Source organism: Furipterus horrens, unplaced genomic scaffold (assembly GCF_987537825.1).
Source record: "Furipterus horrens unplaced genomic scaffold, mFurHor1.1.pri manual_scaffold_5, whole genome shotgun sequence".
NCBI lineage: Eukaryota > Metazoa > Chordata > Mammalia > Chiroptera > Furipteridae > Furipterus > Furipterus horrens.
In genome coordinates this window covers 195918876-196062531 of record NW_028327175.1, presented here as the reverse complement: position 1 = coordinate 196062531, position 143656 = coordinate 195918876, and the positions used below count along the sequence as shown (strand labels likewise).

General features: G+C 51.8%; 1 protein-coding gene across 1 annotated transcript; it reads right to left on the bottom strand.

Annotated features, from left to right (window-relative positions):
- Nucleotides 1-32377: 32377 nt before the first annotated feature.
- Nucleotides 32378-119550, bottom strand: CUNH10orf90 (chromosome unknown C10orf90 homolog). The gene is made up of 7 exons (XM_090278687.1): nt 119508-119550; nt 69254-70358; nt 45286-45473; nt 43077-43254; nt 36024-36087; nt 32596-32695; nt 32378-32508 (listed from the first exon to the last, which is right to left on the bottom strand). The coding sequence occupies exons 2-7, from the start codon at nt 70329-70331 to the stop codon at nt 32470-32472; spliced, it is 1647 nt and encodes a 548-aa protein (XP_090134813.1). The 5' UTR covers nt 70332-70358; nt 119508-119550; the 3' UTR covers nt 32378-32469.
- Nucleotides 119551-143656: the final 24106 nt, after the last annotated feature.

The following is a 143656-nucleotide window of genomic DNA, read 5'->3' as shown; positions in this document are numbered from 1 at the left end:
GCCAGGCAGCAATTACAAAGTTTTAAAAATCCAGAATATTTTGTTTACAACTGACACGTGTGAAATTTAATGTGAAAAATTTGAAAAAGATTAACCAAAAGAAAACAGATATACTAATATTTGCCTTAGACAAATCTGAACCTGTACATAGGTGAATGGATCCAACAGACTAACTGCAAATTGTATAATGTAAAAACTGACAGAATCACAAGGAAAACAGAAAAATGCATGATTACATTGGTCTTCAAACCTCCCTTAGAAACAGAAATATTGAACAAAAAATGTAACTTGTCATAATAGAACACTTAACATCAATTAACAAGCTTAATCTCATTGATGTATCTGAAATGCTATGTCCAATACTTATTAGTACATATTTTCAAACACGCAAGTAATTTTTAGAAACATTAACAACGCATTAGCTTGTAAAGAAAACTTCAAATATGAGAGTCAGTCAGATACAGATCACTCTCTCTGATGCAGTGCAATAAAATAAGGTAGAAATAAAAAAGATCCCCCCACTCAAGCATTTGGAAAGTAGAATCCACACCTCTACACAAGCATACACACCCATCAGAACACATGTCTCAGTAACTGAGGAATCAAAAATCATAATGCGAGTTATGGACTGTGTGACCTTTTGGTCCGGATGCTGTCACACTAAACACAAAAGGTCTGCAACAGTCAACACAGTGAGCAGAGGGACAATTTCACCCTTCGTGGACATAACAGAAGAGAAGGACGGTGGAAAATGAAGGAGCTAAGCTTTGGACACAAGAAGAGAGAAGCACAGCTCTGAATGCAGCCTTGGACGTGCAAAGAAGCTTCAAGGGTAAGGAACTGCCCTGTGATTCTGAATCACTCAGCTCCCTGCCCTGTGGATGGGTCGGAGGCGTGGGCTATTGGGCAGAGGCAAATAAAGCCCAGGGAGGCAGAATGAAACGCGGGCCTGTTGGAAAGCTCGCTATTTCATGGCGCACATTTCAACTGGCAAATAAAGTTTATTTGAACTGTATTCTGTTTAAAACCAAACTCAGTCACAATCCCCTCGCTATAGACATGTTCATTACTCCAAAGACTGAGGGCACTGGTTACAGAGTGTCGACCAGGGCCAGGTTAGGACCTGGTCTCCACCATGAGGCAGCCCTGGGGTGGCCTGGCTTCTGCCACTTCGCACGTGGCAGAAGCCACCTGAAGGCCTGGCCTCCTCCTCTCTTGGGACCGACCGCACAGGTCTTCCATGAGGACCACGGGAGCCAATGTGTGCAAAGATCCCAGAACTGCTCGGGCACCAAAGCGCTCAAAAATTGCCTGTTTCGGTACGTTTAATAAAATACTAAGAAAACACACATAAAGAAGCAGCTACTGAAAATGCACAGAAACTACTTCCTAAAACAGTCCGTCTAGATTATATCAACTTCACTTCCTCAGTCCCGGAAGGCTGATAGTGAAAGGCCTGGACGCACTTCTGCGCTGTGAGCACGGCTCCTGGGGGGGCGCACAGCCAGGGCCATGGCCGCAGGAGGGGCAGCTGAACAGGTTTCTCACACCCAGTCTTTGCAAACTACAGATACCACGGGAACGCTTCGGCTTCCAGAGGCCTCCGGAACACGCATGGACACAAAACCCAAAAATGTCCCCGTAACTGGAACGGGTTCATTACGGCCTCCTGCGCCCCGGGAAGGGGTACGCGCGCGCCCTTTCTCCCCACAACATAGCCACAGTCCTAAAAAAAAAAAAAAAAAAGCTTTACAGTTCCCACAGCCGCAACATCTGTCTCATCAGGTATATGTTGACGTTGGGTATTTATAGATCTTTAAAAAAGTTTCAAAACATTCAAAAGATGGATGTAAATTTTGTTTCCACAAGGAAGGAATAAGAAGAGCAAATGAAAAGGGGGAGGGGAGAAGACCCGTCTATGTGAGGAGTGAAGGGATAAAAGCATGACCGGCTTGTAGACACACACGGCACACCCACAGGAGCTAGCAGTAACAACAACAACAACAACAATAATAATAATAATAATAATAATACAATATTCCCTCACTTATCACGGGTATTATGTTCCAGACCCTCCCCTCCATGAACTAGGAACCTTACATTTATTCTACACTCTTAAACCTACATAACTTTAACAACATGCGTATACAGTACTACAAAGTCCCGCGATATAGCGAAAAATCCGTGATAAATAAATATAATATTTTTAAAAGTCCCGTGATACAGTGAGCCCATGATAAGTGAACCGCGATATAGAGAGGGACTGCTGTAATAATAATACAAAATGAAGAACTAGGTGACAGTGGCAGGTACGAGAAAGCAACCAAGCTCTGGAAGACGGGGGACAGGTGAGTGGTTACCTCCTTAGCAGAGAAGACAGAACTGGCGCCCCAGGGCTGGACATGAGCGAGCCACCACTGAAGCGAGATGGGTGCCCAGAGCCCCGGACAGGCCTGGGAGTGGGAGGCCCAGGGCCCCTCTGTGATCCATACGTCTGGGCTGGATGACCAGCTGAGGACAGGTAAGGGCTCCAGGGTCCTGGCACAGCCAGCACAGCAGGGCAACTGCCCCTTCGTCCCCAACACACTAGGAGGTGGCTGTTCTGGGGACGCCGGGGCAGACAAGTTCCGCACTCAAGACCCCAGGCACAGCTGAGAGAGAGGGAGGGGTTGTCGGATGCCACCCTGAAACCAGAAGAATTTAATAAAACTATAAAAATAAAGGCACACTGAGGGGGAGACATGCACATTAGCCCTGCTCCCCTCGCTCAGCTCTCAGGCCCTGGAGCCCGGCCGGACCCTCCTCAGCAGAGGCTGCAGGATGCTCCTCTCTGGGGAAACGGACCTGCCTAAGAAAAGTGACAGCGGCCGGGATGCGTGGAGGTCCCTCCATCGAAACGTGCGCTTTTGAAGCACATGGCACTTTCCACGGGCTTCCCCGGGTCTCATCAGTCCATAGAGACAGAGAGCCAGAATGCAGACCCTTGAAGAAAGTCAGAGCTGATTACGAGTGGGGGAGGGGGGCTCTTGGAGCAAACGCAAGAATGATGTGAGCAAAAACATTGTCTAAAAAAGAAAAATACACTCAAGAGTTTAGAGAAATCTTGCATCCACTATTTAAAAAATGAACAGAACACTAAAAAAGAGGAACATTCATAGAACAAGAAACACCCCTTGGAAATTAACTAACTTGTAGCAGAAATAAATAACTTGGAAAATGAAATTAAACTCTCCCAAAAGGTAGAACAAACATACAAAGAGATGAAAAGTAGGTAAGAGAACTAGAGGAAGTGTTCAGGAGGTTAGGACCCCCAGCTTACAGCAATTTCAGGAAAAGCATGACAAAAACAGTGCAGAAGAAATCATTGAAGAAATAACACAATAAAATATACTGGAACTTAGCAGCATGGAAGTTTCAAACGGAAAGGGCTACAGAGTTTCCAGCACCGTTTCTCAGGAGAGCAAAGCACACCGGGAGATGCAGAAATACCGGGCTGAAAAGATGCGCATTTACAGAAAGAAACACAGGCTGCACCCAAAGGACGGAGAGCCCTCGAGTCTCAAGCAGCAAACTGTAGAGCTGATGAAGGGATGTCCTATACAATGTTAAGGAAATAGGACATCATCTTGGAATTTTATACCAACACCAACTATCAATCACAGGTAACATATATATATATATACATATGTGTGTGCAGACACACATTCTAGCCTTCTTTCCTACTCACAGGACTCCGTTTTACTGGCAGCAGCTAAAAATATTTACTTTTCTATCTTTCTGGGCAGCTGGCAGCAGTCCTGGGCCACAGTTTGGCCAAGAGAAAATCTGCCACAAAAAGTTCTAGAAATATTCATAGCGTTCTGATAAGATAGATTCGGTTGGCAAGGCTCTTGCCTCTTCCGCCCTATCCCTTCCTGGAACGCAGATGCAATACCAGGAGGCACAGCAGCCATCAGGAGACCAAGAGGCAACAGGAGTGAGGCAGGAGCCAACACATGGGCCTGGCAGACACAAACCAAAGAGCTTGAGTCCCTCACAGCCTCATTGACCTGCTCCACTGCTTACTTTCCAACTGCCTGTGATGTAAAGGCAAAGAAAACTAAAAATTGTCTGTGGTCAGGTTTTTTGCTCTTTGCAGGTGAAAGAAAGCATTGTAGCAAGTTCTCAAAAACAGATAACCTCCCAGGAACCCTTCTTTGGGAAGTTACTAGAAAATGTGCTCCACAAAAACAAGGAATACGCAGAGAGAAAGGCATGGAGCTCACAGCACGGGGGCTCCAACACAGGAAGGATGGAGGAGGCCTTCTCAGCATCGTGGTGATGAGGGTGGAGATAACAGCTGTCCTGCATGTTTAAAAAGTACCTAGTTTACATTGGCACAGGCAGATAACACCAAGGAAAAAATAAACAATGGGTAGGTTACACGGTGTGTCTGATAATGTTGAAAGGATTTGAATACTTCTCCCAGAAAATTTGGAAGTAGAGATTAGTACACAGAAAAAAGAAGCAAAACATTTAAACACCAAAGCAACTACTAACTCTAGGAAAAACAAAAAGTTGTGGGACGGATGACATGGAATCACAGAACCCTGGGTGGCTCCACAGAGCACAGCATTCGCATTTGCAACACAATACTGAATCGTCGTCGTCGGCAGCCGTTCGTCTCGAGAGACGATGGCGTAGCTTCTTAAGAGTCTATCTGCACCGCCGAGAATGGCTGTGCAGTCCGACTCGGGAGTGACACGGTATCTGTCTCCTCCCGTGTTGAATCGACATCTTGCGATGACGCTGAAGCTACAGAGCCTGGGCAGGGTGATATGGAGGGTCTGCTGTTGCCCATGCAGCAGACCCCCCCCTCTCTTCGCAGCTGAAGGATCCAAGGGAAAGACGGAGTCAATACAGCTGGGCCTCAGGTGCGCCGCAGGAGTTGCTGGTGTTGACTACAACGTCAAACCGCCTTAGGGACTCCGGCTCCGGATTTTCTGTCGGGGTTTACTCCCTTAGCCTTTCCCCTGAAGAGGTATGCCGCAAGGCAGCGGAGGTTTTTTGGAGTCAGAGTTTTCCTTCTCTGATGTGCCACAATACTGAATATTGCTGTTAAAAATTACGGCAACGCTCTGTTGGAAACTCAGGAAGAAGAGACACCAGTGTGGCTGGGGTGGAGAGAGCGAGGATGGTAAGGAAGGAGGTCGGGGAGAAAGACAGAGGTGAGGTCAGCCAGAGGTTTGGATTTCCTTTCCTGAGAGCCGTGGAAAGACACTGGAGGGTTCTAAACAGGAAACCTGCATGGTCCAACTCCCGACTGAAAACAATGACTGTGGCTACGGTGTTGGGAAGAATGGACGGTGCAGAGACAGGCAGGAAAGCCAGCACCAGAGAGGAGGAGGCTGCCACACCAGCGGGAAGGGGCTTCTGCAAGAACAGATAAAAAGAAGAGGGGAATATATTTTGGAGATTGGTGGCTCATGGAGAAAAAGGGTTGCTGTGGGGTTAGCTTTCCAGGGGTCAGCATGAAGGACCCAGAGGAGGCAGAGGGTGTTATTACTGAGCTGGGAATCCTGGGGAAGGGATGAGCTCAGGAGCAGAGAGTTTGGGGTCTAGGGCTCTGTTTTGGGTCTATTAGGGCTGATGTGCCACTGAAGGGGACCAAGTAAGCAATTGTCCTGGGGCTCAGGGTAACACACAGGGAGACAAACCTCAGATTTGCTTGTCTGCCTTCAACAGGTAGCAATTCCTCCCTTTCTCTTGCCAACACAAAGAAATGTTTCACTTGTCCGTTTGGATTTTTAAACAACGTCAATGCTATGGTTTGGGGCACCGATTGATTTAAGACTTGATACTGAAAACCTGGGACAAAGAAGAAATGAATTCTGGGGTGTCACATGAAACCCATTCAAAATGTTGGGGTCTAACTGGCTTTCTCCTCTGAGTCGTATCTGTCATAAGGAAAAACTCTCTCCGTCAAAGCTGCAGTCATAACATAATGAAAGCCCCCCTCCATAAAATATTTTCCCGTTATTAGCTTGATGAGTGAACATTTTCCACTAAAAAAAAAAGTCATCCATGCCCAGGGGGATTCTGTTCACATGTACAGAACATATGGGGACTTAAAGGCCACCTCAGCCTCACTTTGAGATTGTTTCAGCTTTTTAACAAGTTCTTTCTCAAGAAACATTCGGAAGGACCAATTTGTACAAGAGTCTTTCAAAACACTTTTGGGGACTGTTGTTTTCATTTGCAGGTCAGAGTTCCTGAACTAAACAGTCAGCAGCGGTTTCCCTTCTCGGCTCTGTCTTGGCCTCTTCGTCGCTTTGTGCAACCCTTCAATTTAATCATTGATTCCCACATTGGCCGTCCTGCTGTGTGGATTCTAACCAGAGCTGGGTTCCAGCCACATTACAGCAGATGCGGCGGGGCTGGAGGGTAGCAGTGGCAGCTGCAGAATAAAACGTACCATAAAGCGGTAGCGGTTCCTGATAGAGGCCAGTTGTTGAAAAAGAAATGCCTGCGTGTAGAACCGTAGGGATGTGGATTGAAGGTCAGGGCCAGTCAATCGTTGGTAGGGCGACAGCGCCTCTAGCGGCAGAGAGGCGGCGGCGACGACGCGGGGGAGCATCGGGACGGTTAAAAAGACACCTGCTGGGTAAGTCCTCGTTATGCAAAAAGAAAAGATCCACAGGTGCCAATTTTAAGGGGCTAGAACTCGGGGAAATCCAGACTATCAAACAGCTAGAATACCCACCCTTGAACTTCGAAATGAGTTGCCGCTGTGCACAAGGTTGATTCAAGTGATTATTTATGGCCGAGCAACTGACGAAGTGGCGGGAGGCGGGAATATTGTGCTCCAGTTTGGTCACCCCTGACAACCGGGGAGCGACCCAGAATTAACAAAAGAGGGAAAGAAAACTAAAGAAAACAAAAGTCAATTTAAAAAGAATGGAGACCGCTGTGGAACGCAGCAGGCACACCTGCGGAGAAGGGGACGGCTCACCTGCATGGTTACTGCGCGTCCCCCCTGGTGGGCCCGTGTGGAGGAGGGGTGGGATGGGAACTTTGTGAGGGTCGACCCGGAGCCTGGGATAAAGGAAGTCCCCAAGGAATAGGGTAAGATGAGCCGATGCGCATCATCCCTGGCGACACGTGTAACTGTCAAGACTTAGACACCTTGGCAAATGACACCCGACAGACAGGGAACGGGGTGGTGGGGGGAGGGCGCAGCCCCAAGGCTGAGCCGTCTGGGCTACGCGACGGCGGCTTCCAGGCCCTGAGCCAAGTGCTCCCGCCTTCCCCCGGGAACTGGCACCTAGTGGGGGGTGGGGGGAGGCCCCCCCAGTGCCGGTACCCGAGCCCGAGGGCTCTGTTGATGTGCCCCATCGCGCGCCTTGCTGGGCAGCTCCGCCCACTCGGCGTCCCCCCAGTGCAGCGCGAGGTGCCCCCGGGGGTGAGTCCGCAGCGCGCGGACTGCCCCAGGGTGGCGGGAGAGGAGAGCAGGGGGTCGGCCGGAAGCCGCCTGGACTCTTGGACTTACCTCTGGCGGCGCCGAGCGCCAGCAGGGCCCCGGCCAGGGCGAGCAGGAGGGCGTGGGCGGGGGGCGCGGGCGGAGGGCCCGCTGCCATGGTCGGTGGCCTTCGGCGCAGCAGCTCTCGGGGTCCGGCGGCGAGCGCGCACCATTCCACGCGGACGGCGAGCGGGGGCTGGGAGTCGCGACCCGAGGGATTTCCAGCTGCGGGGAGTCAGCTCCGAACCCCTCGCGCAGCGCCCGCGCCGCCGACGAGCTAGTCTAGGCTTTTATTTATTTATTTTTTAAGTTTGCCCCCCCCCCCGCCCCCGCCCCGCCGTGTGTGTGCGCGCGCGCGCTGCTCTGGCACAAGCCAGCCTTGACCGTTGCAATAAATGAGCAAGCTGTCCGAGTTGGCCTGGGGACGAGGAAGATCGTTAGCGAGAGAGGGCAAGCCTGTGAAATGGATCCACGGCCAGCAGTCACCGTCTCATTACCACGGAACAAATTATGGTCTCCCCCGCCCCCCGGCGGCGTCCCGCGGGTCCTAGAGACCGCGCAGGGTCCCCGCCAGGGTCCCGCCCAGATCCGGCGCTCGCCCACCCCCGGGGCGGCTCGGTGCAGGGCGCCTCCTGGGCCGCGCTCCCGGGCGGCACAGACGTGGCCCAGAGCGCACACATCCCCGCCCCAGGATGATGTGGCCGCGGAGCCCCGGTCGCCCGGCTGCCAAGAGCACACGCGGCTGCACGGTCCAGCTTTTCCAGGCTGAGGCTGGAAATGATGACTCGGCTGCTCGCTCCCCGGCTTGCCGAGAACCCGCGGAACGCGGGTAGCGGCTCCGAAAGGCAGTCCCCAGCCAGGCGGGCGTACTGGGCTGTCCCCTAGGCCCCCAAATGGACGTCTGGTGCCTGAGAAATAAACTTGGACGTGCCGGCACGCGGCGTCTGGGCATAAAGCTTTTGATGTATTGCTTTAGATTTTTCACTGATACATGGACTCACGTTTCTTTTCCATGGCGTGGATCCAGAAAAGGGTGTATGGCAATGTTCCCCAAACTTTTCTGTTTATGAGAATTTTCTGGGTTTGTCTCTTAAAAATACAGTTCCGGGGCGCACTCCCACGCCCTTGGAATGAGACTCTCCCTGGAACATGGCAGGAAACACCAGGGAGGTGAGTGGGGGGCTTTGCCTTCAACTCGTAGTGATTTTCCCCTCTTCCGCCTGGGAGCCTGGCTCAGCGTCAGTGTTTAAAACAGGACATTTTGGCCTCTGGGAACCACCGGGAGCAGCAGCCGAGGGGGCCACAGACCACAGGAGCTGGATGTATCAAGGTGGTTGTCGCCCACCTCGTGGGGCCATGGTGATTCCCAACCTTGGTGACCTCTCAGAGCCAGAAGCACTCAGGAGCCCCTGCCACACTCCCTCCCAGATGACTTAACTCAGAATCTCCTAAGAGGAGCCGAGCCTGAAGAGTTCTCGAAAACCCAAGTACAGTTTTCAGAGACCCAAGTGGTTCTCCTGAGGAGCCAGGAAGGAGAACCGCCAGCCCAAGGCTGTCCAGTGACTTCCCACTGTTCCCGACCCACACCCCGTCCTGAGAGGCGAGGCGGGTGGCCCATGTTTGAGGAAATTCCTTCTCTTACCCTCTCTTCCTCCTGGAATGTAACTTTTCTCACTCGCTCCCTCCACCGCTAGATTTTCCCAGTGTTCCCAAGAACCAGGTCAAACCTCTCAACAAAGTACAGGCCTTAAAACAAAAACAAAAACAAAACCCAGAGCGACAAGCCCAAGGGTCCCCTTCTCGGGCCAAGGCATCTCAACACTCCAGTTGGAAGCAAGACCTGGGTCCAAGCCCCGGGTTAAATCCAGCCCTACTGTTCCTTCCAGGCTCTGCGTAGTCCTTTCTTTGCTCATCCATTCCCTCCATCAGCACCTCGCAACCCTGTGTTAGGGACGTGGGAAAGGACATGTGTGAGCCAGGCCTCTCACCTTCAAAGGCGTTTCTGTCTGTGGGACAAACTGATCAATCATGACGATCCAACAGTCTGAGCTGGTGACGTAACCTATTTAATAATCATTTGTTAACGACAACACTATTTATCACATTCTTTGTAGAATCAGAGTATTGTGCTAAAATGCGTCTGATGCAGGAGTTCTGTTAAAATCCTAAAGACACTGGTGAGGAACCTGCAGGGCACAGAGCTAAGGGGCTTCCCCGGGGTCACATGGCTAAGGAGTGAGCTGGCGCCCACACCAGATCTGTTTGCAGACAGACCCTGCATCTTTAACCCTGACTTCAAGCTTCAGGGTCAACATTTATCCCGTGCAGGTAAAATACAAACCTCACAGGTGGGGGGCGAGTGTTCATGAGTTATTGCAATGCCTTCCCAACCACCAGACCCCTGGTGTTGGTTAAGAATCCAAATCCCCTGGCATTTGCACTGGAGATTCTTAGGAAGGTCTGGGGAGGGAAAGTTTTAGAAAGTACTCAGGTGGTTCTGATCATTGGGCTCCACAGAACTTTCAGAAACACTGTGCAAGAGAATGAAAAGCTGGTTCCTTTGAGGTCAATGGGACAGACTTGCTTTCGCATGAGTCAGAGGCTATCCTCCTGGATCATTCTGACTTGTTCAATTATTTATAATGGACCTTATATATGCTGTGCGCTGAGCTGAGACTGTATATACTTTCTCTCCTCATCATTTCTTTTTATTCTTTAATATTGAGCTGTTACTCTTGACTCTAGAAATCCAATTAAAAAATAAAACAAAAAACTGGTTGCAAAGTTTTCTCCAAAAGGCTAAGTAAGTGTGTCCCAAGACCGTCCTTGGCTCTTTTTGATGGAATGAAACAAAACAGCCGGTCCAGGGGGACAAGAAGACAAGCTTCGGCTCCTCAAGCTGCTAATTCAGCGCCTCTCTCAAGCGAGGAGCCTGGGCGGGCGCCCCGCTCTGGAGGACTTCACGCGCGTCGTCAGTGACAGCCAGCTAGGGAGAGGACGACTCTGGTCCTGCAGATGGCTGGGCTGGCCTCTGGATGGTTCCTCTGCCTCCACGTTCACAGGAAACGGAGGCCGACTGGGCATTCAATACCGGATTGTGAGGTAATGGCACGGGGTCAGGGGTCAGGCTCTGCTCATTAAAATGGCAGAGAGATGGCTTGTTGTCCCTTCCTCTCCAGAAGAATTGACCTTTACCATGCCATTTCCTGTGGGCTATATTGGTGTCACAGCCTGGGCGTTCCGATGAACGGGGCACTTATTTCTTACCCAAGTGACACAGAGCTCAGTCCGCTTGGAGGACAAGTAGATGAAAAGTGGAGACGGATTTCACTGAGCCGGGACTGGACAGGCAGCCGTGCCTGACTTCTGTGGAATGGCAGGGCCAGCCCCTCTTGCAGTCCAGCCCGGGGAGGGAGCCCCCAACACAGACCCACAGGGCACCTTTCACGGCCCGACCCTGGTGCCCCGGCTCGCTGCAGGACCGGCAAACACGATTGCCCCGGTATTAGGACCCTTGGGAATCTTTTTCACTCCTTCTCTTGGGGAGATTGAAACTCATGACCCTCTCAGCCTGCAGTACCATGTAGTCCATTCTTGTTTTCAGAGGACTTCCCATTTCAACAATTCACAGTGTCACCTCTCAGAAACCTGCTCCCCTCCGGGTGGAGAGACCCCTCTGGGCTCTGATACTTATATTACTGCACAGGATCCGTACTTAAGGAGCCATCCAAACACAGAGAAAGCATGGTCTTGGAGGGAGCAGGGACCCGTGGATGCTCCCCTAGCCCCATCCGTACTCACCTGGGTCATCCTGCCATTGAACGTCCCCTTGCGCGTATCTACCGTAATGTGGAACTCATCTCCCCTCCCTGCCCTCCCTCCGCCCCCCGCCACCAAAGAGCTTGTTTTTAAGTACTCCAGGTGACTGACGACACCCGGGAGGAACAGAAAGACACCACCATGGCCAGAACACCAGCTGCCCAGACAGTCCTCCCGTCTGTACACGCCCACCCGTCCGTGATCACGGGGCTAGGCTATGTGGGAGCCCGTGCCCAGAGCAGAGCATGCAGGGGCTCTCAAAAGCAAACGTGAACTCATGACAAGAAGGACCACATATCTGAAGATCTTCCTTTGTGCAAGAAATGGAGTTTAATCCCCTCCCCTTTTCACATGGGCTGGGCATGGAGACTCATCCCAGTGAAGACAGTGCAGCCCGGGAGACCATGTGTGAATTCTAAGATGAATCCTGAAAGGTGTGGGGTCCCTCACTTCGGGGGCGCTGTGTGCAGAAAACTCTCAGGCAGCCCAGTGGGAGGAACCGAGGTGAGAAAGTTGAGGTCTCCTGCCATCAGCCATGGGAATGAGCCGTCCTGGAAGTGCCTGGTTTCCAGCTGGTGCAGCCCAGGCCGTACCTGACAGCAACCTCCTGAGACCCTGTGGCTAAGATGTCCCGTGAGGATGCCCCTGACCTGACCCACAGAAACGGCACACATGCCATCACAGACACTTACTGTGTTGAGCCACTAACTGGGAGAGCAGGGGTAACATTATTCAGCAAGAGAGGGCTACAATATACTTCATAAAGCAAACATTCCATTTCTATCTTTTTCAGGCCTCCAAGGATTTCTGAGAATTTCAGTATCAAAGACACCTCCCACCTTCTTCTTGAGCTTGGAACATGAGTTATTGGTATTGTGGCCACGGGTCCCAGCTTTGTCCCAGCATAATTATTAAGGCCCACGCATCCACTCACAGGTGGCTAGTGTGCTGACCCATCTCCCCATTGTCCTCCCTGGAGGTAAATGGCTTTTACGTGGTGTCGGGGGCAGGGAAGGGGACAGCCATGGCATCATTCTGCATCTTGACCCAGGTGTGCCATGAAGGGCAGTCGAATGACTGAGCTCACAGTGCGGGACGGTTTGCCCGAGCCTGGTGACATCCAGGACACCCACAGCAGCCTCTCCGACTGTGGCATTTCCCAAGCTTCTCTGGGTCTGTTCACTGTATGGGGGGGCCTGCCGTGCAGTGATGATCGATCGTTCTAAACGGCACATCTAGATCCTGTAAGACAAGTGGTACCAGCTGCCAGGAATCAGCAGGCACCTGCTGGCAACCATATCTTGAACACATCAAAGAAAACGTGGGATTTAAGGTCAGGCTTGCTCTGGGATGGAGAGAGCCTCCGGAGGAAGCAGAAGTGCTTCTCCCTGTCCAGGCTGGCCACTTGCTGGCAGGGTTCTGCTCTGCAAATGGGTACCAGCTGGCAGAGGCCAGGTGGGCTGGGACGGACAGGGACTCTGGAGACAGTCCAGGGCCCCACGTCTGTGTCCTGCAGCTCCCTCCCAGGGAGAGATGCACCCTATTTCCCAATAACTCCGGGGAAGGCCATCTAAGACGTGCATACCCTCATGAAACTGCTTCGTGACCTCGTCCGTCTTGTGGCAAATGAGGCCGCTTGCCTCTGACCCCAGACGTAACTGGCCCCTGGTCCCTCTTCGTGTATTTGAGTACAGTTCCTACTGCTCTTTACTGTGTTAGGCAAACCGACCCCAATTTCTTTAACTTGCCTCTTGGGTCCTATTCTCGCTCTCTGTAATCATGGTGTTTGCTCTCCTTTGGATCCTCTCCAGTTTCTTGATTTCTCTTAAATCATGGAGGCCGGCTGTGACCATGGAGCTCCAGGGAGGGTCTGCCTGAGGCTGGTTCATTGGTGGCAGGTCCCCGTGCAGAGGGCGGGACTAGTTCCTACTTTGGAGGGGAAGGAGCGACTCTGGGTGGTACGGGGAGGCCGGCTGATATGATAGAGTGTGTGGGGCTCTCTGTCCCTGTCCCTTCACCAGCGTTATTTCAGTCCACTTCCTGGATTGCTGTCCCAGGCTGCTTTGACGTCTCGGTTCTGCACCCTGAGGGGCACTTGGAGGCGCAGGTCTTTTCCCCCATGAGCTCCTTGGTGGGCTCAGGTGGGAAAGCCACCTCCCAGTTCCTGGGGCCTGGGATCTGATGCAGCTTTGATGTGGCAGCAGTTAGCAAGCATCGGACATTTTCTCTTGTCACCACACTCTGACCCAGCAGCAGCAGCCCCACTTTAAACCTGCCAGCAGGGAACACAGCGCCACCTCCTTGGGTAGGGACGCCGCCAGCATCCCCATCCCCCTGATACCCTTGACACTGGAAATAACTGGACACTGGCAGCTCTCACCAGTGACTTTTTCAACTTTCTCTGTCCCAGACTGGGCTGAAATATAAAGAAAAGAAGTGGACCAAACACTCCCAGAGCCCGTTCTGTGTCCTGTGCCAGGGGTCAGGGACACAACCAGCAGCCCCTGTACTCATGACCCCTTAGTCTGGTGACACCGAGAATGCCTACAATAGCACTAACAGCCGGCCTCTGGCCTGCGCCTGCCCAGCCCCAGGCCACCGGGAGCCCCTGCACCTCATGTGACCGTGGCAGCTGCTCTGCTTTTGCAGGAAGGAGCCGGGGCTCTGCAAAGGGACTCGCCCGCGAATGCCACGCTGGAAGGAGGCGCGGCTGGGCCTGGAGGCTGCTCGGTCTGACCCCAGGGACCCTCTGCTGCATTTCCTTCCCGGAGCTGCGTGCCCAAAACTTGAGTCATGTCTGACCCCTTCCTTTCCCTCTCCCTCACCCAGGCCCTTCTCATTAGTCATCAAGCCATGTTCATTCCATCTCAGAGTCTGTCCTCTCCACCCCGTCCCAGGGCGAGGGAACCAGGAGGCCTCCAGCCATGATGGTCGCCACCCCTGGGGCTGGTCTGGCTGTCATCCCAGCGGCTACTGTTACAGGGGCACTTTTACCATGAAAATCATGCAGCCCTCTCCTGGATCCTCCTTGGCTTCGGTAACATATGAAATGTCTTTCATGGGACATTCAGTGTATGGGTGGTGGGTCCATCTGCATGTGAGACTTCCCACTCCTAGTTGGGCCGTGACCATAGCCGGTGTGTCTAGTGTCTCTTCTCTCCCCCTCCCCCCACCCCAGCCCCGTCCTGTAGCGCCATGGGACACTTGACATTTGACAGTATTGAATGTCCCCAAATGTCACTGTGCGCTTCTGCCCCGCTCCCGCCGACCCAGTCTCCATGGCCCGGTCCTTCTTTGTCATCATTCCTGCGAACCCCCAGGCTTGCTCAGTTCTGAGCATCTTAGCGTCAGGCCAGCGCTCTGTCTCTAACGATGGTTGCATGTGGCTGTCTTCCCTATGAGAGCGCCCCTCTGAGGCCAGCCCCCTTGCTTCCCCCACTGCCGTGCCCGGCGGGCCCAGGCCTGCCCCGCAGCCTGGCAAAAAGAAGGCACAGCAGTTTTCTGGTTGGCGGGATCAAGGCAGGCACCGACGTGTGCCTGTGTGCCCCAGGCCTTACCCCTGTCTACACAGCTTTCCAGTCCAGGCGCAGCGCCCACGACCCCAGTGATCCCAGGTAAGTGCCGTTATTTCTGAGGTCCAAGAGGGCGAGCAGGCAATATTTCTCATCTTTCCCAAATTAGTCTCCCAATAACCTCCCTGGCTGTTCCAGTGAAGGCCTATTACCCCTATTGGTCAATTCAGAACTGATTTCCACAGGGCCAGCGATCTGTACCAGAACTTGTTTTAGTTTCTAAAATCTTTGGTTTCTGACTAAGTCTGTTACTTCTGGTATTATTTTTGAATGTAATAAAAACAAAATAAAACTCCTGTAAAGCTCCCAACAACCTCAAACTGTGCTTCGTTCTGGTGATCGGACAATGGATGAAGATTGTGGTTCCTTGGAGAGGTTCCCAACCATGGAACAAGTTTAAGAACATGAGTCAGAATAATTTGAAACCAGAAATGTGTGTTGGTAATAACTCAGACAGTCACATGGAACAGCCCTGGTCACAGAATCAGATTTGATGGTTTTTAAAACTTATAATCTCATCTCTTCAGGAGCGCCTTCCACCTGGCAGCATGCCAAGAAGCCTCACAAACTCTAGTCTTGGGAAATGAAAACCCTGCACCCCCAGGAAAACGCTCCCTCTCCTAGGGGCAGACGTAGACCGTCTCGTGTGCCATATGGAGAAATGACCCACAGTGGCGTGCAAGCTGCGTATCGTAAAAGAGGAGCCCATGGCAGGAAGGTAAGAGGCGTCCATGCAGCCCGGTCCTCCAGGCGCAGAGCTGGCAGCAGCCCTGAGGGAGCGCGGCATCACTCCGGGTGGGGGGCACCTCACACCGGCTCCCACGTCCAAGTGCATCGCACTGTAATACCAGAAGCACTACCCAAATGTAAGCTTTCACTTTTCAAAGCCAGTCACTTCCTCACCTGTCCACGGAGGGAGGCAGGGACCCTACTTACTCATCCCCAGGAGGAGCATTGTCCCCACACCTGCCTGCATTGTGCTTTCTGGTGACCATCTGGCTTCTGTCTGCCAGCTGGGTTTTGCTGTCCCGCCCCCACGCTCTCTGCCCTGGAGGTGGCCGCAGGAGACAGAACATGCACTGTCAGCAATGGGACAACAGAGCATCTGGGGTCACTCCCTCCCTGCCCCCGCCCTGGAATGGCCCTGTGGGCCTTAACAGAACAGACACAGAGGTCTAAACAGGAAGTCTCTCTAGAGCTGAACCCCACTTCCTCCTTCTGCTTAGATTCGTGGCAGTTGACCTATTTTATGGCTCTTTCATTGACCTACTTGTCAATTCTATTTTGGAAAGTGACACAAAGCCTCCTGTGTCCCTGCAAAGAGGAAGGGAGAGAAGCCTGCACACAGGCACACATGGACACCCCCACAAATCAAGTCCACACTGATTTTTCAGAAAGGAGTGTTTGTTCTCCGTCACCAAAATAAACAAACAACCAACCAAACAACACAACCCGAAAAGCAAAAAACACAAGCTTGTCCGAAAGTTCTTAAAGAGCATCAGCTGTCCTTTCAGAAGTGAAAGATATCTATGTTAATTTATTAGGTGCTTCTTTCCTGGTAAATGCCTCCAGGGTCACGTCAGTCCTGTTGGTAGGAACAGAAGTGACTGATGTGTGAGCTGTGGCCGATTTAGAGGCAGACGTCCCTCTGAAGCCTCCCCCTGCCTATCCGAGTTGTAACCCAACAGGAAGCTAGGGACATAAAAACTACGTATCTTTTTTATGAGAGAATTATGTTCTAGATGGCAGGTGACTAGATGTCCCATTCCCAAATTATGCTATGATAATGGCAATTACATTTCTTGAGCACTTTTATGGTCCACACACCTCACATATATTATTTATAATCTTCCCTATTACCTGGTGAGATACACAAGGTCTGTCTAGAAAAAGTCCAGCCGTCATTAATATAATGAGAACAGCTTGTGTGACATTGATGGAACCTGGCAGCCAAGGAGAGTGGACTGGAATGCACATGCGTGAACAATGATGACTTCACTGTACTAGTCAGTGGGGGCGGTAGATGCTGCTGAGTGAGCATGTGTACTGTGCAGCCATAGCATTTAAAATGACTGAGTGAGTAGAGCCATGAATCTGCATCAAATTTTGTGTTAAGCTTGAACATTCCTCCGGGGAAACTTCGTATGACTCAGAAGGCCACCGCTATGGGCAACAGGTGATTGGCAGCTTCATCACGACAATGCTCCTGCTCATGTATCACATTTCATGAAGTTTTTTGATAAATCATCAAATCACGTAGGTGACTCAGCCCTACTACAGCCCAGATTTGGTGCCCTCCTTCTTCTGGCTTTTTCCCAAACTAAAATCACCTTTGAGAGGGAAGAGATTTTTAGACTGTTGATGAAATTCAGGAAAATATGATGAGGCAGCTGATGGTGACTGGGAGAACTATGTGAGGTCCCCAAGGTGCCTACTTTGAAGGGGACTGAGGCATAATTTCCCTATGTACAATGTTTCCTGTATCTTCTTCAATAAAGGTTTCTATTTTTCATATTAATTGTAGGCTGGATATCTTCTGGACAGACTTTGTATTTCAGCTTCCTTTACAGATGAAAAACTAAGCTCGGTGATATTCAATAAATTACTGAAGATATCACAACTCCTAGGCAGCAAACCCAAACTAGGGCTCAAACCTAGGACTGACTGATTCTGAGGTTTATACTTGACTCCCCTAAACCAGGCTGCTTAAGTCCTGTGACTGCTCCCCAGTCAGTAAACCATTTTGTGTCTGTCCCTTTCAGCCCAGAAGACGGGAGCCCTACTTCATATCACTAGATTCTTTTCTCTCAGTTAAAAATGAAGAGAGATGCATGCAGTGTGGCATCTGGATGGCATCCCGGACCAGAAGAAAGGATGCTAGTGCCAAAACGAGGGACTTCAGAACCAGGTCTGGGGTTCAGGGAGTAGTAATGTACCACTGGTTGTGACAGAGGTACTGTGTCATTTTCAATGTTGACATCAGATGAAACGGGGTGAAGGGTCTGCAAGGAGTCTCAGTACTCTCTGTATAACACTTCTGTAAATCTGCATTTGCTCCAAAATATAAAAGTTTATTTTTTTTAAAGGGACATCTAAATAAATAAAAGAGAAAAATGGAAATATATCATTTCTCCTTTGGTTCCTGATTGTTGAGATTTGCACCAAGTATTACTTCCTATAGGCCGAACTACATGTGGACCTAACATTTTCCATTTATACACCAATGCATTAGGGTTAATACATTTACTTAATACATGGACTTAAAACTGCCACTGAATGCATCGTAGATTTTGTCCTTGTTTATCTTCTGACTAACTAGCTTTGTGCACTGAAAGCTTCTGGAAACAAGGAGTAGCAAATGCTTCTAGTGTCTAGATTGTGTTCTCTAAGAACCCTTTTACATTAAATTCTACCACAATATAGGTGCTTCACGAAGGAAACAAGAAATGTCATTCCTCACAATTCTGTGGGTCCGTGGGGCTGTTGGCTGGGTCCAGGCTGGCTTGGTGGGTCCCTGTGGTCAGCTGCCAGCTGGGCTGGCTCAGGACGGCCTAGTGCGGCCGCAGTCGCATTTCAGGTCGTTGGCAGGCTGGTGGTCTCAGGGCTTGAACAGGGCTAGACGCCTTTGCACCGAGCCCTCTCACTTTCTCCCCGGGGCCAGCCCACGCTCGTCACATGGTGGTCTCCGGGCCCAAAGAGCAGGACTGGAGGTGCACGCTCTTTTCAAGCCTCTGCTTGCATCACACTGCTCCTGCCCAGGGCTCAACCCACGGTGCGTGCCCAGCCAGGATGGCAGGGCAGCAGAGGAGAGGCTCGGGCCCCCGCGCAGAAGGACTGGCACGCAGGGAGAGGACGCTGTGGCCATGTGCGAAAACACACATGGCTTCTGAAATCAGAAAAATGAAAGCTCATTTTTAGAGAGAAAAACAGAGGAAAGTTCTGCTGAGACATTTGGAATCTAGGTTGAAAAATCCAAGAAGCCATGCCTCTCTAAGAAAATCAGGTGCTTACAGAAGTGCTGAGCTGTTCACAGCCAAGATTGACTATTCTTTATGTTTAAAAGTCCAATAGACAGTGGACACTCCTTTGCCTCGTTAAAATGGGTTCCCTTTGCAATGACTTTTTTTTCGTTAATTAAAGATAAATGTTTGTGGGAGACAGGATTTCGGTCCCCATGGCCTTGCGCCTTTTTATTTTCGGTCCCCTGGTGCTATGCCTGTGAATATGTGAAGTTACAAGGCAAGAGAGAAGGCAGCTGCCCATGAGTGCACGGGGGTGACCGGGGTTTCCGGGGTGGGCCTGGTGAGTGTGAAGGCACAAGGGGCCATCCGGGAGACTGGAGGGATGAAGAGGCGGGACAGGTTGCGGGTTTCGGGGACACCTGACTCACTGTTGCTGGCTGTGAAGATGGAGAAAGGAGACCATGAGCCATGGAGTCTCAACAGCCTCTGGAAGCAGAGAACAGCCCTCAGCGGACAGCCAGCGAGGAAGCAGGGCCCCCAGGATCCCACAACACAAGGCACTGAATTCTGCCAACGACACCCTGAGTGAGCCCGGGGTGGATTCAGCCCCAGAGCCTCCTGAGAGGAACGCAGCCCCGCGACACCCTCACTTTTACCCTGAGAGACCCGCACCAGGCTTCCAACCTATAAAGTGAAAAATAATACATTTGTGTCTATGGAAGTTTGTGGGAATTTGTTATAGTGGGCATAGAAAACGAGTACAATGTTCATAATAAAAATTTGAGAAACTATTTAAAGGCACCAAGGAAAAAAAGCAAGAACTGTTCACACTACCACTCTGTCTAGACAACCACATTTTAGTTCAGATACGTTTTTATCTGTTTAGCTATCTTAACCCAATGTGAGGTCATACTAGACCTACTTTTTAATAATAGATGATTCTACTTCCCAGATACTGACAGTTTCCCGTGTGAGACGTTGAATGTGTCATCCCTAAACACAGATGTTTAGTCAGCTCTCAGGGCTGTGCACGTGGCGGTCACAGGAGGGAGGAACTGAGTGGTAGAGGCAGGGACTGCTTCCTGGAAGAGGAGGCTTAGAAGCAGGGAGCAGGGGTCGGCCGGGGAAGACATTTAGGGTGGCTTTCCTGGGAGAAGGAGGCGTGTGGACAGACATAGGGAGGGGTGAACCCAGAATTTGCTGCCTGCACCTGCCGCTTGCCCGCCGAGGCTAGAAGGTGGGGCTGGGGCTGGGAGGGGTGCAGGAAGTCTGGGCTTGGACCCCCAATACCGCTACACTGACGTATTGTGGCGACACCCTCCAAAAAATCCTCCTCTGACCTGGGTGTGGTCACTGTGTCCTTCTGGAGATGCCTTCTGGACAGCTGGCTTGGGGCTTCTCTCTGGATAAGAGCCCACATTGCTATTCCAGGAAAGAGCCATGCACTCCAGATTTTTCTAGAACACCATTTCAACACCCGAAAACCTCATTCCAATGACAGTGGGATCAATACAGCCCTTACCCTACAGACTGTTGGAAAGAGAGAGATCATTCTAACCTTTTGAGAACCACCTGCTGCAGACCTGAAACGCGCCGACCCAGAAATAAGTACATTTAGTTACCACCCACTTACAAGTGTGTCTTGGCAGACAGATGGACTGCCTCAGGTCCGATGGCCAACCTTACGGTTACATTCTGGAACCGGGAGCCACAGAGTGTTTTCTGCTCTGGGTTTTCCTGGAAAACCTTGACCTTGCAAGGAGCTGCTTAGGTGGGCAGCAGAGGGTAGGGAGGGGAGTGCATCTTCCTCCTCAGGGACACAGTTAAGACAGGCAGGGGCTCCCAGCCAGGCCAGGTTAGCATCAGCACGAGATGCCAATTCTCTCGCCCTTCCCCGTCTCTCTCTGCTCACAACAGTGAACACTTTAAAACCAGACCAGAGGGGATGGGTCACGTATTGCATCTTCTGAGCAGGGGAGGCGGCACAGAGCAGCCCGCGGCCCTCGCTCTACTGGGCCCTGAGTGTGTTTCCCGCGTCCACGCATCACGCTGTCTGCACACCCACGTCTGAAACCGCAGCCCATCCCCCCCCCCAGCCTCGCCCCTGAACCCGCCTGCCTCCTAATCCAGCCCTGGTCCCACCTGGGCAGGCTGTCTGCTGCCCTTTCCCACATCAAAGAGCAGCTGCCCTCCACAGCAGAATGGCCGCCTTTGTTGCTCCTGCACAGCGCGGGCCTCCGAAATGTCACTCCTCGCAGATCGCCCTGGGTGTGAATGAAACGGATTTTAACATTTAAGCGTGCAGCTGGGGGGCTGTTCCTGGGGGCTGCGTCTCTTTCTGCCTCTTCAGCTGCTTCACCCCTTGGGCACAACGTCCTGACATCGATGTATGGGGCTCTCTGGCAAATCCTTGAGACTCTTGCAGTTTCTAAATCTTTCTCATCTGAACTTCAAGCCGCCTCCCTGAGGACGTTCCTGCTGAGACAGAGGATTTGAGAACACTGCTATTTTTAATAATTTTATTTTCTCTTTCAGAAGCAGTTATGGTCACGTTCATCTTAGAAATGATTTTTTTTTTGTAAGATTGGATGGATCAGATTAGAGAAGGACCCATTCCTCTTCGTCCCAGACTGGCCGATGCTGCTGCGTGGGGGCCGTCGGCCCGGTCTGGGGTCTACATCCCCACATTTGTCCAGGACCCTGATGAGAAGGTGGACAAAGAAGAGCACCCCGCTTTTCAGAGTCCTGGCTCCATCTGGCCACACCCTCAGGGAGCTGAGCTTCCCCTGAACAAACTGGGGGCCTGTGCAGAAGGCAGGCTGTGGGAGACAGTTACCCCCACAAAGGACAGTAAGTCCACAGATCATTCAAGTGACCTTGAGAGGAATCAAAACAAAATGAAAGCAGGACCAGTCCCACAACTTCAAAATGAACGTTTTCCCCACCAGGGCAGTAGCCGTGACCACTGATGTCTCTGGTCACTGCCAACTCACCCCTCCCACTCGCCCCCACTCCACCCCCCAGGCTTAATGGTCCAGAAGTCTCCACTTGCACTTTTACCTCCAAGGCTCGGCTTGCGGGGAGGAGGGCAGACAGGGTCAGCTTGCAAACGCATCCGGAGAACAATTCTGAGGCTGCAGGTGGGCTTGGGAGAGCAGGCAGATCAACCCTCACTTCCTTACCGTCGCCCCATCAATAGCGAGGCTTTCGTTAGGCGCTGCCTTCCGTGTGGTCATACGTTACTCACCTGCTAGTTCTCCCAGTCGCCTCAGTTTGGTGCAGGCGTCCCTCTCGCCCTACCACACGGTGTCCAGCCCCGCCCCCCAGCAGACCCTCAAGCAGTGAGCGTGGGCTGTTGACTGAACTGAAGGGTAACGAAAACTCTCTATGGTCTGATGACTTTTAAACATCGCCGGTTAGGCCGCAAGTGAGGATTCAAGAAGCAATGTCCTACAAGGGACCCCAGAGCCTCTCAGAGGATCTGGCTAATTGCATCCAAACTGCGTGTGGGGGCCACCCTCCCCAGACCCCCAGACCGCCATGGGCATGAGCTTTTCCCGGAGCCTGGGAGCCCCTTAGCAGGAGAGTGAACCCGGAAGTCAACATCTCCCTTCTCTCCCATCAGAGACTTGGAGTGTGACGTGTGTCTTCTCACGGTAACGATTCCTGAGACCCCATACAGAGGGGCCAACCCAGGGCTTGTCTGCAAAGGGCAAAGCCAGTGCGCTCTTGCAAAGCTGAATGTCGCGCCCACAGGCTCCGGGCACTGGGTCCGCCGCAGCCGCAAGTCTTTTCACGAGTCCGCAAGCTCACGTGTCTGTGACAATGGTGGCGTTATCGCGCTGGTTGGTGCCCTTGTGGGTCCGGGACTCCAGATCCCATCTTAGAAAGTGCCCACAAAACACCAACACAAAACCCACCTCATGCATTTTTAAAGACACACAGCTCTCACAGTGCCCTGTGCTTTCCGAACTTCGGGAAACAACCTTTGGTTGGAAATCTTGCCTTTTTGACAGGCGGAGTGATGCCGTGTTGACTCCTGGACTGTAAGATCATGAGCACCCTCAGTCGTTACTGACCGACCTTTGTAGGGTCGTCTCTCCTCACCAACACCAACAGAAGGGGAGCTCACGTTTCCTAACTAAAATGTCTGGAGAAAACTGGCGGATGTATGGCACAGACTGTTTTTAATAATGCATTCTTAGATGAAGTTAATATTTAATGGGGTTTAATAATATATGTGTTTAGAGAAAGGTATATATTCTATAGAAGGAAGAAAAATGTATAAACCTGGGTCTCAGCTCTCTGTATCCCAGGGCAGCTCTGGCCCACATTGGGTAAACTCGGTGTATTTGTGCTTAGAATAAAGTTCCTTCGTTGACGTGACCTGGAAGGCTCAGAGGCGAGAAGTCCGTTTCTACTTCTGGGCGCGGTGTTGATGGTATCTCCTCCCTCCCTTCTGCATCACGCAATTCAGGGCCCTGAGTGCCCGCAAGGCCGGCGTGCGGGCTTTGGGGAAGGAAGCAGGCTGGGGCGTGAGACGGCCCTTGCCCACGCGTGCGTGTAAGGCGTCTTTCTCACGTCCTAGATTGTGATTCCCACGGAATGGCAGCTTCTGCTAGGACTTGGAAAGGGTCTGTCTGTCCTACCGCTTCTGACTCGGAGGAGGTAACCTGGGCGGTCCGGAGCGAGGCACAGGGGGAGAAAAGTGGGAACAGCTGGCGAGGTCCAGCTGTAGTGAGAACTCAGCTCTGGCGGCTGATGATGTGGGAGTGAGGACAGCAGACACCTGCGGGTGCCGGGCTCCCTGCCCTCCGCTGGGAGAAGCGTCGCATTTCACGTGGGTCTGCTTTCCTGTGTCACGACCCTGACGGAATCCTGCCCTATTCTGCAATGCCTGGTATTCCACTGCTGAGGATGCAAGTTCCCAAGGTAAGTATTTTCACATTTCTTTCCCTGAAGCTGTAGGGTGTCCTCCTCCCTATTGTGAGTCTGCACACGCCATCCCACGCCACGGCGCCTCGACTGTTTTATGCCGGGGGCATCAGAGCAACGGCGGGAACAGGGAGGACTCTGATCTCCCCTTTCTCCACAAGGCCATCAGAAGACTCTTGGGTCTGGGGAGCATCCTTATCTCAGGAAAAGGAAGGAGGCCGAGGGGAGGAGGAGGAGGAGGAGGAGGAGCGGGTCTCCTGGCCACGCCTCCCCAGCTGACCACCCGAGTGCCCACCTCCGTCCTGCCAGGCTCTTCCACACCTTTCCACCCTTCTTCAAACCCAGATAAAAACACTCTGGTTTAACCATTGCCTTGAGTGTTCATGTCTACCTGAAGGCTCCCAGAGCGTGAACACATATATTAAATAAAAGGGGCTGCTTTTCTCCTGCTAATCTTTGTCAGCATAATTTTCAAGCCACACCGGGGACCCTAGGAGGGTCGAGGGAAAGGTTTTCCTCACAGGCGTTCATGTCTTCTCTGTGCCAGCAAACTTACCTGAAGTGCCAGTGAAATCCCACGGGGTGTCCGTACCTGTCATTCCCAGACATGCGGGCACATGGGCAGCAGCATTGAGGCATCTCGGGGTTCTGGAGGGAGAAGGGCCCGGTTCAGACCTCGGTCCCGACCTATCCATGTGACAGACGTGGGCAAGCCCCTCCCACCGCATTGTCACTCCAGCTCCTCCCGGCCAGTGGAGATGCCTCTGCGGGTCACTCCACGCCCGCATCTTCTCTTAAGTCAGGGGCCAGGGAAGGGGGAGAGGGAGCCTCCGCCCACAGTCTGGAAGCTCATCTTCACCCTCCCTGCATCTGCCCTGCGGGAGGCCCACACAACGAGTGGATGAGCTGAAGTGGAGGGACGGTGGTCCCGTGTTTCTCCGAGTACGGCCATCTCACCGTGCTCACTGGGACTCTAGTATTTTAGAAAAATATTTGTCCGTCACGTCCTTGGATCATACCCATTTCTTCATCTGATGTTTCAGCGATCTGCTTCTAAGCTCCAGGAAACATGGACGCTGGGCCAACCTGCACTGCAAGACGTGAGTCTAGGGACGGCCCCTGCAGGAGCAGGAGGGACGGGGGTATTCTAAGAGTCCCCTCTTAGCTGGCTTCAGAAACCCTCCCCCAGCCCACGCACACACTCACACCCCACCCTGCATCTCCTGTTAGAAGGGAGCCGGCTGGAGCCCGCCTGCCTCCCTCCAGCCTCCTCGGATTATCCTGAGAATAGCGAGTGGGAAGTGGGCATGACTTAGACATGTGTAGGGCACATGAGTCCGTTAGCCACAGAAAAGACAGGAAAGGGGATAGCTTGGAAAATAAAAGGGACCTCGGAGCAGCTTTGAGCCGTAAAGCCAACATCCTGACATCTTCCATGAGGCAAGTGTCCTGAAAGCCAAGCCCCGTAGAGAAGGCGGGAGTAACTTCCTAAAGTCCTTGCATTTTATTATCAAGTGCTCCGGGGAAGGAACCACGTCCCAGAGCTGGTGCACGGGGAAGGAACCACGTCCCAGAGCTGGTGCACGTGCTGGGGCAGAGAGCGTCCCTTGCTCTGGGTTGGACAAAAGAGCCTCTCCATGGGGCATGCAGGACGGTGGCAGGATGTGCCACAGATGGGTAGGTGGGGAAGTTCAGGATAGAGGCTGGCAAACTTGCCCAAGAGTTTGGCTGGTGAGAGCAAAGTGTTGTTGGAGCCAAGACTTGGGAGCAGAGCACCAAGACCAGGGGCCTACGGGAGTCCCAGTGGACCTCGGGGCTGCACTGCACCTGCCGATGCCCAGGCGGACCCTGGCAGCAAGGAGAAGCGGCAGCTCGAGCTCCGGATTCACCGAGTCTATACGCTGTGGACTTGGGTAGCAGATGACGGCTGAGTGGGCAAGGAGCACAGTGACCACCAAGGACAACAAGGGCCTGGCTTCGTCTGCTCAGGGGTCCCCAACGGAACACCACACGCCAGGGTGCCCACACACAGGGATGCATTGCCTGCAGTTCCGGAGGCTGAGAAGTCCACGCCCGAGGGGCTGGCGAGGAGGGTTTCCTTAGGAGGTCTCTCCTCCTGGCTCTTGTGTTCATGTGCACTTGGAGAGATGGGGTGCTGCTGTCTGGTACCTCTTCCCGCTGGGACTTTAATCCTGTAGGATCAGGGCCCTGCCCTCAAGACCTCATTCAGCCTTAAAGACCAAGTACAGCTGCACAGTGAGAACTTTGGTGGGGGTAGGGGTGGGGGTGGGGGTGGGGAAGGATACCAGCATTCAGTCTGTGAAGGTCCACTGCTGCCCGTGGGGCTGAGACTCCTGGGCACCCCTGGGTTCCTCCCACGTGTGCATGAAATACACATGTGAATAAACTTGTCTTTCTCTTGTTCATCTGTCTTGGGTTATAGATCCCACCTGAGCACCTAAGAAGGCTAGAAGAAGTTCTCCTCAAGTGTGCGGCCTGTAGTTAGAACTCAAAAAACAAAATTCTAAGCTGTTATTTTTAGAAATGTTCGAACTGGCTCCTGGGCTCAGCAGTTGTCTGCTCAGGCTCTTCCCTCTGTTCCAAAAAGGGGCTCATTGCAAATCAGTCAGAAACCACTCTGTGTGGCTGGAAGCTGGGAGGACCCTCGCTCAACTGCTAATGGAGAATTAAGGTGGAAACATCCCAAGCTGAACCAAAAGCTTCCACAAAAACACATCTCCCCGATCAGACCCAATTTCACCGTCTAGAAATACTGCCGTTCACACACCCCAGTTTAATCCATGCAGAAATATCTGTTACCCCTTGTGGAAGTGCAGGCTTAGCCTTGCCAGTGAAATGTCACAGGCTGCCAAAACCCAGAGGAAGATCCTGCATCGTTGTGTCTTTCTGATTGAACGAACGATCCAGCTGAGAGAAGCAGGACTTGGATGGTAATCAGGTCAGCGTATTTCATTACATTCAGCCTACCCAGCCTTCAGGGGCACTTTGAAACAAAAACAAACACAAACATTCTGTACGTGCACACCATAGCTTTTAATGTTAAAGACATGTTTGGCAACATGTAACTGTGACGTGGACCGCCGCCGCTAATTCCTTTGCTACCCGGGAAGCCACCTGTGTCACGAACGAGGGCACACAGATGTGCCACTCAGTGGGGACTCGTTTCTTTAAGAATCGGCAGCAGGAAGAGGTTTCCAGTCTCCCTCTCTCTGACATCAGTGGGCAGGGGAGTGCATCGCATGTGATTCACACGGGCGACAGGTGTGATGTCTTGTCCCTGGCCTCAGGGGCAGCTGCCGCCTCGCCTCCTGCACGTCAGCAAAGCTCAGATGCTCTCGCAGAGGAGGAGCCCTCTGGGGGCCGTGGGCAGGACGCTCTCCTACGTCTCCCGCTCTTAGCGGCAGTTTCTCAAAAAGATCTAAGGTCCTCGTGTTTTCTCAGCTGCCATTCAGAGCAGAAACGTCTTTCTCTCCTCTTTCAAGCCTTGATAAGAACCACCCGGCACTTTTGAAGATCCTAGAAGCAGGTCAAGTCTCTCCCTCCCCCTCCCCCCTCTACATTCCTGATGGGCTCAGATCTGAGACCAGGGCCCAGGCCTGAAGTCACATTTGTGTCCCACTGCCACCTGGCAGGTAACAACAGCAGCATCCAGAACGTGGGTGTCAAACCCTGCTCCGAGTAGCAAGGAAAAAAATGGGAGGATTTCCAAGCCTCCCCCATCTGCACACCCCAGACAACGGCCTCAGACAGTCTCCTGGGGTCTGGGGATCAGTGCTGAGGCAGCCGACGAAACAGGAACTGAGAACACCCTGCGTTCTAGGGCGACTGGCCAGCGCCGCTGCTGCACTCCATGTGCAGAAAACATTTGCATGAAGAGGCTGCCTCTCCCAGCCCAGCAGCCCGGCTCTGAGCAGAAAGCGGGGGCCCCCGAGGAATCTCCTGATGGCCCATCAGCCTGGGACAGACAGGGAAGGCTGGCGGGCTTCCCCGAGCATTCCATCCTTTGGCAGGCTGGCTCGGCTCAGTGACAGCCAATTCCACGAGGTTTCTATTTAACTCGGCATCCGTGGGTAATTACCACGTATTGACGGAGGGGCAAATACAGAGAACTCTGCCCCGACAGCCGTCTGCTGACAGACCCGTTGGAGTCGCTTCACAGGTCGCCTTCTCTGCTTCCAACACGCCCACCAGCACAGTTGCCCTAACAGGCAGCGAGTCCTTTCTCCGTCGCTCCTCTCCCCCTCCCCCCACCACTGGTTGGCCGCGTCTGGCACACCCCCTTGTCATTCTGCATCTGGTCTACCTTGTTCTCAGACTGTTGGTCATGTGACCCCACCGGAGACCCATCCATGGCCTGCGATTCCAACACCAGCATGTGTTGAAACGGGAGAACTTCTTAAGGAATAAGATTTTCACCTTCCCGTCAGCCATTGGTTGACTCACAAATAGTTCTTTCAACGGCTTCGCGTGGTCTGAGCAAGCATTTGCTGACTCACTTGGGGCGCACACAGCTTCCAGGAAGTGGGGCTGGCAGCCGGCACTGGCGAAGAAACCCAGCGATTGTTTTTCCATTATTCCATTACCAGCTGGCAGGGAGGACAAGTGGCCGACATAGGAATTTCTGGACATGAGGTCATGCAGACCACAGTATGATGGCCTAGGGTGTTACTGCCGGTCCATTTCAAATGATTCCAAATGTCACTTGATCTGAGCCCCCAAATATCAGCCACTAACCTCGGCCTCCTGCCCTACAAACCTCAGCCTCCTGCTGCCCGCTGGTTCGGGGAGGGATGGCCCTGGGCCGGACCCCAGACACACCCAGGTGGGAAGGTATCGGCTCCAGCACAGAACTGGGTCATTGAGGTTGCAATGGCAAATTCTACTTAGAATTTCAAAGTTCTGAAGTTTGTCCCGGAGCCTGATTTTAAGGAGAGGATTCAGCAAATGGGTGACCAGTTCCTGAGAGAGATATAGGGGTGGTGATCATGACTCAAGCATTTATTTCCATATTTATTATAACATTATGAGAGTTCTGTTATGACTATTGTAACAGAAAACAATGCTCGATATCGAAAATTCACTCATCAGCAATAAACAAACCAAGAATAACAGCAACAAGGAAAAGTTATCAGTTGAGCAGAAACCAACACTTCCATTTTCAGTCTTGTCTGGAGCTGGCGGTTCAGGGGAAAGAGCAGCTCAAGCAGACATCACATGCTCACCCCTTTTCCCAGCTCAGTCCCCTTCGTTAAGAACTGTCCTCAGGAATACATGGTTCAGGCCTTCATCAAAGAAGCAACAAATGACAAGTGTCGGCCAGGACGGGGAGGAAAGGGTGTTCCTGCGTAGTGATCGTGGGATTGGGAGTTGGCGCGGCCACTGTGAACAACAGTGCAAAGGTCCCTCAGAATATTAAAAACAGAGGCTGCATATGATGCGGCAACTGCACTTCTGGGTGTTTATCTGAAGAAAATAAAAACACTAATTCGTAAAGATACATGCACCCCTATGTTCATTGCAATGTTATTTACAATAGTCAAGACATGGAAGCAACGCCAAGTACCCATCAATAGACCAGTGGCTGAAATAGATGATACACACACACGCACACGGACTATTACTCAGCTATCAAAAAGAATAAAACCTTGCCATTTGCAACAACATGAACGAGCCTAGGGGGCATTGTGCTCAGTGAAATAAGTCAGACAGAGGAACAAAACTATCACGGGACCTCACTCATATTTGGACTCTAAAGAACAATACAAATAAAACAGAAATGGATCCATAGATACAGAGAACAAGCTGACTGTTGCCAAAGGGGAGGGGACGTGGGAGGAGGGGTGAAATATTTTTAAAAGCAAAAAAAGAAAAGAGAGACAGAGATCCATCATTCAGTGGATTTAATCTCAAGCTGACTTTTATTTATTCTTTAAATTTTAGGACTTGGTATCGTTTTGCAAAGGAAGTAAATGCTTCATGGGCAAGTTGGCTTCATCCAGGCATTCTGAAATATTTAGACATTAGCTGACAGAAATCTAATTCTTGGAAAGTACCACAGCACAGTTTAGAAGTGGCTGGGCCATGCTTTCAGTGACTAGTTAGGAAAAGCTTTAGAAACTGGCAACAAAGAAGGTGTGGCAGAATCTTTAAGAAAAAAATGTCCTGCACTGGTATCAGTTGGATTTAAAATATTTTCAATAAAATATTAAAAATGTAGAAATTTAGTGTAGCACCCTGGAAAAGGCCTGTTAGGTTCAAGAAAGCCAGAGTGAACCTGAAGGGCTGTTGAAGGGGTTTCTGGGATAGAGGAGCTCAACAGGAGACAAAGTTTGTCTGCAAATCACCCCGTTTCCGTAACTGATTTTTGCTGTAGCAACCCTCAGGCATTCCGAGGTCCTCCGGGCCCGGCTTCTCATTGCCAGGTTGAGGGATCAGGAGAGTGAACAACCCACAGACCCCCAGGGTTTCGGACGACACGTCCCCTTCTGCATCTGTGTGTTGGGGGAGGGGACAGGGACACTCAGGCTGTGCTTGCTTTGGGCCAGGCTTTCTCCTAAGCGTGTAGCTCACATGGAGTTGCCCTGGCCCATCACAGCCCTGGGAAGGAAGGAGGCACCCCACGCCTCTCCGTTCTATAGATCAGAAAATGGCAGCGAGCCTGCAGAACGTGCTGGGCCAGGTTTTGGCTTCATCATCTCTCATCTCCAAAGTCACCTGTTTGGCCTGCTCTGTGGACATGGACCCAGGGGCCCTCAGTGGTTTTCCTCTGCGGCTGCAGGACGCTGCGCTGTTAGGATGGGCAGCTGGAGGGATGCAGGGGGAGTGAAGGGGCGTGGCTCCCTGGACCCCGTCCCGTGCAGCATCTGGGCACGTGCCTCTCTCGCGTGGCAGCTCCCGCCCTCAGCCCACGCTCAGCAGGGCCTTGTGTGAGCCAGCTCCCTGCACGTCCCCGGGAGCGGATTTCCGGCAGGTTCCATCCCTGTGGCCCCACGGGAGCTTCTCTGTCACCTGCTGAGCCACTGCCACGTCCTCGCCCCTGCTATGTAGACCCCAGCTTGTTCTAGGGGCAGTGCCAGGACTTCTGGCTGCTGTTCTCACCTGTATGCGTCCCAGTTCTCTTCACTGCTCACTAGCCAATCCCGGGCCGCTCCGAGCCTCCGTTTTTGTTAATAATGATGTGCGTTACACTCCCCTGTTCAAGTCACTGTGTGGTTTCTTGCTCCTGATTGAATCCGAACGGTGCAGGCCAAAGGGCCGCCAGCCAAGCAGTGACTCCGGAGTCCGGTCGGCTCTCTGGGTCGATGGCACATGCTCTGACGCCATGTGTCCAAAGTGCCTGTCCCCACGGGAGGGCAGCCAGGAGAGGACCAGAGGCTTCCCAGCAAACAGGGCCGCGTGTGCAGCAGGGGGAGGAGGGACCAGAGAGAGAGGTCACCCGCTCAACCCCCTGGAAGTCCCTCTCTTTCCTAGGGAGCCTCCTAGAGAGATCTGGGGTCCTCGGGACCCTGAGCCTTGCTGGGCACAGCTCCCCTGCCTCTCTGGTGCCAGCTGCCTGGTAGGCAGCCCCTGCCCTGGATATGGGGAGGCACAGGCTCCTCAGCTGGGGGCCTGGGGCGGCGAGAGGCTGGTCAGAGGCCCCCGCTGGGCCTCGGCAGCGCTTCTCACTGAGCTGCTGAATTCCTAACACAAACTACATCACAGAGGAACGTTTGAATTTTTGTAATAATTGCATTTATTTCCATTTTTGATAAAAACTAGTAGGTTCTTAACTTCCCAAACATGTTTGAATTTTTATAATAATTGCATTTATTTCCATTTTTGATTAAAAACTAGTAGGTTCTTAACTCCCCAAACACATGTTTATAAACATGGTAAATGTTGGAAGAGAACATGGCATGCAGCCTTGGAGCCAGCGGGCCATTGTCAGCAACGCAGCTCTCCTTGGGGGTGGCGCGGGGGGGGGGGGGGAGGCGCACAACAGCGGGGGGTCCTGCAGAGCACACTGAGGTCACCTACCGCTGTTTTCGGCTGATACTGGCCGTGGAAACAGACTCTTACTCAGGGAGAAGGCGGGGGAGCAGGCGAGGCCGTGAGGGCTGCGGGGCCACCTGGGGTCACAGGAACCAGGCAGCCTGCTCTCTGCTCTCGGGCACAGCGCCCACCCATTTCCACAGTCAGCTCCCAGGATGGCGTGGCGCATGCGTCAGGCAGATTTGAAACACACTGTGTGGAGACCCGAGGTTTGGATTTGCAGAACTGCCAGAAGTTGGGATTGGAACTGTGGAAGTGATGGATTTGAGTCTTAGAAGTTTGATGCAAAAATAAAAGTGACCCCAGGGATCGAAGCCCACGTGCGTGTGTAAGGCCCATCTGCCGAGGTGGACATGGGGGGCGGGGTCAGAAGCAAAAGGGGAAACTCAGAAGAAAGGAAGGGAACTGGTGGCTCGTGGGCCTTGGTCACCCAGCCGTCTGCTGACCCACTTCCTGAAGCCCACTCACTTCTGCTTGATTTGGGTCAGCGATTCAGGACACTAGGGTTTCCGTTATGAAAAAGAAAGAGTAAAAATAAGTGACGTCAGGTAGCGCATGCTCAGTTTAATGCGTCATCCAGCGGGGGCGGCCGTCCCAGGTCCAGGCAGGGGGTCAGCGGGGCAGCCCGCACTCAGACGGCGTTCCTCTGCAGGAGCTGGTCCAGCAATTGCTGGGGAGGGAGGACACGAAGATGCCACGTTCAGGGTCAGCACCTGCGCCACACCCGCACCACCCCTGCCAGCGGCCAGGCCGTTACCTTTTTGAAGACTTCTGCACGGAGCCTGTTACTCTGTAAGAGCACCCTTTTCTTTTGCTCTTCTTTTTTCTTTTTGACTTCCGGCAGGTTGTTATAGATTCTGAAACAGATGCAGAAAACATTTTGAATGGCAGCGAGACGGCGCGCGCCTGCGGGGACCTGCGCCCCGACCTGTCAGCAGGCGCCTCCCCGTCAAAGGGGGACTCGGCTGCTCACGGGCCTTCTCGAGCCTGAGATGCCGGGACCCAGGGCTCCCTGGGCCACATCCTGACCGGGGCTACCCAGGCAGCAGGAGCCCGACCTGCAGAGTCCCAGGGAGGCCCGTGCAGGAGAGGCCGATTGTGCCTTTAGAAGTCGCTTTTCTGGTCCCTCTCTCTCCATGGTCATTAACTACTTCCTTGTAAAATGAGGGATTCCACACCTGCGGCCTTGCAGCTCTGAGTGCAAACTTGTCCCCAAATCCCTTTATGCCACTCAGTGTTTTCCTTCCTGTGACCCAGAAAAGGAGCAGCAAACAAATGGAGGCAGCAGGACTTCTGCTGGAACGACATACACAGAGGTATGTCCATGCGTGTGAGCTTTATCTCCGCACCAACTGCGTTCCTACCTAAGCAGTTTCCAAGGGCATTTCAGGGATAAGCATGATGGTTTGTCCTGGTGCAAAATTAGAGCTTCCAAGTGTCAGGTTAGGGTCCAAGGGACCCCTCTTTTGGACCCTTCTTTCCTACTCCTAATAAAACCGCTTCTGTCCCGACCCAACCATATTCTGTTAGCCCCCACGGACACCGTGGCCCCTGTGGCCAGAGCTCTTGTATTGCTGCTCACGTGGCACTTGACTAAAACATCTCTTTTTCATGTTTTCTCATGTATGAAAGCCAGACAAATGTCACTGAACAGGTTCCACTGTTAACATAATACTCAGAAACCATGACAATACAGACGCTAACAAAATGAGCACCTGACACTGTCTTTGTTATTGGGCACGCGGCCGATCACGTGACGTTAATGTTTTCATTTCCTCCTCCCAATCGTTGGGAGCGGCATGGTGTCCTACTGTCCCGGGAGGAGGAGACCCAGGCCCAGCGTGGTCAGGAGACTGGGGAGAGGCCCTCCGCTGGGATTCGAACCTCTGTCTGACTTTGCGCCACACTGTCCCCCAGCCACTGAGCACAGAGTGAGCTGGAAACTTTTATGCCCGCACAGTGCCTGGCACACGGTGGGCATCAATACGGTTGGAATAAATAAGTGAACACATATTGCCACGTCCAGGAGCTTTCTAGAAAGGACTATAAGGAACTGCAGGAAAGCTGAATGTTGAAAAGCTCCACAGTGGAAGTCACTTCCAATCCACAGAGACCCACCTTCCTGATACAGACCCTCTGAATCACGTGGGGAGTTCAAGGTAAAAATTCTTATGACTCCCCCCTGGGGCCCCTGAGGCAGCGTTTGTTTTTTAATCCTCTCCCAAGGACATGCTTATTTATATTTGGAGAGTGGGGGAAGGAGGGAGAGAAACATCGATGTGAGAGAAACATCAATCTGTTGCCTCTCTCAAACACCCGACCAGGGACCAAAGCTGCAACCCAGGCATGTGCCTTGACCGGGAATTGAACCTGTGACCTTTCGGTTTACAGCACAAAGCCCAACCTACTGAGCCACACCAGCCAGGGCCTGCAGTATTTTCTTAAAAGAGCTTCCTAAATAAATTATAGTATGATACATCCACCTAACAGACCACTTTGCAGAGTTAAAACCCATGAATTAAATCATCTATATCCCTATCTCCTGACCCAGGAAGACCTCATAGACACATTAAAAAGTGAAAAAAGCGAGCTACAGAAAGATCAAGCGTGATCCCATGTGTGGTTAAAAGTTAGATAACCGTCTATGTACAAATAAAAGTCTGCTTTCAGGCAGAGGGAGGTCTGGAGAGGGACCAGGGCTGGGCTGTGGGGTCAGAGGAGATTAGCTGGTCGTGAAGGACTTGAGCTGCACCTCTGCTAGCTGAACTTTTTAAAAGAAAATGTAATTTAGCAGCATAATTAATAACAGAGAATACAAAAGAAAGGAAAATGCCAGTGGGTTCCCGTGGGCGGGTGAGGCCTCGGAGCCAGGGTCAGAGCCCACCCAGAGCACAGCACGCAGAGCAGAGTGCAAACCAGGACCTGGCTCCACTGGGGACCTGGCCTCTGGCCGGGGACCCAGGGCCTTGGGGGTCACCGCCTCGCTCGCTTGGCCTGTCCAAGTCTCCGTTTCCACGTCAGGGAAATAATGGGGTGATATGCTCCGTCCACGGACGCTGTCTTGAAATCTGTTATTTGAGTTGGAAGGCTCCATAATAGCAGCTTTGGGGTTGGGGACCGAGAAGCAAGGATTTGGCTGACTTTTTTCACTAAATTGAAAGGGAATACTTTCGGCGTGAGGTATGCATAACTTCGCACTTCTGAAACAGCAAGTCTCAGGACCCGGTGGCCCTTTAAAAATCCCAGTTAGAACGCCGCGAATCAGGTCGTTAACGGGACGGTCCCCCTTCTCCACGCTTTTACATTTTTATTTACCGAGAGGTTTCCTATGGATGATCCAAATTGGCTAATGATCACGGAAACAGCGTCATCGGGGTAAAAGCCGAGACTTCGCCCGAAGTGGAGAGACTTGTCTTCTTCCTCGTGACGTGGCTTCTCTACGGGCACCCTCAGTTGGGTTTAATTATTGCAATTCCTCCCACTGCTAGATACTTTATTATATAAATTAATGACATTTTGCTTGCATGAACCTGGCCAACATGGCTGGGTTATTCCATTTCGATGAGGAGGCCAGGTTCTAGAAAGAATGGCAGCCTTTGTGTGCGCCGGCTCGGTGAGAATTCGTGAGCGTCTAGAATAGCAGCCCGCCGAGCAGAACCGGGCGTGTTAGCTGGCAGCGGGCCGCCCAGCCCGCCCGGGAGGGAGTGCCAGAAAGGCCGGCTGTGGCCCTCGGTGGCTTCCCTGGCTCCTACGTGCCACCAGCCTCCAGGTTGCGGTCCTTTCCCACAGGCCTCGCCACGGTCAAGGCCCTCGAAGAAGCTCCTTCTCTCCTCCTGGTAAAACTACCTTCAAAGGTGCGCAGGGGCAAACAGCACCTGCCCAGGGTGATGGGGAGGGGGGGTGCACAGAAGCGGCCCTGCTGCAAGCCTGGAGATCTCTCAGAGACCAATTACGGGAGCAGCTCAGCAGCCAAGACACACCACTTTCCAAAGCATCTTCCAAGAACGGCATTAACATTCAGAGGCACAAATTCGACAGCCTCACTTCTGTTGAGCCAGCTTTTCAAAGTCACGGCCAGGAAGACCTCAGCCCTTAACTGTGGCCCTAGACATCGGTCCCATTGGACAGCGCAGGGATCCGTGAACTGCCCAGCCCCACCCCCAGCCTCGCACAATCCCCAGGTACCTTTTAGATCGCATGTGCATCTCCTTCTCCGAAATGTACCTTTCTTTGGGCTTGAATAAGTTATCTGGAAAAAACAGAAAGAAGATTAACTCCACAAGGTATGGATGTCACACAGATCAGGAGAAACCCTTCAGTGAATTGAGCATGTACGCCATTCCTGATCCTTCCTCTAAGCCCTGGCCTATCACACACACTGCAGGTCCCAGCAGATACTCACACACCATTGAAACCAACCACCAACACGTTGGACTTGACGACCGTGAACTAGGGGCACGAGGCTGGCATCTGACACCCCTGGATGGAGCCCTTCACGTGCTTCACTGAGAGACAGGTGGGGAGCCGGGCCTTGCCAGGCCAGTGCCAGGGGGTACCTCCGTCTCACCCTGGGTGCAGGGCCCAGGTGTGTAGGCAGCCCACCCACAGAACAGCGTCACACTCAGCTCGGACAAGGTCACCTCCCAGCTGGGGCCTTTCCAGAGCAGGTGCTGCCACAACTGTGGCCTCTGGGAGGCACACTCAGCCCTGCATCCTTTCTAAGGGGAGGTCTGCCCCTTTGTGATGTCAGAAAATGCAAAGGACAGCACCCTAATAGCAGTGTCTATCTAGCGTCCTTTAATTGAATAAGTACACAATGGCAAACAATCACTATGGGTCTGGACTGTTTTCCAATATAAATATGTATTATTAAGCCCAATGATAGTTACAGGTAGCCCACCTAAAATGGTTTTGAAAAAAAATAGCACAGATCCTTTAGCAATAACTCTGAATCATCACGAGGCTCTCAGCCCTACCCGCTGGCCAAGAGTCTGGTGTGCAGAGATGCTCCTGGGCGCTCATTGCATGGGGTGTCTTGGGGTGGCTGCCTCGCTTTCTGGACACCGGCAGAGCAGCCGCGGGCCCGCCTCATTCAGCACAAGAAGAGAGGAAACGTGGGCCCCTTTCTCACGTTAGAGCTGAAAGGAGCTCCCTGTGATTCCCAGCAAAGACCCCGCCGGGTTTCTAATGACTGCCTCCCCCCTCCCGGGCGTGTCCTGTCACTAAGCACTCCAGTGGGGCCACGGAAGACTTTTGGGCTTGAGAGTCTGCAGACGTTTCCAGGGACATACAAGAAGGTGGATAGAGACGTGAATGCTAAGAACGTCTTTCCCATCTGGGGAAACGGAACACGGCTACTGATGTACAACGTGGAAACATGCATGACTGAGCTTGTCTTCTGTCCAGTTACAGCAACACAAAGAAAACATATGGCACCATTACTCAGCCTCAAAGACGAGATTTGAAGGAGAAATAAAACAGAGGAGAAAGAAATCAGCAGGACTTGGCCGGTAAAGGGACAGCGTCCTGGTGTTTGGAAAGGCGTCAGGCCACATTTTCTCAAAACTGTGTCTCTTAAATGGCAAGTTCAATGTACACATTTAAAGGGACTTCGATGATAACAATGACTCAAATGACACACTTCACCCTAAAACAGCCACGTTTGACTACGGGTAGGAGAGGCATTGCTGCCCCAGTTCCAGAGTTTACTGGAGCATTTTGAAAACAGCCACGAGATATGGGGACGTGTGGATGCTGAACAAACTTTCATTCTTGTTGCCAAGTGGACTTTCATCCTGCGCCTCATTGTGAGGCTTATGACCGGAGAGCCCTGCAGGACAGAAGGGAAAGCACTCAGGAAGTAAAACCGGGGCAATTGGGGGAAAGAGTCCTTATAAACTCATTGTTCCCTTGCCATTCTGCAGCTCGGCGTGTCTACCTTCATTCATTTCATTGGAAATAACTTGGCCTTTCGGTCTACTTCTGATCTGTGGACAGAAAGCGATCTGCTTCTCCCCAGGTTTCTTAAGGACACACAACACAAGACCTTTCTCATCTGTCTGGAAAGGACACTAACAATAACATCCACCTTCAAGCTAAATCATGCTTCTTGCTTCCTTTGCGCACGGATGGAAGAACTGACTGTTCTCTGACAGGCACATTTGAAAGTCCTTTTGTGAGTAACATTGGGAGAGCTACCCCCAAGTATTTATTCAGTCGTCTTCTGGAAAAGCGTGCGGAGGGTCACAGCAGGCTCTGTTGGGAGGCCGTGGCCAGGGCGGGAGCTCTGTGATGAACGGCTCACGGTCGCTACCTGCTGCTCTGACTTCCGCCCTCTCAGATCTGTGGGCCAATTCTCTAGCCTGACGCTCTAGGAATGCAAAGTCACTTTAATAAAAGACTTGCGCCCACCAGGAATTGGCAGTGAGGGCAGCTCTGCTGGAGGAGGATCTGCTTCCGGCGAAGGCCGCTCCTCTCTGGTCCGTGGTCGGAAGGGCTCTCTTGTGTGGCTCACCTTGGACATGTGGGGAATGCGATTCTGATTAACCGCAACTGCTCGCTGCCTGCAGGTTTCCCAGAGTGACCTGGTGTGATGCACACCGATCTGCACTGACCGCGCAGGGAGGTTTTTATGGCATAGCCACAGGATGACAATCCAAAATGGAGAAGGCAGGGGTCCAGGAGCCATGGGTCCTCAAATGGAAGAGTGGGTGGGAGGAGTTGGGGTGGGGGGGCTTCCTGGGAGAAGGGGATGCTCCTGAAGGGTTTTCTGCATGTTCACAAGTTAAGGGGACAACTGAGGAGAGCCCCGTGGAGGACCCCAACAGGCAGAGGGGAAATGGACAGAGACAGGAACAGGGCCACCAGGCTGTTCCCACTGCCAGGCCTCCTGCCTGGCCGCGGCCGGGAGGGCAGGTGACAGCCGTGGCTGGTGATGAGCAAAGGCCTCAGCTGTGAAGGGAGACTCGCTGCGCAGCCCAGGTCTCGCGCTGCAGGCATCAGAGGTTAAGGAAGAGGCTAGACTTAAGGCAGGCAGTGAGGAAGAGGGACAGGTGGGGGTCCTATCAAGGGGCTTGGGGACCCTGATCCTGTCACCTAAGGAGGAAGGGGGCGGTGGGCAGCGGCAGGCAGGAAGGGGTCTGAGCTGCAGGGTAGGAATGGAGTCCAGGGATGCTCAGAGGCTGAGCCCCAAGCCCACTGGGGACAATGAGGGACAGGTTTGGGGAGGGCATTCAGAACAGGACAGTCAGACCAGGCAGCAAAGGACAGAGAGGGCCGCCACGGACTGAGCACCTGCCATCTGTGGGTGCTGCACTGGTGCCTCCCATGTACCGTCAGCCCCCTGCCCCAGGTTCTTCCTGCACAGTTATGGATGACCTTGGAACGTGACCTCCCCAGAGCCCCACAGCCGTGTCCGGATGGTGGCTGGGTAACTGGTGACTGAGTGGGTGGAGCCCCGATGTGGGAAGGAGAGAGAGGCCCTCCGACGGGAGACTGGACCTCCAACTGTGAGCGGAGACTGCCTCCCGCCTTCCTCCTTCAGCTCTGGGGTCTCCGTCATCTCCCCACAACTCGGCAGTCACCACGTGCCACTGATTCTGCCACCCAGGAACCTCTGGCCTCTGTCGCCGCATGCACTCTAAGTCCCTGCCCTTGACTGACCTTCATCCATCTTGCTGGGAGCCACGCTATGTGATCCTGCCTCAGCCTTGGACTTCAGAATAAGGTCACACTCGGAGGCAGCACACACAGCACCTTGTCATCTCCCTGGGCTGATCCTTGGCCCCATCTCCCTCTGTGCGCCACACCCCGACTTTACAGTCCAGCTGAACTGAGTTGAGCACCCAGCAACCTCTCCCTCCTGGGCTTCCCCCATCCCACACCCTGATTCACCCTAATGCAGTCCGGGGGCTCCTCCATCAGGAGCCTTCCATATCCCCCAGGTAGGAACGAGTCCACTACCGTCTGTTTCCATGGCAACCCAGGATGTTTTCCCCACAATTGGGGAGGTCTGTGCATGGCACACAATGAGTTCTCAAGAAAGGTGTTCTGAGAGATGGATGAGGACACTCCCGGTGTCACTGCTGGAACCACACAGAGGTGGCCCGGGTGGCTCCCGGGCGAGGAAAGAGACACGTGTTAATTAGCTCTCGGACCTCAGGCTGTCACCGAGACAGTGAGGAAAGACAGGCCGGGCTGTAGGCAGGACCTTTATGAGGCTGCCTCCTGGTCTCTCTGTAATACCCACGGGGTAGAAAGTCCCCTCAGCGCTACACAGGGCACCCACGGAACACTCACACGTGTGTGCAGGCACACGTGTGCACTGGCCTAGCCGTGGAGACTGCTCAGAGTTCACCAGCCAACAAGAAGCAGAGCTGGCCCTCGGGTCCACGTCGCCATTGTCCCTGCACGCTGGGTGCTGGCCGTCCCACAGCCCCTGCCCCAGCGGGTGTCGGCCAGCGGCCAGAACTCCCACCTGCCCCCCTCGGGTCTGCTCGGAACCCAGACAGCCGGGCAAGCCCTGGGCGGAGGCGGCCGCCCCGGCTCGGAAAGCCATCCTGTCTTCTTCCTCAGAGACGTGTCGACGCTGTAGCCAGGGCTCATTCACGCATGTGATTTGTGAGCGAGTTCGGCGTGGAAGAAAAACATCTGCGTTTCGCTTTCATCAGCCTGCCAGCAGACGGGCTGAAGACAAGATGTGCGCTCCAGACGCATTTAATGGGCCTTAAACACTGCTGCTCACCCGCCCGAGCTCGCAGGAAGGGGCTCCAGTTTCAGAACGCGTCTGCTTTAACTGACCTGACGGACACCCTCGGGACGGGAGCCTTCCCCAACACACAGACATGGCAGGGACGGGCAGACGGGACGGGAGCCCCGCGCCCCACTCCCACCGACAGCCCAGGGCTTGCTGGGACCGTCTTGGGATTTGGGGAATGAAAAGGTGCCTCAGTTACTTACAATGATTGACCAGGTCTGATCACCTTCTATCATACACTGTTTTAAGACTTTCACATAAAGGAAGGTGAACTTGTAAGAGAACCTCTTTTGGGCAAAATACCTCAGGGTGACGTAGGGGCTAGGACGGTATCTCTCCAAAAAAGAGATGTGCAAGCCCCCTGGACGTCTGATGGTGACTTTGTCTGGAAGCAGAGTCTTTGCAGAGGAGCTCAAGTTAAAATGAGGTTGTACTGGGCTGGCGCGGACACTGATCCAATGGCTGGTGTCCTTATAACAGGAGGAGACTCACGCAGGAAGACACAGACACCGGGGAGGCCACCGAAGCGGGAGGCTGAGGCTGGAGTGACGCACCTGCTAGCCACAGAATACCAGGGATGCCAGGAGCCACCCCAAACCAGGAGAGAGGCACAGGGTGCAGCCTCCCCTGGAGGAGACCAATCCTGTTGACACCCGACCCTCGGACTCTGGCCTCCGGACCCTGAGAGAACCTGTTTGTGTCATTTTCACCACCCAGCCCCTGGTCACTGCTTATAGCTGCCCAAGGAACCACACACGGAGGGCCAGGCAGTGTCCCCCAATTCTGGAGAAGATGGTGTTTCAGGTCACTTGGGGCAGGCCATGCGGCACAGCCAGAGGGTCACTGGCCCAGGGGATGAGGAACCCAGTGGTGCTACTGTCAAATGGCCTCACACAAAAGTCCCCAAGTGTCCCTGGGTCTCCATCTTTTCCTGCACAAAGGGAAGGGGTCAGACTGAATAAGAAGCCCCTTGCTTTTCAGTCACTTCCTGTCAATGAGTGTCTACCACTTGTGTGCTTGTATGAACCCCCCAAACCCTGAAGTGCTATCGTTTCCTGTTTGTTGACAACACACTTGTCACCCTAACCTTCTGTGTCTTCAAAACTCTTCAGGCCAGCGGCCCTCATGCCATTGGCATCCCTGCCGCCCTCCCCAGGACAGGGCTAACCAGAGCAGGCCCCGAGCACTCCCATTTATGGTTGACATTTGCCACAGCAGCTTGAGAGGGCAGCATCTCCACCCGGATCCCCTCTGTTGAGCCAGGGACCCAGCGGTCCCTGGAGAACACACAGGACAGAGCCTTTTTCTTAATCTGCCAGGTGGCTGGAAAGGCCGCTGAGAGTCACATGGGTGAGTGGGGGACACTTTGACACATTCTTTGGTTGACCTCCTTTCCTTAGCATGCTGGGAAATGTCCCTGGGAAGGAGCAGTGGGCGTTTGCCAAACCCTTGGCTACAAGAAGGATGCATTCCAGTCTGCCCTTGCCAGGGTCTTAGACCCCCCGGCAGTGCTCTGGGGAAGGAGGACCAGGGCCTGCGTGGGCGGCGGGGGTCAGCAGAAATCCTGTTACAACGCCCTCTGTCTCCTGTTCCCTGGCCCTCCTGCAAGAGCTTGATAACCTTTGCAAAGCTGCATATTATTATCAATAAATAAGACTCTTTCCTCAGAGGACTTTTCTTCAGCATTTATACCATGATTTCATGTCCTGGAGGCCAGAACGTTCTCCTAGGAAGAAGGATCTTGCTCCTCCATCCAAAGGGGTAAAACTGAGGTCCCCTAGGCTTCTGGGTTTTCAGGTCCCAGCTGCAGGCCATCAGCACATGCTGCAGGGCCCCCAGCTTCGCTCCTGTCTCTTCTTGTTATTCTTGCTGGTTTAATAGTTTACGAGCTCCAGGAAGAGGGGACTGAGGTCAGTCCTGCTCATGGTGCTGTCCCAGCTCCCAGCACAGGTCTGCCCCAGAGAAGGTTCCTGATGACTCCTTCTCTGGCGAGGGACAGCGTCGCCTTCACAGGGTCAGGATGACCCTGGCTTTGATGCGCCTCAAAGGCTGGCCCTCGGTTCCTGGGGCTCACAGCATGAAAGGGGCTCAAGAGGACCCGTGTTGATGTGGACACACTGGAGTCCACCCCTCACCCTGGGATCGGTTTTGCAATCTATAAAGGGCAAAGGGGGTCTCTTGCTAATATCGGTCAGGAGCCAAAAAGTTGAACTTGCTACCCTGGCTGTACAGTGATGTGGCTTCTTTCCCAGCTCTCATGGAAAATTGTGTCCCAGGTCATTTCTGCTGAATTCTGTGCCCATATGGAATCTCTCGAAATGGGCTGGCTCCACGGGCAGGCTTTGTGTCGCTGAGGGTTAGGTACTTGGAGTGGACGCAGGTCCCATGGGTACCAATGGCAGCACTGAGACCAATCCCCGGGGTGCAGGTTCCAGCCCCAAGAATCCCTCAGCCTCCACCCCCTCCCCAGCCAACGAACTCACCACTAAGCGGGTGGGGGATGGTGAACTGCTTCTTGCTGGTGCGGACGGGCAGGGAGCCCTGCTTGGGCCCCGGGCTCTCCTTCCTCTGGGCCCTCCTCTGCTGAATCATGTGCTCCAGCTTCTTCAGCCGTTCTTGCGACCGAGAGATGAACTGAGGCTTCCGGGCCTCCAGGGCTTCCTGAGGAGAGCCAAGAAAATGCTGGGTTTAAGGGAAGGGACACAGAAAGGCGCACCTCTGTCCAATCTGGTCAAGAAGCTGATCAGAAGTATGGCACCCAGAGACCAAAAGCCACCGTGCGCGGGCATGTCACCGTTTTCTCCCACCAGTTCACGGAAAGGCTGCCGCAGACCTGTTGGGGGCGGGTCCCGGCCGCCAGTCCCCGCCAGCACCCAGGTCCCACAGCAGCACGGTGGACTGCAGCCAACATCAAGGTTGCGAGAGCAAAGGCAGCCATCTGCCCGTTCCTTCTTCCACCCTGTCAGTTCATTCATTTCTAAGGGACCGAAATCGGAGGGCCCTACATTCCCCCCGCCAGGGACAGGAGTGGGGAGGGACAGGAACCACGAGCCACTCGCTTCTGCTGGGGGCTGGACGCCTGAGGAAGCACAGACCCAAGGCAGCCCCCCGCGGTAACATCTCCTCCCCAGGAGAAAGAGCTGGCAAGTTATCCCCGCCTGTGCAACATGGTTCTGCACGATCCACAGAGGTCGCCAGAATTCCCTGCGTCTTCTCTCCGGCCCATCTCTCAGGCTCCTGCACACTCCACGCACTGAGCCCTGCACACAAGGCTGCTGACACAGAACGCCACTCCTGGGACAGGTGTCTCATGGGTGCTCATCGCCTTGGGGAGTCCCTGTACCCATACCGGGAGGCAGATCAAGTTAGCCCCATTTGACAGATGGAAAAACTGAGGCTCGTTGCAGTTTGGTGGGGCTCGGCTGGGGGGCGGGGAGTCCCATGCCTTTCCCACACTGCCTTTCATGGTCTTAACCAGCTGCTCCTTGAAAAGTCTGTTCAGGTTGTTCTCTGCCTCGGCTACTACCCCAGCCACAGCCACCGGCTCAAGTCTCAGCTCTCCCAGTAAGCTCTGGGGGTTTCCCTGTTCAGCCTGAGCACCCTGGTGCCTCATAGCCCACCTCGTGCAGAAGTGACCCACACATGTCTACCTCCACGCTGGCCCCTGAGCTCCTGATGGAACAGGGCATGTCTCATCCACACTGTATCCCTTAGAGCCAGCACCTGAGCTCTGCACATAGTAGGTGCTCAGCAAAGGCCTGCTGAAGGTGCTGCACCATCATTTCTCCCAGCCTTCTGGGTGCTCATAGCTCCCAAGGGGAGGGCACCTGGGCCTCCTGTTCATGGACAATGTGACCCTGGCAGCTGGGCCAGGAAAGGAGTCTTCTTGGTGCCAGACGTAGGGACCATGCACAAGTCCCCAGGGCCTGGAGGGCTGGCTCCTGGGAACAACCTGTTGACCCAGGTAAGCCTGCTGCCCTGGCTGCCTGTCCTGAGGCTAGAGCCTCAGGCTGCTCTGGGGCCCCACGACTCCCTCCCTGTGGGCCCAGCGGGCCCCAGGTGTGCAGGGGCCAGTGACAGAGCCACCTGCACAGGTGCAGGGTGGTTTACACCATCACAAGGGCCTTCCCAGAAGGGGTGGCTGTCAACCCACTGCGCGCAAGGGCTTTCTACAAGGTGTCTGCGCCTCTCATTGTTCTACCCCTGTGCTTCTGAACTTTAAACATGTGTACATATTACTTCTTCAGCCTGGGAAAGATGCCACATGAAAGCTTCCGTGTCCTTGAACTCAGGGCCGTATGACTTTGACCAACTTCCTTAATCTCCCTAGGGCTTCATGTTGCTACCTGAAGATGGGGTCAGAGGGACTCCCGCCCCAAAGGGTTGTCCTGAGGATGGAAGGTGCTGATGCCTAAGAAGCCACTGCCCAATGCCATTGCTATGGTCACTGTCACAGGTGAGATGATGTGATCCCCACTCTTGCTCAGGGGAGTAGATCTCATTATCTCCATGACTCACACTGTGGAACAGAGGCCCAGAGAGGTTAGGGCACCTGCCCAGAGTCACACAGCCACAGCAGAGAGGAATCAGATCTGCAGCCTCAGAAGTGGAAGTGAGGTCATGTGAACATGGAGCCCCCAGGAAAGGTCTCCTCTTAGTGGGAACCAAGGCCAGGCAGGCAGAAGGCCTTACCTGCAAGGTCAAGGAGGAGGTGGCAGGTATCTGCTGGCACTCAGAACAGTCTTCCTGCAGCTCGGGGGGCTCCGGGTCCTCAGAGGGCGCTGGCCGGGGTGGCGCGCGTCTGGGCGCGGGTGCGGGGACGGTCTCGCTCTTCTTGCACTCCTTGATTTTTACAACCAAGTCACAGCATGTGTAGTCGCCTAGGAGGGAAGGTTGTGGGTCCCAGTCAGAGGGCACTGGGTGAGTTTCGCTGGCTCCCCAGCACGGTTGACACGGAAGGCGACACGGAGAAGGAAGATGCTGGTGGGCTATTTACGGGCCTCGTTAAGCCGCGATATCCTAGCTCATCCCGAACCCTGTTTGCGGGCAGCCAGCCAGACTTGACGACCGGCCATGCTAATTATGCCACGGGGTTTCCCCTTGGCTTCTGATGTGCACACACCTTTGCTCAGGTTGAAAAGAAATCTTTCTGTGTACTAAATGTTACCAGCTGTGAGGAACCATGGTCAGCCTCGTGCACCTACATACCTGCTGCCTTCAGCGCAGCCACCTCAGCACCTAAACCTCCCTGGCTGAGCCTGAGAGCCGGCTGTGCCTCTGGCAGTGACCCTCTCAGCCTCGGGGGGAGCTGGCCTTGCGCACAACAGGGCTGGGACTGCCTGCCCTATGAGGCGCGGCCTGCTCCTTGCCGGGGGGGGGGGGGGGTGCGGGGGAGCTCGCTACCATGAAAACCTGCTGATCCCGCGTCCCCTGGCTCCCACACTGAGAGAAGGGGCAGCCTCGGGAGGCGGGCTGTGTGAACCGGCCTGACGCAGCACCATCTTCCATGGGAACACCCAGGAGGAGCCCTGTCAGCTCTGCCTCCCTTGGTCCTCACCTCTGGAGGACAAACTCCCTAGCTGAACCCCACTCTCTTCCTGGGGAGGGGTGCTTAGGTCTTGGAGGGGGCAAAGACACGCAGGTAGAGGGACACTGGGTTTCAGGGAGCTTTGCTATTGAGACTCCGCATGCTCGGAAGTGTCGCCAGACAGGCAGCTGCTGCTCATTGGGGAGAAACCTCTAACCAGTTTCTGTTCCACTGGGGGAGCAGACAGAGCGCCACGCCTCTCGGTGCTTCCTGTGGCTTCCAGAAAAGGCTTTTGTTTCCACCCAAAGTAGAAGGAGAGCTGTGCTCACAACATCTGAGAAGGCGTGCCCATCCGACGCCCCGACTCCTGCACACGGCGCTCTCGTGGCAATGGCAGGTGGGCTGCAGAGCTGCCGGGGGGCTGGAGCCGCTCCTGAGGGGGCTTTCTGGGGGCTCACTGAGGAGCCCCTTGTACACGCTGCTCTCATGCCCTTGCCTCTGAAGCTCAGTGCCCTAGGGACTCCAGTGACCTTGACAACAGGCAATAGAGTCTAGGGGCCAGATATCTGGTTCCAATCCCCCCTCCACCATGATCAGCGCCCCAGGCTCATCTATGACATCAAGTTACTACTATAACGAGGCCAATAATATCACACAGTTATTTCTTTATTTTTAGCATATTATCTATTTTTATAAATTTACCTATATATGCAATAAGATAGTTATATACTTTATGTAATTGTATTTTATAGGATAACATATTTATATTATTAAGATTAATATTGGCATCTAGGTAATACTATAATAAAATAATGATCAGCATCATTGTCACTCTTGCTCGGGCCGCTGTTTTTTGGCAATAACAAGTAAATTACCGCATTTCCACTTCTTTACAATAATGAACAGAAAATGAGAGTGTGAACCTGCTTGGGACTCGCTGGCTACAATTAAGGGGAAGATGGGGATCACAGGTGCGGAAGAAGCAAATCTTTCAGCTTAACTCGGCGGTCACTGCACTTCAGCCCGAAACTGGTTGATTTCATGCTGAGCTGTAAAGGAAATGAACAGAACTAAAGAGCCAATTTGAAGTGCTTCATAAATATGATCAAAGATCGGGCCTAACGTGGGAAATAGAGAATTAGAGGTCTTATAACACCGCTGAGGTCTCTGACCGCAGAGTCCTGCTTCTCCGTACGCTTTCAGGACCTTGGCCGTGAGGGACCCCGATGTGAAGGCTTTGCAGGGCTGGCCCGACACACGATACCTCCCCTTCCTGCCTCTCCAGTCAGCCCCGCTCCTCCCTCCACCCCCAGGCGGACCCTCACTTCCAGACAAGATCTGGAAACCCCATTTGGGGCAGATATAAATACCTCCCAGGGTCCCCAGTCAGAAAAGGAAGTGAATTCCAAGACTGTGGGATTGGGATTCCCATTCCCGTGGCAACGGCTCCAAGCTCCACCCCTCAGCCCTGCTGGGGCCACTGGCAGCACCTCCTGGCTTGGCTGACATCGTTTTTCTGGTTTCCTCAGAGCTTTTCACATCCCTCAGTCCTGTCAGCCCCAACTCAGCTGGAAGCTCATGGCCCTGTGTGCATCTTCTGAACTATTTTTGAAAATCAGAATCAGAGAGGATCCTAGAGCCTCTAAGGGAAGCATGTGCCACGTGAGAACAGTAACAAAGGATAACTCCCGTGGCCACATGAGCCCAGACCCCAGGCTGCAGTCCACGTGGGGAGAAGGAGACGTTGTGGCCAGCCAGGACAACGAGGCCCAGACAGGTCACGTCTCTCGTCCCTTCCTTCCCCATTCCCTCCCCACAGGACCACCACTTCCCAATGACATCAGCAGTGGAGTCCCAGCAGCCAAACGCTCCTTTGGTCACTCCCATTTCATGTGGGCTTTCTATTTCTTTCTTGCCACCGAGAGTCAGTCGGAAGAAACAAAACATACTTCGTTTACAAGCTGGCCCGGAGAGACCACTTTGGTACGTGAAAATGGGAATGCGTTTAACTGCTTTCTTAAATGCCGTAGCGCGCATTTGTGTCTAGGAGACGCATTTCCCTTGTGCCTAAGGAGGGGAGGGATTTCTCCGTGAAAACAAAATTACCCCTGTCTTATTGAAAATCAGCCTTTCGCAGCAATGTGGAGAAGGCATAAGTCCCTAAAAATCACATGCTGCTCCTGAGCCCACATGCAATAGACAAGCCTGGGGGCAGGAGAGCGGCCCCATGGACTTTAATTCTGGCGAGCTGTCTCCTGCTGGCCAGCCGAGGAAATCACTTCCTTCTGACGTTTTAAAGTGCTCGGTCCAGACAGCTGTGAGTTGCTTTACAAAGAGTTGCACCACCGGCCGTGAGTTATACAGAGCGACTGTGGGTTCACACTTCTCTTTCTCAGGCCCACTCCCCCCTTCCTTTTTGGGGTGAGACTACACAATTTAATCATCATTTCAAAACAGTAGGAAAGAAAGGTGGTTGATCGGTTTTCATTTGGCCTTGGAACCTCCAGGTGCCCGATCCTGTTTCCCCAAAGCTCTCACTGGAGGTCAGCAGCCAGCTCTCACCCTCTCTGGGCCCAGCGGTTCCTGCCGTGCTCAGAGCCGTCTCTGTGTGTCTCCTCTGGATGCCTTTCCAAGAAATCTTTTGGGTCAAACTATGAAGTAAACACAGTACCCTTTAAAAAGCGAGATTCCAGGCATGGACCGTCTTGAGGTTGCATTAGTGCTGATTGGTTTAAGAAAAATGCTTATTATTAAAATGGTCATTGTGTTGGTGGGAATGCAGACCGGTGCAGCCACTGTGGAAAACAGTATGGGATTTCCTCAAAAAACTAAAAATGGAACTTTCTTTGGATCCTGTGATTCCACTGCTGGGATTATACCTGAAAAATCCTGAAACCCTAATTCAGAAGAACCTGTTCACCCGTGTTCACAGCAGCGCTGTTTACAATAGCCAAGTGCTGGAAACAGCCTAAGTGCCCATCAGCGGATGAGTGGATCAAAAAACTGTGGTACATTTACACAATGGAGTACTATGTGGCAGAGAGAAAGAAGGAGCTCCTGCCATTTGTGACAACATGGATGGAACTAGAGAGAATTATGCTCAGTGAAGTAAGCCAGGCAATGAAAGACAAATACTATATGATGTCACCTATAACATGAACCTAATGAACAAAGCGAACAAATGAGCAAAATAGACCCAAAGGCATGTAAACAAGGAACAGACTGACAGTAACCAGAGGGGACAGGGGAGGGGAGAAGGGGGGAAAGAAGGGGAAGGGTCTAGTCAAGGAACAGGTATAAATGACCCACGAATGTGGACAATGGTGTGGGGACTGACTGTGGGAGTGGGGGTGGGGGGCAGGGGAGAACAATAGGGGGAAAATTTGGACACCTGTAAAAGAACAATAAAAAATAAGGCAATAAAAAAATACAACGGTCATTGTTAACATCTTACATGTTAGCCTTAGGGGAAGCGGGATGAGGGGTACAGACCCTCTTTGTGCTATGGCTGCACCATTAGTTCAAGCTTAAATGTTTTGAAAGATGGCCATTGGTGATAGGTTAGGACAAAGTGGAAAGAGCAGTGTTTTTTCAGCTTGTTCAAAGTCGTTCTCAGTAACTGCAGTGGGACTCACTCTCCCTGCATCTGCCAGTGCACTGGAAATGGCATCAACATGGTGGTCAAGTCCTGTGCTGTATTTATTAAACACCCCGATGCGTCTCAGCACGGGTCACAGTGTCTGTCCGTCTGCTGCCGAGCAGAGACAGGCCAGCAGCTACTCAGGACCCCGCCCCCCACCCGCACCCAGCTCAGCTCTGCTCACCCGCCCCTGTGCGGTCCGTCAGAGAGGTGAGGGCACAGCTTCTCCCAGGGTGGCCAAGTCTGCAGCGTGGCACCACTCGGAAGGATGGAAGGTATTTGAAATACAGTTGATGGAAGGAATTTGGAACCCCCCCCCCCCCCAGAGATCTGGGCTCTCCTCCTGCCTGGTTCCGTCTCCCATTGACCCTGTGATCCTGCACAAGCCCCCCGGTCCATCTGGCCTCAAGTTACTCATCTGTACGACGGGGTAATAACCACTCTGCCTGGTGAGGAAGAAATGTAAAAACTCAAAAAGAATAGTGCCTTGTGCAAAGGTGAGTCTTTGTTATAGTTCAACCAGCCCTAAGATAGCCCATAGGTAAGGCACATTCTTCAAAATATGCTCCTTAATAGGAGATGCATAGACTCCTTATTTCAAATTTAGGAAGAAATATACACGCAAGGAGACACAGGCAGGAAGACCTTTTGCCCGATCCTTGACCCATGTCCCATCTCCATGTCCCGAGACTGCTTTTCCTGCCCATTGTGTCACTCCTTAATTGGATGAAGGCCAGGGAAGGTCATTGTGGGCTAGAGGTTGTACCCACCTTACATGGTAGATGAGATCTGTCCTCTGGGTGGGGCAAACCAAGCCATCCTCCTGGACCCGAGGAAGCTCTGGGGCAGGGGGTGGGGAGCGGGAGGGGAGGGGAGGGGCTGGGGAGGGGAGGGAGGTCTGCTCTTCAGCCCCACTGGCCCTGGTCTTGTTCCTTAAATGTGCAAGGCCCCTCCTTCTGTCATGTCAGGGGCTTTTGTGCTGGGAAGCAGGTGAGAGGAAAGGAAGTGGAGCGAATCGCAGGGGCAGGAGAGGATCTGAGACCCTCCAATGACCTTCAAAGGCAAAAAGGGGTCTGAAAGGGCAACCCCAGCCCCTGCCCCATGCCACCTTTCTGTTACTCTCCTCACCCTCAAAGATGCCCTGACACCTGGACACTAATAATCTGCGCACTTGGGGAGAGTCATGCCAAGCCTCCACTCAACCCCAGACAGCCTTCCAAGGTCAACGCAGGCCTACAAACATCCATTGTCTTGGAAAAATCCTGTCACAGTGGGACAAGCTCTGGGGTCACACAGGTATGCCCTGGAATTGGGGGGGGCGAATTCAGTGTGAATCAACAAGGACGGGGTTCCCAAGGAGCTGGCAGAGCACACCCTGCCCAGATCTTGGGCGGGAGAGGGGGGCTTCAGGGTGAGCCTCCCTCCTCCCACTGTCCATGAGGACACAGCTGGGGACGTGCCCTGCAGCCAGGCCTCCATGTGGCCACAGCCTGCTGTTATTTATACACTTGGGGGGAGGGGGTTCGTTTCCTCCATGAGGATGCCTTTCTCTCATTAACGCTAATGAGAGTCACGTGGCTAAACCGAAGGCATTTCATTTTCCAGATTTTCTAAAAATAAAATGTGGTGAAGGAAAACACATGTATTGTTTCTCTCTGAGACTGTAAAAACCACAAACAGAAAGGAAATAGACAGATTCACTGCCCACGAGAGCCTGTCCCCCACCCCCCCGCGATTGTCACAGCAGATCAGAGACTTGACGTCCAGCTGGAGCAGAGGTGGGATAATGTGAACTCCTGCTGAGCAGGTCACAGGAACAGTTTCATCAAGGCCCTCGTTAACCCTTGAACAAGGCCCCGGTCTTCTCCTGTTTGATGACGGGGTCCTGGAAGGCTTTGTCAGCAAGTGGCCTGTGGCAGGGCCCTGCATTAAGGTTCAGAATAAGAGCTGTAGCCCTGAAAGGTTACTGTAAAGAAAAATCACTAAAAAGGGGATTTTTCAAAAAGTCCTGATGACTTGCACTGTCGTCGTCGTCGGCAGCCGTCCGTCTCGAGAGACGATGGTGTAGCTTCTTAAGAGTCTATCTGCACCGCCGAGAATGGCTGTGCAGTCCGACTCGGGAGTGACATGGTATCTGTCTCCTCCCGTGTTGAATCAACATCTTGCGATGACGCTGGAGTGTCCTCTCCAGTGAAGCTGAAGCTACAGAGCCTGGGCAGGGTGATATGGAGGGTCTGCTGTTGCCCATGCAGCAGACCCCCCCTCTCTTCGCAGCTGAAGGGTCCAAGGGAAAGACGGAGTCAATACAGCTTGGCTTCAGGTGCGCCGCAGGAGTTGCCAGTGTTGACTGCAACGTCGAACCGCCTTAGGGACTCCGGCTCCGGATTTTCTGTCGGGGTTTACTCCCTTAGCCTTTCCCCTGAAGAGGTATGCCGCAAGGCAGCGGAGGTTTTTTGGAGTCAGAGTTTTCCTTCTCTGATGTGCCCTGACTGGAAGATCGAACCAGCAACACTTAGCTCGCAGGCCGACGCTCAATCCACTGAGCCAAACCAGCCAGGGTAACTTGCACTGTACATATGTCATTATGTACGGCAAGAATTTAAAAACACCTCTCGGATATAATACAATCACACTTAGACACACGAACATCCTCTTCAAGTTCCATGTTTGCTGACAAGGTGCTGATAGAAGGCCCATCTGTTCTAAATCCTAACAGCACCGTGGGCCGAACTCAGCACATCACAAAATAGCAACACGGAAGCGAGCTTGTGGTTGGCCTCGTCTCCTGTGAGCGTCGTATTTTCTAAAAGTGGTTAAATCCTCTCAGTCTTCAGGTGGCATCGTCATTTCTAATTTCTACCTAGGGTCGTTTTGCTGTTTCCTTTTTCCATCACTGGAACGTGGTGGCATCTTTAAACGTGGCCACGTCTCCACGCACAGTCCGGTGCAGGGCCTGGGACCTACGGACACCCCCAGTCTCTGCCCGGTGGTGACGGCTTTCTTGTCCCAGGGACCGGTGACTGTCCGAGGTCCATGCACTGCCCCATACATTCGAAAATGAGTAACCACCAGTCTGTTTCTTCATTCAGTGACTTATTTACCCCCAAATCTAGACGATACCTTAATTCCTTCCTTTCCTCCTCGCCACACGGAAGTCAGTCAGCCAACGATCTTGTTAGCTCAGCCTGAGACCCACCTTGGACCCTTTGCCACCTCTCCATACTGCTCACCTGGGTGACGCCCCTGCTCTGTTCTCTGTCTTGTTAAACCTGAGAGCTTGAGAGAACCTAAGTCAGAGTGGGAGGGTTTTCTGCTTAAATCCTACTGGCTTTCCCTCTCACCTAAAATTCTCCCGATATGGTCTGGCTTTTGCTCAGGAGGCCTCTCTCCTGTTCCCTTTCCTCTCTGGTTCCACTGGGCTTGGTCTTGACCTTGCAATGTGCCAGCTTCATTCTTGATCACATTGAGAGTTTTTGATCCACTGTCCCTTCTGTCCCCAATGCGTGCCCTCTCTCCCTTTACAAGGTGGGCTCCTTCTTATCATCTAGATCTTGGCTGAAACGTCACCCACTCAGAGACATCCTTCCTGACCAGCCCACCTAGAGAAGCCAGCAAGTAGCCAGCTGAGGCCCACCACCTTGTCTCGGTGCTCTGCCAAAGCTCTTACCGCCTCTCAGACGCTCTCACGGTGACGCTCCTCTCTGTTGTCCCTCTCTGTCCACTCAATAACAAGCTCTGTGGACAGGGACCTTGCTCGGCTCACAGGGTCCCTGACACCTGGATGACACCTGGCACTCAGTATACACCTGCCAGGTGACTCACAGCCTCACGTCTTCAGGAAGGGCACTTAGCCCACAAGGAACCTGGCAAAATCCTCAAGACGCACTTGCCTGCCAGGTAACAGCAGATGATGAAGCGATGCAGGACCCCCGACCCAAAGTACCATCAGGGCCCTTCGGACAGTTCCTTAGGACTCAACAGTAATTCGATCATTCAAAGGTACTTTTTTGGGGATCAAGATTCCTGTTAGGGATGAGGGCTGTGAGGTGAGCAAGCTGTAGAATTTGGGAGAGGAGGAGGTTGCCTTCGACCTGGGACAATTCCATCCTCACTCTTCTGATAGCGCAAACGGGTTCTTCTGGAAAAGCCAGGGTGCTCTAGATTTCCGTGGTCTCGGGGAAAGCTGATTTGAGATGAAGCCTAATTCCTAAGCGGCAGAGCCAGCTCTGCACGCGCTGGGCCTTGTTTGCTGCGAAGTGTCTGCTCTGCTCGGGAGGGAGCCGGGAGCCTTCCTCACCTGCCCGGGCCACCCCAGTCCCAGCTCTTCTCTCCTCCAAACGCTTTGATGAACTAGGTGGCAAACTTGACCGATTCCAGCTTCGCATTCTCTCTCTACGCACTGCCCTCGCAGAAGCACAGATGGGTAGAACATTAGACAAAAGCCAGATGGAGAGAGGAGTGGAGACAAGGAGGCAAAGAGATCAATCACACTGAGACCGGAACCGTCTGCTTCCTAAAGCACTGGTAATCATCGCTCTGGCTTTTCCCCGGGCTGGGAATTACACACTTTCCCGTTCTGACACGACCACCGGCCGAGCCTTGGGAGGCCGATTTCCAGAAGGGAAGCTGGAGATCAGCTTTACTGGCCGCGCAGACCAGACAGCAAACCCTGGTGTGTCTTCAGGGAAAACAAGGTGGCCAGACCTTGTCTGAGACTTGAAGGGGGTGTGCATTTCCTTGCAGACAAAAAATCAGTCCACATTGTAAAGGGGAGTTTCTCTGCTGGAAAGGGAGGTAAGGAACAAGTTTGGCGTTGGCGACCCTTCATTTTAAGTTCCTTGCGCCTGTGCCACAAGGGACACTTGTTAAATAGCATGTGACAACCTGCAACATTCACAAATCCGCTGCATTTCAAAGTTACTGTCTGGAAGACATTGTCGGCCAAGCAACACACTGGAAGACAGTCATGGTCTGTGGTTTATATCCTAATGAAGCTGTTATTGAGTAAGTCTGTTAGAAAGCAAGCCTGCTCACCATGTGGCCAGCAGGTCTACAAGAGGTGGGGACAGCTGGGAGTCACATGGTACGCAACGAAGAGCCCGTCCTGCTCAGCAGCTGGAGCCCAAGTGAAGGACGTGGCTGCACACTCGGCATCCTGGTCTTTGCTCGTACTCGGACTTAGGTTCTCATTGCTTTTGGTTGGGGAGCTAACTCAACTCAGTAGCAGAGACCCCAGCCTTTGTGCTATAGGTCTCGTCCTGTAATTAATGACTCACATCCACTTACATCACGTTAAGAACCCTCTTCTAGTCCTGTCGCTCCTAATCCCGGCCTCCGTGCTGCATGCGGACCTGATCGCTGCTCGGGAGAAAGGCAGCAGGCTCACTTGCGAGCAGGGTGCCGAGGCTGAAAAGATCGATGACATTTCAGTCCAGCGAAGGTTGTCTCCAAAGACACGCCCTGGCTTTGGGATTTGACCTCATCGATGTATCTTGTCAAGGCAATAGGAGTACGTCTTCAGAAGAACACGTGTGCATTAGCTCTGTAAACAGTGTTCATGCCGGCTGGACGAGGGTGCTGTCCGTGCACCCAGGCAGCCCCGCAGAGCTCCACAAGGGCCCGGAGCATGGCCTGAAGCCTTCGGTCTGGAACTTCTTTTCCATGACCACATCCTGTGTACCACCCTTTAAGCCCCCAGGGACCTGAGGACACGTTCCCTTTGTCATTCTCCAAAGACTTTCTGCGTTTTGGTATCTGCCACATGGCGCTTTGGTCCCCAGATGTCCTCCTCCATCTGCTGATGGCACTGCCCCTCAAGCTGTCGGCATCACTTCTCAAGCTGTCGGCATCGCCCCCCGAGACATCAGCATCGCCCCCTGAGCCGTCAGCATTGCCCCCTGAGCCATCAGCATCACCCCCTGAGATGTCAGCATCGCCCCCTGAGCCGTCAGCATCGCCCCCTGAGATGTCAGCATCGCCCCCTGAGCCGTCAGCATCGCCCCCTGAGCTGCCACCAGCTCTCACTGGAGAGGACCCTGCTCCGCAGCCTCGGCCGAGCGTCAGGTGACCCTGCAAGGAGGACTTGCGCTCACTCTTCAGTTCTCTCCGGCCTGCGTGCATCCTGGGCCAGAGAAGGTTAGCTTTCCCTTCGCGGCATCGCTGATAGCACGGAGCCCAGTAGTTCATCCGTACCCTGGTTTCAGTGAAAGTTTAAAATGTATTCTTTTCGCATTCCAGGCCTCCAATGCATCCAGTCCGTCTAGATCCAACACGATTTGGTGTTGTCATGACAACTCCAGTCCTCCAAAGGCAAAGAGGTCAGCGTCCAAGAGTGGAAAGTAAACGGCAAGTTCAGAATGACTTAGGGGTCTCCATCCCCTGGCCCCAATGGTGCAGGCTAACCATCGGGGTCACCCACGACATAGAGGTGGTCCGGGAAGGCCCCAGGAAGCGCCTGCGCACTGAGGTGCCGAAGGGGAGAGAGGCGAGAAGGTAATTTCCAAAGTCAGAAACATTCATGGCCAATAACAAACAGCTCTACCTTACGTGCATTTTGAGTTAAAAAGAGGAAGATACTACCTCTCACCTATCCGGTAAGCAAAGCCTAAAAATAGGTGTAAGTCTCAATTCTAGAAAGACCGTCAGGAGATGTTTTGTAGATTAATTGTTAATACAGAATCAAAAGCCTTAAAAATGTTCCAACCATCCCCGCAACAATTCTCCTTCCAAAGATAGAATGTAGGAGCGCAGGCACAAGCGGGGTCAAAGATATACACACAGAGACACCGTTACGTGTTCTTTATAGTGGTGACAACCTAGAAAACAGGCTAACTGCCCCACATTCATGGTTAACATTTATACCACCATATCTGAACACTAGCTATTTCATATATTTGCAGAGAGTTTTTAATAACATGGGAAACTGTAATAATGTTAGAAGAAGCCTTAAAATGTTAGGGGGAAAAAAACTAAAAAAATAGACACCATTTAAGTCTAATTACATAAACGAAGAAGTATACAATATACAGGCCTAGGAAAATTAGTATTGTAATGATGACCATGAAATTCTTCTGCAAATTCAATTTTTTATAACTCCTTACATCCTGACATTATTTTTCAATGGATGGCGAACTTAACAAAGCTTTAATGGAAGAAATGAATGAATAAGATCTTTTATTGTGGATGGGATACCCCAAACTCTTATGCCCAAAGCAACTACAAACTCTGGAAACAAACATACATACAAGGCTCAGCTTACAAGGAAGTCAGGAACCTCTTCAGCACTCCAGAGGGACCCCGGAGAGCAGGTCCGTCTGCCCTAAGGACCTGCTGATTTCTGCTCAGCCAGAGCCTTGGGTTTTAGGTCAAGCAGAGACGAGGAGACAAAACCTGGCACTCGGTAATGTGGGACCAGGGAAACCCCTGCGCAGAATTTCAGTTCATACCTACAAGCTGATCCCCTTTCAGGACTGGAGCGAAGATTCGAATGACCTGCTTAGTAGGGACAAGTATAAGCTCAAACTTTAGCACAGTGGAAGCCCACCTGGGACAAGCATGGAAACCTCTGGAGGTGCTCAGGAAATTTCCACAGGTAAAGTTCTAATGAACACAAGCTCAGAACCATAGTAACAACATACTGGGTTGGCCAAAAAGTTCGTTTAGTCTTTTCCATACGATGGCTCTAGTAGTGCTTAGTGGTCTTTAACTTTATTGTCAGACTGGATTGGGACAGCATGCATTTTTTAAAAACTTATCAAAATTGGTGTATCTTTGTGCAGCCATTTTAATATTAAAGATGAAAGAAGATGTGCAACTGTTTTTGCATATTATGCGTTATTATTTCAGGAAAGATACAAAGGGAACTGAAATGCAAAAAAAAAAAAAAAAAAAGATTTGCACTACATATGGAGAAGGTGCTGTGGCGGATCAACTGTGTCAAAAGCAGTTTGCGACGTTTCTTGGCACCATTGACATTGTGGCCAAATAGCTCTCTGCTGCAGGGCTGTCTTGTGCATTGGGAGATGTTTAGCAGCCCCCTGGCCTCTCCCCACTGGAAGCCAATGTGAGAGACAGCCGACATACTCAAAATATGTAAATTAATAACGTTATTGGTGAAAATGAAAAATGTGTCTTTTATTTTATGGAAAAATCTAAACGGACTTTTTGGCCAACCCAATACATGAACCAGAAATCACCACACAGACAAGAAGCGAACACCATGACCCAAAGGCAGCAGATAAATCAAACTGCAGAATCAGACCCACTTCTACCTCAGATATTAGGAACATGAGTCACAGGATAGAAAGGAATTGATATGTTTAAAGAAATAAAAGAGTTAATTAAAATTTTAAGTGAGGAACAAGAGACTATATAATTGATCATAGTGATTAAAAAAAAAAAACTGAAAGGCACTCCCAGAAATAAAAAATACGCTAATTAAAATGGAAAAAAGATGAATTTAAGTGTATAAAAGTAGAATTAGTGAAGTATCGTAAATAAAGCCCCAACAGTCTCCTAAATGGAAAACGTCAGAGGAACGGAAGACAGGACAAGACCCTAAGATGCCTCTGCAGTCCTATGTCTCGCGACAGCTGGTGCTTCAGTCAATGGCAGACCGCAAAGGCCATGGCGGTCCCGTGAGATTGCAATGGATTGCCATAGCGACGTTGAAAGGAAAGCCTGGACCAGCCTAAGCTGTTCAATTTCTGCCAGTTCTGGGCGGTTAAATACATGAGACTCAGCACACTGTCCCTCCATCCTGTGGCCACCGCGGCACGTGTCTTGGCACCCCCAATGGCAAGGGCCCAGAGCTGGCGAGGGCGTGGGGGGAGGGGAGGGGGGCGGAGGGGAGCCGGGGAGCCCACGGCCCGCCGCCCATGCTCACGCCGTACACGCACGTGCACAGGTACACACACCACACACTCACGCTTACTAACTTACTCTCCTTCCCTCCATTTCTCTTCCTCTCTCTTTCCCCCCAGTTCTATTCCCCCACCTGCCCCCCTTTCTCTCCCGTTTATTATTCCTTGTCTCCCACTTTAACCTCTCGGGCTCCATCAGAAGGACCTCCCTCCTAGCCCCCCTCCCTCCCCGCACGTGGGCGCACGCACACGACTTTGTCTTTTATGCCGGAGTTTGACTGCACCTGCTGTCTGTGCTCAGCCGCACCAAGGGTTTGTGCTGCACGTGCCTACAGTCTCCGGCACAGGCCGGGGCGGCGTGGCCCGTAGCCTGGGGGCCGGAGGCGGTGCTGGCCGGCTGGGGGTGTGGCGGGCCGAACCCCCCCCCGGTGTGCAAAGTGCACTCTGGGATGTCTGCAGCCCTAAGGACGCCGCTTCTCAGTGCGTCCCGTGGTCAAGCAGAGCACGCGTGGAGTCAAAGCCGGGAGGAGGTAACAGAGGAACTGAAGGAGGGGAAATAAAGAAATGGCTGAGAAATTTCCCGAACTAACAGAAACAAGGGCCATTACATTCATGAAGTACAACAAATCATAAAAATAACAAAAACGAAATTTGAATCTAAACCCGTCAGAATGAAGCATAACCCCAAGCACAGAGAGAAGGCCGTAAAAACAGCTCAAAGACGAGGTGCCCAGTTATGACATTACAGCTGCTGTCTCCACAGCAGCCGGGCGGCCTGAGGCCCTGGGGCAACATTTTCAAAGGTTGGAGAGAAAATAACCATAAGCATAGAATCATACACTTTGCAAAATTTTCCTTCAAGAACATGGTGGAATACAGATGTTTTTAGAATCCCCCCCACACACCCACACCCACACGCATCTCTCCATGTTGACACCCCACCAAAAGGAAGATGTAAAATACTTTAGGAAGGTGGAGGTTGGTATCAGCAGCAAAGCTCCAACTGACATGCATAAAGGGAAGCACCGGCGTCACGATAGATGACGTAAATGAAACATTGTACAAAAGTAACATTTGAGTTGTAGGAGCCCTGAAAACAAAACAAGATCGTAGGACAAAAACACATAATAGCAGTATTGTATTTGTGTGTGTGTGTGTGTGTGTGTGTGGTGGGGGATATTAGAAGTTAAAATGTTCTAAGATTCTAAGTAGTTTGGAAAATAGGTTTAAAAATATTGATTGACTGTCTGGCTTTGTAAAGTTCACATGCTACAATTTCTAGCTGATCCCTGAAGTAATAGAAACAAAGAGTATAACAGAGAAAAAAAATAGAATAAGAGAAAAATTAATTCCACACAAGGCTATTAAAGAGATAAAAAGAAAGGGTAGGGCAATAGGAAGCCTAAATAACCTGATACAAATAAATCCACATACATCAATAATCAAAATAAGTGTAAATGGTCTAAATTTTCTAGTTAAAACATACATAAGAATAACTAATATAATTTTGCAAATAAGAGTAGTGATTGCAATCTTATCTTTTCAGATATTAAAGCTTATTATGAAGCTACAATTTTAAAAAGTGGTATTGGTGGAGTATACACAGAAAATATTTTGAACTGAATGCAAATGAAAAAAATACATTTCAAAATTGCAAGGAATTTTATATCTTGAAATAACTATATGAGAGCATTTGACATGAGCATTCAAGTTTAAGCTTTGCTCTTAAGCTAAACAATTAAAAAGAAGAAGAAAAGGGCAAGCTTAGGACAAAGGAAGTAGACACATGGAAATAATAAGGCTAAAAGCAGAAATCAATGTACAGTAACAGGAAATCAATGAACAATAGAGAAAAGTCAATAGAATTAAATCTGGACCCTTGGCGGGGGAAATCAATAAAATGGATATACCTCTGACAAGACTGGTAAGGTAAAAAGAGAAGATACAAATGACCAGTATCAGGAATAAATGAGAAGATATCACTACAGACCCTAGGGTAATAAAAAATGCATTATAAACAACTACATAACAATCATTTCAACATCTTTGATGAAATATAAAATTTCTTGAAAGACAATATTACCAGACTCAAGAAATATTAGAAACACTGACTGGTCATATTGCAATTAAAGAAATTGAACCCAAAGAAGAAAATGACATACCAATATTCCTTACGAACATAATGTGAAAAAAATCCCCCCCAAAATCAGCAAAAGAAATCCATCAATGTATTTCTTTTTTTTAAGTATAATGCATCATGACTAATTAGAATTTAACCTAGAAATAGTTAATTTACATACAAAAAGCAACGCAATTCACCATGTTTATCCCAATAGGTATATAAAAAGTATGTCAGTATTCCAAGTCTATGCATGATAAAAGCTTTCAACAAGTCAGAAATAGAAACAATGGAATAACCTGAGTAAAAAGTGGGGAAAGGATCTGAATAAACATTTCTCCAAAGAAGACGTACAAATGGCCACTAAGCAGCTGAAAAGACTCCCTAGCAGTAGGGAATCATTAGGGAAATGCACACCAACACCACAGTGAAGCACCACTTCGCTCCCATGAAGGTGGCTATGAACAGAAAATCAGAAAGTAACAACTGTGAGCGAGGATGTGGAGGAACCGGGAAGCTTGTGATTTGCTGGTGGGAATGCAGACTGGTGCAGCTGCTGTGGGAAACACAATGGTGGCTTCTTAGAAAATCAAACTCAGAATTACCATGAGACCCAGCAATTCCATTGCTGGGGATATACTACCCAAAGAATTAAAAGCAGAGACTTGAACAAATATTTGTACGCCTATGCCCGTAGCAGCATAATTCACAGCAGCTGAGGAGTGGGAGCAACTCCAGTATCCACTGACAGACCCATGGACACACAAAGTGTGGTCTATGCACACAGGAGAATACGATTCACCCTTAACAAGGCAGGCGGTTCTGACACAGGCTGCAACAGGGATGAGCCTGGAGGACATTCTGCTCAGTGAAAGAAGCCAGTCACAAAAAGACAAATATTATATAATTGCACTTATAGGAGTTCCCACGAGTATTCCAGTTCAGAGAGACAGGGATTAGACTGAGGAGACATTTTAAAAATTAATCAAAAGTTGGGAAGGTATGACCCCTGCCGTAACGAGCTACATCCCGTGCCAACAGTTCACATTCATCAGCATCTAAAATATTCTCCATCTTTCAAATCCATAGAAAGTAACAGAGTAGCTTTTGCAAGTCACATAATATTCAAGAGGCACAAAATTTTCTAGAATGGAACAATAGCATAAATCAGGGAAATCCTTGTAGAAACCCCAACTCGATACATGATTGGCATTTTCAACCATTAGAGAAATATTATCTCATCAATAGTTGGTAGACAACTGGTAAACCATTTAGGAAAAACAGATCCTGACCTTACATTCTCTGAGGAAATCTATCCAGAGATTTTGCAGGTTTAAAGAAAGGAGCTAGGGAGGAACGCCAGCCAGAGAAGTCTATTCTAAGCCTGTCAGTGAAAACAAAGGGATTAAGATTAAGAATAGCATTTGAATGTCAAAAATTACCATAAACAGACATGATGAGTAAATGCAACATGGTGTCCTAGTTGGGATCCTGGAACAGAAAAAAGATATTTGTGGAAAAACTGCTAAAATCTGAATAAAGTCTGTAGTTTAGCTAACGGTATGATACCAATCATTTATTTCTTAGTTTAGATCAGTGAGTCTCTGCTGTGGGTAATTTTGCTCCCCAGGGAAAATTCAGCATAAGGATTATTTTGAGGTAAAGGCAATTGAGAAAAACAGATAGAAAGACAGCTCTCTGGCCTCCCACTATTTTCCTAAAAGCATGACATCAATTTACAAAGGTGTCCCTCCTCTTTCTATAAGGAAAGACAGAAGTTAGTCCCCAGAGACCACTTCACACCCTAGCAGCCTGGAGATGCCACCAGAGGAATCAATGGGAAGCTCACTAGTCCCCTTTCATGCACTTACCTTCTCACTCCGCCAGTCTTGGACACCTATGCCTGCTTTCCTTTGTCCTGCCATTGCGCCACAGAACTATCCTTTGTTGGAAATGCCACATAAGCCAGAGTTCTAAGCCACCGCTTTGAGTTAGGCATTTCCCCATGTACATATGGAAAGTACATGTTAATAAACATCTTTGTTTTTCTCTTGTTAAATATGCTTTTGGTTATAGGATCCCCAGAGAGAAATTAGGTGGAAGGAACATTGTTTTTCATCCCCTGTGTCCTCAGGCACAGGGGTCTTCAGCAGGTAGACACAGACTCACATTCCAGTATAAGGTCTGGCATAGACATTTTGAAAACACACCCCTGATTTGTCTCATTCCCTCCCCTGCCTAAGAGCACCTTTCCACACTCAGTGATAACAGCCACTGGACCAAGTGAGGTCACTAGGATGCCATACATGTGAGCTCTGGTCGTCCACCCACAACCATACCGTCACGTGGCTAAGATCTAACACGGGAAATCATTGGCCCCATGGTAGCAACGTGAACAAGATTTCCTCACTGAACTACAAACTCCATGAACAACATAGTTTAAGATGAGTTTATGGCTGGTCCTACCATCGTCATTCATCTCTTATTCTCCACTGTTAGTTGGTGACACTGAACATAAGATTATAAGTTACAAAAAGACCTAAGCTTCTGCTTTAAGACACTGAAAAATAGCAACAAACAAACAAAAACAAACATCAAGCCAAAGGAATTAAACACAGCACCTGTGTCACACTTTTTTTCCCCCTTTTCTCTGGGGTCTTCTATATCTGAAATACCTTTCCTTACAGAATTCACTATGCTATCATCACGTCCTTTTTCCGATATCACGTTTGCATTGATTTCCTGAAGACAGCTTAGATGAAACTGAAGACTAATGACAATGACAATGTGCTGAGGTCCCACTATGCTCTACAACGCTCGGTGGTCCTTGGAAAGTTGCCTCAGAGAACACAGGGCTGGCCACTGGCAGAGTCTGAACTGCAACTGAGCAGGGTCCCCTTCTGATAGGTCACCCTGATCATCATTCCTCACGTTCATGGAGGACTATGAACTTCCAGGTTACAAATCCAACCACTGTCCCATCTGCCTGCTACAGGCCCTGAGTCCATTTCTCTTACTCGACCTGGCAAACCTGAGTGAGTGGCCCAGTAGAACGACAGTTTCCTAAACAATTGTGGGGACAGGACCCATTCATGCCATTGAGGGAGTTACTCAGAAAGAATGAAAAATCTCTTTTCTCTAAGAGACAGCTGGGCTGGCAGACATGGGCAATGTTTAGAGACCATACAAACTCCGGGCAATGATCTGAGCATCACATTCAAGATTTTGTGGGAAGAGACATAATCTCATCCAGGTTTACCAAGCGTTAAACAAATAAAAGAACCCTCAGAATATGTTTGTAACATTCTTCACACATTTCCTATTGTTTTGGCATTGAATCTGACCATCTGAAGGACAATAAAGTTATTCCATGACAATACTTGACTATTCTTATTGAGTCTCAGAGAAAAACAACATTTTAAGGCTTTTTCCCCTCAATTTAAAAACCAGTTGAGGACGCTATAGTTTTCACCTTCCTTCCCACAACCTACCTGCAGACATGGATTGCTACATGGCTCCCCACCCTTCCTTAGCCGCCGAGGTTTGAATATGGCCACGGGAGAGGTGCTGGAAAAAGAAAAGGCGTCAGGCTTTTAAGTGGCGCTGACGTCAGCAAGGCTTTGTTGGGTCATCAGAATGACCTGTCCTCCAGCTAGCACTCCGGCCCTGAGCAAGCGCCCTGTGCCGGGCATGCAGAGGTCAATGCCAGTGACTCAGACTTGGAGCCTGGCCTCAGCGACAGTGTCTAGGAGAAAATGGCCCTGGTGACATAGCAAACACAATACATTACGTTAAAAGGCCATACAATTGCTGGGAGGTGGTACTTGAGAGATGAGGCTGGGGGGGATGCGCTGAGGGAAGGTCACAGAGTGGGGAGTGGGGAGCACTGCTGAACCGGGTGGGCCACAGCCACAGCTGCAAGGAGGTTTGGGCACAGTGTGGGCCAATGGTTTTCAACCAAGGGTGACTTTGTTGTCTCCTGCCACCCAGATAACGTCTGGAGACATTTGCGTTTGTCACAACAGGGAGGGAGGGCTACAGCATCTAGTGGACAGGGGCCAGGGCCACCGTTACACACCCTAGAGTGTTCAGCAGGAAGTTATCTGGCCCCAATGGTGGCGCTACTGAGCCTAGAGGGGGAGGGCAACAGAGGGTGGAGGACGCTGAGTCAGCTATGGCCAAGGTCAAGGTGAGAAACAGGAACCATAAAGCAAAGAGAGGCCAGCTCAAACACAGCAACACAGTATTTTTCATCTGGAAATTTGCAGAGGTTTGCAAATTGATCCCTAACCGTGGCCAAGCGCATTTAGGAAGCGACTTTACCTAGGTTTCTACTGGAGTCTGATTTGACGTTGTGTGTCAAGAACCTTAAAGAGGCTCATACTCTCTGACCTAAACATTCCACTTCAAGGGTTTTTTTAAAAGGACATAATTCAGCATAGAGAACAGTCCTATATGCCAAGTCTTCACACTACCACTATTCCAAAAAGCGAAGAACAAGTAACAACTTTAAGGAGCAACAATGAAGAAATAGTTATATCCATAAAGCACATCATTCTGTAGTCCGTAAATGTTATCCGGGTACAGCACTGCTAATAGCAGGAAATATTCATGATGTGCTGCCAAGTGGCAGAGACCCAGAGGGCAATGACATGCGCAGCTGCATCTTATTCAGGCCCTCTGATGGGCTCATCCCAGACACACACAGTCTGTGATGTCACCTCCCCTTGAGTGGCACACGTGCTCACATCATGAAATAAACGCACTCACTGCTAATGGGGTCGAGTCTAGTGGCAAAATACTAGGAGACACAGCACTCAGCTGGTAACCCGGTAGGGAAGTCCTTTTGGAATTCTTCCCCTCCAGTCTTTCACATCTTTAAATACCAGTGACGCTGAACTATACTGGAGACTTCTGGGACCTACGCCATGAGAAGCCTGTACCCCGACTGGGGCATTCTAAGAGAGAGGGTCCCCCAAAGAACCTCATGATTTCGGGCAAATGGAGGTGGGCAAGAATGGCACTCGATCAGTGTCTTCCCCAAAAGCATCTCACAAAATCAGATGGTTCTGTTCCATCTGCTCGGGTGTCTCAGGAACAGGGACAGGCTTCAGCCCCAGTCACGGCACGCAAGATGAAATGGGCAGTAAGTAATGCATCAAAGTCCACGATGTTTTAGGCACACGATACGCCGTGAGCCGAGAACCGTTGGAGTCAATACTGTACATCCCACAGCACACCACAGAGAGTGAGATTTTGGACGGGGAAGAATTTCGGAGCCAACAAATTTTAACTGTGTCAAACGACATGGCTTATTAGATTTAATAATAAGTTAAATGTGTAGCTCACGTTCCTGGTATGTCCTGCTAGGGCACCTGTCTACCAAGTGCTGGCGTTACTCCTTCTCTCCACAAGTGGTCTCCAAACATCACCTTTGCTGGTGACAGTGGAGGGGGGTCCTGCTCAGGGCAGTCCCCAAGAAGAGCACAGCAGGACCCAGATACCCAGGACTGTTCTCAGCTCTGGCACTTGTTGCCACATGGACTTGGGCAAATCATTTAAGCCTCAAGCCTCATTTGTCTTACCTACAAAATAGGGATAATGATACTGTCTTTCCAGGATGGCCTGGATGGTTCAAAGTCATGGACACCGCAGATGGAGGCCAGGGTCGGGCCCCCAGGATTTCCACAGCGCATGTGATGGCTGCCAATAGGAAGAAGATGATGACAATGACAATAGCGGCCATAATGATGAAGAGATCCTTCCTTAAAACGGGTGCAGAGGCTGCCCATGTGTCAGGGGCTGGCAGGGTGCTTACCAACAGTGGGGATGCAAGAGATAAAAGACTCAGGGACTGAGGAGAGGAGCGAAGAGGGAACCAATCCCTAAGCTTTCAGCCCCTAAAAAGAGAGCAGGGTCCCTGTGTCTGTGAGCATGCTTCACCACCGCCCGTCTGTACCCCACGGGGTGTAAGTGTCCCTCTGCCCCTAATCTCAGGACCCTTTCTGGGTGCATGTCCCGGAGGCTCGTTTAGGAATACAGCGTTCTGTCTGACAATGTGACAACTGGAACAAGACCGCCTTGCCTCCCTTGGAGGGACCTCCTAGGCTGCTCCCACCTTCTGGCCAGATGTCAGTAGGCCAGCTAGACAGGATGCTGCTCGGGCGGTATTTGGAAATCCTCCCGATGAATAAAATCAGGCTTGGTAACTAGGGAGGAGGAGGCCCCCTAACAGCATGTCCGTCATCCCCGGAGGCTGGCAAAAAAGCCTTGACAACAAGAAAACACCAGCAGTTCTTGGAGTTTTAATGAGCATCGCCGCCATCAGAAAGGCACTTGCGTGAAGGCTGAAAAGTTTTGTCAAGACCGAAGGTCAGCGAGCTCCCCCTTGAAGGGTTGGGCAGATGGTACCAGGACAGACGGCAGCAGTTAGGGTGCGTGAGCTATGCTTAGAAATTCCAGGCAAGAATTCTACAGTGTGGATGAGAAGTGCTTTCTCATTACCTGGAAAGAGATGCATTTCATTGCAAATCAGTTTTGAGGGAGGAGCATACAAGTGCAGGGAAGGGTATGTGTGCGCACATTTGTACATACAGGGTGGGGCCGACGTAGGTTTTCAGTTGCGAGTGTGCAAAACAGAGTTTATTCTTGTGTTAGTATTGTTTATTATTGTTTTATTTCCCCTGCTTTGGTCCCACCCTGGATTTGAGGCATGCGCCCCAAACGGTGAGCCCAAGGCTCTGGGGTTTTGAACTTCAGGGCCAAGGGATGCAGCAGCACACGGACCTCACTCCCTCACAGACTTCACTGCAGGCAGAGAGAGCAGAAATGTCTTCACAATTGACAGGGCCACCGCGAACACCAAATCCACACCCTCGCCCGTTCCCCAGGTGAGGAGACTGTCTCGAGAATCCGTGTGGCTCATCCACAATCACTGGGCCAGAAATAGCAGATCATCGACTCTAAAACAGGTGATCTGGCCTCCGTGAAGGCCTTTGTGCCCAAACAGCTGAATGAGGCCACAGGCTTCAGGGCCCCTGACAAGCCCTACCTGTGAGCCTCCGGGAGAGAGGAGATCAGCCCAAGGGAGGCAGAATTAACTCTGCTTCTATGCCTAAGACAGTCTGTTTCATAGTGACAAGCAAAGATCTCTGCGCCAAAACCAGAAGCACACTGGGGGATTTTCTCTGCCTACGCGCCTCTCCTTGGGGACAGCTGCCTGAGACCGGGATCCAGTGACTTGAAAGCTTCTTTAGGGAAAGTGCTATAAATCCAAATTATGATTTCACAGCAGGAGACTAAAGGCAAGGATGCACTTCAATGGGGAGCTTACACCAATGTAGGTCATATAGTGCCGGAACCTTCATCACCAACAAAGAGGAAGTTGGCTGGCTTCAGCGAGGCCTTAACATACTCACGTGAGGCCCGAGCTAGCAGCCCCGGCGCTGTGTCTGCAGGACGCGGGCGTCCCCACCATCTCATCTGACTGAAAGCCGTGTCAGATGGCCTGGCAAACCCCCGAGCCTTCAGTATTCATGCACTTGTTAATGACATCCCTGAATGTTTCTGTGTGCGTTACGACTTTAACATGTTCTGCAGTCACTTTGATCAATTAGGAAAGCTTTAATGGGCAGAAACCGCCCCGTAAAATCGCCACGCGTAGGCTGCATTTTCAGCGTGACTGCTACTATCTCTAAATATTCCCCCCGAGTGGACAGTCCCTAATTCGTAAACCAGAGTCTCCTGCAGAAAATCGGAAGTTTGTGCACAGGAAAGGGGAGCTCTGGCCTCTGAGGCCTGCTTTCCCTCCCTGATGTCGCCAGGGGCGGGAGGGCACCCCGCCAGCCTCAGGGGTCCTGCTTGGCCCCAGCCAGCAGTGCAGACCCAGACTCAGGTCCTGGACACCTGCCCCAGGAAACACATCCGAGGGAACAGAAAACTGTGCTTCCGCCGCTAGGCATGGAGGGGCCTCAGATCTGCTTCATTTTGAAAACGTCCCATAATTACTACACTCACTCACCCACTCAGTTATGGAGCCAACCCATAAAGATCAACTATCTGATTGAACAGGAGAAAGGGCAGTACCTTGGGCAGCACCTTGGGCCCCTCGGCTATGCAGGTGTTGGGACCAGAGTGACAAAACTCTTGGGTGGATGGCACCCCGTCCTAAGCTACCTTGCTTTGGGGGCTAGCGTTTCCTCCTCATTACGTAGGGTCTGGAAGTCACATTGGAAACACAGCTTTGAGGGGACGTCTCTCACACGGCACAAAAGCGTCACCTAAGGACACGCTGGTGACACAGGCCTCCACGCCACGCAGTCAGTGGCCGCCTGGGAGCGAGCTCACAAGGCCCCTCTCCTGAGAGCCGCGTCCTGGAGTAAGTGACGGAGAAGGAACTCGCTGTCCGCCTCAGTGGGGCGTGTGCACGATCACCTAACGGACGGGGACGGGGGGGTGGGGGTGGGGGCTCTGTGCGGGGTGCCCCCCCCCCCGGGGATGGGAGTGTCACTCACCTGCCCTGTAACTCCAGCCAGGAATGTGAATGGACAGCTGGTTGGTGTGAACGCCGGTGTGACAGCAGGTGACAGGGTGCTCCTTCCCTTTCCTTACAGTGATCTGCTGAGTCCCCACACCTGTGAATTCCGCATTTCCCAACGGAGGGGAGCCGCTCCAAGGACACGGGCGGGTCCCCAAATGTAGCCGCCCCAGTGCGGGCTGCACCGGGGCCCAGCGCGGGCCCAGGAGGCCGGGGCCACCCTCCGGGAGCGGCGGCTTCAGGGCGCCGCTGATTGGCCCTCCGTTGGCCGGGCCGTCTGCGCCATCTGGTGTCAGCCTGTGAGAACTGCAGTTGAGGTTGAGCGACAGGACGGACCTGTGCAGCTTGGGGCCGGCCAGTTGCGTCTGCTCAATGGGGACGGAGAGGGACCTGTCCGGGTAGCAGATGGCGTTGGGACACTGCTGAGACACCCGCAGGTGCACACAGGAGCTGAACAGCAGCGGGCTCTTCCCCGCCCGTGGCGGGCCTGGGGAAAACCTGTCCTCTCTGGGGTCCACGTTGGTGACCCAGTACTGGTGTCCGTCACACAGCCGCACGTGGGCCTCGGGGAACTTCAGCCTCAGCACAGAGCTGTTGCTGGAGGATTCCGTGCAGGTGAAAGGTCCGTGGGGCCGACATGGATAGCCTCCACCGGTCAGAGCTGAGGGGTCCCTGAGTAGGGGGTCCTGGGCCCTGCACTTGGCGCACAGAGGGTCCCCCACAGCCCCCCACAGCAGGGTGCTGGCTGGGGGGCCCACACGCCTGGCCGTGATGGTGATGGACGCAAACCCCTTTTGGGGGCTGCTGCCTGGCTTCTCTTCTTTGGGGAGCAGCTCAGTCTCAGGTCCTCGTGCCCCGACCGGTGTCTGAATTCCTAAGTGGCCGGGGAAGAAGGCAAAGGCTCTGTCGATGGTGACTCCGCTGCGACTGGCCAGGGCCTGCTTCACGGGCCACGCGGGAGGCTGAGGGTCCGAGCACAGCGCAGGCAAGGCGGCCCCATCTTCTTTGCATTTTTCCTCATCCATCAGCTGTGAAATGACCATGGATGAAATCATTTTCCTGTTCGGTGATGCCAGCGTCTCCTGCAAATGGGAAAAGATCACAATTATTCAAGCATCCACTGTAAGGCAGGCAGTGCACCCTCAGGGGCCAGTGGGACACTGTGCCCAATACTCCCGTCTGAGACCTTTCACATCACCCCGACACGACCTCTGAGCATCGCCCTGACAGGCAGGGAGCCCAGATCTGCAAAGGAACTGACTGTGTGCTCTGGAAGCATGCCTCTGCCCGGGAGTGGTTTCCTCTGCTGGGTACCTCTTTGTAGTTTGTTTCTTGGTCTTGGGGTGATGGGATCTTCAAATTTCCCCCATCACCTCCACCAGGCCCAGGAGCACCTGACGCAGGCTTGGGGGGCAGGGCAGCTAGGGCTCAGGGCACAGGTTCGTGGGGCAGTGAGTTGGCATTCCTCCAAGAGCAGATGTGGGTACAGGGAGCCCTGAGCCTCTGTCCCCAGATCCCTTTGCTGGTTTAGACTGGAATCCAGTCCCTCCTCAGGGTTGCCATCATGGGGTCAAATCCCAGACAGAAAAGCAATGGCCATCAAACACTCAGGCTTGACAACTGCCTGGACCAGCACAGAAGCCCTGAGAAGCACAGGTCAGGGAGGAGGGGACCGGACCGAGACAGGTGTAGTCTGGCTGCCTTTCAGTTGCTGTCTGTGTCGTGGTCGGGGTGTCTTAGGCTCCCTAACCAGCAGAACGCAGGTCCCTGCTGCCTGCACTGTGCGCACGGGTAATGCTCTGCAGAAAGCTGCAGAAAGACCAACAGACCCCAGCCCTCATGAACGCTCGCAGGGTCCCAAGCCCCCGTTGGGACGTCCATTGTTCCCGTGCTTACAACAAGCCCATGCGTGGAATTGCACAGGACCCCCCATGACCCTGGAGGCCACTCAGCCGCCACTGCCCGCGGCCCGCACACTGGGAGCCTGAGTACGTCCTCGGGACCCGGCACTGAGCAGGAGCGTTCTGCCTGCACAGGGCCTGGGAATCACACGGCCGGCCACAGCGGCAGGTGCCCGGCTCAGAGACCCGTGGGCGGGGCCCCTGCAGCTGCCTTTTAACCAGAATCCCCAGACTGATGTAGGTGACCCAGGAAGCATGCTGTGACATGGGAACAGAGTCATGGCTGCCGGTCTTTGCAAGGATGGGAGCGGCTTGCCCGTGGTGACAGCAAATCGTCCCCTTTCCGAGGACACAACACGAGAGCACAGGGACAGTCTCCTTTCCTTTGGGGCAGGAGTGATAGTCCCTTCCTCACGTCATGCTCCTTTGCGTCTGGACTTCGGACGGGGGACCCCACATGTGGCGTCAGCACCCGAGGTCGGGGTCCTTCACGGGCAGACGTGGGAAGACGGCCGGCCTGCCTTTCCTGGTTTTCCCTTTTCTCTCGTTTTCCATGGCGTCTCCATCCCCACCCACATGGTCATATTTTAAAGACCAGCGGGAAGTGGCAAATTCAGAAGATGACAAGAGACAGGTGAAGAAGCAGACAGGACAGTAATATGAAAACTTACTTCATTAAAAAGAAATATCCAAATACCACTGGCCATTTTTTCCAGGGGGCTCTGCTGGCATTTGGTGGCTCTCAGCCCAGGTGGTGCATGAGTTCCCCATGAGCCTGGGGGCCCCAGGGACAGCCTCGTCCCTGAAGAAGCGTGTCAGAGCCCCCATGTGGGCCCAGGCTGCAGAGTTTTTAAAGCTCCTGGTGTGATCCCATGGGCAGGCAGGGCTGAAAAACCTTCTTGGCGCCTCCAGGCTCCTCTCTCGTCCTGTCTCTCTGTCCAACAGTCCTTTTCTAGATCATGTTTCCTGAAGTCTGGGCCAGTGCCCACCTGCATAAACACCTGAAGACCTGGTTTTAAGATGCAGGGTCTGGACCCCTCCCTCCCTAGAGTGAGGGCCAATTGAGATGAGAGAAGATGAGGCCCAGAATTAGGGTATTTAACCAGCTGCAGGACATGCTTCTGCACAGGGAAGGCAGAGAGGCTGCCGGGCTAGGACTCAGGGCTCCTGGGGTCCGTCCTGAGCCTGAGGCTCCCAGCCTGGCCACAGGACCCCAGAGGAGCCCGGGTCTCCACTGCTGCCGAGCAAGCAGAAGACACAGTCATCCCTGGGGGCATTCCAGGCACAGCTCATACCCTGGACTCCAACATCAAGAGGGAGCCCAGCCTCCAGGCTCGGGATCCCGGGGAGCCTTGCCTTGGTGTGAACAAGGGACGCCAGAAACAAGGACTATGATTCTAGGAGTGAGTGACTGTCATCTCAGCCTGGAAGGACAGAAATGCCCCTGACTCTGGTGATGTCAACCTGGCTCCATGCCCGGAAGGAGATGGAGCCACAGCCAGGAGCCCGGGGCTTTGTGCGCTGCAGGGACACTGGGGAGCCCACTGAGGTCCCTGAATCAGCCCCACCCGGGCCTGGCTAGTGTGACTGAACAATCCCACCAGAGGCGAGCAGATGCGGGAAGGGCAATGATAGCGGGCGCGAACCGGAGCTTGTTTCGGACTGCTGAGCGTGCCTCAGCGACGCTGCCCGTGGGGGCTAAGTGCTGACGAGGCCCAGGTCCAGGGAAAACCCTCCTCGCCATTTCCACCTCACAGAGAAGTTGTGGGGATCAGAAGCAGTGATGGGGAGAGAGGGCCTCTCCAGGTGGGAACAGGTAAGACAGCCCCAGGGTATGACCTGCCCTGGGACTCAGCGGAAGTCGAAGACGCCTGATACAGTCACACCTACACAGGAATGAGGGAGCATTCCCATCAACGTTACGCCATGTTGCAGTGGCATTTGTAATGAATGCCTTTGGGTTGATTTAAATTGTTTAAATGGAAATAATCCATTACACGCCCAATCCATAGATATTTTGGTGATGTGAATATAGAATGAATGTCACCTTTTTAGATGCACATTCCGTTATTTATAACATAGAGTCATGGTCAAAGCATTCCTTTATTCACTCATCAGACAAGTACTTATTGAGCCCCTAGTACATGCCGGGCTCTGTGCTGAGGGAACTTCCTGGCCTCAGAGAGCCAGCAGACTGGGGACAGCATCGAGCAGGTGACCCCGTTACCAGGACAGGGATCACGAGGTTAAATTATTCTCTGATTTCTCAGGTGCTGAGATGCCGTGTTGACAAAAGCCGCAACCAACCCATAGAGAAGCTGGAAAGGAAGCACCGCATTCCTGGATATACATCAGACCCTTGGTTGGGAAGTTCTGTTTATCAAAGTCTGTTTGTTCATTGAGACCTACTAAATAATTAAAGATAAAATCCAGCCCCTCAAAAATCAGGGTGTCTGCTCAGGCCATTGTAACCAGGGGCCCCGGTTCGGGGCTTATGCACGAGAAACTGATTTCTCACCGTCCTGGAGGCTGGAGGTCCAAGGCCAAAGTGGCAGCAGGTCTGTCCTCTCTCAGCGCTCTTCTCCTAGCGACAGGTAGCTTGCCCTCTCCCCATGTCCTCACAGGCTCTTCCTCTGCACCTGTCTGCATCCCAGTCTCTTCATATAAGGGCACCAGGTGTAGGTGATCAGGGCCCATCCTAGAGACCTCACCTGACCTTGATCACCTCTTTAAAGGTCCCATCTCCAAATATGATCACGTTCTGAGGTACCAGGGGCTAGAATTTTAACATGGAAATTTGGGGGACACAGCTAACAGACTACATTGCATCTCCTTATGTCCAGTTCTTCTTCTGGGGCTGGGAGACCAAGGACGTGTGGCAGAGGGGCGGTTGGATGTTCCTAAGTCGCCTGGTATGTTTAAAACAGGGCCAAGTTCCCTTAAAAAGCAATCACATCTTTTATATCAAATATTTTCTGCAGTTAAGCAATTTCAGCATGTCACTCCATCTGTCCTTTATACTGGGGTAACTGAACATGGCTTTGAAAAAAAGATGTCTTTTATCTAAAAGAAAATTAACTGATGTAAGAGTTCCTGACCAGCACCACACACGCACACGGGTACATTTTCTTTCTCACGAATGCTGCTTGAAGATACTGATTTCTTTTAAATGCTTCAGATATGATTTTGTAGAGCTGGCAACAGCTTTCCTAGTTCTATCTGCTTTACTGACTGTCTCTAACATTATATTTGGGGCTTAAGGCATCTCACTAAGAAGCAGACCGTTTCATAAGTTGAAGTGGACGGCCAGAGACAGCGGGTCCCGAACCACCAGCGTGACGACGCTTCCACTTCTGCCCCGATTTATTTCGGCAAAGGATAGGCATCTAATCTAATGTGTAGCCTTGAAATCGATGTGTTTCTCCATGAGACGATGCCGTCCTTTTCCAGAGCTGCTCAGCAACCTCCAGCTCTATCTGTAAGATGGATTCTGTGGCCCCACCTCCCTACAGATGCATCGTGGTCACCTCCCCATGAGCTGCAAGCGTGCCCACTCTGGTCACACCACTGGGTCACCCTCAGCTGAGTGGCATTTCATCCTGACTGTAAGGACGTTTTCAGACGCTTGCGTTTGCTCTGGTTGGTAGCAACAGGAAGAGAGGATTTTAAGACAAATGGGGCATTCGAAGCTCTCTTCTTCTCCATAAGAACCTCCTCTGCCCACGCACTTGCTAGAAGCCACAGGATCTGATGCAGGACGACAGATAATGTGAAAGGCTGGCAGGAATTGAGATGTTTTTTGAAAGGGGATCAGGCAAGGACACCAGGGCCTGCAGACATGCATTATCACATTCTGCAGAAATGACAAAGAAACAATTACCGAGTGTCTAAATGACCCAGGAACGTGCCTGCAGCTATAAAAGTTGTAGATGTTACAGTCACGTGCAGGAAAATGCACGATGAATCTAATGGAGATAAATAGATACAAATGTTTTCTTATTTATCTCTTTCTGCCTCTGCCTAAGTGTCTACACAGAGCTGCCATTCCTTTTGTTAAAAGGAAAAACATTATGTTTCAAAGGGAGAAAACTCAGTTCTGCAGTTCATTCCATTTAAATCCCTGCCTGGCTGAAGACGCTCACCCGCTGGTCATGTCTGCAGCTCCGAGGGATTTTGCAAAGGGGAAGGGATCTCCTGCTGGCGTCGGAGGAGAGGCGGGTGTACGCGGATACCGGGGCCGGGTGGGGAGCACTCCATCGTTTGATGAGCACACACAGGGACAGGCTTCAGCAGCTCAACAGGAGGAGGGAAATTTGAAAGTTACGCTGCTGATAGAATCAAAGGAGGTGACGCAGGTCACGACAAAGCAGGTGCGTGGTGTGAGCGTGTGAGTGAGGGGGTTAAAGAGGTCCAGTCACAGGGCCCCCCAATCAGTATCAATAGTGACCACGCTGCTGAATTTCATCAGCAACAGGGGCAGGCTGAACTCACCTACTCGATGTGAAAAAAACGAGGAGGAGGGACTCTAGTTGGTGTCTTTCTTAAGGAGAGTGGCCGTTGATCGGGGCGTGGTCTTCCCAGGGCAGGTCCTTCTGGCTCACTGTCTTCATTCCCATCCCTAGGAGCAAATCAATGACACCACCCATCTTTCCATCTTACATCTTCAGAGGGTGAGCTCAGCACTTCCACAAAGAAAGGGCTTTAAATACTCAGGACTAAACCTCAGGACCCAGAAGAGCATCCTTCCTCCATCGTGTGGGACTTCAGGCTGGGAATCTCAGAGGAAAATGTTGGCTTTTATCAAACTCAGAGCTGCATCCACGGATAATGCCTACGACAAGCATTTTGGGGGGAAAATTATGTTTTACAGATACCGTTACTACATTAATCCGCTATGACAGTGCAATTCACATAATTCCACTCTCTCCAAGTCACGAGAGCTGGTGGCAGGATATTCATTTGTGAAAGACAACAGATGTCTTGTAAACTGACATCTCCGACACGTCTTTGTGGCAGGAAAGTCCATATTTTAAGTTCTGTTAATGGAAACGAGCCTCCTGTACGCCAGCCCTCTAGAGCAAGGTAAGGACAGAGCTCCGGAGCCAGATAGCCTAGGAGCTGTGAGATTCGGGGCAAGCCAATGACTGGAGGCACCTTGCGCTTCAGCTTCATCATCTGCAAAATCGGTGCAATGATCATCCCCCATCTCCGCAAGGGTTGCAGGAAGGACAACATGAGTCAATGGACAGAGCCTGGCAGGTGATGCTCCGGCCCTGGTAAGCACTGGGTACAGAGTTCTTTATTCTCTAAAACCAGAAACATTTCGTTTTATAAGCAGGACCTTTCTTTTCCTTTCCCTCCTGGAGACCACTGACCGTTCTGGCGGTTATAACAGCCTGTACTAGCTGTTCAATTTCAAAGGCCCTCACCCCGACCTGCGCAATGCCAGCCCACATCCTTCTCGGCCGCCAGGGCCCTCGCTCGGGTTTGAAACGGAGATGCAATCAGTACACCCTCCCGTGACACGGTGAGTTTACAGACTGTCGGTGAAGGTTATAGAAGAGTGCTGGAGTGTACACACCGCACAGTGGAGCGTCACAGTCTCGGTCACTGCCGTGAGATTTCCTGCCATGTCTGTTTGATGGGGGGCCGAGCATAACAGACTGTGAGCCCATCCTCCGGAAGCCGTCACCCCATTCTCTAGCTGGCTGCCTTTTGCTGACTATTCTAGAAGTGAGAAACATGTGTCACCCGGGAGCAGTCGGATTTCTTCTCTGTGACATCAGACTGCAGACCGCTGGTGCTGTATTGAGTGTCCCGTAATCCTGAGCAAAAGGAGACAGCGTTGCTACTTTTCAGTGTACGAAAAGATAAAATGGAGAAGATGACTTTGTAATAAAATGGAACAGCCCCTCCTCAGGTAAAAATGTGTGCATTTCCTCGTGGGTTTCACCGCTCTCCACGCAGGCTGGGTTCATTACTCTCCTCGGTGTATCGGGCTGCACAGTTGTTTACGTTCCCAGGCTCCGTAGAAACTGAACAGCGTCAGCCTTCAAACATTCACCCATGTCCTGAGTTGACACCCAAGAGAGCTGAGAATCACATCCATGGATTTTCCAGCCACCCAGAGGTAAGAAAGACTGAATTATTAGACCAGCTTTCATCCGGCTTCTTAACACAGCTGTTCTTGAAGGGGCAGTGAGGGACTCGGACCCAACACTGAACCTCCTTTTGGTAATTAGGAGGATAATTCTGTGGTAACGCTGTGAAGACAGATGAGACACCGTGGACAGCCCTCCACATAAACATCTGCCATGGGAGAGCCGGGAATGTCATCAGGGTCAGGTCCAAGTGCACAGCAGTGGACCTAGAATCGGAGGACCGGGGTTTGAGTCCTGGCTCCGCCATCGGCTAGCTTGATGACAGCGGGCAAGTCTGTGGAACTGCCTGTGGAATCCATTCATGCACCACACCTGCTCTGCACACCCCACGGAGCACTGCCCAGCAGGAAAACGTGCACTTCGAGGCAGCCTGGCTGCGTTGGGACCTCTGCCTGGGCCTCTTGTTGCTAACGCAGGAATAGAAATCCCACACAAAGAGGGAGAACAAAGGTAAGAGGCTGAGCGGCCCCCTCTCCCAGCGCAGGGTAACAATATTGCCTCCACAATGCAGCTATTCTGGGGGAAATAATGTTTCAAAAGGCTCCAAAGAGTGGCGTCCCCATCAGCTGGTGAGGAGAAAGAAGGGATGGAAGAAAGCGGTCCTCTAAATCAACTTTTATCAACTCACCAGAAGGGTTTCTGAAATATAATTTAAAGCATTTTATAGGGAAGTTATATGCTATAGTATTTGCAAGTTTGGTGGATGGCAAAGGATTAGGATGGACTCGAGGGAAATTCAAGGCCACCATCGACCTGTCCAAAGCCCGTTGATGTCTCATCTCATCGTGGGTGCAACAAAACCCCTTGGCTCTGACCCAGACATGTCGCTGTGCCCCCACAGACACCTTTTCCTGAGGGGCAGAGGCTGCCATCGAGACAATGTGCACAGATTACTTTCCGGGAAACGCACACAGGGCACCTGGAAGGGCTCATGATTTCTGTGCGGAATCGGTGCGTGATGATGGCTGATGGTGAAACTGATGCAGACAAAACCCCCCGGTTCTGGAGCCTGCCGAGGCAGCAGGGCCGGCTCCACCCCACGCTCCCTTGAGGACGCGTCATCACCCTCTCTGCGTCTCTTCACTCACAAAATGCGACCCCTGCTCCTGCCCAGCCCGCGCCGGTGCCCGGAAGGAACATACGTAAAGTATTTGGGTCGGGGTGGGGATGGGGGTGGGGGTTAATGCATGATAAATGGCACCCGATTATGACCATCAGTGAGCAGGACGGAGGCCACCTCCACCTGACTCAAGTCTAGATGGTCACTCTCACCGTGGCATCAGCGGTCACTGGAATCAGACCAGGAAGTCCCGGTCGGTATCCCTAGCTACATGTGGCTTTGGGCAAGTTACTTGGCTGCCGTGCCTGCTGGCTGTGAAACGGGGACAAAACAGGGCCTTCCTCCTAGAGCTCCTGGAAAAGGAGACGTGACCGAAACCAGCCCCAGCACAAGGCCCAGAACGTGACAGCGGCAGCGAACATCAGCTGCTGGGGAGCACTGTCCCCTGGGGCAGGGAGCGGGGAGACTGCCATGGTTGAGTGTCCCATAGCTGCTGTGACAAAGGACCACACACTTAGGGGTCTAAACAACACAAACGTATCATCTTACAGGTCTGCAGGTCAGTCAGACACCCAACCTGGGTCCCACTAGACTCATGTGAAGGTGTGGGCAGGGCCACGGCCACCGTCACATCACCTTCCTGCTCTGACCCTCCTGCCTCCTTCTGATAAAGACCCTTGTGATAAAGACCCACCAGACACTCCGGGACCAAAGTCCCCTCTGCCATGGAAGGTGCGTGTCCCCAGGTCTGGGGATCAGGATGTGGATATAGTTCTGGGGACGATCACTGCACCCATCCCAGACCGGCTGGGGAGCTAGAAGTGGATTCACGGGACCAAGTGCAGGACCTTTCAAAAGTACGTAGCCACGCAACCAAGTCCTAACCGTGCAACGCTTGTTGGAAGAACGGAATCAAAAGCTTATGAACCGCAACTGCAGCCATTAAAACAATTCTACATTTGAGTCAGGTTGGGGCTTAGAGTCATAGATGTGCTTTTTCGGTGAAATTGACGAATGACTGAGGCCGCACCTGAGGGTGCCCGATACACAATATTAACATCCCCCAAAGACATAGGAGGTGAGTTCCCGGAGTGGTGAGGGGTCAGGAGCAGAGACTGTGGGGGAAGAAAGGCCCTTGTTCGAGTCTGTCTCTGTCACTAACCATGTGGGCAATGGGGGCAAGTCACTTAAAGTCGCAGTCCCATTTTCCCATGCATTGAAGGCATCGGGAGACTGCTTCCAGGGTGGTTATGGGGAATGATGAGGTGACAAATATCAGGAATTTAGCACAGTGCCCGGCAGGTGGTGAGGATGCAGCCCCTGCCCCTTCCCGCTGGACCACACAGCTGTCACCATGATAGTGGCCCCACTAGCGGTGACCGCCCCCAACTGGCATCATCACTGAGCAAGACAAACCAGGTGGGCATTGGGGGCAGGTTAGCAAGAACAAGACCAATAGGAGGGCTGGCATTTCCCAGCAGCGGGGAGGGATCAGCCTCATGGGGTGGGAGATGGGGGTTTCTGTCTCCAATACAAGAAACAGCAGAAACTTGACAGACTGCACCTGGCCTTGGTTTCCAGAAGAGATCTTCGTGAAAGGACAGCCAGCAACCCGGCTGGCTGCGCCCTGCCCCATCCACAGGGGAGCCGGGCTGTCCTGGAGCTCTCGGGGGGCTGTTCATCCTGCCCGCTGCCTCCCGGGGCCCCCCACTAGAGCTCTCCCTCAGACTCCCCCTGTACCTGCCCGACCTTGGAAAATCCAAAGGGGGCTCTGACCGTCTTTCCACTGGGTTCACACCCCTCTTCATCAGGAAATTGTCCTGCTTAAAAGGACACAGGCAGAGGGTGGGGGGACCCTGAGCACCTGCAGGACACATGCCAGACGGGGCTGTGTCCCAGGGCCCAGCAGCCCAGGTCCAAGTTTATTGTGTGGCTTTGCATGGTTTACGCAACCTCCCTGACTTCAGTTCCCTATGGGAAGTTAGAACCTGGAGTCTCTGTTCATGTGGGAAGGACAGGCCCCTCCAACAAGCCCCGATCCCTGCCTCAAAGTGGGGGCAGCCTTGGCATCATGGGGGCCTCACCCAGCCCCCCAGAACCTCAGCAGAGCTCACATCCAAGAACACGCTCAGTCTCAGACCAACAAGCTCCTCTCCAGACAGCAAGTTTGAGGCCCTAGGAGGGAACTGTCCCACTTTTGGTTCAAAACCACCCCATGGCTTTTCACAAACCACGCTCAGGGCATCTACATGTGGCTTTGCACCAGTGGCCCCAATGAGGTGAAGGCCCTCGAATGCCAGCCTTCTGCCTTTCATTGTGAAACAGATGGCAGTTGGCCCGGCACCACTGGCTACGACCGGGGGTGTTGGGTGCCCAGCGCTCTGGTCCTCTGTGCGCTGGGGAGGGGTCTGTGCCCTCACCTTGGCCAGACAGTTTCTCCCCTGAACTGCTTAGAAGGACTGACATCACCTGAGCCCCTTCCCAGAGGCTACAGCATCATGAGCAACACAAACTGAATGCGTCGGGAGGCTTGAGCCAGGCTGTTCTGGAACCCAGTGTCCTCCCTGGAGGAAGGTGTGCTTGAGCAGGAATTTACCCAGCACACAGGGCGTCGGAGGCCTGGGCTGAGGGGTGAAAGCAGGTGAGATGCTCCCCTCCCACAATGCTAGAGGCTAGAGGAAGCCACGGCTTTGTTACCTTCGGCCTCAGTAAGCCCCAGACACCCGATGGCCAAGAAATGCAGGAAAGGTGTGGAAAGGGGATATCCGAAATGGCCCTGCGAGATGGGGTGGGCTTAGGCAGGAGTGGGAGCAGGGGGGGGTCGGCGAGCCCAAGGTAGAGACGGCTTCAGGTAAAGCAGGAGACCCAGCCGACCCGGAGAAGAGCGCGGCGCGTACGGGGCAAAGCACCGTTCAGGCCCAGGACGGCACAAGGCCCGCCGGCACCCAGACCGCTGGAGCCGTCTCTGCAAAGCCGGCAGACAAGCGGCATCGCACCCTGTCTAACGAAGCCAGCCGTCAGAGTCAAGTGCAGGTGACGGAGGCTCAGCCTCCGGTGCGTTTACAGGCTCACTTGTTCTCCCGTCTGCAGCACTCACGTCGGGCCGAGAGGAGCTGCGCTCATCCCCTCTTCTCGGGGTGGAAAGGTCTTCCCGTTTCTGGCCTTGGAGGAGTCAAGCCTTCCTCTGAATGGTCCACTCACCTTTAACATACCCCTCAAAACGGAGATTCTCAGAGAGGATCCTTTTTTAGAGTTAAGGGAGATGAAACCTCTCTGTGACCTTTGACTGTTAGCTCCCCAACGTCTGGAAAGTCTTTCCTCCCTCCAAGTGGCCGTGTCTTGCTTTCTTTTGTGGGTTCGCCCTCTGGGCCCCCTGACCAAATCTCAGACCCGCTGTGGCCCCTGCGCCCTTCACAAACCAACGCCAGGACGGACCCGGCTCACACTTAGCACCAGCTGCTCCCACCTCACCAGACTCTTGCTTTTCGAGAGAAACAACCCTACAAGCCTCCTCTTCCTCGCCCCCAGCCCCACCGGAGTCCATTGTTTTGGTGAGTGGCCCCATCCTCCCACCCCCACAACAGAATTCCAGGTGACCCCGCACCCCTCCTTCCCCTCACCTCCAAGTCCAGCTGAAAGCCAAGGCCTCCCCGCCCCAACTTCAGCCTTCCCCTCACGACCAAGCTGCTGGCCCCACCAGCCTTGTCTCCAGTCAGGTCCCCCAACCCTGACCCCCTTAGCATCACCAGCTTGTGACCTTGTAGGAGTCTATGCTCCTTGGGAAACCCTAATGAAAGGGATACGATGCCTCCCCCAACCCTGCCCCAAGAACAGGGCCTGGGAAATGCACACAAACCTCTGAGTGCACGTTCAGGAGCTCCTGGGTGCCCAGTGTCTGTCTGACAAGGCTGCTTGGACTTCCCAGTTGTGGCCGGCTGCCCTGTCCCTGTGTCCTTGACTTTGGATGCCAACCATCCCAGTTTTCCCATCGGGCAAACTCCTCACCTTCTGATACAGTTCAAGGTCATCTCCTCTTAGAGGGGCTTCTCAGTCTGCCCCTCGCCATCACACCCTCCTTCAATTGTGGTGGCGCCTGTATTCCTTTCCTAGGGCTGCTGCACCGTATTGCCACCAACCAGGGGGCTCAAAACAGCAGGAGTCTGTCCTCTCAGAGTTCTGGAAGCCAGAGTGTGGGCGGGGCCCTGTTCTCTCTGAAGGATCAGGGGAGGCCCTCCCTCGCCTCTTCCTTGGAGACACTGGCCGTCCTTAGCAGTACTCAGCTAGTATAAGGCAGCACAACTGCCATCTCTGCCTCCAGCTTCACATGGCATCTTCCCCATGTCCCCACATTTCTCTTTCTCTTGATAACAATACCAGACAGTGGACTGAAGGGCCCACCTAAACCATATGATCTCATCTGGACTACATCCCCAAGGACTATTTCCAAATGAGGTCGCACTCACAGGCATCAGGGTTGGGACTCGAACGTATCGTTTAGGACAGCAGTTTTCAACCTGCGGGCCGCGACCCCTTCGGGGGTCAAATGACCCTTTCACAGGGGTCGCCTAAAACCATCGGAAAACACATATATGATTACATATTGTTTTTGTGATTCATCACTGTGCTTTAATTATGTTCAATTTGTAACATTAAAATACAGCCTGCGTATCAGATATTTACATTATGATTCATAACAGTAGCAAAATTACAGTTATGAAGTAGCAACGAAAATAATTTTATGGTTGGGGGTCACCACAACATGAGGAACTATATTAAAGGGTCACAGCATTAGGAAGGTGGAGAACCGCTGTGTTAGGGGAATGCGACTCAACCCACGATAGTGACCCTGCCAGACGGTCATGACCGTACATTCTCCCAGCGCTGTTCAGTAGACATCGTTTGTGAGTGTCTCCCCAGATTGACCGGGATCTTCAGAAGATGTCCCATTCACCGCCTCCCCCCGTGCCTCCCAGGGTGCCTGGCCCCCTGAACACACTGAATGCTGATGGAAGGAACACACTACTTTAAATTTTGTAAGAGTCCTATCTGTGGGGGAAAAAAGAGAACATACCTTCCTCAGACAGTGTGATCGTATCCCACTGGAGTTCCAGAAATATTTTACTCAGTGGACTTTTAATGACAAGGACGTGTCCAGCTAAACGAGAGAAAAATGGACCCCCGTTTCCACCTGTAGCCTCCCTCGGAATGCTGAGGCCCCCACCTTCCACCTGCACTGAGGTCACCGGCACGTTGGCGTGGTGACCAGGGCGAGGGGCGGGCTGTCCACCTCGGGGCCGTCCGCAGCAGCAGCAGCAGCAGCAGCAGCAGCAGCAGCAGCAAGGATCGCTCTGGGTTTTATAGCGGAGGCTCCTTTGACAAGGAAACAGTTTGCGAGACCCTTATGTCAAAGTTTGCTGCGGAGCACCGTTAGGTATGACAAAGAACTCTCTACCCACTGTCTCCCGTCAGATCCACGTGTCTCCTCTTTCTCCCCAGCCTCTCAGTCCTGTCTGATTTTCAGCCAGGGTTTGAGGGTTCTGGTTCTCTTGCCAAGAAACATTTTTACTCGGCAAAAATTTTCTGAGTAGGAAAATTCCCCCAGATAACATCACAATGTTAATTTGTTTAACCTACTTGCGCTATGTAGCAGCGACTTTTACAAGCCGGTTCATCTAGAAAATTGGGCATGACGATAGTCTGCTTGCCCTGCAAGCCGTTACAAGACCGACTGGTTTTCATACAATTCAATACAACACCTTTGACAGTGAATTATAATGAACATTGTTTTATAATTTATACCCAAACATGTTTGAGGGAGCTTATAATTAACAACACAGATATAAAACCCAGTGAAACTGTGATTTTTTTTTTTTTTTAAAGCAGCAAGTAATGAACTGGAGACCTCATTGCACCATAAAGCCTGAGCCGCAGATGGCCCTGGAACAGGTAAATCATGGCGTAAGGTGAGAGTCTGCCGCAGCCACGGCCCAGGGGGGACGGGACTGAAGGAAGACCTCCTTGCCTTCCAGGTGCAATGCACCGTTTCCGGGGGAGAGCGCTTTATCCCCTGGGACAGGCCCTGAAAACATGGGTCGTTATATACGTGGACAGCATTTTTGTAGCAGTTTCACAACCACTGGACCAAAGCCAATGTCACCGGACAACCCCAAGGTGCTCCGGGTCTGGTCACCAGCACTATTGTATCATACAGTCATATTCACTGCATGCTCATTGCCAGACACATGTTAGCTATGCATGGTAGCCTCTTTAACACTCAGTGGGGCCTCGCGAGGAGGGCACAGTGGCCACCCCACCTTACAGGGGAGGAAGCTGAGCCTCGTTTCGGCAGTCTGCCCAGGGCCGCCCTCCAGTAAGCCGGGGCTGAGAGTTTGCAATATTAGTGACCCCTGTACACATAGAAAAGGGAGAGTGGGGGCAGAGTCTGCAGAACCCGGTAACATCCATGAAGCTTTAGAACGCTGATGGAGTGGCCCAGGTTTTGGATCAGGGCCAGGGCGACACCTACTGCCACCACTTCCCACGGCTCTAACCTTGAACAAGCCTCTGTTTGCTCTTCGGTCAGAGAGGTGCCCTGACCGGCATCGCAGGCTGGGAACTACGAAACGAGGCGCATAAAGGTTTTTGAGGGTTTTGCTCAGTCCCCGTCACACAATGGGCCTGAAAAATATACAATGTGCTGTTGGCCACCATTTTACATATAATAGAGATGCTTTAAAAGCCTGTCCACTACTGTGTAGCCATGTGGGCTCTAGCTGATTTCTGGCATGCCTGGAAACGAGTGTCTGGGGCTGGCCCCCAGGTCTACCTGTCCTGTGGTTGGGGTAGGGGTCTCCCCTAGAAGACGGGTGAGACCCTTGGATGCAAGGACTGTGCAACCGAATATAATCTTGCATGTCTGTAAACGGTGATGCCAGCCCACGTGCACGGCAGTAACGTGGTAACGCCACGACCCAGCTCAGCTACCACTTACTGAGCATCTGACGCCTTTGCGGGCCTGAGCTAGGTGCCGGGGTCACAAAGATGGAGAGAGCACAGGAGTCCTCACGGGTAAACGCGACACAATGCGGATCTGATTGTTTCCTCGGAGGGCTGTCTATTTTTTCCCTAACTGGGGTAAAATACACATAATAAAATGTACCATGTTAACCTGCTTCAAATGTCTAGTGCAGCGGCATTAAGCACATTCATATTGTCACGGAAGCACTGCCACCACCCCTACCACGTTTTTGTCTTGTAAACCTGGAACCCTGCACCCGGTAAATAACAACCCCCCATTGCCCCTCCCCCAGGCCCTGGCCACTGCCATTCTACTTCCTGTCTCTCTGCACGGGAACACTCTAGGGACCTCACATGGCACAATCACGGCACCTGCTCTTTTGTGACTGGCTTCCGTCACTTAGCACGGGTTCCTCGGGCTTCATCCATGCTGTAGCCGCGGTCGGCGCTTCCTCCCTTTTCAAAGCCGAATGATGTTCTGTTGCACACAGTCCCATGTTTACCTACTTGCCTGCCCGTGGACACTTGGGCTGCTTCCACCTTTGGCTGTCGGGAACGGGGCTGCGTGTACATGGCTGTACGCGTCCCTCCGAGTCCCTGCTCTTAATTCTTGGCCTTTCACCGTGCGGTTTGGTCTTAGTTTTATCTAGTAATTTCTGAGCAAACCCTGGAGTCCTTGCTGTGAGAGGTAGGTAAGGCTAGGAGAGACACATGGATAATTTTAGTAAAGTTTTAAAAATCAACTTTAAAAAGTTACCCACATGCCCAGGGGAGAGAGTGGGTTCTTGTTTTCTGTCCTTGACTGAGGTCAGCAGTTACGCACAGGTGGCCGCTGTCATGTAATGCCAACAACCTCCGAGGTGGCCTTCAATGTGCCAGGGAGAAAATGTGCCTCCCTTCTCAGAAAAAATGTCCCAAGGGGGGAGCGGAGACAGCCCGGGTCTCAGAGGCAGGAACAGGAGTGCCTCTTGGCCCCCAGCGGTGCGCAGCCTCACCGAGCGGAGGGCCTGGGGCAGGCCAGGGCCACAAGCGGTGAGAGAGGCTGACAGAAAATGGCTTCTTTCTTTCGGCCCTAAAAGGGACGCAGCACAGTTTGGCAGAAGAGACCAGATGGGCACCAAGGAAGCTGGGCTCAGTTCCCTCCTGCCCACTCGGCTGTGACCTTGAGCCGGTCAGCCGCCTCCTGGGCTCAGCCTCTGTGGCTTGTGACTTGGAGTGTAGTCCTGGCATGCCCTCCAGGACACGTCCCGCTCAGTCATCAGCTGGTCCTGTGACGGCTGGACGGTGAGGGGCTGGGGGCATTGGAGGGGGTCTGTGTGTGAGGTGGTGACCTCGCGCTTGGTTTGCTTCTTTCCTGAAGTGGGACGGGGCTGCGTTCACAGTGTTATGCTCCTTAACATCAAACTCCCAGGCCCAGAAGCTTGATTCTCTTGAACGGAGGGTCATGGAGTGGTTTGATTTCAGACGTGACCTTTGCAGGTAGGTTGCAGAAAACTGGGCCCCTACGATGGCAGTGACCAGAAAGAAACCCCCAGCATCCCCTCTGGATAAGATCCAGGCTGCCATGTGGTCCCACTGACCAGACTCACGACCTGGGCCGCTTTCTGTAGGACGAGCAAGGAGGACTTGTTTGCTCTTCATCCAGGGCTAGATAACCACCAACACACAGGAAAGAAACACAGGGCATCTGTGGAGCCCCCAGCTGGGGAACTCAGAGCACCATCCGGCCCCCCTGCAAAGCCACACACTCCAGTGAGAGCAGGAGAAGCTGTCAGCTCAGGGCTCGTTGTATAAACAAGCCACGAAAATATTTCTGTAAGATGTCAGCACGAATTTCCTCTCCTCACAAGGAGCAACGTGACTCTTGTTTGCGAGTCTGTGTGGCTTCTTGTTGCTCATTCGTTTGGCTGACTTTGCCGGAGTCCGGGTGGGGCCTGGAGAAGGAGCCATGGACGGATCCCAGGCTTCACCGTGGGTGGGGGGCGGCGGGGACAGGGGGTGGGGTAGGGGGAGCTGGTGCAGCATCTCAAAGCTCTGAGTTGTACATCTGCCCTCTCGGGAGCCATCAGCCACACCCTGCCCATCGCTGTCTGGGGAGGAGTGAGCCCTTGCTGCCAGCCCAGATCTGAGAGCCCAGCGTCCATGGGAAACCTGCTTGGGACCCTCACTCTGCCCGGCCCTGGGTCCTTCTTAGAGAACAAGCGGCCTCTCAGGCGGTCAGCACAGGCTGCTCCTCTCTCCTGCTGGCTGCTCTTCTTGAGTTGTTTTTGGTATTTAATGGAGCAAAGATACTAGCCCTCCAGGGTGCCTACTTAGCCCTCCTAAGAGACCCGGAACTTACGAAGAACCAGGGAAACTGTCCCCTGTAATGTGCAGGCATGCGAGAATCAAAGGCTGCCTTAAGTATGCATTCATCCATACCTGCCAGTTTAAAAAAGGGAGACAGAGGCTCAGAGGGGGCGGGGCTTGCCCTAGAGGCTCCTGCTAGGCTCTGGTGCGCAGTAGAGTCATCTTCTAACCATAGCCCGTCTAGCTGGGCTGAGCTGCCCTCTCTCTCTCTCTCTCTCTCTCTCTCTCTCTCTCTCTGCAGTTGATTTTTTAAGTAACAGCTTTATTGAGATATAATTTCTTTAGCATAAAGTTTGCCCTAATTCCAGAACACGTCATCATACCCAGAAGCAGCTCCTACCCAGGACTCTCCATCACCCCCTCCTCACTCCTGTCCCCAGAAACAGCTAATACCTGTTTTCTGGGTTTGCTTCTTCTGGAAGCATTTCACATAAATGCCATCAGACAACGGGTGGGCTTTTAGGTGAGCGTCCTATCTTCTGAGTTTGTCCATGTTGCAGCACATGTCAGAACGCCCTTCCTCCCCACGGCTGGTAATGTGCATTTTGTGTGCAGACTCACATTGCGCGGGTGGACCACAGACTGCGCATCCGTTCGTCAGCGGGCGGGCATTTGCGCTGCTTCCACTTTTCGGCTGTAATGCCCGACGCTACGGTGCACATCAGTGTACGGGGTGTATGCAGACGTGGGTCTTCCTGCTCGTGGGTACATGGCTAGGAGTGAGACGGCTGGGTCATACGGTAACCCCACTTTTTTGAAGAACCACTGGACTGTTTTCCACCATAGCTGCACCGTTTTACGTTCCCCCCAGCAGAGCATGGGGCTCCCCGTCTTCACCTGCTCCTGCCCAGCCGTGTCATTACGGCCCCCCAGTGGGGATAAAGCAGGCCCCCACGTGGTTTGCTCTGCATCTCGCTGAAGACTTACACAGTATGCATCTTTCCATGTGCTTCTTGCCCATGTGCGTACCTTCTTTGGAGAAATGTCTACGTATTTAGATCTTATGCTCATTTTAAAATTGGGTTGTCTTTTTATAGACACTGCAGAAAAAAATCTGCGTAATAATGCGCCCATCCCCCACCTCAAGGAATGAAAGAAACAATAGGGACTCTGGACCTCCGGTGAGGCAGCATCTCACGCCCAGATGTCTTCAGGTGGACCGTAGCATTATGGCTGCAGAGGCTAAGAGAATGTTCTATGGTGTCCAGACAAGGACTTGAATGTAACTGGTCCACTGACAAATTTCATGGCTTTGACAAGCCACCTCACTTCTCTATGCTTCCGTTTCCCTGCCTGCAAAACAAGGGTCACGCCCTCTATTTCATGGGATCACTGCGAGGGCTGAGAGGGAAGGAAGACGCACTGAAAATCGGTAGCTTGTGGTCTGGCATAGTGGACGCACCCAATAACATCATTTAAAAAAAAAAAAATTGAACCAGCACACATTTTCATAGCAATGACCATGGAATAGGCATGAGCTGGACACCAAAGTCACAGCAAGGAGCAAACTACACAGAAAATCTCTGCCCTCACGGAGCTTATATGCCAGCTTACTGTTCTAGCAAAAGTTAATGGTGCTAATTATTATAATTCAACAGCTTTACTCTTGATTGCAAAATAAGTACAGCTCATCAGAAACCAGAAACTAGAGTGACAAGATGAAAGAAGTTTCACTAATGAACTTGACCTTTGGAGAGGGAGATGAAGCTTGAGCTTCAGTAATTACAGCTCCCCAGCATGGGATTTGCACAGGCACCACGGGGAGGGGTGGGGGTGAGGGCGGTGCCTGAGGGCCTCCAGGTCTCAGGATGTAGCAAAAGGAGCAAACAGCAAGATTTAGTGTGTCCAGGTGTCTGGGCAAAGAGAGGAGTAATAGCCAAGGAGCTGTGAGGGCTTTGGAAGCCGACAAACAGCCAAAGGAAACAAAAACGAAGATCAAGAAGTACAGGAGAGGGGAGCCTGGGAAGCAAGAGCTGGCTTCTGCTGCTTGGAAAACAGGGCCAGCAGGACTGGGGAGGGGGGCTGAGCTTGGACTGGAGTAACAAAAGCGGCGGGCCACAGGACCTCTGCCGCAGGCGGGGAGCAAAGTGTCCTGGGACAGATGAGGCTGCCGGGGGCCGAGAAATGCCGGTCTGTTTAGAAGCCAGCAGTTCGGCGGTGGAGATGCCGCACTGACCTGCTCCAAGCAGGCTCTTTGTGGGGGCAGAGGGGCCAATAAAATCCTTAAGTTGAAAACATAAACACACAGCCATGACTGGGGATGAAAGAGGTGTTAGCCCCACAGAGCTCACAAACGGAAAGGGTCGATAAAGAAATATTATAAATAACCTTTACATGAATAAATGCAACAACGTAAGAAAAATGTCCAACTCCCTTTAAAAAATACAAAATCAACGCAAGATGAAAGAGAAAGCCTTGTGTCCTATTGCTATGAAAGGAATGAACTCATTATCAAAACCTTCTCACACAGAAAACTCCGGGCCCAGGTGGCTTCATGGGAGACGGGGACATGCGAGTCTGGAACAGAACAAAACCAACTATTTGGAAGAAAACCAAACCTTCCAGGCAGCCCGCAGGCATGTCTGGGAAAGACAGATTCTATCAATGTAAGGAAGAATAACGCCAGGACTACAAAACTCTGGAGAGGATGGAGGTGGCCAGCAGAAGGCCATCAGCGAGACCAGACAATGACATCACAGAAGACAAGGGAAGGAAGGAACAAAAAGCAGAGAGCAACACCCCTCACAAACACAGACTGATACTGCTCAGCTTGGGGTGATTTGGGCCTGCCGGGGGCACTTGGCAACACCCACAGACACTGGGCGGTCACGACGTAGCGTGAGGGAGCAGGCAGCACCGGCAGGTAGCCGTGGAGGCCAGGGAGGCCGCTACAATCCACGAGGCTCAGGACAGCCTTCGACAGGGAGTCATCCGGGGGCCACCGGAGCTGAAACTGAGGAACCCTGACACAGACACAGATATTCTTAGCCAGAGACCAGCAGGTAGGATGAGACAATATGCAAACAGGGTCAGTCTGTCCTGAGCTGTAGGACCTACCCCAGGAATGGTGCGTCACAGCTGGACACTTAGTGGGTGGCAGCCTTGCCGGGGGCGGGGGTGGAGGGTGGATTGCAGTGTGTGCACCTCAACCCTTATGTCACGCAATTCACAAAAATCTATTTAAGACAAATTACAGACCTAAACCTGAAATTAAAACTAGAAAGCTTTTTACAAGAAAACACAGACTATCCTTGTGAATTAGCAGCAGGCCAAGTTTACATAAGCCACAACCAGAAAGTAATAACCATAAAAGAAAAGAAAAAAGATAACTCAGACTTCGTCCCAGTTAAAAACTTCTGCGGCGAAGTCTAAGAGCTAATTAAGTGTGAACTGGGCTGCATGGCAAGTCCTGGTTCTCCGGGCGCCGGGCCCAATGCAAGGTGTCCACGTGGCCCCTGTCCCGGGGTCCAGGGTGCTGTGAGCGCTGGAGCCAGACTGGACCGGCGTCCCCGAGGTGTGTGTCCACAGACGGGGGAGGGAGAACGTACAGGCCCGCTGTGCGAGGTGGCATTTGCTGTGTCCCCTGCCCTTACCTCTGCTTGGCTTCAGCCACAAGCTTGCCCTCCCCCTGGGGAGTCCCTTTCCTGCGTGACAGCAGCTTCCCCTGGAGAAGACCCGCCCCTCACACACCCCAGGGGGCGTCCATTGCCCAGGGGCCCCACCGCAGCCAGAGACTGCGTGCGACCTGCGTGTGCAAAGCCCCCTCGGTTCGCCTGCCCACCGTCTGTGCCTCCCCCGTGGGCCTCAGAACGCCTAGTTTTTGGTGCCCAAACTACTTCTCTGATTTTGTTTCTTTAGAATCTCTGGGCGGCCCCTCCCTGCCATTACATTCTTCAGTGTCCCATCTGCCAGCCCCTCTGCACCAGGCTCGCTCTTACGGTCAAATGTGGGTATTTCCCTTTCCAAACCACTCAACCTTGCAATCTGGCTGGAAGGCGTTCTGTGGCACAGGGGCTCTTGTGGGTTTGGGGTGCTCGGTGCCCTCCTTTCATGGGAGCATCATCGGCATCAGGCACCCCAGCTCTCCCCGGATGTCTGGGAGACAGCTTTCCTACGTCTCAAGATGATGATGCCACTGGCCCTTACAACTCTTATTTTCCTGCTCAGTGTCCAGTTCCTAGTGTCCAGCTTTGGCTGTTGGTACCATTTTCATTCAGCAAATGGACGGAGACAGAGGGAAGTGAGGGGATCTGATCACCCTGCACCTACGACCTGGTCGTGCGGTGCTGGCTTTCCACATCCCAGTCGGGTCTCACGTGCTTGCTTCCTGTGGCGCGTCTCTGCAGAAGTCACAGTCACCCCTGAGAGCACCTGCCTTCCTCCGGGAGCAAAAACGGGCTGCGCCCACTGCCCACGCCCAGGTGCCTGTCTCAGAGCATCTGAGATCACGCTCCTGCGAAGAGACGCTGACTTTCCCTTCAGTCCCAGGACACTGAGACAGACCCCCAAATACATCACTGTGTTCTTAACAGCTTCCTGCTACAAGACACAGGAGGTTGTGTGCAGGGCTCCGTGACTCAAGGGCTTTGTCTGAAATCCCTGGGTGTCCAGGAAATTTGCAGAGAGAAAAGTACTTACAATTTAAACCCACGGCAGCAGGAATTTTGATGGTGTATATATGGTAAAAAAAAAAAAAATGCTTCCCTGCGCCCCATTTTCCTTTAATCTGCCTTGAATCTTCCCATTAGAAATAAACACGGGGCACACACAGCCTCCTGGCATAGACAGCAGAGCAGCTGCCCGCGCTTCTGCCTGGTGCGGCCAGGCCTCCACTCAGAACCCCCTCATTAGGGAACCAGCACAAACAGCGAGCCCCAAACCCCGTGGGAAGCGCGGCTCTCCTTGAACTTCCAACCCACCAAGTAAGCACAACAGACATGCAATTCTTTTCTCTCAAAAGAGCTCCCTGAACGCTCCAGACCTTGCGCAGCCTGGCAGAGAAATAGCTCTCTCTTTCTACTGGGGGCAGTTCTCCCGGTTTTGATCTATTATTAAAAACTTGGAAACAGAGCCTACGTATCGAATACTGGCATCGGCTGGACCGTGTCCCCCCAACTCCAGAGTCATAGCCTGAAGTCTTAACCCCCGGTCCCTCGGAAAGGGACCTCATTCAGAGACAGGGCCTTCACGGAGGTCGTCGAATTAAAATGGGATGGGCAGGGTGACATATCCTTATGGAAGGGGACACTGAGACGCAGACACCCACAAAGGGAGAATGAAGGCAGAGATGGTGGGTGCTTCTACACGCCAAGGAACCCCGGGACCCGGGGAGGCGGCATGGACCAGATCATACCTCGTAGCCTCACGGGGAACCGGCCCTGCCCAAACCTGGACCTTGGACTCCGGCCTCCGGAACTGAGAGCACACTTTTCTGTGTCACAGCCACCCGGAGTGTGGTGTGTTGTGTTGGTGGCCTTAGGAACTGAATACTAATGTTCCCCACGTGCCATCCACGGTTATAAGGGTGTCATCACCGCTTCTCATTGAGCTCCCCCAGCGGCCATGTGTGTGACTGACAACTGTGAACATACAAGGAGGCTGCAGCTTAGGCAAGGGATGTCACCGGTCCGACACCCCACAACCCCCAGGTGAAGGAGCTGGAACACCCAGAAGCCCGTGCTCTTAACCCCTGTGGCGTTCCAGCTTCTTCCAGAGGTGCCTTCCTGGGCCCCACAGCAAGCGTCTCCCCCGAAACCACTAACGGCAACACTAACCGCTGCACGGGGCAGGGGCGCCTGAGCAGCCAAGGTCCCGGAACTCTTGGACATGTGGGTGGGAGGCACGGGGCCACCTGAGCTGAAGTCAGGAACTGCTCCTCGGCTGCAGAAAGCTGAGCCCGGAGCCACGTTAGCTTGGAAGCTTATTAAACCTCTGTGTCTCTAGGGCCACGGGGAGAAAGAGCCTGCAGTACTGGAGCTGAGCAAGGCAGTACGTGGGGGTGGGGACCATTGCACCCCGACAGAGGAGCGGGCATTTCGGAAGTGTTTTCCACATTTGGAATACCCGGCAGCTCCACTGCAGTTTGTGTTGGTGCATTTAGCAGGAAAAGCTGAACAGCCGTGAACGGAATCCAAACGCTACTCTAGGTTCTGGTCTGCAGTAGAGAAGCGCAAGCGATCAGGGGAGGCGAAGGTGAGTTTATACCACAAGCAAGGTTACCCTGGTTAGAAAACAAAATGGCGGGGTGGGGGTGGGGTGGAAGGATTCTTGACTGCCAATGGGAGTCCCTGTGGTACCACCTGGTGACAGGGGAGGTGTCACAACACAGAAGCCACTCTGTCTACTACCCTATTGACAAGCGAGATCCGATGAACAAATGACTTTCAGTGATTTCTGTTTTCACAGAGACCTTCAGCGAAACTGCTACAGAAAGAAATTTGTTCCCTAAATATAGTGTAAATGAAATCATCCTATACCGAAATCGGATACAAAAAACATTTTAATGAAGCAAAAGCAGTATGATGCTTATTTCGTGATTTTTATAAAAATGGGCAAAACTTCAAAGACTAGTACATTTGGGGAAGCCTGTACCTTAAATATTTCCAGGGTATACTAATTAAACATATTACATGACTTCTGAATTTTTTGAAATTTCATATAAATAACGAGATGTCTCATGACAGACAGAAAATGCCGACCAACGCCGCTCTCGAAGCGGGGAGCAAAGTGGGCTTTCCCAGGACCACGGGGTGCGGCCAGCAGAGCACGGTGAAGCCGTGCGAGGCAGGGCCCCGGGCTGGCAGAGATGCAGCGCCCGTTATCCCAGACGGCAGGGCTGTGTCTGCCTCCGGACGCAAGGCGAGGTAGACGCTGAAAACGACTCGCACTCCAGGGAGAGCTCATTTAACCACGGCCAAAAGCACCTTCCAAGAAACACTGACTGTCACAGAGAGCGGCCTTAAACAGCTAGAAAAGATCGGGAGAACAAAGTTAACAATGGCAAAGAAAAGCAGAATATATCCAGGAACACACCTCATGCACAATGTCCAAGGCCTCTGGTGAAAAAAATCATAAAATTATACTGGAGGAAATATAAGAAAAGCTGAGTGCATGGGGAGGCATAACAAGTTTCTGGATGAAAAAAATCGAAATTATAGTCATCTCTGCCCAAATTCATTGATAAATTCCATATTTAATAAAAACTGCCCATAAAGAAAATTAAAAAACTGACAATCTGCGCCGTGCATGTGTGTGGAGGAGAGACTGCCCAAGAGGATTCTGATGATGTATAAAGGATATCGCCACACTGCCTGTCACACTCCTTCATTCAGCTAAAGTGTGTGGTCTCAGCAAAGGAAACGATGGATAGATCTGAGGAATAAAACCGAGTAAGATACCCTTCCATGTCTGAGATTATGGAAGGGATGTTTCAAATCAAAGGGAATAGAATAGAATAGAATAGAAAATTGGCAATTCATTTCAGGATAAAATAATGTTATGGTCCATATTTAAAGCCATACGCAAAACTAAACTAAAAATGAATTAAAGGTGTAAACATAAAAAAGCGAAATTACAAATAATAGGCTACTTTTTATAATATTGAAAGTCTTCTTACAGAAGACAAAACGTCTAGAGGCCATAGAAGATTAAGTGCACTATAAAATAATAAGAAACTTATATGACAAATGCTGTTACACATCAAATCAAAAGACAAGCAACAGCCTGGAAGAAAATATTGAAAGGATTAGTACCTAGTCTATAAAAGTAACTCATGATTATATTAAAAGAAAATACTTCAGGAAAGTGAGTAAATGATTTGAACATGGGTTTCATGGAAAAATAAATGTGATGGGATCATATCCATTACAAGATGCTGGAGCTCTTTAGCAATTAGGACAATGTAAATTTTAAAAAATGTTTTAATAAAATAAAACAATACCTTGTGCATCGAAGGATATTATTAAGAAAGTGAAAAGGCACCCTACAGAATGGGAGAATATCCTGGCAAATCAAATCTCTGACAAGAATCTTGAATCCAGAATATGTAAAGAACTCCTACAACTCAATAACAAGAAGACAAGCGTCTCAATGTAAAAATGGGCAAAGGACTTGAATGGACATGTCTCCAGAGAAGCCACACAAAGAGCCAACAAGCACATGAAAAGATGCTCCCCATTATCCGTTGTTAAAGAAATGCAAACTAAAACCACAATGAGATCGTACTTCATAGTCACCAGAATGACTATCATTAAATCAAAAGTAAAACAAACAAAAGACAAAATAATAAATGTCAGCTAGGAAATGGAGAAGTAGCCGGTGGGAATGTAAAATGGTATAACTGCTGTGGAAAACAATCTGATAGTTCCTCAAGAAGTTAAACAGAATTATCTACCATAGGACCATATTTATATGTGTGTATGTGTGTGTGTGTATGTGTGTGTATCCAAAAGAATTGAAAACAGTGCTCAGACAAATACTTATACACAAATGTTCATATCAGCGCTATTTGCAAAAGCCCGAAGGTGGCAACAGCCCAAACACGCGTCAGTGAATGAACGGGTGAACAAATGGTCACATATCTATACAATGAAATAATATTCAGCCATAAAAAGACATGAGGTTACTGACAGCTGCTACAACATCCTCAAAAAACATGCTGTGTAAAAGAAGCCAGACACAAAGGCCATTTTTCTGTTCCCATGAAATGTCCAGAATAGGTAAATCCACAAAGATAAACCAATTAGTGGTTGCTAGGAGGGGGCGGGGGAGGGGAGACGGGGAAGTCACTGCCTAGCCGTCCCAGGGCTTTATTTGGAGAGGAGGTAAATGCCCTGGAACTAGACACAGTGGGGGCTGCAAACACTGAGTGGGCTCCGTGCCAGGGAGCTGTCTGCTTTCAGGGGGTCAAATTTTGTGTCATGTGAATTTCACCTCCTTTAAAATCAGCTATGAGGTACCTAACCTTTCCGTCAGTTTGGCAAGCACACACAAATCCCTATTTAAAAAAAAAAAAAAAAAAAAAAAAACGGTTCTGGCCATGCTGCTGCCTCACATGCAAACTGGCAGAGCATTCTGGGATGGAAATTTGGCAACAGCTACAAAATTTACAATGCACGCCCTTTGCAACGCATCAGCCTCACTCGCAGGACTCAGTCCTACCCAGGCTCCACGGTAGATGTGCATGCCCACCGGTGCTGTATTGGTTTTTAAACAAAATGAAACAAAACAAAAAAATAAAAGTCTAGCAAATGGGCGTTGTGAGTTTCGAGAGCCCGGGAGAAAGAACTGAAGGACCATTTGCTCTCTAATTGCCCTTGAACATCCCTTAAATCGCCCATAAATTATGTGTGTGTGATGTGTGTAAACAATACTATACAGCAATGACAACGGAAAACTGTATCATTTTCATGCAATGTCTACTACGTCGTTCTGGAACGTGGTTGTAATAAACATTCAATCACTCAAGGGCGACGCCCCAGGACTCATAGCACATTTGTCAGCTCCGCGTCACCGGCCCTGCGCGTGGATGGATTCTCAGGTGTCCCTGCACCTCGGCTCTTCCACCCAGGGAGTGCGGATGCCACACACACCTGCTCGCTCGAAGGGTCCCCGAGAGGGAGGAGAGGGTTGTTCATTCCAACTAAGTGTCCGCGCGGCACCTGGGACATCTCAAAGGTGCAGCAAACGGGGGATATTATTAGGCCCTCAAGGAACTGACATCCCGGAAGGGGGCGTGGGTCATGCGTGGATGATGTTATGTGACCCCATGAGATGAAGGCTCTGGCAGAGGCGGGCGCAGACACAGCATGGGGGAGAAGCCCACTGCACCCCGGGTCCCTCGCGTCCACTCTCAGTCCACATGGAAGCCGCTTCTCACCCCACCCCCGCTTCCCTGGACGCCCCCCCCCCCAGCTGAGACCCATGCAAACGTGCTTTCCCCAGAGGTGACACGCTTCATTTCTCTGTGCCCGTGCCACCTGCCATTAGCCCAACAGTTAAGGCTCCTGTGCTCGTTCTCTGGAAAATAAACTGTGGGAAAGAAAAATCAATTTTCATTAGCAGTGCCATTACTTCCAAGAAAACGCTTTTTCAAATAGAAGTATTGAGAACACTCTGAAAGCTGATGTCCATTTGACCTTCCCTACAGGACAGAGTGTGCTAGGACTCGGGGCTGTCTGCCAGGGTCACGGAAGCCAGCAGGTACTGTCGCAGCAGAAAGCAGACTGGGAGCGGTGGGGCACGCAGAGCAGCCCACCTGCTCCGCCCCACCCCCACCACGCCAGGTGGGCGCCTCTCAGTTCAGAGGACAGAAGCTCAGGTCTGGGTGCCAGACCTCCTAGTCTTTTAAAAGGAACTCTGTGCCTGATATTTATTTGAAATCGTCCAAATTTTTAAAAGAGTGTCAACTAATTCAAAGTAAACAACAAAAACAACACACTTGGGGCCCAACCAAATACTTCTGTGGGATGACCCTGGCCCAAGGGCCCCGGTGGCAGTGTCTGAGACACACGCTTGCCTTGAGAGGTCTGAAACTGTACGTCCGAAGGTGCTCACAGGCCAGGGCTGAGATGTCAGAGGAAGAACATCTCCTACGTTCTTCCTGTCTGGAAAAGCTCATCTGGGGATGCGAGTCCATTTCCCATCCCCAGCCTGTCAGTCACCTGCCTCCGGCTGCGAACACCTCCCTGGCTCCACACCGCAACCCCTGCTGAGGGGTCATTGTTTAAAATGACACTTAGAATTCTGTCAAGTGCTTCACACACAGCTCACCTGTCAAAAATCAATCACAGGATGCAGTCCCCGCCGAGAACACACATGTAAATTTTGTTTTCCCTCCCACGTGAAGAGTCAACAGAATGGGTGACATCCGGCACCTCCTCTTGTGGCTCTTTTATACAAAGATCATCTTACATGAGTATAAAAAGGAACGACAAAATTGGGAGTAAAGAAACCACACAGCCACCAGGCGAAGCGGGAGCTGAATTGATTCTTCTGAAGTGGGTGAGTGAGTCACCACCTCACGCACGGCTTGGGACAGTCCCTCTGAAACCCATTCTTCCCCAGGTGGCGATTAATGTCCAAAACTTAATGCAATCAACCATGTTCACAGGCTAAAAAGATTACATGATCATATAAATGGAGAAAAGGCATTTGGCCAAATTCAACACCCATTCATGATAAAGAACTCTCATAAAAATCTCCAAAAAGCCTAAAACTAACATTATGCTCCATGATGAAAGATACTGTTTTTCCCCTAAGACTAGTAACAAGGCAAGCAAGCCTGCTCTCACCATTCTTATCCAACATAATTCTGGAAATTCTAGCCAGTGCAATAAGGCAAGAAAAGGAAATGGAAGTTATACAGACTGGAAATAAGAGGTAAAACTGTCCTTATTTGCAGAGGACATGATTGTCCCCCTAGAATATTCCAAGGAATCTCCCCCCCAAAATAAATAAATCCTAAAACTAGAGCTACAGTGAGTTCAACAAGACGGCAGAAGACAACATAATCATAAAAAAAAAAAAAAATTGTATTTCTATATACAAACGATGTAACCATAGATACTGAAAGCTCAATTACAACACCATGTATAATTGTTCAAAAAAGGAAATTCTTAGGTTTAACTCTAACAAAACATGCATAGAACTTGTATGTTTAAAATAGTACCACACCGGGGAAAGAAATCTAAGAAAATATAAAGAGAGAGACATTTGTGATCCTGGACTGAAAGAGTCCACAGAGGAGAGATGTCAGCGCCCAGTAGCCCACGAGCTAGCCGCGTCGCCCAGACGCGTGAGGTACAGGCAGATGGAGAGACACGTAGGCCAATGGATTAGCGCGAAGACCCCAGAAACAGACCCACACCCATACGACCAACTGACTCTTGACAAAGGTCCAAAAGCGATTCAGTGGAGGAAAGACAGCCTTCCAACAAAGGGTGCTGAAAAATTAGACACCCACAGGCCAGAACACTATCCTTGACCAAAATCTCATACTTCATACTAAAATTAACTCAAAAGGAATTATGAACTTAAATGTGAAATGTAAAACTATATATATTTTTAGGAAAAAAACCCAAAGGTGGGACATCTTCAAGTTCTAGGACTACGCAAAGTTTTTAGACTTGACACCAAAAGAATGATCCATAAAAGAAAAAAAAAAAAAGAGCTAAACTGTGCTCTAAACATTCTTCTCTGTGAATACCTTTTTCAGAGGATGCAAAGACTGTCTGCAGAATGAGAGAAAGTACAGTGATCCCTCACTTATTGCGGGCATTACGTGCTAGACCCCCTGCGATCGGTGAAAATCTGCCAAGTAGGGACCTTATATTTATTTTAGCATTTACTGTAGAGTACCGCAAACTCCCGCAATATAGCGAAAAATCCGCGATCAATATAATGTTTTTTAAAATCCCGCGATACAGTGAGGCCATAATGAGGGAACTGCGATATAGGAGGGACAACTGTATTGGCAGATCACATACCCAACAAAGGTCTAGCGTCTAGAATATATAAAGCTCGACACCCCGCAGTGAGAAAAAGAAACAATTCAATTAGAAATGAGCAAAAGACATGAAGACACATCTCATCAAAGCCTGTGAGCAATGACAGATCAGCACATGGAAAATGTTTAAGGTCCTTATCTATCCGGGAAACGCAAATTAAAACCATAATGAAATACCACTGCATACACACCAGAGCAGCTAAAATTGAAACTAGTGACACCCCGCGCTGACAAGAGGCAGAAAAACTGGATCATGCATACGCTGCTGGTGTGAGCGTGAAACAACGCAGCCACCCTGGAAACCAATTTGGGGGTTTCTTAAAAAGCTAAGCATGCAGCTACCATACGACCCCACAACTGCACCGCTGGGCATTGATTCCAGAGGAATAAAGACTTACGGTCACAGGGAAACCTGCACGCGAATGTTTAGAGCAGCTTCATTCATAACAGCCCAATGCTGGAAACAGCCCAGATGTCCTTCAGTGGGTGAATGCTTAAACAAAATGTGACAAACTTCCGGTTCCGAGATAAATAACCATAGAAATGTTATACCCGTGATGACCATAGTGGGCACAACTGTAAGATGTGGAGGCAGCCTGTTAAGTGAGGAGCAGATCCTAACAGATCTTATCACAGGGAGGACATGTGTTCCTTTTCGTATCTCTATGAGATGACGGATATTAACTAAACCTACCATGGTCACCCTTTGACAATATGTCAATCAAACCATTATGCTGTATGCCTTAAACTTATACAGTGAGGTAGGTCAACTATTGCTGAATAAAACTAGAAAACACCACAGATTGTGGTACATCCATATCATGGAATACTATTCAGCACTAAAAAGGAATGAGCCACCTGCATGAATTTCCAAAGATCAATGCTAAGTTGAGCGCCAAGGCCAACTCCAAAAGTTGCATTGCTGTCTGACTCCATCTAATGTTCTTGATGTGACAAGACAATGGAAAAGGAGAACAGGTAAGTGGCTGTCAGGGTGGGGGACAGGTGGGAGCAAGAGGAAGCAGGTGATGGAAATGTTCCATGTCTTGACTGTATCAAGTTCAATATGCCAGTAGTGAAATTGTACTGTGGTTTTGTACAATGTTACCATCAGGAGAAAATAAGGTGAAGAGGACATCGAATGTCTCTGTATTATTTCTTAAAGTGATGTGCGAACCCACAATCATTTCAAAACATTTTCTAATGTTTAACTTTTAAAAGCTCGCATGCTGCTGCCTTGATATAAACTAGAATTCACCTGCCCTCCCCCATGTGCTCTCCCTCTTCGGGGTAGGGCAGGGAATGGAAGGGCAGAGCGGCCTTGGAGCCCGCTGGCCCTGGATTTAAGTCTTTGCTGTTCAGGTGGCACCCTCACAACTTTGAGAATGTCATCCTCTCGGGGCCTCCGTTCTGTCAGAGCGGGATAATGAAATCGACTCCGGAGGCTGCCATGAGGTTAGAGAGAATGTTTGCAAAATGCACCTCAGGTGCCCAATAAGTAAGAAATGCTTAGTGACTGACAGCTGTTTGTACGGCCGCCCCGCCCCCATGGCGGACTCGGTCCACCTTGCCCGGTGTGACAGTTGATGGTGTAGGGGTTCCTCTCTCGCTGACGCAAAGTACTGGGTCCCATTCATTCGCTTCTCCCCCCGTGCACCCCATAGACTGTCATATGGTAAATGCCTCAAAAATGCATGCTGGACTGAATTTGTAACATAATGTATCTTAAGGGGGAGGGGGCCTAGGTCAAAAAGAAACTGAGGCAGAAACAGACAGAAATCAGAAACTGAACGTGAGACTGACCTTGCACTAAGCTGCCTTCTGGGTCTCAGCAGGACCGAGGAGCACAGATCCCACCACGAGGCACAATCCCTCCAAATTCATTTCTTAGGCCACAGACTCGACATCAGATCATTTCACATAATGTCTCCAGGTAAAGTGCCCAGGAGAAGAGAGACTAGGGTTTGCAGGATTAAGTCCAAAAGTAGCTTGCTGTCCAATAAGCAGAGCCTTCCACCCTCACTAACAGCAATCCTGAGAACATTGAAGACATCTGCATTATTGCGGAGCAATAACAAGGACAGCTACGTGTCAGTTTATTGGCGGGGTAACCGCAAACAGCGGTGCCCACAACTGAGTTCAACCCCTAACACAAGGCAGGGCCCGCTGCCTCTCCCAGGCGCTTCAGGCTGATCCTTCCATCTCCCATCCTTGGAGAGAAAGCAGAGATTGCTGGACAGTAGGTAAGGAACTGGGAGTTTGCCTAGTGGTACAACCTAGAGGAACGGGGTTGTCGAAACACCAGTGGGAGTGGAAAAGCTTTGGGGAAGAGGGAAGGAGGTTGTTCAAGTTCAATTGCTCTTCCAATGAAAAAGCACCTTCATAAAAAGACTCTTCTCTGCATGGAAGCTCCTGGGGAGCGGGGTCCTCATCTGTTATGCTCACGGCCACTTTCCAGAGCCTGGAACCAGGCAGTATGCGCTCAGTGAGTATTTATCAAATGAATGAAGGGCTTGCCTTTCTGTCCCCTAAGTGCCTTGGGTTGCTTATCACCGCACGAGGTGTGGTCTGCCTCTGTCCTGGTTACATCCAGTCCCGGGACAGAAGCCTCCACCCTGACACCCCCTTGCTGGTGCAGAACTGCCCTCCACAAAGCCCAGGAAACACAGCAGCATGGAACTCGGCCTGCGCAGGCAGCGGGTCCTCCTGGAGACAGAGAGGGCCGGACAGGTGGTCCCCCGTGCAGATGTTCTCCCTGAAGGGCTGGGACCCGGTGATGCCTTCATCAGCTGCTGCGCCCAGGCGGCCCCTCTGCAGGGCGCACATCACCAGTGTCCACCTGCCTGGTGTGGAGAAACCTCCGGGCCTGCTTCATCCCAAGCCTGGACTGGGTCCTTCCAGGAGACACTGACTATAAAAGACACCTGAGACATGAAGCAACCGACTACATGGCATTCCCTTCTGACATGGTCACACCATGTACCCAGCATGACAGGAGACATCGGAGCAGCATGTCTCTTCAAAGACAGAGGGTGGCCCTGGCTGGTGAGGCTCAGCAGATTGAGTACCAATCTGTGAACCAAAAGGTCGCTGGTTTGATTCCTGGTCAGGGCACATGCCTGGGTTGCGGGCTGGGTTCCTGGTTGGGGGCGTGCAAGAGGCAGCTGCCCATGGATGTTTCTCTCCCTCTCTCTCTCCCTCCATTTCACCCTCTATAAAAATATATAAATAAAATATTTAAAAATATATATTTTAAAAAAACAAAGGCAGAGGGTGAAGTCCTAAACTAGGAGATCTTGCTAAACAGCCAGGATGAGTGATTTAATCTCTCTGAGCTTGTTTCCTCATATGCAGGTAGGGATAGAACCGTGTACTTTAGGGTTATTGTGAGAATCAGATCACAGACACCATGGCAAACACCCAGCACACCATTGCAATGCAGTAGGGAAAGAAAATATGTCCAATAAGTGGTTCTGGCCAAATGAACATCAGTTTAGGGAGAAAAAACCCTGACCCCTGCCTCACACGACAAACAAATCAATTTGAGATAAATCATATACCTAAATAAGAGAGGTCAAACCATAAGGCTTCAAGAAGAAAACAGGAGAATATCTTCATAATTTGAGGGCAGGCAAAATTTTCTTTCAAAGGGTACAAAAAGCTCCAATTATAAAAGAAAAGATGGATAAATTGGACTTCAGAAAAATCATAAACACATATTCATCAAAATATACCATTAAGAATATGAAAAATCAAGTCACTGATAGAGAAGAGAGATCTACAATACATATATCTTTGTCCTCAATATAGAAAGAACTCTTACAAATTAATAAGAAGGCAGAAAACACAATTTTAAAAACTGGGCAAAGGACTTGAAAAGGCATTTGGTGAAATAGGATATCCAGAATCCAATAAGCATACGAGTACGTGCTCAACCCCATCAATCATCAGAGTAATTAACTTAGAAAAACATTGCTGCAAGGCTAAAATGAAAATGTTTGACAGCACCAAGTTTTAGGGAGAATGCAGAGAAACCACGACTTTCATGCATTGCTAGTGTGGGGTTAACTGACCCAGCCCATTGTTGGCCCTTATCCACAGAGCTAAAAAAAAAACTCTATGCCTGCCTCATGACGCACTTCTAGGTATGTATCCAAGAGAAATGGGTGAGTGTGTCTGCTAGAGACACAAACAAAGGTGCTTATGGCAGATTTCTTTGTAACAGTCAAACGCTGGCAACAACCCAAATGTTCACCAAGAGTAGAAGAGCTGAATAGTGGTGTAGTTGCGTGATGGAATACTACGCAGCGATGAAAAAGAGGACCGGGCTATTGAAGCACTAGGACATGGATGAATCGCAGGCGTGATGCCAAGTGAAAGAAGCCAGATACGTGAGTGTAGGTGGTCTGATTCCATTTCCTTTGCATTCAACAGGCAAAAGAAATCCATTGCCACAGAGGTCAGAAGAGCGTTTACCTTGGCGAGGCATGTGGAGGCGGCAGTGGCAGAAGAGGAAGAGACATAGGGGCACTTTCTGACTCACTGGACATGTTCTACCTTGATTTGGGTGGTGGTTATAGATGCACGTACGTGTGTAAAAACGCACCACGCTACACACCTGACGCCTGTGTGCTTTGCTGCAGATATGTGACATCCCATTAAACAGAATAAAGACCAACTAAGCACCACGCGATACATAGTCATCACTCAAAAAAGTTCGTGCCAACGTGGCGTTCACTTCCATATCACGGTGATAGATTTTTTTCCCCCACACCCTCCTCTGCTACCAGGTTTCTCTGGAAACACTACAGGAACAATACAATACCTTTTAAATTTACCCTCAGAGCTTTTAAAGGACTTCTGTTTTTCTTTTTGTCTCAGAAACTGCGCGTGAAAGTCAAAGACACTTTTGTCTCAAATGAGTCCTCCTGCTGATTATACCGAGGTGAGGCAGGCAGCAAAAGAAGGGCACAATCAAGGCGGCAGCCAGACAGGGAGGAGACGCACGGGGTGGGAGTTGGGGGGGGGGGGATGGGGCTGCCGGTTATCAGATGCTCAAAGAACCTGCGGCTGCGGGACTTCGGCTGCTCCCTTTGATTCTCTCCGCACTCGCCTTCCTCGGCAGGCTTCTCAAATACCGGAAAAGCTCCCCCAAATATCCCCTGTATCGGGGGAAGACAACCTGAGGACAGTCCATACAAGAGCAGCAACACCTCCCAAGATGTGGACATCATCCGTTGGACTCTGAAACTGGGAAATTAAATAAGGGCGGTTGGGGTGGGGACAGTGCTGGTCCCCTCTGCCTCACCCGCATCTCATTGCTCGGTGATTCACAATGGACTTTGCGTTAACCATAAATGTTTACAGGATAGATGGACCAGGCTTGGGGAGGGGGGTGGGGGAGGAGGAGGGCGACATACGGAAGTCTCCCAGCACCGGCTCCCAAAGAGAAAAGGAGCTGGAAGCGATTGTCGGACAAGCTCACACCTCTCGGTACACGCGGTTTCAAATAAACTGATCAAACTCTTCGATTTCACCCTTGGGTTAGTGCGAGTGGAGTCGACCTCCCCTGGGAGCACCCGCAGAGGTGGGCCGAGGGCCGTCCCCCGTCGGTGGGGACAAGGATCTCACTTCAAAGCTTGCTCGCTCTTAGAAACGCTGACCTTCCGCAACAAGGCCGGTCTGTCCACACCCGAGTCAATGGCACACTTGAACGTGGCACAGAACTTCGGTGAAATGACACAGTTTGGGCAAATGCCTGTGAATCTGTGAAGTGAGTTCTCTTTACAGTCACCAAAACTGGTGAGAAATATCTGGCTCAGCCTGTATCAGAGCATAAACAAATCTTTATTTTCCCACATTATCTGAATCAGCTGGTTGCCTGGCATGGCGTCTGGTGATGCCAGTGCATGGCCCAAAAGGACCACTGGCTGGGTGCTGGGTCCCATGGTCAGTTTTGGATGTCCTGTGTCCTGCTGATCCAATGACATCTGACTTGTGATGTGGAAGAACGCAGAGCGCCAACGGCAGGTGCTGAAGAGGAGCTAAACCTGAGAAGCAAGGGCAGGGAGGAGAGACGCAGGAGGCACTCAGCAAAGGTCACCAAAGCATCCCCACCTCCTTCTTCACGATCCGCACGGAGCCCTGGCGGTGCCCCCCTGGGGCTGTCGCACCTGCAGCTTCTTCTAGCTGCAAACTCATGAAATGATCCTTGAAATTATATCACTGAGAGAAAATGTCCTTCACTGCTTATTTTGATATAATTTCAATAAACGTACGGTATGTGAAATTATTTCTTCATCTCACCCTGATGCTGAAAATGAACTTCAATTGATGAGCCAGCCTGGGGGATGCGCCGCTGAGCTGAGCTCCCTGGCAGTGTGTTGGGAGGCATCGGGCCAGGGTTCCAGGCGGTGGCGCTTCTCTCCCGGGGTGAAAACAACCCTTTGGGGGCAGGGGTGTCTTCAAGTTCATTCCCAGTGGGTGGAATCATGGATTTGGGATTTGTACTTGATAGTGGCAACCCAGACGCCCTGCTTCTTCAAACTGTCATGTGAGCCCTGAAAGGGACATGGTGACATCCCACAGAAGGCAACAGTATCAGACACCATGGACATGCCTGTGCACCCCAACTGTGGTTCCTGACAAGGAACCTGCGTACAGGCCAGAACCCCAACCCGGGGGGTGGGGGGGGACAGGCAGGGCGGCAGGGCCCAGGGCACCCCTGTAAGGGCTCGGTAGGAGCGAAGAGGGGCTTGTTCCTGAGAAATGTGTTAAAGTCACGGTTGTTAGTGATGCATTTTTGACGACTTTTTAAAAATCGTGATATATTTAAGACACATAGAGTTGTAACAAATAACAAATTTCCTTCAGTTTAAGAAATAAATGTTACCAAAGAATTAACATCTGTTTCTGGTTGTACCTTCCCCCAATGACACCCTTTGCTCAGACACTGCCCTGAATGTGGTGTTTATCTTGTCTTTAGCCATATGTGGTGCTGTTTTGTATGTTTTCAAGTGTTTATAAATAGTATCACGCTGTTTCTGTCCTGCTAGAACTTGCTTTTCCTCTCAACCTTTTAATTGAGATTCATTCATGTTAATACATGTAGTTCCAACCGACTCCTTGTCCTGCTGTAGAATATAAATGAACCACCTCTGACTTCTCCCCTTTTCATTGGCACTTTTCAAATTTCCTATATCAGACGTGTATTACTTTCACCATCAGAGAAGAATTAAGTCTGGAAAGGGGGAGAGAGCCTCCACTCCTCCTCCTTCCAGCCCCACTCCTGGGGAGGGACAGCGTTGAGCTGGAAACCTGGAATCACCCTGCGCTCCCCACGCTGCAATGACCAAGTCTTGCTGGTTCCTCCTTCTATCATATCTCAACAACACCCCGCCCCAACCTCCCCCCTGACATCAGGAGCCCATCTTTTTATGCCTGGATTGTGGTGACTTCTCTGCCCAGCCTTCCTCTTCTCTCCCTGCCCTAGTTCACGTCCACTTCTGTGAATCCTGACTGCTAATCCCCAGGTCAGGGCGCCACCGTCTCAGCCTTGGATTGCTTTACCAGCTTCGTTGCTGACCTCCTGCCGGGAGTCTCGTTGCCAGAAGTACCGTTCTAAAACAGAAACTTGAACCTCATCGAACCCTCCCCTCCACGTTAAAAATCCTTCAGTGACTTCTCATCGTTGGCAGGATGAAATCCAAACCCCGAAACACGATGTATAAGAGTCCATGTAATCTGACCCTCGTCCATCTGGCCTGCTTCTCATCCGCCGCGACAGAGCTGCTGAAATTCTCCAGACTGGCCGCTTGCCCTCGCACCTTGCCTGTGGTTTCTTCTGCCTGGATGCTCTCCCTTTCTTCCCCAGCCTGGCCAGGGCTGTCTCCTCGTCCTTTAGGAGGTCCTTTCCGAGCCCCCATTCCAGTTGGGCCCCCCCACTCTGTGATCCTCAGTATCCTCCATGTTGCCTCTCCCATGGGTGCTCACACGGGTCAGTACCCACCTGTTCATCCCTCTTCTTCCCCACACAGAGCTGGGCGATCAGGGCTGTGCTGTGCACCTTATATTCCTAAGACCCAGCTCACGCCCACCCTGGCAGGTATTTGGTGAAAGTGGATGACCAATGCCAAGCCATGTGGGGGAAAGCAGTGGCCACGTGCCTTTCAGGATACTGGAGTGCAATATCTTGTCACTGGAATTACTGGGAAACACGGCCCTCTGAAAAAAAGTGGATTTTCTGCATAACTGAGATTTCTCCCTTTCTTTGAGCCAGAAATAATTTTATTTAGTCATTTATTCAGCAATTTTTCTAAAAATAGTGTATGCCGATGCTATTTGGTCCACATTCTCCAGAAACCTGGACCGGCTGTGTCCAGCCACATTTATCCTCAGAGGTCAGTGCCTGGGCCCTGCAGTTGTTAAATATTTTAAAGTTACTCCTGATTATCTGCTTTCCAGGATTTTTAACGTGAGCAATGAAAACGGTTCCAATATTGCCCGGTGCTCCCCTGTCTTTACGTGGTGGAGTCTACACAAGACTTAGTCCCAACATCAACAGGCCCCGAAGTGCTGAACTGCAAAGAGAGGGCTGAGGTCCCTTCTGCCAATGACCTTCACTGTCATCTATCACTTCTCAGTCAACAAGAGGAAGTCCTGTGTTTGTATCGGCCTCCTACAGTGGCGTTCAGAACTGCAGCTGAGAGCAGGCTGCAGGCAGCTCCGCAAAGCCACACACCTCAGCTGAGTGGCAGGTTCGTTCCCCCGTCACTGGGCCCTCCCTCCTCTCCTGCTTCAGAGCCTGGCAGAGCACGGTGTGACTGTCGCCACTGCGTCAGTGCTGGTGGAAATGATCACAGAAGTAGTATGCTCTTGCTGTATCTAAGCAGCAGTCCAGTGGCTTTAAGAAAACAAACAAACAAACAAAACACCAGCCAGCTAGCCAGCCAGCCGAATAGCCAGCCAACCAGCCAGCCAACCAACCAACCAACCAGATAACCAACCAACCAACCAACCAACCAGCCAGCCAGCCAGCCAGAGGTCAGCCAGATATCCAACCAGATAACCAACCATCCAGGCAGCCAACCAACCAGCCATCCATGCAACTAACCAGACAGCCAACCAGGCAGCCAGTCCATCTTAATTCTGTTCTTATATAATCCCAGCTGGCAAAATTAGGATATTTTATATAACCGCTTAATCTAGAGTTGGTTTCCTTGAATAAGGAAGTCAAGAATATGTTTCCTAGAGTTTACTAATGGCCCCTGTCAGACTCAGAATACCTGATGGTATTCTACGGAATTTAGACCCTCACCTATTCCAGAGAAGATGCACCATCCCTTTACCTATTGTTGATCGTGTGAAATTAGACACCTCGGGGAATGGTATGAGAGTTGGATTTTTAAAATTGTAGGATTTTTATTTTCCGTTATAACAGTGGCCATCTGAAGGCTGCACATTTCAGTGTACAGTACTTGCTCTTAACAATAAATGTCATACCTCTACACAATCGCCCCCTTTGTCCCTCAGCAACCCCAGGTTTGTTCCTTGAGCGATACCACGTGTGGAAGAGACTTTCCCCCTCTCACTGGGCACGTCCAGCAGGAAGCCCTCAGAAGACAATCAGCAAGCCCCGCCCCCTGCCATTTCTCAGTGGGTGGGACTCAGCCTAACGGGGACACACCACGGCGACAGCAGCTAAATGCTCAAGACACAGGGCTAAAGGACAGGTGACACACCAGCACTCTCAGCGCATGGCTGGGGGCCTCTCCACTTGGCCATCATGGACACTGTCCCATGCCCCCGCCCCCAAACCTTGCCATCTCGTGGGGCCTGTAACAGCGGCCCTCAGTGCCACTGGGGGGTGTAGGGCTCATACCGGAGGACCTCGTGGACACTCGTGGACGTGGCCACCAAAACTGCAGCTCCTTGCTGAGTAAGACACCAGCCCAGGGGTCCGTCTGTGACAGACAAGGGACATCCCTGCCTGGCCACCTGCTCTTCTCTATCAGGGGTCCGCAAATACTTTCTGCAAAGGGCCAGACAATAAGTATAGACTTCATGGGTCTCTGTCACATTATTCAGCTCGGCCACTGCAGCGGGAGTGCAGCTGTGGACGACCCGAAAATGAAGGGCCCCGGCAGTTCTCTAAACTTCATGGACAGGGAGATGTGAGTTTCATATTAACGTTCATCATTTTCTTCCAACCCTTAATGAGCGTAGAAAAACAACAGTCTTAGCTCAGAGTTCCGGCAAAGACAGGCAATATCATTTTCTAGGGCGGGTCTCCTGGTCCGACCAAGTCCCCAAGGAGAGGACTAAGCTCCCAGGTAACGTGAGGCCCTAGCACAGCGCCCTGGTTCCCGCCCTGGTGGCTCACAAATGGGGGCTCAGAGTGGACCTAAGATGGAGTCGACACAGGTGGTCCAAGGTATCAGAACCATTGGAAGGAAGTCGGGAGGCGTCTGGAAGGAAGACTCTTTGGAAAGTGCCCTAGGAAGGGGATTCGCAGCCTGCCCCGGGGCTGACACACGGTTCCTCACCCCCTAAGGAATCAGATCAGGGGCACACGCTTCTGCTCCTGGGTCCTGCTGGAAACTCAGCCCACACTCCATGCCAGCACCGGCGAGGCCCGGATGCCTCAGAGCGGTGGCTCCGTGGCAATGTGACAGCGAGCTCAGTGGAATTCTGCGGCTAAGCTGGCGAGTGGGGGCGTGAAATTGCAGGCAATTACATTTTATCACTGCTGTACAAGTTTCTGCCTAATTCATTAAAATCTGCTCTCTGGATCAGGTCGTGGGACTGAAATTTTGGGGGTCCTGACGGAAAAATAAAAGCTGACGTCTGCTCTCCGTGCTGTGGGGAGCCGCTGCGCAGCTGCACGCCACGAGGCTTGGACGTGACAAATGTCGCCTCCTAGATCTGCAGCTGCAAACTGAACAAGGGGACTCTCAGAGGAACAGTGCACGGCCCCAAGCAGAGCGAGGACAGGGGCAGAGGCCAGGGCACAGCCGCAGCGGGCGCCTGGCACAGAGGGGAACCCGCCTGTCCCAGCTCTGGCCCCTAGCGGCCTGCCAAGCGCCCATCAACACCTCCAGAGAGGCGGCAGGGAGAAACCAGAGGCGTAAATTTGAAAGTTAAGTGAGAAGAAAGCCCTACTGAGAGCTGAATTAGGAGGGTAAAAAGCTGTGACTAGGAAGGTCCCCAGGCCTGAGACAAAGCATTAATTCCCGCCAGCTGAGGGGCCAGAGGGGCCGCCTCCCAGCAGAGGTGCTGGCTGGCTTGTCTCCTCTTGGCCAGCAGAGCAGGACAGGCTGTGAGGGAGGTGGCAGCCCCCACAGCGCCCTGCCTGTGGGCTGGGCACCTTGTTAGCACAGCCCCGAGGGGTCTAATGGAGGGAGGGAAAGAGGGCTGTCTCCTGCAGGCAGCATCTTCCTAGGTCCTGAAGGGTTTGCCTGGCCACACCTCCCCTTCGCCAGGGTGACAATGAAGACCAAAGGTCAGCGGCTGCCGGGGACGGCCATCGGTCACTGATGCTCCCATGTTCTTCCAGCAGGATCAAAGGGTGGGCACAGGATGGGAGCAGCGGGAGACAGGGCCTTTGTCTCTGTGCACTGCACGAGGCAGAGTGGGCCCAACACCCTGGGTGGACGCTCAGGCTCTGTGACCTGCTCCCTGCGCCACCCTGGGCAACCACATGACCTGGCCGACAGGCAGCTCATCCCGCCTGTTAAATGGGCACAGCAACCTGCAGAAGTCCAGGCAGCGGTTTCCAGGCCTTCCCTGGGGACAGGGACAAGTTCAGAATTGGAACTGTCCGAATCGGTTTTAACAAGCATCGACGGCATGATGACACTGGTGCTCCTGCCACTCAGAGCCCCACAGACACCTGAGAGGGTGCAAGGTCAAGGGCAGAGCCTGCCAGAGCTCCCCACCAGGGCAGCAAGACCACAGGAGAGGCCCTCTTTTCACAATGGGACAAACGCACACTTCCCCAGCTGCCAGCGCGGGGCTGCGTTTTCATACGTGGCAGGAACAGGTGCCCAGGACTTGGGGGTGTGGTTCAGCTCATACCTCCCGGCCATGTGCAAGGAAGGGCGTGCTGGAGCCACTCCCGTGGGCATATGTGAGACAAGCGTGTGCATCTCTTCCCAGCTCTGTGTTTGGGACATCCCACTGAAAGCTCAGACCCGGTCACCGGGGGGGTATTCACACCACAGAAAATGGCAAATCCTACAACTCAGGCAACACCACAGCCTCCCCAGCTGAGCCCGTTGTTTTAAAGACTGACCAGCTCACTGTCCAGGCTCTGCTGGGCACTCACAGGCCGGAGTTCACCCAGCAACCCAGGGGTCCTGGCTGACAGCAGCCCTGCCACATGACGCCCACGGCTCCCACCACCTGATACAAATGGGCTCAGAAGCCCCAGATGCACAGGGAAATGGAGTCCTGCGTGGGCCTGACCAGGGTTTACCCAGGAGCCATAAATCGCCACGTGCCAGGCTCCCACGCTCGACAGAGGGGTAGCCATGGGCCCGATGGCAGGAGGGTCCCGGGTGCAGAGAGCCTCCAGATTCAGGGGCGCGACACTAACCAGGCATTGCCCTCTGCTCTGCCTGGAAGGGTCTCTGCAGACGAGCAGAGTCCTTGTCTACACCAGGAAGGAGGGCCTGCCCCTCGCAGGCGGAGACAGTGTGGATTGAAACCATAGCAACCCTCACATGGCACGGAGAAGCGGTCAGCTCAGTCCCCTGTCCACGCCAGCACACAAACTGGCTTTGTCCTTCTGTCCTCTGTCATCCACTTCTGTGCTGCGTGACTGCCCAGTGTCCTTCACGCACCCCCAGTCTCCCCAGGTCATCCAATTAAATATTAACGTGAAGACCTCTTGGTGTTGACTCCCTCCAAGTTTGGGAACAAGACTCTAGACCCAAGGTTTAAACATGCATACATCTATGTCTGTATGTGTGTGTACATACACATAGATAAATATAAATATTTAAGTATAAACTCTCCTACTTGTACATCAGCCAGTTTGCTGCTTAAAAGCAAGGCACTTATAGGGAGCCCACATTCTCATTTTCAAAATGCCCTTCTTTATTAGCATCTGGAAACCAGCATTTACCCCCTGAAACAAGAAATGCTGCCCCGCTCAGTGCTCCCAAACGTGCCCTGGGCTGGTTCAAGGCACGCCAAAGCTGCTTGTTGTTGGAACACATTGAAAACGGAAAACAAAGCAATCAGAAAGAAGCCAGCTCCCATACAGACTCCAGCCAGGAGGGGAGCACAGCCAGGGCGGCCTTTGATGTGGCCTGTGGCCACTTTCCTCCCTGACAGACCCAGAGGCTGGCCCCAGAAGCCCCCCCTAATGTGTGGAAACCAAACAGATTCAGCCTCAGACCCCTGCTGCCCATGGAAGCAAATGTACCTAACACGAGGTATTCCCGGCCACTAAGGACACGCTGGTTAAAATAAAGATTGCCCCTCCGTACCTGCCTCCCGTCTCCACACTCACATCGAAGACCACTGTCCCTTCTGCGGCTCTGTGTATTTCCAAACTACTCTCCAGTCATCAGTTACTAATTCCCCTCAACAGTCCTGCGCGTGAACAGTCACCTGGCCCGGAGCAGGACCGAGAAGCCAGCCCAGAGCCAGAACTGAACACCCACTTTCGAGCCCCAACTCGGGCAATCTTAAACGGATAACCTCAGGCACATTACTTCACTCGGCTCAGATTTGGTTTCTTTACCTTTTAAATATTCATGATCATCCTACCTACGTGATGAGGTTATTGAGCAGATCAAATGGAATAGCTGGGCTTGGAAGATAGGAAGCCAACAATTGATGTTGTTCCTTTTTTTTTTTTTTTTAATTTGACTAATATTATTTGAGGGCCCCTGTGTGCCAGGCATTGCTAAGTGCTGGAGATATAATAGTGGAGAAGTGGACCGAGTCCTTGCCCTTCAGGAGACACACATACAAAGGCAAAATCATAAAGAATCACTTTGAGTTTCAGAAAGTCCCGGGATGGAAACACGAGGGGCTGGGATGAAGGGAGATGAGGGTGGCCCTGGGGGACGAGTGGCCCGCAGTGGCCTCTCCAAAGGGCCGCTGGACGGCCAGAAAGCAGCAGCCGGCAGGAAAAGGGCGAACGGCATTCCAGCAGGAGGCAACACCCTGGGTAGACAGGACGCCTTGAAGCAGAAAGGAACCTGGTGAGACTGAGGGTCTGGAAGCGGGCAGACATGAGCTGGTGGACAAAGGGCGGCAGCGTGAATGACCAGGAGCTTTGGTGTTTTTGGGAAAGCCTGATGCCTAAGAGGGGCAGAGGGGGGGCTGGGAACCCAGTGAGAGCTACACTCAGGGGGTGGGACAGGCAGGACTTGGTGACTGAGCACGTGCAGGGAAGATGGCAGGGGAAGGGATGAGCATGATCTCTGGAGGTCCTACAGGGACAGGAAGGCTGTGGAGAAGATTCGGGGGCAGGGGACGTTTCAGTAGTCACACAGGCCCAGACTGAGATGCGTGTTACACACCCTAGTGAAGCAGGGGGTGGGCGAGTGGCCACAGGAAGGTTGGAGATCCCCCAGGGAGTGGGGACAGAGGTGTGAAGTGTCAGGGTTGGGTTGGATGTGACATGGCTGGTGAATGAAGACTGAAAACTAACCAGGAAGACGTGGCTCCCCTGAGCCCAGACAGGAAGATGCGGCAGTCCTCTGCTGCTAGGAGGGCAAGTAACATGAGGACCGAGAGCTGCCGGCCTGATAGCAGCAGAGGCCAGACTGCAGCAGGTGGAGAGCAGGTGGGGACTAGACACCTGGTACCTTGAGAGACATGCGTGGTCAGGGAAGGGTGTTTTCAGGTGCGACAGGCTTGTGTGCTGACGCAGACTGTCCTGGAGAGAAGACGTGGGGGGTGTGTCACGAGATCCTATAGGAGGGAGCACAGAGCAGAGTCGGGCAGACCTTACAGCCGCCGTGTGACCGGCAACCATCAGCGCCGCCCCGTAGGTCTGCTCGGGGTTATCACCTCGCACCTCGCTAAGCGCAGGCTGGACGGCATGCAGCTGGGCTCTGCGCTCAAGGCCCCTCCAGGCCGGAATGCGTGGGAGCCAGGGCTCTGCCCCCACCTGCCGTGGGAGGGGCCGTTCTCTGTTCATGCAGGCCTGGCCGGAAAGGGCTCAGTTCCTTGCAGCTGGAGGACTGAGGTCCCTGTTTCATCACTGGCTGCCGGCCAGGGGCTACTCTTGGCTCAGGTCCTCCCCACGTGGCCCCACATCTTCAAGTCGGCACCAAGACTCCCTCACACGGGATGTGTCTGGGCCCTGGAAGGGCGTCCTTGGTTTTGTCCAGCCCACCCACATAGTCTTTCTTATGATTAACCCAAATTCAACCGCTTTAGCGTCTTACTCACGGGGGTGATACCCCACCTCGCTCACAGGCTGGGCTCACACTCAGGGCTGTGGAGAGCAGGAGGTGGGAAGTCGAGACTTCTGCCTGCCGTGGAGAGAGTAGAGATGGAGACAGCAGAGGCTATGCAGAGGCTTAGGCGGGGAAGGGGGATTTTGCAGCTCGTGGGGTCTGTTTGTCAGAGCTGTCTCAGGTGAGTGACATCCTCTGCTGAGAAAGGGGGCGGGGGGGAGGGGGAGGATGGAGTATGGGGACAGGAGCCAAGGCCAGGAAGGCTGCAGAGGATGGGAGACAGGGCCACGCGCACTGGGGGTGTGACTAGGGCATGAGCCGGTTCCAGCCACAGGGGACACAGAGCGCAAAGCAAAGCCATCAGACTCCTTGAAAAGGGAAAGGATCGGTCTGGGAGCAGTCGGGGGCGGGGGGCGGAGGGGATCAAGGATGCCCTGTAACTCCCAGCTCAGGGCGGTGGTGCTGGAGAGAAAGCGTGGCTCCCAGGGGCCGCAGGCAAAGGGCGCTGGGGAAGCAGCAGACCTGGGAACCCGGGCTCCAAAGTAACGAGAGACCTGTTCTTTGTGCTGCACTTGACACAAAAATGCAGGTTTTCCCGGGGTCCCCTTGGGTCCCCGCCTCCTTCATGGCACCACACATCCTTACGATAAACTTTTTCTGGGAAGGAACTTATGTCGATCTTTGTTCCTTATAACCTGGGAAGCCGGCTCACCCCGCCCTGTGCCTCCCGGCTCTGGGTCAAGTGCGCAGGTTGGGGAGACTGACACCGGGCTCTTTGAGGAGTCCACGACCTGAGGCAAACCCACCATCAACCCACAGGACAGCCCCAGACAGACCACGCGAGGGCCTGAGCCAAGTGTGCATCTTGGCAGAAAGTTTTGAAAACGTGTATAAAAATTTATAAATTAAAAATTAAGACACAGAGGGCAGGCTGAGCAGAGAGCAGGGTGTGGCGAGTTTATCGGAGGTGGCATGGAGCCTGATCTCTTAGCAGAACTTGCTGGGGCCAGTGCTCCCTGTGCTAACGGCTCTGAGTGTCACAAACACGTCAACAACCAGAACAACGCCAGAACGGGCGCTCTGTGGCTGTCCGCACTAACGCCAGCCCCTGGCCCGGGACCACCTAGTCAGAAGGATCCCCCAGTTCTGGAAGTGCTTCTGAACCGGGCAGAAAATAGGTGTGTGCCATCTCCATGCTTTTTTAAAATGAAAAAGGAAAAAAGAAAAGGGAGGCTTCTTTTCAGCTGGCGACCCAGCGCATGACATGGTGGCCATACCAGGGTGTCATGGCGGTCCTGTGACACAGAGGGAACAGCACACATCGAAAGATCTCTTTAAGAATTAAATAAAGCCAACATTCTCCGTGAGCACTGCGCTGCACGCCATGCCAGGCTCCACGCTCCGCACATGCTCCTGCTCCGCTGCAGACCCAGTTTGTGCTACATTCTCTCATGTCCTTGAATTCGCCCACACAGCGCACAGTGTGCCTGCAGACCCCACATCCTCAGGGCAGAGACTTCCTTAAGGTGCATCAGTCAGCGGAGAGCTGTGCCCACTTCCACAGCGCTGGGGCACGAGGAACACTGTACGCTGCCTTCCTCTCCTTGCCCAGCTCCCGTCCTGCCAGCTAGTTCTTGAACTTGAAGGAATCGTATGCATTTAAGTGGACCCCTTGCAGTGAATATATTATTACCCAGTTAGCACGGTTTTATTTCACGCTACTATAATGTGATGCTCAATGATTTTTAAGCACTAAAAGGAGTTAACTGGAAAACTTAATTAGGAGAATTTAGAGACTACATATTCTTACTGGGTTTCTGAAGAGTTTGGAATAGTAATGCATTAACACTCCTGAGATTGGTCTCATGGAAATCCCGGAAAGGGTTTTTGGAACGGTTGTAAGAGCATTAGCAGGGCTCCATTTCCTTCGGCTTCCCCAGAGGTATGTTATTGAAAAGAAATAAGAAACCAAACAGGAATGCCACGGTTCCTGGGAGAAGTGAGCCCCTAGTACTGGCTCACCTCTGCATTTTGGGGGGAGGTCCCTACGTGTCTTCTCTATTTCATTGTACTGGACACAGCTTTGGCCTTTTCCACCCTTCCCAGCTCTCAGAGTGGTGTCACCTCATTTAAAAGAAAAAAAAGGTAAAAGTATTTGACTCACAATAGAATCTTCAAGACCCCCAAGACACGTTCCCCTCGGTGCATCCCTACGGGCGGCCCTTCCCGGGACGCAGTCTACTTCCCTTGAAGCAGAGGTATCGCCGGATGTGAATGCTGGGTCTGACATCAGTCCCTTTCAAAGAAGCCGATCAGGACCATAAAGGGAGCCCAGGGCCCCCACTGCTGACTCACAGCATCCTTCTGGGAACACTGAGACTTCTTACAGAAGGGAGGGAGAGACAACTTTGCCGAGAGAGGATTACTTTCTGCTCACCCCACAAGGGCTCCTGGGGACAAGGGAGACTCCCCAGGGTGGCTCTCTCTCAGGAGGGCAGGCCCGGAGCCCTGTGGCCCAAGTCACCTAGGACCAGCCCCGTCTGGAACTGGGAGGCCAGGCTGCTCCTGCTGCCGCCTCTGCCACCTGCTGCTCGTCCTCCGAGCCTGCTGCACCTGGGAGGGGGCCAGGTGGGACGCCGCACATGAATAATGAATGAGCCCTCCCCTCCCCAAATCAGCACGCCAGTCAAAGGACACCCATGAAACACCTGCTTATATTCCTGCCTGAAAGGAGAAGAAGCATGGCCTCCCAGCTTGGGGTGGGGGGCAGTGGGGGTGTAGAAAGGTGGACCCCGCCCCAGGGCTGAACTTTGACCTACCACACAGCACTCAAAGGTTCACTACCATGGACTTGAGAGGAAGAAGTCCTCCTGGGTGGGGTGGGCTGGGACAGCAGACACACACAGAAAACCCCTCAAGGCCTCGGGCTGCCAAACCCCAGGAGGCTCAAAGGACAGAGTCACAGTGCAGGAGGTCAGAGCCCTGCGCTCTGCAGACCCAGCACGTGACCCCCGTGCCCCCTCAGAGGAGACAGCCTCCAAGGGCCTTCTGAGGCGCACCCTGACCCAGCCTCTGCCTGTCACCTCTGTTCCAGAAATAACCCCGTAGCCCCCACGTTCACACTTCACTCTCAGCCGGCCCCTGAGCCCACCAGGGCCTTCCCTAGACCCCTTTGCCCCTGCCTTGAACTTCCGTCCATGAGCCCCCTTCGCCTGCACAGACGCCTGCTTCCCCTCCCTGCTTCTCTGAGGAGTCTCAGGGCAGGGACAGCACCCCCTCCCCCCAAGCCACCAACCCTCTCCCCAGAGATGCAGCTCCACCCAGGAAGCTGGGCGGGTTCCCAGCCTGCTCCTCAGCACCCAATGCATGTCTGCACAGGACACGTGCATTTCTACGGGCGGCTCATCACCAGTTTTTGTAGAAAGCCCTGCTCTTCCCAGCAGGCGTTCAGTGCCAGCTGCCCCGGTAGCTGCCCACCCGCATCCCTGCTCAAGGAAGCAAGGCCCCAGGGCAGCCTTCCCTACTGCTTGCACACAGGTGTTTCGGCGAGATTTCATTCTGAGCGGGTTTCGCAAATCTCTATTTCCTGATGCAATTTTACACTAAGCAAATTTCATTGAACTCTGTCCAAACCAACGACCGTTTGCAACTTGTACCGTGTTTTGCGTGTCTATTATTCACGGCCAGAGAAAAAACAAAAACAGCACAAGTTGCTCAGGAGCAACCTCTTATTGAAATCTGCCATCAATTGGTTGCAGAATATTTCACATACACATACATGCCGGTGAAGTAATGGGAAAAAGAGCTGGTTCTTACCGAGCACGCACACGGCCGGCCTTGTCGCAGGTAGTTTGGCGCGTTAACCTGCCCTCGTCCTGGGGACTGCCACCCCGGCAGGGTTCTTATTAGCTCTGCTTTATAGATGGGGGCGCTCGGTGGTCAGTTTGTCCAAGGCCACAAACCTCTTACGCGGGGCGGATGAGACACAAACCCAGGTGCCTGCTTCTCCAGCTCACGACCTACCTGAGAATGACCTCCGCCCACACGCGTGAGCCTGCGTGCGTCTTGGTGCTGCGTCAAGGTGTCTCCTGGCCGTGGCCCATTTCCTAAGGAGAGACACCTGCCCGGCAGGGATACGCCTGGGTGCTGGCAGCATCCGGAACCTGCTCGGAAAGCTACGGAGGACGAGGGGTGGGATGGAGCTGCGTTGAAGATAAACAGCTGAGGGAAAGCCGGGAACACCTGACTTCTTACTTCTGGGGCCTGGAGGCCCTGGCGCTCTTCTCCGGGGATCTGGGTTTTCAACTCCTCTGTGATGCTATGAGATCTGCTTCTTTTCTAATAAACCCACTTTTCCAAAGGGCAATTCAGGTTGGTTTCTCTCGCCACGACGAAAAAAGACAAGACGCTGAGACCCGAGGCAGCCCAGGAGTCCGCCCTCACTCTCCCTTCCCTGCATGTCCCCCTCGGGCCCCGCCCCAGCAGCCGGCCACTTCGTCAGTCTGCTCCCATGTGCTCAGCCCTGGGTTTCCGGCAGGCGTGCTCGACAGTTACAGTTGTGACAGGAGGCACCCCGGGGCACAGACCAGGCAGGGCGGCAGGTGTCCACCTGCACAGCTCAGTCACGGTGTGGCTGGGAGGGGCCCGCTTAGACTAGCTGCCCTGCAGAGTGAAAGGCCCCGGGATGCCCGCCGGACTGCTGCTCCTGCTCAGCGAGGGCCACCCTGGATAGGCTTTGTCACCCCTCTGCTCGCTGAGCCCCTCGGGCAAAATGGGACCGACAGGGGTATTCATGCCGGGTCTAGCGTTCTGAAGGACTCAGAGGAACTGGATGTTTAAAAAGCCATGTTGCGGGGGGGGAATTCCAGCCCCAGAGTTGATTTGCCCAGCGGCGGGTCCCAGGGGCGAGCAGTGGACCTGCTGCCCGCTGTTCTAAGGGCGCAGCTCTGGGTTGGGATGGCCAGGAGGGGGCTGAGGTCTGCCTGGAGGTCTGGCTCCATGTGGCCCTTCCTGCCACAGAGCCTTCTGTCTGCAGTGGGCGCTCTGCGGGGGCTCCTCCAGCATGCCGGGGGTTGTTGCCTCTCTTCTCCTTCCTCGGTGGGCAGACGTCTTTCTTTTCACAGGCTGCCATCTCCTCACAGGCCTGAAACGGATGGCCACTTAGAGTCTAAGGCAAACCACTTCTCACGTCTGCCAGCGTAAAACGTGAACTTGTGAACAGCAGCCACACGTGGGCGTGTGAAATGAGAGGATACCCTCCCCACAGTCTGAAAACTCCCCACCATGTCATTCCCCCACCTGGAACACAGAATCTTCAAACAAAAAGAAGCAAGCAAAACTACGTTTCCCAGCATACCTTGCTGCTAGGATGCAGGCGTGTGACTTGGGTTCAAAGAGCAGCTACAGAAGGAATCTCGTGGGGTCCTCTTGCTGGGGCGCTGTGGCCGCCTCCCAGTTGCAGAGGACCGGTGATTCTGAGGTTGGCAGCTGTGGTGCCAACTTATGGCTGGAGGAGGGACAGTGGGCTCAGACGTGGGGACACGGTAGGGCCCTGGCTGTGGTAGGGACAGTGTATTCCTTCCTAGCCTCCACTGTGGCTCTTCTGCCTGGTCGCCTTGCAGCAGCTCGAGTGGGCAGCCTGCTCCCAGGTGTCCGCACAGAGGCCCTTCAGTATGTCCGCTGAACTAGCAGCAGGGCCTCTGTGGTCTCCAACTAAGAGCCCTGGGCCATTCCCCACCCAGGCCTGTGCTGAGTGTGTTAAGGGCGATTTTAAGACGAGGACTTCTTCCCCGTTCCCCTCAACAGTCCTACGCGTTCGACCGGAGGTACACAGGAGCCTCCCTGATCCACGTCCTTTGGTTCCCTTTTCCCTTTGCCCCAACTCAGACGGCACCTAAGGACACGTGTTACACCTGCACGGGGGGTGTGCAAACACCTGCCACCTGCTGAAAACGCCTGTGTTCACTGCGACAGTGCCCGATGGCACCTTGTAGCCCAGCGAGAGGGGCTGGTCTGCAGGACCCCCCCCATCTCCACAGTTAGACGTCAGACAGAGCCCCCCGCCCCCTGTGTGGGCGCGAGGTGCGGGCCATGGGTAGCACCATCACTGCAGACGTGACTGAGGGGGTGCGCATCTCTCAGTCTGGTTCTTGTTATTTTCATCTCAGGATTACTTTTCTCTCCTGTTTCCTAAACCTTGTGACAACGGTGTAGTCCAGAGATGCAAGCAACACCCCGCGCGACTTCCAGCGGTTTCAAGAGTGAGCCGAACGTCTCCAAGCGGCGGGTGCACCGAACTACTTAAAACTGTGAGCGGGCCGCACGCACTGCCTTACGAATGGGTGGAGACACTACAGAATCTCGGGCCAAGAACCTGTCCTCTCAGGGGCTCAAAGTCATTCTAAGGAGAGTTTCTCACCCCTGTTGACACTTTTGACATTTGGGACTGGACACTCCTCTGTTGTGGCGTCTGTGCCGGGCACTGTAGGACATCTGGCAGCATCCTGGCCCCTCCCCACCAGGGGCCAGTAGGACCCCGCCCGCCGGCTGTAAACACCAAAGACGTCTCCAGACATCCTTGCCACACGACCCTTGTGGGGCAAGGTCACCCCTCGGGAGGACGGCTCACAGCTTGTGATGCTGTTAACAAGTGGCGTAACAGGGCGTTGCCAAACGCACGTGCAGGGAATGTGTGCGTGTTTGCATGCGCGCCAGCGATGGCACATAAGGAATGTTTTCCAGTCACACTCAAGAGCAGTACCCTAAATCTCCAAGTAATTTTCCTTTCTCTCTGAAACATTGAGAGAGGAAAAATTATTACGAACTCTAACACAAAGAACTCCAACCTCTCTCATCCTCAAAAGTTATGTCCCTCTATTGGAGATGTTTCGTTGTCTAAAAAATCCTTTATCCATCTTTATATTTCAGACTGAACAGCACTGCATTTCCATGCTGACCCCTCGCTCTGTTTCATATTTATGACGGTGAGCACCAGTAGACCGGTTCGCTCACGTAATCGTTCCTTGGCATTATTCTGCTCAGACATCAGCCTGGCCTGGTGGGCAGGTTCTCTGCATAGTATTGGATTTTTATCTGGGAGGTACATCCCCAGCAGCATAGAGGATGGATGGAGGGGGACCAGGCTAGGGACAGGATTCCTGCAGGGATGCTGTCTTCCAAATGCTCAGGGCAAAGTTAAGGAAGGCAGGAAGCAAGGTGAAGATGGGATCTGGCATTGAAAGAAAATGAAAGGAAGGAGGGAGGAAGGAAGGGAGGGAGGGAGGAAAAGAGGAAGGAAGGGAAGGAGGGAGGAAGAGAGAAGGGCAGGTGACGTGGTCAGATTCAGCAGGTGTGGAGCAAATATTGATACAAAGAACAGAGAAGATCCCATCTGGCTGAAGTAAAGAATCTACAGTTGGATAGGTATATTAGTGCCAGGTTAAAAACCTTAGACCTCATGGACCTCATGCTGTAAAGTTGGGGGTTCTCCAAGTGGGGTCCCCAGAGCACAGCATCAGCTTCAGCAGCACAACCCAGGAACTAGAGAGAAACACAGATTCTTGAGGGACTGCCTCGTCCCAGAGCCAGAGAACCACACATCCTTGTGGGAGGCCCAGCGATCTGAGTTTTAAGAAGTGTCTGGGTCATTCTGGTGCTGCTGAAGCTGAGATCCCCCAACTGCAGGAAATCACTGAAGAGGACTGAGCACAGAAGTAACCCAACTGTCCTGAAAACAGTGGTAACATATTTTTTCCCAGTCTTTCAAAATGTAAATGGTAAATCCAAAGTTCAAGTTGTTTCATGCCCTAGCCCCACATCTTTGCCTTCAGAAAATACGGTCTGACATTCAGCCTTCATCATTTCAGGGACGGTCCCACTGCTATAACATGTATGATGCAGAAACACGCCTAGACCTGTGTCCAGAGGCGCTGAGGAGGGGCCACAGGGGTCTGTTCAAGGGGAAGAGACACGAGGACCAGGGCTCGGTCTTGCAACCCAAGTCCTCAGCAGCTGCAGCCAGGAAAACCTCTGCTTTAATTAAACAAAAAGGGTGCATTTGTGGGACCCAGATGGAGGAGGCACACCGAGGCCCCAAAAGGAGAGGTCAGGCCAGAGAAAACCGAAGGCTCTCTGAGCCCCTCCGGGAACAAACGCGGGGTGCATGCAGCTGCCAGGATGTGCCCCACAGGTGCGCTCCGCTGCAGTGTGGCGGCAGAGAAGGCCAGCTACACCCCTCGAGCAAAGGCCTGCGCCCACCTGTGAAAGATGCTCCCTTGTTGAAACTGGTCAGCTGGGGGTGGGGGAGGGAGTGCACAGATTTGGAGGGAAAAGCAGCAGAGGGGCCAGGCTGAGCTGCCATTGAGAGCAGACAGACACAGGTGGGCGGTCCGACAGACAGGTGTGGGACGGGAGGAGGTTCAGACGGAAGCTGGAACGAAGAAGCCATGGGCAACAGCTGGATGGTGCTTGCCACCGCGACGAGAGGACACCACCCAGAGACACGGAGCAGGTAGACGAGAGGATGGAGCTCAGGGCCCAGCGAGATATAGGGTCTGGGGAAGGGGAGGAGCCATCAAGGAAGACAGACAAGGACAAGGAGCAGCAGATGACTCAGTGGCCTGGAAGGCTAGGAACACCGCAGGGTTCAGGAAGAAGGTGACCCGCTGCTTCCGATAAGACGCGAGGGGCGGAGCTATCGCTGATGAGCTGGGCAGCCGTGCTTTCAGTGCTGGGAGGAAGAGTCTGGGTCAGAGTGGGCGGCAAAGGGAGTATACATCCGTGTTCTCTCCGCTGTCTGAAAGCCCTCATTAAGGACTCCCGGGTCCTCTGGCCTTGCTCTTGAACCACGGAATCCAGCCCTCACTGTGCTTCCACCTGCACTTGCGGTTATTAGTGAAACGGCAGAAATGCAGAGTCTTTGGAAACCCACACAGATCATTAGGCTGTCAGGCTGCCTTTCAGAAAGTGGGGGACAGTCCTAATGGACAGCCCGAATCTGACCTCCGCGGCACCGCCGGCGAGGGATTGGGCTGCTGCCCAAGACTCAGAATGTGCTGTGTAGCCTCTGGACAGTTGCCACCCCTCCTGACAGCCCATCTTTCCTGCCCCCGCCAGTGACAGCATCAGAAAAAGATCTAAATTATTTAGCTCTGTGGGTTGCCCGTGTTCAGTGTTTAAAATGCTGAAAAGGCAAACTGCAAATAAGGGATTTCGTGGCATCTCCAGCAGCTCTCGACCAGAGGCAGTGAGGGGAGGGGGGCAGGGGGAGGTGCCATGCATGTGGAAGGACACCTGGCCTCTGGCTCTGAGTCTGGCACAGACTCACCTGGCAAACGACACCCAGCCTGGGTGCCAGGTTCCCCATCCTGTACTTTAGGGATTAGACAGAACTCTAGCATTATTATTACATGTGGAAGCCTTTGCTAAAATGAAACCCTATGAAAAAGGCCAATGAAAAGTGGAGGGACGTAGTTGAACTGGGGGTGGGTCCAGGGTGCCCCAGGCCTTGCACCTGGGCCCCTTAATACGGGCCCCAGCATGGCTGCTCATCTTAGGCGCTGGAAGTCCTCCTGCTCACTGGACTACATCACGGAGGGGAAAATGAGCTTCAACGGTAACTCATGCCATTTAGAAAAGAGTATTTGAAGAGGATCAAAGACTTGAACTTGAAAGTTAAAACTGTAAAGTTTACAGAACAGAGGAGAGGAGACATGTTTTGTGCTGGAGAGAAGCAAAGATTTCTTAGCACTCTGCAAGTCCTGACCACAAAAGGAAAAAAACTGACCATTGAACGTCATCACAATTAAAATTGCCTGCTCTTTGAAAGATACCGTTAAGAAAATAAAAAGGCAAGTCACAGATTGGAAGAAAATGTTTGCATTACATATGTCTGGCAAAAGGCTTGCATTGTATTATACAAAGAATTGTATAACTCGAGAAGATAGCTCAATTTAAAGAAACGAGCAAAAGGTTTAAACAAACGTGTCGTGAAGAAAGATGTACACATGACAAATAAGCACATGAAATGAAACTTAACGTCCTCCGTCATCAGGGGACAGCAAATTAACACACAATGAGATGTCTGCACACACCTGCAGAAACGGCTGAGTCTACAGACGCTGATGAGCCCGGGTGTTGCCAGGCGTGTGGTGATAAACGTGCACACACAGCTGTGGGGAAAGGGAGGCCGTCTCTGATAAGGTTAAACTGCAGACAACCCAGTGAGTCCAATCCTGGGGACTGCCCCCCAAAGAAATGAAAACCGATGTCCCTCCGAAGACGGGGATGAGAACGCTCATAACTGCATTCGTCCCAATGGTGGTGGGAATGAGCAGGGACCATGACTCAGCAAGGAAAAGGAGGGGGTGGGCGTGCCAGGGGAAGCCAACGGCATGTGCATGAGCGTGGTTGGTGTGGACAGAGTGCAGCAGGGCCCAGAGGCTGGAGAGGAGTTCTGGATTCTGCCCTCTGGCCCATCAGCTGTTCCTCACATTTCTGTGTCAATGAGTCATTGCACCAATGTGGAGACAAGACGAGGCTTCACAACACAAGAGCGCCCTCCTCCAAGTCGGCCTGAAATGATGCTCTTCCCTCTACCAGCCCTGATTCCCCCAGCCCACGTCGCTCCGCTCTTCCTCCAAGGACATCATGGAAGACCTGGCCACGTGCCCCCTGGGCGCCCAGCTACCCTCTCTCCATGGCACTCCTGTGAACTGCATGTCAGAGGAGGAAGAAGAGTAAAACATCACTTATCCTTCGGTCAACGGTCCTGGCCCCCTAGAGGTCTCTCAGGACTCGCCTGTGGTCCTCACACACCGCTGCCAGCCGGGGCAGAACTGGTCCCACACCCGGGACACTGACCGCCACGTCTCCCACCCGCTCCCCGCCAGCTCAGAACTAGCTTCGTCCCTCCTGTGCAGTATGCTTCCAACTCAGAATAATTACATCTGACGGGCTTTTCTTGGAGGAGAGGAAAAAAGAACAGGAGTTCCTCTCTCGACCTCTTTCTTTTTTGAACAACGTGTAATCTGATCATCTGGGAATTAATATCTTTGAACACCAAATCCACTGGAAGTGGGTATTTATACAAAACCCACCTTGTCCTCCAGCTGCGCCACCCAACAGGTTATGATTTAAACGTCCATCACACCTGCATGGCTCCACGCCCCTTGCCGGCCGTCTCTCCTGTTCCCGCCCAGTTTCCGTGTCTTCCTCCACCTGCCCTATAATTAAGCTTCTCTTTTGGCAAGCGGTTTCATCTGCAGTTGGCACGCGAGCTGGTCTTTGGGAGGGGAGCAGTCATCCGCTCGTGGCGGGGCATATTCTCAGTGGCATTTCTGAGCTGATTTAAGCAGGCTGTCAAATTGAGTGAAATTGATGCGTTTAGAGGAAGCGTCCTCATCTCCAGCACTGGCGTGGGGCGGGGTGGGGTAGGGGTGGATAAAAACAGGCCTGTTCTCTCTTGCCCGCTCTCTCAGTTAAGTGATGAGGGCCTGCTGGCCGTGATCATCTATAATTGAACGTCGCTCTATCTTCTAAACCAACCTTCACAGGTACGTGCTGGTGCACTTCCAGTGGCTGTTTTGTTGACCATAACTTCCAACCCGAAGGCAGTTCTGCAGGGGTCAGTGAGCCTCCACTTAGGCCGTTTCACATTTCCCCGACCTCGGCTCTTTCTGGTCCGCTCCCCGCTGCGCAGGAAGCAGCGCTGTGCGAGCCCTGCGGAGCCAAAGGCGCAGGGAGCTGCTCGCGGGGTCCGTCCAAGCAGCGTGCGGGGAGAGCCCAGGAGACGGAGGCCGGCCCAGACAGAGCACGCGCACCCCGCCCAGACACCAGGGAGAACCAGCCCCAGGAGGCCCTCGCGGCTTCATAGGGTTCCCCGTGCTTCACTGACAGCTGCGCATACAATTAGAGGTGGATTAGAGAAGCTGGTAATGGGGGATTTGGGCACTAATCCCCCTCCAGTTGTTAATATTAACGGAAGTGCCTTTTTCTTTCATCCTGCCACAAACACCAGCTCCTCCTTTAAAAGGAGGAAACGCAGACTGCGGTCGGACAGGGTAACGTTCGTGTGGGTTTTCCAGCGAGGACAGCGTTACGCGTTCGCTTCCTCCTCGGCGCAAAGCTTTCCGGTCGATGGAAGACCCAGGAGGGAGGTAAACCGTTTGCTTCCTACTTAATCGGTAAGAACTTCTTTAAAGTTCTAAGACATGTGTCTATCATTTCCCCCAAGAATTTTCATATTGGCCACCACCGTCAAATTACTTAAAGGACAGAGAGGACTCCATTAATGGGGACCAGACTTTCATGTTTGCGGGGGGTGGTACAAGTGGGTGATGTTCCCGTGGCCAAGACTGGCAGGTGACCAGCTCGCCACAGCTGGCTTGCTGGGCACAGGGCAGGGTGGGGGTCCCAGCTGTGTGGGTCTTGGCTTCCCCTCTTGCGGCCACTCAAACGGGCCTCCCCTGAGCCCTGCCGTGTGCAGAGACTGCTGTGTGCAGGGAGGGGACACCCAGGGAACAAGACAGATGCGGTGAGATGCTCGAGGTGACCAGAGCAAAGCAAATGCCAGCAGGTAAAAGCCAACCATGTGCCCACCGCCAGGAAGCTCCAGGAGAAATGAGAACTTCCCCCTCACCCCCCATCACATGAACGTTCTGAACTTAAAAAATAAATAAAAATGTGCCAGATGGACTGCAGGTCCAGCTACACCGTGTGTGTGTGTGTGTGTGTGTGTGTTTCTGCGTGTCTCTGTTTAATGAAGGGACCCAGGCTGCATTTTATTCGTCTTCACCCCCCCCCCCCCCCAAGTATCAGATGTGATGCCTGACCTCAGACAACCAGCCTTTTCCAGTTTCTTACCATTTTGGCGCACGGATGCATCAATGATCTCATCTGATTTAAATGACTAGTTAAAAATAAGTTAACAGAACAAGGTGTCTTTGCTAGTTGTACCCTAGAATCCAGAGGCTGGGTTCCATGCTCCCACTCACCCCATAGACGTTGTTTTGGGACCCAGAATAAGGGGCAAACCACACTCCTAAGGAACCACAGGGACAGGGAACGTGGCCTGCCCCATGCCTGCCCACGGGAAACCACCTCGAGACTTCCTCATACCCTCTCTCTGGTGGGGAACTGGTCTCAACCCTGAGGTTGCGCGTGCCCCAGGCCAGCACCTCACAGCAGGGCAGGTGACCCAGCCACTTCCACGTCCTGCAGGTATTGTCTTTGCAGCCGGCCTGCCGCTCTGTGACCTTAGGTGGGCTGCTGAAGCCCGCCTTGCCTGTTTCCTTATCTGTAAAAGGGGCTAATAGCTGCAGCCACCCCCCCCCCGCCCCAGGTTAATGTGCAGGTTAAGTGTGTTCACACATGTGAAAACTGCTATTCCAACACGGTGTCAACCATATCTTATCTAGGAAAGAATTCTCACACGGCTTCCGGGATGAAGAGGCAGCTCCAGGAGGGAGGTTGAATCCACACAAACACCGGGCCTTTGGGGCGCTTCTGCTGGGTGACAGGAAGGACTGTGAGCAGAGGAAGGTGAGGGGGGCCTGACACCAGGAACTGCCCTGCGGCCGACCTCCCCTTCACCTTCAGACGTAGCCTTCAGAGCTGGGGGAGGACACACTTTGTCTGGGTGGGCGAGCACCAAGGCAGGGAGGACGTCTGATTGGAGAAGGGGGGACGCTTATATTCATTTTCCAGGCACAGGATTGCTTTGTGATGTTTCACTCCCCCACCCCCACCCCCACCGCCACCGCCAAGCGGCCTGGGCTCCTTTGGGAGACACAGGTTTGATTAGGAGAAGCCTCTCTGGCCTCTCAGTTCCCCTCACCTCCCACCTGGCTGTCCCTCCATACGTCAGGCAAATTGGCGGGGCTGGGGGGGTGGGCAGGGCTTGGACCTCTGGGTCCCTTGACAGCCCCCCGCGAGGGGCCACGTTTTCACAAAGGGAAAAAAAAAAATGCCTTCCAGTAACTTATGCAACACTTTTGCCTGCATTGTTTGGCTGTCTTGATCCTTCATTTCCTTTCTCAGACTTGATCTTTAGTTGAAGGGGGAAAAAAAAGACAAATCCATCTACATGCACTTTCTTAAAAGATAGAAAATTGCTTGAGCAAAAAGCCCTCCATCTTCAGGGAGACCCTCACCTCCATTATTCAAGACAGGAAAGGTAATGGCCGAAACACAGAAATGCAGACGCGCACCTGGGTACCTCCCCTACCTCCCACCCCCACGGCTGAGAAAGTTTATTTTAGGATTTTGTTTTTTCCCTGAGAAGCCATAGAGGGAGGCAATGGGTTTTTACCACAATGCTCACAGCCTGAGGGGCGGCAGGGCTGAAGTTGTGATCACAGACCCAGATTCCACAGAGGTGACGATTTATCTACTGTCTCTGGAGTGCACCCAGCTGGAGTTTCTTTAGCTCCGCGGCTCCCTGTTAATAAGAGCTGACAGTTTAATCAGGTGCGATAAGGCGCATTTTCATAAAAGGGTGCAAGAGGCAGGCATATTTTTCCATTAATGGGTCTTGGGGTTTGGTCACGTTGCCCCTGCATAAAATGTAGACATTGCGCTCCAGTGTACCCTTCTGATCTGCGACTACACCAGGAAATTTCAGAGCGACGGCAAATCGAGCTGGCTGTGAGAGGTTGTATAATAAACTGGATTGCGCAGATTAAAAAGAACTTGACTTTCAAATGAATGTCGCACGGTGTCTTCAGTCACGCTAATCACTTAACGGCCATTATTTTTAACCTTCTAACGAAGAAAAAAATGCGATCTGAAAAATGGCTTTATATTTATTCCACGTGGAGGCAGAATGTGGACCAACACCTCATGAATATGGATGCCTGCAAACGCCCTCGAAGGAGCATGCTCTTCAGTGTGCTGAACCGGAGGCGATGCGGCGTCTGGGGGGTGTCTCGGCCTCCCACACCCTCGTCTCCCTGCCCCAGTGCAGGCCCCATGGAGAGTGGGGAGGGGCAGCCCTGCAGGGTGCAAAAGGAGACGTGGCTACCTCTCTGGCTGTGCTGTGGAGGGCCCTGCAGAGGTCCCACAGTCTCTGCAGGGCAGCAGACCCTTGGCAGCCCTGGGGCCCTGGTGGGGACAGCTCGCATATGGGGTCCTGGAAAGATGCTCAGGAAAGGAGGAAAGAGGGGCTGCACCCCCAGCCCACAGCCCCGGACAGGAGAAGAACATCCTCGGGGGCCTCCTGGCATCCATCTGCTCTCAGGACACGAGCCTGCTGAGCATCCGTCCTGGGGTGACCCTGAGACCTGAGAATGGGGGACCCCACCGCCCAAGAGTGAACAAACAACCCAAACCCCCAAGATGACAGCTCCTCATGAGACAGAACTGCTGTAAGACACAAAGGAAAACTTAAAATAACAACAACAATAAAATTCAATTGCAGTCATTTTTAAAATGACTGCAGCAAAATGTGATCTTTAAGTTTAAAAATTCCATCGATGAGTTGAAGTAGAGAGGAGCAACTGAGACCCAAATTAGTAGCCTTGAAATTAATCACAAGAAATAGCTCCCACTTCAGGGTAGCAATGAAACGCAAGGCAGGGGGTGAGAATTGGCAACTACCCCCCCCCCCCCCTACACAACACCCCGGGCGCCAGGGCCTCCCAGGAGGTCTGTCTGCAGCACAGAGCCACTTGCAAGATAGGAGAATGCCTGTCAGGAATTGTATTGGTGTTATGATGAGAAGAATGTCCTTAGAGACGTGGAACGATATTAAAAACATGAATAATGTCACCCTTGCAGGTTATAATCAGTATGAGAAATGATAGGGGCTCCAAAATGCTTGGGGGAGAAAACACGGGAGAGCCATGGCTGGGACACCACCCGTGGGTTTGGTTCCCACCCAGGACTGTGCACTGCCTCGGCTGTGTGTGACCCGAGAGTGTCTCCTCTCTTGCTCTTTGAAGAGCACGAGGATGCCGCAGGGCAGCCACGCTCTTGCTGAAGGCTTTGCGTGAGTGAGTTGTTGAATGTTGACTTTCTTGGCAAAATCAAAACAGAAAGTTCTAGGCATTCGGCCTGCTGTCGTCTATACTCTGAGATACTTTGAGGAGCTCTCATCATCTTCTGTTAGGATCCAGATCAGCAGCTTATCATTTTAGAATCTGGGAGCGGGGTGTGGATGGGCAGCAGAGCTAAGAACTGAATCTGGTTCAATAATCCGAAGGATGGAGCTGTTGTGGGCAGGGCGTTTGTCTGGGACCATTTGCACAGAAGCTGGAGACTATCCCCATCTTTCCAGGAGGAACCTGCTAGCTAGGCCTAGGAGAAGAAATAGAACCCTGGGGTTTCAATTTCCAAACATCGTGTTCAGTTAGGTGAGGAAGGACATAACCAAGCACAACAGCCATTGAACGAGGTGATGGCCTACAGGGCGGAGAGTGGAAGCTTTTAAAAGTGGACATCTGTGAAAATTGGGACTCTCAGAGTAGGGGGATCCCCACGATCCTTTGAGAGTCTGCAGGCTCAGACTTATTTCTCTGATGTTACCAAGATGTTATTTGTGTTCCCCGCTGGGTTGACATGCCCACCGGTGGTAGAAAAGTCACGGCAGGTAACACAACCAACCCTTAATGTGCGTTAAGACAGTCACTGTGTGCGTCCCCAGTACATCCTCATAGTATAAAACAGAACAAAAACACCAAGTTCCCTTAACAATGCTTTTGGTGAGACCAGAACAATTATTACTCTTACTATACAGCCACTCTAGAAAGCATTTCTTAGATCTTCTGTGTGGCCATGTGAGACACCCACGGAGCCGCAGTGCCTTGGTTGTCCCGAGGAAAAGGGCCCCTTGACTGCTCATTGTTGTCGCTTCGAGGAGAACCAGCCCCTGTGTTCATGAACCGCCAGTTCAACTTGAGAGAACCGCTGAAAGGCAGACCACCACTTCTCAGACATGAGGGTTTGGCAGGCACTTATTTTTTAAAAAACTGAACAGACTAAACCTGTCACTTGAAGGAAAACAGCTGATAATCTTAGTTGCCAATGGTAAAATTGGAAAGCTCAAGTGCAATTAGAATTTTGAAAACTGCCCTCGTAAACGCCTCCTCAAACTTGACAGCTTCCCAATTATTAAAGACTTTTGAGATGAGATCAGTGTTAATACTAACAAACTCAACTTTTCTTACTGTAAAACTAAGTGTTTTAATACTGGGAAGGTCTACCTAACTCTGGGAATCAGTATTTTCCAAATCACCAACGCACGATGTCACAAGATCATATATGCACAGAAGATCCATTCGAGGGTAAGACCGACCGATGGGTTCTAACACATTGTAACAAAGCGAAGAAAGTTCACGGACAGGGTCTCATGCTTCACGTTATAACCAGCCTTTAGGAGACTGTCACTTGACAAGTTTAGCATAGTATCAAAGACGACCAGCCACAAGGACATAAAAAGGCTATCAAAATAGTCCTCCTTTCCAGCTACATACCTGTATTACATCTGCTTTTCCTTCCATACGTCACCCCAAACATCACAGGATGACAGATGGCATGCAGAAGCAGATATGAGAAGCAGCCCATTTCTATCAACCCAGGCACCTGCAGAGATACGCAGAAACGGGAAGCCACTCTAGGCTTCTCATAACTTCTGTTTTTAAAATAATTATTTTTGGAAAATATATGTTATTTATGTCAAGAGGTAATAGATTTATTACTTTTAAATGAGTCAGTAAATTTTTAAATTATTCTTAGTTTTCATTTCCAATCCAGTAAATATAAATATAGCCAACACAAGCAAAAAGCTCTTGGGGATCCTCAATAATTTGGAAGAGGATGTAGACCCTGAGAGAACAGCTGCTTAAAACATTCTGTCTCTGCCTTCAACAGGCATGTGTGTGGCTTCGGGCAGGACGTGTAATCCTCTCTGCCTCCGCTGCCTTGTTTGAAAATGGGGGCAATAACGAGTTAGTGCATGTAAATCAGTCAGAGCAGCTCCTGCCCCATAGCAGGCCCTCAGTGGGCGTCAGCTCTTACCACTTTCTCACTAGCTATTCATGAAGCACCTACTAAGTGCTAGCACTGTTCTGGGTCCTGGGCGCCAACAGCAGGCAAAACAGACAAAACCCCGTGGCCTCGAGGGGCTCATTTCTGCCAAGACAAGCAGACAATGAACCAAATAAATAAAGCGTCGTCGCGTGTGGCAGGGATAGGTGCCATGAGGGAGGAGCGGGGAGTGTCACAGAGAGCACAGACTTGGAGCAGGGATGTGGGGGCAAGGCTTGCTGAGGAGGTAGCATGGGAGTGGGGACCAGAGGGGGCGGGGGTAGAGCCCCGTGGCCCTGCGGGATGGCCCGTGGCAGCCCATGTGGCCAGGGCAGGAGACCAGATCTGCGTGGGAGAGAGCCAGGCAGATCACACAGGGCACTAGGAGCATCAGCGAGAGCTGGGGTACATTCTGAGTGAGACGCGGGACTTGGGAGACGTTGAGCCAAGCTGTGATGTGATCTGAATGCCGGTTACACAGGGTCAAGTGTGATGTGTGCTGCCCCTGACTGCCCTCTTCACCTGGGCAAACCTTTCAGGACCGGCTCTCAGTGGACAAGAAATACGTCACCTCTTTGCCTGCTTCTCTATGGGCCCTAAAGATGACAGGTGTCTGGGTTGGTGGCATATCCTTCTCCCCCTGTGTGTCCCTGTGACAAGACGTCCCTCCATTCCTCACCACCTGTGCCTGGCCCTGCAGGCTCACCTGCTGGAACATGCTGACAGAGATCCTTGGCCTCTGGTTTCCAGGTGGCTTCACCACAAAGGGACACAGGTGGGTTGTAGGAGGGGGATAAGTCGGGGCATTGACTGCGCTGGCTCCTCCCCCTGGGTCCTCTGTGGGTTGGCGGGTCTAGCCCCTGTTGGCAGCTCTCTGTCCCCTCCAGCCTCCCTGCCTGTCCCCAGCTTTGCTGTGCCTCCCCCAGCAGGACTGGGAAGAGCCAGCACATCCCGGGCTTCTGCACCATCCCCTGCCCACATGTGATAAGTGTCCCCTTTTTAAACTCTCCTAAAAGTACACAAATAATGTGCTCTCAGTCCTATAGGCCCAGGACCAATGGACCTGACAGGAGTCCACCCAACACCTTGGGCTCGGATGGTCCTTGGGTGGGGGCAGGGGGGCTCCTCTGTCCTGTCCCTTGCTCTTCTCCAGAGTTGACGAGAGTCCCAGACACACTGAAGCACTTATTAAATATGTGTGGGATGAGTGAATGATAAATGAACTTCTATTTTAATTCTGTCCACATTTTAAATCAAAAGCTTTAAAACACTTTAGAATAGGAATTAATTGCCTCTCCTAGTCATTATTTTAATCCATAGCTATAATCAAACTTCCACCCACCCACAGTTAATAAGTGAAAAATGGACACATAACAGCTTAGCAGAAAGAAAAGCCTTATCTGGAAGTCTCAAGGAGGATCTGCCTTCCCCAGACATGATCTTGGCGGGGGGTGGGGGGGGGAGGGGGACAGGGGCAGGGGGTGGGAGTGTCCGCCTTCCCCAAACATGCTCTTTGTGGGGGGGCAGTCTCCGTATTTGCTCTCTTTTTCTCTATCTCTTTTTCTCATCTGCCTTTTAATTTATGGTATTTTAAATATAATGATTTGATTAAGATATAATTCACATACAGTACAATTCAGCCATTTCCAGTGTACTAGTCAACGGTTTTCAGCATCCTCGCAGAGATGTGCAGCCGTCTCCACAATGAATTCTATAATTTTCCCCTTGACCCTGAAAGAAGCCCTATGCTCATGAGCAGTCACTCCCCTTTGCCTGCAGCCCCCATCCCTAGGCAACCACTGCCTCTAGACTTGCCATTTCTGGACATTAATGGAATCCTATGACAAGGGGCTCTTTGTGGCTGTCCCCTCCTTTAGCATGACATATTCAAGATTCGTCCACGCTGGAGTGTGTACCGGCACTTCATTTCTTTTTATTGCCAGATAATATTCCACTATATTTTATCGACCTATTCATCGGTTGATAGATATTTGAGTTATTTCCACTTTATGGCTATTATGAATAATGCTGCTATACACACTCATGTTCCAGTTTCATGTGAACATATGTGTCTATTGCTCCCAGGGAGAATTGCTGGGTCACATGGTAACTCTATGTTTAGCCTTTGGGGACCCGGCAGACTGTGTTTCTAAAGCAGCTGCACCTTTTCCACTCCTACCGTAGAGCACGAGGGTCCCAGCTTCACACCCTCGCCAACACGTATTCTTACCTGTGTTCTTTAAGACAGCTTCTCACTCCTTCTTAAACACTTCCCAGAGAGGCTGCCCTCAGTTACCTGGCTCCCCCCTTAAGTGACCACATGTTTAAGAGGCTATTCTGGAACTGCTTCCCTTGCCCCTCACGATGTCTGGAGTTACATCCAGGCTCCAAGGGTCCAGAGTGCGCATGGCCCCAAGTAGGACCTCAGAAGCCCAGACAAATACTCGGTGACGTGAATTCCGCATGCTCTAGGGCTATCCTATCTAACGTGGTAACCACTAACTCTATGCGGCTGTTAGAATTTTTTATCCTCACCCGAAGGCATGCTTATTGATTTTAGAGAGAGGGGAAGGGAGGGAGAGAGGGAAAGAAACATCAATGTGCAAGAGAAATATTGATCCGTTGCCTCCCGTATGCGCCCCAACCAGGGACCAAACCCACACCCAAGACATGTGCCCTGAATGGGAATCAGACCTGCAACCTTTCCAGCCAACACTCCAACCAACTGAGCCACACTGGCTAGGGCGCGGCTCTTATTTAAATTAGTTAAAATAAAATGAAGTGAACCGTTCAGTTGCTCAGTCGCACTGGCCACCCTTTGAGTGCTCCCTGGACACATGTGGCCAGTGGCTGCTATAACACATTCCATTGCTGTGGAGGTTAACTGGTCAGCGCCGAAGAGGGGAGACAGAGGTCATGCACATCAGCCCCAGGAGAAGTGTCAACCCAAGTGGCTCTGTCTCCAGACCCTCCACTTAAGTAGCCCATGACACAAATGCCCAGGACCCATTCTGCCTGTCATCAAAGAGGCTCAGAATCCTTGAGGACAAAGGAAGGAGCAGGACGGCACCCCTCCTCCTGCCCACTGTTGAGCAGGAAGGCTCTGATCATCCCCCCTTTGCAGAGAAAGACACAGGAACAAAATGACTTACTCAGGAGCATGGGGGTGAGACAGGAGTCAAGGTGTCCAGTCACCATAAAGGGGATACAAACATTCACAACATGGGCAACGCTTCCAAGAATATTTCAAGGTCACATTTTGACGTAGAAATGCTGAGTTCGACTTCGCGATCTCGTAAGAGGACTGTCATGCTTTTCAATTAGTTCAGCGACGCTCAAGCGGCTCTTTTCACTCTGCAGAGTCCAGTGAGCCACACCTCAGGGTCTGGGACGAGAAATGCCACCCGTCTGAAATGTTCTCTTCCTGGAAACTCCTCGGCGAATAATTGCCCACACACGTGCCTTTCCAAGCAGTAGAAACTCGCTGAGTGTGTGCTATTAATAATTAGCAGTCATTTAGCCCTTCTCAGCTTCCAGCCTGTGAGAAATGGTGACCAAGAGGCTTCTAGGAGGAAATTTGCCCTTGAGCCAATGTGTGCCTCATACTAAGGCAGAGTTGGCCTTGAACCCTGGGGCTGCCATCTAGGAAGACGTACCAAATGTTGGCTTTCACACAGATTTACTACTGCTAATACTCCTAGAGTATATTCTCATACCTTGAAAGCAGGTGAACGCCCCTTACTATTGTGTACCTCGGTGGGCACTAGCCTAATCTCTACAGTGATTATGCTGCACTTTGTCCCAGGTTGAGTGGTGTGCAAGGACCAAAGCTCAGGAGAACGTTTCAATCCCCTTCTACAAAAGTTCAGTGACTAATTCAAATCTGAACAACTATATAAAGCAACTGAAACGTCAGGCTCTCTACAGAGCTCCCCTACCCCCCTTTTTAAATCACTGTGAATAAACTAACTCTTGCCAGGTCTTGGTTTCATGGGGCCATCGATGACTTCTCGATCAGTATAAATCAAATTCGCAACATGTGATCTTCTAGTCAAGACTGAAGGGCACCGCGGGACTCCGCTCTCCAGATAGGGGCCTCTCGAGGTTTTCAACGTCTGGCACGCGGGCAGAGTGCGTGTGTGGTCCGATGAGAAGCTGTGGACGAGGGTGGCCTGACGTCGACCCTCATGAGTAAGTGTGGGTGTCCCCAGCAAAGGCAGCCGGGAGACTGCAGGCCACTGGAGCTGGTGCCATTCTCTCTTATAGGCCTGGGCTGTTCCCCCTGGACAACACAGGTGGGGAGCTGTTCCCATTGCACACCGAGCCTCCTTGTGTTTTGCGGGGGTATCGGGAAGAGTCCATGCGGCTGTACAGCAGGTTCAAGTGTGGGTACAACTGCAAGTCTCTCAGGGACAGAGAGAGAGCAGAGCAAGGCCATACAGGTCATCGCCTGAGCTCCGGCACCCCTCCTCCTGCCCACTATTGAGCAGGATGGCTCTGATCATCCCCCCTTTGCAGAGAAGGACACAAGAATGAAATGACTTACTCAGAAGCATGGGGGTGAGACAGGAGTCAAGGTGTCCAGTCACCATAAAGGGGATACAAACATTCGCAACAGGGGGCAGCGCCTCCAAGAATATTTCAAGGTCAAGGACAGGCACAGCTTGCCTTTGCTTAGTGGACTCGGGTTAGAGAAAGGCATGTGACGTCTAAGGAGTCTTGTCACATGCCTTCTACTCCGTCCTGAAGCCAAGCTGTCAAATCCAGGCAGCCCCTGCCCTTCCCATGTCTGTGGAGTGAGGCTGTCACGTGGGGGTGGACAGGGGGCACGGGAAGCGGGAATCTGGATGAGAAGACCACTTTTCCCACTCTTAACGTAGGTCACAGTTCAGGGCTAACACTCTTCCATGGTTTTCTAGCCTTTAAACACCAGCGAAGGCTCATCAAACCTGAGGACTCGCAAAAGAGAGGGGCTTTGCTCCGTGACCTGAAGGGCATCATTCCCCTAGAAGGCATGACATGGAGCCAAAAGTGGGGTGGCGTTAGCATGTATTGACCAGATTTACATACTTGCCAGCGGAGCTCTTCAGTGAACTACAGCAGTGGAAATACTCTGTTTTCCGTGCTGATGGCTGGGCACTCTCAGCTCAAGCGCGGGCTGAGAAACTCAGCGTCCCGATAGCTCATGCTTTTACACACTAGCTGGGGGCAAATTCTGCTCCGGGCTGGCTTGGCTGAGTGAGGCTGGGAGGGCCTCACTGGCTAGTCCGGCTGCTCCCAGACCCCCTTGCTGCAGCGATCTATTACAAATGACCTAGACGCCACAGGACACCGCCAACGAGCCAAGCACATTGCTTCTGCTGAATGAATTGTAGAGCAGACTGGAGCAGTACCTACACCAAGATATTATACTTTTCAGCAATATTTCATAATATGATTGCAGGAACCATTATCTAGGAAAGAAAGTGCATTTGAAGCAGGGCTATGAAACATACAAAATTTAAATACAATGATTTAATTTGACTTATGCTTTTAATTTCCTTATATTTTATTCTCTAATCAAACCTCCTTAAGGAATAAGATATAAGGAAGTTATATAAGAAAATTAATATATTATAGAAGGAATTTATAAATAAAATATGAGGAAATTATATAAGCGAATACAGGCTTTTTTTTTTCAGTTACCCAGCAAGCATCTGATTTCTGTACCTGTGATGTATAAAGCGTGGTGAAGACCCAGAGTTGCAAATGCTATCATCTCTACCCCACTGAGAGAGAAAAGGCTCTCCATTCAGGTAGCTGTGATGTTAGCCACAGAGAGGGAAAGGCTTTAAGGGAATAGAGAAGCAGAGAAAAGTCCAATGGCATCAAGATCAGGCTGTACGTCTACCCCATGGGCACCTCACTATTGCTGCATCGTGGAATCCCGAGCACTTTCCATCTGTGATAGCTCCAGTCAGCCATGTGCTGGGGCACCTCCCACCAGGGTACCACCCACCACCCCTACTGGTGCTTGAGGTCTTGGCCTCAGCGGCAGGGACTTCTGAGGGTGCCAGACCGTTGGAGTGGCTGGATGTGCAGGTGAGCAGTGCCGCAGGGCACAGACAGTCACGTGCAGCAGAGCAATGGACACACAGGCCCCCACGGCTGGTGCCCGTGTCGCCGGCAGCTGACGGTCTCTCGGTCCTCTGCCGTTCTTGTCTGAGGGGCTCTCTTTCCAGGCCTGTGAGTCTCTTATCCGTTCTAGGGGTGGGATCAACTAGCCTGTAAGTGTTCCTCCAAATCTGTCTGCTTCATGCTTAAACCCACGGCTTTTGCAAACAATCCAGTATTTGTCACCGTCTGTGCTTCTGCGTCTGCAGTGACCCTTCTTCCAACAAGCAGTAGGTGACCTCCCACTAGCTGTCCTGGGGGAAGGTTTTCAGGGCACCCCTGAGGAATTGATAGCTTACATGGGTGAGAAGTGGGGGACACACCAAATAACCACTCAAATGGGATCCCTCCCTCCCCTGAATGTAGCAGACAGTCTGGCACCAGCTGGCATCTGTGCAGAGAGGAGGTGTAACGTGCCCAGGTCTCAGAAGGATTTTAGAGCCAGGAAGGCCTTGTGGATGTGGGCAAAGGCACAAGGGGAGTCCTGCCATGTGCACCCTGGCAGCTGCTGGCACTCTCATGGTCAGCGACACTGTGGCTCTTTGTCCACGGTCCATGGACGTAGCTTCAGAGGTCAGGGCAGGGCTTTGGGCATTTGAGCCTCATCTTTCTGGTCTGTACAATCCATCTTCTTAATGAATAGCCATTCACAATTAAAGCCAAGCTCGGGGCAGTTCATGCCACTGGAAGAGCAAAACCTTTGATCCTTGCTCTTTGCTTGTCCTCTTCTAATTGAATCTCAGGCAGAAAGAAAAATAACAGCCCGTCTTCCCTCCTGGTGCCGTGACCTTCGGTGACCTGGCCCAGGAGGACCTGCAGCAGTGATGAGCGACCAGGCCTCTGGCTACCTCATCGAACTTGAAAGACAACAGGAAGCTTAAAGCTGCCAGGTGCCAGTTGCTTTCAGATCCACTTACTTCCTACCCAGAGAAACTTCCTCCTGTCTAATAACCCGAGAGGGGTCAAGTCAAAACCACATTGCGCAGAACCCAACAGCACTGAGCTGCCTCCTCCGCGAATTACTCTCTAGACCCCAAGTGAGAAAACTCGGGGTGTCCCTTCCTATTGGCCCGCAGCAGGGAGTGTCATCAGACCAGTGCCTGAACTCTGCGGCTGCCCCCAGGGTCCCAGGGAAAAGGGCATTCACTCGCCTGTGGCCAAGGACAGGCAGCACAGCGAGTCAACATACCCGACCCCAATGCCCAGACAGATGCCGTGCCCCCTACTCATAAAGACGGGTTCGGTTCTGCTGAAACACGGCTGAGCCACCAGAGCTGGGGCTCTGACACTCTGCCAGCCCGGGGCCAGTCTTTTTGTCAGGTGTATGGACAGTGGTTGGCTGCCCAGTCTCTGGATAGGGATGCTCACTGACACTCAGCCCCCTGTTCCTTCTCTGTAGGACAGCCAGTCCCCCAACACTACCCCTAGTTTGCTCAAATAGCTTCTGAGGTCTTTGCCAGGACAAGGAGCTCTGATATCAAGACCTTTGTCCTTGTACATACCCTGGGCTCCCCACTTTCTGCTCCCTCATCCCTCTTCTGGTGTCGACAGAGAAGCATCACCTACTGCCGACTCTCCCTTCATCCTACCTGGGGTTTGCCGTGATGAACATGGATTATTCTGGACAGAGAGATATCATCAGGCACAAAACCCAGAAGCAATAAATGTTAACATATGCCAATTCTTATTCAGAGCTGGCTGTGGGCCACGGCAGATGCTTAATATTTATTGAGTGCCCATAATGGATGAGGCCCCTTCTGACCCTCTTGTGGAACAACCCTCAGGAGGCATAGAAAACGCTTTCCTAAGGGAATAAGCCTCCCTCGCTGTGAAGCTAGAAGGAGCTTTATTACCATATTTCATCAAATTAAAGGTGCCTCTCAATCTCGCAGTCTTATATTGATGCACCGTTATTTTCTGCACCTAAGAAAGGCAGGCATGACCATTCATTGCAAAGTGCCATGCGTGATGCATCTAGGTTTCAGAAACGTTGACATGTGACAAAATACATACCTTAAAATCAGTGAGATGTGTGATTTTATTTAGTTTGCTCCTGACTCTGACATGAAACCCTTTGCTGCCGGGATGCTGTTCGATCTCTCTTTGAAGATTCTAAGACAGAGGCCAACTCCCCTGCCCTTCTTCCTGCCTGACCCACTTCTCCAGTGCTTTGATTTATACTAGTTTGATCTCCCACTTACCTGGGAGGAGCTAGACTTCTCCTTTATTTTAAATAAAATCCCGTATTTGTTTAAAGACAAAAATTAAGCACTCCCATCTCTTCTTCCGTAAGTCAAACAACTTCAATTCCGCTTTATGGAAGTGTGACACATACATACAAAAAAGGAACAAACCACAAAGGGACAGCTTGACAATTTTGCTAACATGGACACGTCTGGAAGACCACCATTCTAATGTTTAAAAAGTAAGAGCCTCCGTCATGCCTTCCCCGCTCCCTTCCCCTCCCCAAGTCAACCACTGTGACTGTCATCACAACCAGAGTCCTTCAGCCTGTTGAGACTGAATACTGACAGGAGCAAATGCCATGCATGCCTTTGCATTTTGTTCCTTTTGCTCAACTTTACACACACCATCTTGCAGGCTGCAGCAGCAATGTGTTTATCCTTTGCTACAATATATGTATCCTTTCAACTCTTGATGGGTATTTGTGTTCTTTCCCATTAATGCCCATTACAAATCATGCTGTTGCGGATATTCTTAAATATGTCTTCCAGGACCCATTTCTGCTGGAACTAGTCATCAGGGTAAAATCACTTGGGCACAGGGCAAGTGTATGTTCAGCTGTATGATGGACTGCTCAACAGTTTTCAAAAGTTATTGTGTTAGTTCATAGTCCCATAAGCCATGTATGAGCTCCAACGACTCTAAATCCTCACCAACACTTAATAGTGTCTGCTTCCTGTTAGCTATTCTGGTGGGTGATATCTCATTATAGTTTGAACCTGTATTTCCCTCAGGATTAATGACCTTGAGAACCTCTTCATATATTTGTTGGCCACTGTGAAGAACCTGTTCAAGTCCCTGGACCTTTTAAAACTTGGGTTGTTTTCCTTCTTGATTTATACAAATTCTTTATATATTCTGGATACTAGATACCAATCTTTTGTTAGATTGATCTATCGTAATTACTTTCTGCCACTCTGTGGCTTGCCTTGTCGTGATTGTACATGGTGTCTGCTGATGTTCAAAAGTCTTTAATTTTAATTTAATTTTTAAATAATCCAATTGAACAATCTTTTCCTTCCCAGTTGGTATGTTATGGTTACCTACATTACAAAATCATGAAAAGATTTTCCCATGTTATCTTCTAAAATATAGTGGCTTTAGTTTTTACATTTAGGTAAAACATTTTACAATCCACCTGGAACTGATTTTTTTGGCCATATTCTCAGCTGACTCAGGACTTTCTGACCTCCATGCGTCACTGTGGCCTTATGTCATACAGCAGTGACCGTTCATATGTGAGTCTATGTCTGGGCTCCAGTCTATCCTTGTCCCAGTTTAATGCTGTCTTGATGATTTTTTTTTTGCTTTAATTAATAAAAAACTAAACCATATTAAAAATGCATGTTATTAAATGGTCACCCATGTGATTCATGTCTAGGACAGTGTCTCGCTCAAAAACATGTAGTCCATTGAACTACAATTAATTTTAAAATAATTCAACAACTTTATTTGTATTTCCTGAGCATCATTTTTTAAGTACCTTCCCCCTGCCTCCCTTAGTTCACGCTCCTATTTTCCATCGCTGAAGTCAAGAAAAAATAGAC

Bases quoted from the DNA above. Each gene is read 5' to 3' on its own strand.
- CUNH10orf90 (XM_090278687.1), bottom strand. From the start codon at position 70,331: ATGATTTCATCCATGGTCATTTCACAGCTGATGGATGAGGAAAAATGC. The intron at 45,474-69,253 runs GTGAGTGACACT...CTTCCCTCCTAG, and splicing joins TGGCTGGAGTTACAGGGCAG to GCGACTACACATGCTGTGAC. The intron at 32,509-32,595 runs GTAACGGCCTGG...CTCCCTCCCCAG, and splicing joins GTGCAGAAGTCTTCAAAAAG to CAATTGCTGGACCAGCTCCT.